This window comes from Coloeus monedula (assembly GCF_965178545.1).
Source record: "Coloeus monedula genome assembly, chromosome: Z".
Classification (NCBI taxonomy): Eukaryota; Metazoa; Chordata; class Aves; order Passeriformes; family Corvidae; genus Coloeus; species Coloeus monedula.
In genome coordinates this window covers 67,008,100-67,152,278 of record NC_138822.1, presented here as the reverse complement: position 1 = coordinate 67,152,278, position 144,179 = coordinate 67,008,100, and the positions used below count along the sequence as shown (strand labels likewise).

Here is a 144,179-nt window from a genome sequence, read left to right as displayed (position 1 = left end):
ATGAGTTGTTTACAAACATAAACTTCAATTCTTTTGGTTTTCCCTGGATAATCCATTGTGTCTCCTCTTTTCCCCATGACTAATTGGCTGCAGCCTGAATATATAGAGAAGGTCTGTGTTCTCTGCAGTAACACGCAAGGCCACGATCAACAAAGAAAGTTCTCCTGTTTGGCTTTTACCAGTGTGGGCTCAACATGAAGATAGAAAGTGCTTTAAATTCATATCCATGCTGTTACTTGAAAAGTGGTGTTAGAAAACCTAAAACTAAAAATTGGGTTATCTCTCATCTAGTAGCTGATCTCAACCCCCCTTCAGGCAGTGGAAGAACTTCTGTTCGCATAGGCGGGGGCTTTTTATCCATCTCTGTTTCTGTCTGCAAGTAAGAGCTCCCGTTTTCTGCTGATTTCTGCTTAAGATAATGAGGGATTCCTCTGAGTTTCACTCGGGATTTTAAACATTCCTCCTCACTGAGACATAACTATTAGTTTCAAGTTTCTTGAACAAAACTGTGGGGGAAAACTACCTAAACAAAGTAATTCATGGCATCTAATAGTGTATGTAAAACAACTACACATCATAAAGTTAGATGGAGATGTTGACAATGCTCAGATCTGTCAGGCGTTTTTCAATAGACTCCAGGAATCATAATAATGATTTTGACTGTATAGGTCAAAAATCAGCTGCAGTGAAGAAGTCTGCTTACAGGTAAAATAGTAGGTCATTATAATGGCTCATAAGTTTTCTGAGATTTGCTTAAATCACCCATTGTGAAAAGTGATGAGCCCAATCCAGTCATAGAAAGAGAACAAAGTGGTGTAAACCATAGCAGCAGCAATTGCTTTATGAATCTGCCCCTAGGGATGCCTGGTGAGCTCTGTCCTGTAAATAGTCACACTGTTGCAGAGAGAGGAGGGACCAGGCCCGGAGGCTCACGGCTGCTGCAACACTTTGGGAACATTTTGGGAAATCCCACTTACTGCCTGTTTCTGCAGCATGCAGACCCACTCTGCTGAATCCCTCACACCTTGAAAAACAAAACAGGTACCAGGTTAATGCCACCACATGAGACAAACTGCCTATATGCCAGGCCAGCACTGCACGGGACATATGCTGCAAGCAGAAGTTCTGGCTACATCTAAGTGAATGGATCAATCCATTAAACAAAGATCTCAAATTAGACTCAAAATAGCGCTGAGGAGCTCCAGTGCTGCATACACTGGTTTCAGGTGGCTATTTTGCAAGAAAACAGTTTTTAAAAAAACCTGTCTAACCTGTTGAGGCACTTGAAATACCAAAAGCACTTACAGTTTCTGGCAGAAATATCCTTAGGCAACAGTAGCTGTGCTATCTTGCATGCCCTGTAGCACCTCTCTCTTGGCTAGTGTCACTATCTAGGTATCCACCTTCTTGCCTGTGGCACTTTAAGGTGCAGAAATTAAGTGCCCCTATGCCTAAATCCCCTGGAGAGCACTATTTTTCATGCATACCAGGACACACCTAAGACAAACTGAGAGGCTACCTCCATGCTGCTGAAGAAAATGGTTTCTCTAGCCCTCAAGGCAGTTAGCATGGCACATCTACATGCATTCTTCGCTTCACCCTGCTTTGCTCAAGCTGTTCCCTGGGAAAGTGGCCGGCTGTGGGCTAACTCTGAGCTGCTCCTCCACCTCACCTGCTGCAGTCTGAGGGCTCAGGAGCCAATGCTTTGTCAGGGCTCTGTTAATTAATAAACATTATGCAAGCTGCTGCCCAGATCTGTGTCTGGCTCTGCTTAGTCTATTAGTACAGATCCTCTGTCCTGAACAACTCAAATGCTAGGATGCTTTCGGCTTCACTCAGACTGTGGTTTAGGGCATTTGCCTGAAAGGACCCTGCAGTGGTACGGAGAAGTATAATTTCATTTCAGACCCTGTTGCACTGTTCTCAAATATAAGCAGAACAAATAAATGGTCTGATTTCAGAGAAAAACTTGAGATTCACATTTTTATTTTTGCAGTTCAGATGCAACTGCACAGAGAACACTACTTTTGACAGATGAACTGTCCCTGCAATTCCCTCCCCAGTTGCCCTAAGGCTGACACTGCTGCTTGGAGATAATTTAATCTGTAAATATTATTTTGAAATATTGGGGTTTTTTCTCTGTTCACAGACAGATTAGAACCACAAGAATATGCTGAGTAGGGCCATGATCATTATCCAAGTGATAGGGGAAGGGTTCTTCTTCTCAAAGATAATGCAAGCCTCCAGAAAGAATCCCTGTCTCCTGAACTCAGGAAACAGAAGTGTGAACTAGGATCCTGTCTAGAAAGGATTTTGATTTACTGATCTGAGGATGAAGGACCTGCCTTCACATTGTGCCTGAGAAGACCCATGAGCACTGTGAACCCTGCAGAGATTAGCTGCTCCCTGACTACTCAAAGAGCAAATTGCTCGAGGATCCAGCCTGAGGGATTGGGAGTTATTCACAGTAATGGCTTTCGGTGCCGCTGTGTTTCACACTGTTCTGAAAAGTAGTTATGACAAAGAAAATTTGCCAGGCCTCCAGCAAAAGCCTGGAATAATGAATAACTTCATTCTGGGCAGAAATATAAAAATACGCTCTTGTGAGCTCTGCTCTCAGCCATTTAGGTTGAGGTGCAACAACAGCAATAGACATGATGCAAAGCTTATGTGTCTGCGTTTTAAGACCCTGGCTAGGAAATCAGTTTAAAAGGCAGACAGAAAGGAAAGGTGTTTGAGGATGGTTGAGGTGGGAAAAGATTTAAAGCAGAAGAGGCAGAAGTGAAGAGAGGAGCTAGATGCAGGAGAAGGAACAAGCGTCAGTGACATGCCTGAGAAATTCATAGCACTCCTGCTAGGCTCTTAGCAGAGCAAGATCGTCAGCAGGACAGGCTAAAAATGCAAGGGGGAAATCAGTGAGGGGTGAGCACAGCAAAATAGTTGAACCTGGAGATGCTGGGGACAGAGCAGAGGCCAGTGTTCTCGTACACAGCAGAATGCTACACCAATGGGTGCAGAGATAAAATGTGCTACTGGGTGCATGCCTGTATGTCAGGCTCGAGCTCCAGCAGCCACCTCTCTGTGCCAGCTCCGTTTATTCCTTGTTTCAAGAAAAAGTGAGTTGCACAAGGTCGGTGTGTGTTATCTCCAAATAAGGCCCGGGAAGGAGTCGATGCTGGCAGCTGGGGCTGTAGGGCTGCCATGGCACAGGTGCTGTTGGCAGTGGGCACAGCATAAGGCTGCCTGGCCCTTCTCCCTGGACTTAGCTGCTAAGGTGGGAAGGACTGCCAAGCCTGAGGCCAGGACTGAAAGGAGAGTTGGTTGCCAAACCAAGCACTGAAGTTGTTAGAGAAAAAAAATTGTCAGCAGTTCTTAAACAAATATCTTTCATAAACACAATGCTGCCTGGAGTGCATTGTTGTGAGCATGCGTGTGTGTTGCTGACATTAGCTCACATATTTGCCTTTCAGAGGTTCAGGAAGATGTGTGTTACATGAGCCTGAACTTGAAAGACAGCAGTCTTTCTCATCCTGTGGTTGGCATCTCCAGTAGGTACCTGGTTGTCTGCAGCATCAGACTGCTCCTTGGGCCCTTCCTCACCAAGGCTACAGCCACATGTTTCAAGGGATGAACCAGACTCTCCCAAGAACTGAGGTTATGGAGTCAGTGAGTGATGTAGAGTCATTAAGAATATTCACAAGTCACTATTTAGCTATTCAAAGGGCCCAAAAATTTTAGATTAATTAGGCCATGAAACGCTCTGACTTTTCTAGAATAGAGTGCCTCAATTTGTTGCATACAGAGTACCTTACTCCCGAGGACTTATATATCCTCAAATGGATAATTCTAGATATGTAGGTAGCAACATAGCTTCTCCTCTGAGGTGACTCTTGAAGCATATAGTCACCAGACATACAGTTGGAGCTACTCTAGAAATTAAGCCCCTTTGTCAGCTACCTCTATGCTTTATTGATGTGTCAGGTTATGCATTAAAATGAAATGTAGTTCAGAGGGTTAATGGGAGTGATCTTTTTTCATCCATGCTTCTGGAGATTTCACCAACACAATTAGGTCATCCCTGTTTGCTAGTCAGTCACCAAGTTCTCTGCTCTGTGTGCTGCTGACCCTCATTTCCCTTGCCTTGGCCACAGCTGCACCCTCTGCTTGGCTCACGTGGCACCAGTGCGAGTGCAGGTCAGCCGAGGTGCTGGTGGCTCCGTGCGGCACAGCTCCCTGGGGTGCATTTTGGGGAGGCATGCCAGGAGCTTCGCCAAGCGTGGAGATCTGACAGTGTTGCCTAAGAGCTGCGGGTCCTTCTGGCGAAATAAGGCTTTTCCTGGAGGTCTTTATTGCGCAACCCGCAGTGATTAAGGCTTCCATGTTCTCAAAAGGAAGTGAATATTTTGCAGGCTACGTAAGGAAGAATTCAGGAACTTAGGAGGCTAGGAGGGAAAGAGTACACAAGCATGTAATTGGGTGAAAGATGAAAGCTTTCAAAAATTGCTTCAAAGGTTGGAGAATGAGAGAGTGAAATGGTTCCTGTTAACAGCAAATTCACTGAAAGTGTTAGTAACAGGAAGAAAAAATTTGCAAATTTTTACTGGGTTCGCCAATCACCTTTGTCTAGAAAACAGAAGGCAATTATACAAGAAATTAAAATGTTCCAAAGATTTTGAATTGCTGTAGTTCATTCTGAAAAAGTCAAGTATTCATTTTTCAAATCATAGAAGCTTTGCTTTTCCACTCTTTATTTAGTAGAGACTTTTAAAACAGACCTAAGCTTTAAAGAAAAGATAAGTGAATAAATATGCATCTTGAAGAAAAATGAAACATATCGGATAAAAAGAAACAAAGTATTTTTTGATGATTATTTTTTCAGGAAAATTGAAAAATTCCATTTCAGTTTGACCTGCTTTGCATCTGTTCCTCTCCATTTGTCAGTGTGGTCATCAAGGCAGAAGTTCATAGTACAGGTCTCTCTAACAATTGAGTTAGAAGCCCTTCTTAGGAGCAGCCCGTATAAGAGATGGATCTGTTGTGTGAAATCCTGTTACTACTGTGAAGTGTCCTCCATATTGAGATGTTTAGCAAACCTTTTTATCTTTGGCCTCTCTGGTGCACGTTGTTGTGCCAATAACATTACTGAAAACATAGAGAAGGCATCTTGGCCTGTTATACGATAACCAAAACTAATTGCTAATATTTGAGTCCAATAGTGGAGTATGGGAAAGCTTCCCATTCCAATAGATCATTTCTTATGTGTCACATTGAAAACGCAGACTGAAAATCTTATTCTTCATCCTTTTACACCTTTTGTAAAAGTTATACCCATATATTCCCAATGGAATATTGGAACACGACATGTTTCATTCTGACTGCATCATTTATGACCATGCTGCAGAGGTAGCTTAGGCACAGTAGCAGCTCATTATTAAAAACAGTCCAGAACACATTGTCTGAAAAGTCCAAGGAGGAGGAACTCAAATATTTACTGTAACTTCTGGAGCAACCTGGTCTAGTGGAAATTGTCCCATGGCAGGGGCGTGGAACTACATGATCTTTAAGGTCCTTTCCAACCCAAACCCACAATTCTATATTTCTTCATAATAAGTACCATTGTACTGCTCAAAGTTTAATGAGCTTTAATAGTACCACTTGAAGGAAGGGTGTTGTCTTCCTCCACAGAAACTGCCTTGTGAATCTGTACAGAAGTGTCCTATTCTTCATTCAGTGAACTAAGGCTTTGGTTAAGACCAGTTTCAGTGATGAATTTCAGGAAGGGGGGGGGGGGTGGGTGGGAATAAAGCACATTTTTATGTTGCTGTACACACTGGGAGAATTTACTGAAATATCTCCTGTGATGACACTTCCATAGCTGTACATGGAAATCTTATTAAAAATTATTTTATTTATTAAGTACTATTTTGAAACAGGTATCTGGAATCAACAAATTATGTTGATAAATGTTAGCAGGAGGGAGTACTTGATCTTGAATAGTCTCATATTGCCTTAAATTTTGATTATATGGTGGGTAGTATAAACATGAGCACAATATGCATAATACAATAATGGATACACTGAAACAGCATTTAAATTAATACCAATTCAATCAGAAATATTAGTTACAGAGAAGGGACACTATATTGAAATGAAAATAAATCTTCAAAGAGAAGTGGGAGTTTAGTCATTTGAGACATATCTGAAAGACTACAGGGAGTTAATTTAAAGGCAAGAATCTGTAAATATATATAAATAGCTGCTGGCTGACACCTCTTACAATGGAAGTCAAACCTAAGAAATAGAAGGGCAACCAATTTTAAATGTAGGAAATTGTCATTTTCCTTAGTGTTATCCTGTGAAACACACAGTATTATTGTACTGCAGAGCTAGAAGGAATTTAGTATTTCTTACTTATTTGGAAACAAACATATGAAGAGAGGCAAACTACTAAGCTTCATGGTACAAATCATCAGCTAAGAATACAAGTATAAGGGGTAGTGAATGTGTTTCACATTTGCAAGGTTTTTACATTTGCAAGGTTTCTTGCTTCCTCCTTTGCAGTACTCACCCCTAGCCTCTCTCAGAGGCAGGATGCTTGACATGAAAGGACATCCAACTGACTTCATGTCGGTTCCTATTGCCCTCCCCCTGGAGAGAATCAGTGCATACAGAGCACTTTGAGTGTGAAAAAGAGCCAAGATAGAAAATGTTGGCATGCTGTACATGTGAGATATAAATATTCCCTTGTCATGGCTGGAGGTTTGGGAGACCTCAGACTGACTGGAGACACCACGTTGTCACATGCCAGCCCCTTGGGAAACAGCTGGGAAGTCACCACAGAACAAATTACTATTCACAAGGCAAAACCATAAAACAAAGCCTGCCCTTCAAGTTCTGGTGGTCCAGTAGGATGCAGCATGGTTTATGGTGCTGGGGTACCATCTGCACAGCCAGAGGACCTCGGTGGCATACCACCAAGAGCCCAATGGCCATGTCCCATTTGCATGTGCAGAATTGGATCTTCAGCAGAATGCAGTGCACATAGCTTGAGTACTGACAGTAAACACACCACTTTTTCAACCCATAGAGAGAAAGGGTGTGGGTGGTAGAGAAGCAAGGGGACAAGATGTACCAAATGCGCATCAAGCACAGCATGATTTCTGACAGGATGCATGCATGGCAGTTTCAAACTCTTAGGTGGTTATATTCCCTGGGCTTGTTCAGACCCGTGATAGGAAATATCTGTTCACAAATACATCATTATTTCCAAAGAGCATTGTACAAACAGCAGTCCACACATATAACCATCACCAGCCATGTAGCTCCACAAATCCACCTTGGTAAAGTCTGGGCTACAGAACTATAACTTGATCAATTTTTCTTCAGCTATCACCTCAGCTTATTCCAGGGTCTTTCCAAGACATGGATCCCTGTTTTCTTCCCAGGGTAGGAGCACTCTAACAGAGACATGCTCTGAGCTGTCTCATCGACAGCAGGGTTTGGGCATGCTCAAACAGCTGCATCTGCTGAGCCAAGAAAGCCTAAGGCTTCTAGCTGTTGATTCGGAGCCATGGAGGCTTCCTTTCTGCGCCAGCTTCACTGCTTCAGCATCACTTAGAATGCATGGGCTACCCAAACACTCCAAAACAGAGAGGCAGGTGTTCCAAATATGGACAGAGGCAGCCTGCCTGGTGATAGCAGATGACAGTGTGGTACCTGTTCCTGTGACTTTTTCAAACCCTCACGAGTGGCTGTAGACTATGCCTTCCTCTCCACACAGTGAAGTGGTTGGTTACCATGTGCTGGACAAGGACAGGGAGGCCTCACTCCCTGGGAAGGAGGAAGATTTTGCTGTAGCCCCAAGGCCTTTACCCTGAAAGAACTCACATTTCCTTTTATGTAATACCTGATTATCTACCACACTTTTTAGCTCTTTTTTTCTAGTGTTTGCTTTCCTGTCCATAAGCCTAGTTTGCATTTGAGCCCAGAGCATGATCTTAGAGTTGGCATTTCTGCAGTGCACATTGCTAGTCCTCTGCCAGTCCCATGGAGATCTCCAGAGCACTGTGTATCTACACCCCATCCCTCTTCCACTTCTAAGTCTTTATGTAAATTGCAAATTGTGTTTATTTATTACATTTTCTTCAAGCCACTGATCGAATCATAAAATGGCACAGGCTGCAGTGTAAGTAAATTCAGCCCTATACACTCACATGGAATTACATATGTGGCATATTAAGTAGAGTATTTAATCTATTTAATGCATTAATAAGCTATCAAAGTTTAAAGATAAATAAAATCAGAACCCAATTAAGTGTCTTTTATGTGAACATTTCTACTAAGAACACTCATGGACTCATAAACTGATTTGGGTTGGAAGAGACCTCAAAGATTCACCTAGTCCAAACTTTCTGTCATGAACAGGGACACCTCCCACTAGACCAGGTTGCTAAGAATTCTGTCCAGCCTGGCCGTGACACTTCCAGAGATGGAGCATTTACAGCCTCCCTGGGCAACCTGCTCCAGGGTCTCACCACCCTCCTGACCAGCAGCAGTTCCTTCCCCAGCCCCCCCCACCAGCCCCAAGGCTCAGGGCCTGAACATCCCACACCAGTTTCTTTCCTGCATTGGGAAGACCAGGAGGGAACAGAGGAGTCCAGACACAGTTGTCAAAGTACCAAATAAGAGAGAGGGAAAGCACGTGTACTGTTATTTTATTGAAGTTTTTTTGAGCCAACCCTCTGATTTTTTGCTGATTGAGACCTACATCAACATTATTTTTCTGACATCAAGATCAGGATGAGTTGCAGACTTTAATTGGTTTCTCCTTAGAAGTATTAGTTCCAAAATAGATGCTTCCCAGTTCTCTGGAAGTTTTCTAGGGCTCTAGAAGATATTAAGTAAAAGCACTGTCAACCCACAAGCTTTTTTTTAAATGTTCAGATACAAGTTATATTGATACAGTGATTTATTAATGACTTTCTAATAGCTTTGGCTCTTCATTATCCTTTAATATTATTTCAATTAATAGGTTCATTGTTATGAATAATTTTTAAAAGTTATATATATACTGACCATCTGTAATATTCTATCATTTTCGTCTGTTTCAACCCGTAATCTTATGAGTTACTTTTTCTCCTGAATATCTGCTGCTATGTGCATTAGGTCATCTGTTGTATACTTTTCTTTCCTTTATTAGTCTTTTACTTCATCTGGCTTCCTCTTCATAGGAGCTTTTATCAAGTTTCCATGTTTCTTTTTATTTTGCTTTATTTTTTTAAAATGTCTTACGCTTTACTTCGGTAAAGCTGGTTTTTAATCAATGTAAACATTGGTTCTGATTATAGGTTGCTGTTTTTAAGCTACATATATTTATAAATAAATATCTGATTTCAATCTCAGTTTCCCACTTATATTTTTCCTCTGATTGATTTGATTTACAATTATTTCCAAGTTTGATAAATAGTTCCTTGAAAAGGTCCCGCATCTATTTATATTTCTTTTATATGCAAAACATACAAAATATATACATACTTCTTTACAGATAAAATGACAAAATCATGTGTCCTGATCATATTTTTTCTAAAAAAACCTTGAAAAAACCTTTACAGCCAGATTTTGTTTATCTGATAATATAAGACATAGACCTCCATGAGTTGGATATAATTGTTTTGAGGCCTTCTTAAAATGCCAGGGACACTGAAATACAGACAGCATCAGACCACTAAAAAGTCAACAAGAATTCACCAATCTCTATGACACACACTGGCATTTTCCTTGTTTAGTGGAACTTGTCAATTTTGGAAAATACCCCACCTGGAAAAATTATTGGGCATGCTAAAGAGCTCTACAGAATGAGACTGAATGTAAACACATTTTAAAATTATCTCCTGGTACTTCTAGCAGCTATACAAAAAAATAAGTCACAAAAATGCAGAAAGAGCAATTGCTGTTAGCAAATGTTACCCAAATGTTTGAAATTAGGCGTATGCTTAACATCACGTGTTAGCAAAAATTATCCAAATGTTTAAGCATATGCTTAACATCACAGCTACACTGCTGCAGTGTATTCAGATTATAACTTGATATACAATACAGTATAACATCCATGGACGATTAGGAGGACAGATATATCTGTATCTTACAGTGTTCACATTTGTGAGCTTGCAGATGAACTGCTCACAGCTTGTTCCCCACAGCCTTGATCAACCAAAGTGCTTGGAGATATTCAGAAATGAAAGCAAGTAAATAATCCCACTCAATAGTGGGTTATTGCTATGTCTAAAGGCCTTACTTGTTTAGGGCTATAAATAGCATTAACACTATGAGTACTACCCATCCAGATTTCTGTCATTAAAACCTCCCATCACTCTTTTTTGGAACAGTGCCTGTCAGAGCTCATCAGTGTCCTGGATAGAACTTCTCTAACTGCTTAGCAGCCTTGTATTGAAAGAGTTACCTGCTGAAAATAAAAAATAGCAGCAGATCTGATGCAGCATGAGCTGCATCAATCAATGTTCCTTGGCTCTTGGGATGAGTTTCTAGAGAAGAAGGATGGCAAAGAGAGCACAGGTACAAGCCCTGACACAGAATCATGGATAGGCTCACGCTCAGAGCTTCACTTCACCTGGAGAGTGAAAAGCCTCCTGCTTTGAGTGATTTACTGCCCAGAGCAAAACCCATCTTTCTACTCCAGTGAACATTTAGTATCTTATACAGTAAGAATCAATGGTAGCAGGAGAAAGTGTTCCTTGAATAAATTCCTAGTAGCAATCTGATGGAGCAGGGATTCAAACCTGTCTCCAATGCCCTGAAAGGATGCCTTGCTGAGTGAGTTACTATACTGCTGTAAGGATCAGAGATAGGTTTGCCTCCCATCTCTAGCTAGGAACAGAAAAATAATAATGTGAGTGTTAACACATGCAGCCCCTTTGTTGCGGAATGATAGGGCAGGAGTGTGAAAAAAAAAGAACAAAAAAGATCATATCTCTGTGTATCTGACCTCTTGAAGAATGTGAAAGTAAAGGGGAGAATGGAGAAGAACTGCTTGCAAAGCAGAAGCAGATGTTTTCCTGGGCAGAGTAATGAAATTGTGAGTTTGCAACCACCATGAGAAGTGAGAGCATGTGCAATGCTACCTGTGTTTTGAGGGAAGGAGCTGAAGGCCTGGAACACCAGAGCTCCTTCTCCAGAGAAATTGGATGCTTGCTCAAAACAAGTGGGGGAAGAAGAGTTAGGGGTTTTTCCCTTTTCTCTTTTGTTCCTTGGCTTGTTTTAGCTGGAAGGAAGCAAATAAAAACCTGTGAAGGAGTCACAAGACACTTCTGTTCCTACTGGACCTGGCTGACCTCAGAAAGCCTAATGAAAGCATGGATCATTCAATCCATGAGGAGTGAAGTTTAGTGGAATGGGGGCCAGGATCAGCCTTCCAGCCAGTCACTGTGCAGCACCAGTGCCTTCCTTACAGCCAAATCTACAACAATAAACCCTACAACCCCTGTCTCTTTGGAGGAAGCTCTACATTTCTAAATCACTCAAGACTTCAGTCTAACTTGAAAAATGTTCAGTGAAGGCAAATAATAAGCTCCAAAAACATGTAAGGGCAAACATATGGTGAGCCAAGCTGCTTATGCAGAAAATAGCAAAACCTTAAATAACATTTAAAGGCAAGCCTGAGTAAAACCTCATTGGGGTCTCTCTCTTTACAAAATGCAGATAGTAATGACCATTTAAACAAGAATTAACCAACATGTACCATTGATTAAAGAAGGATGAAAGACCAGAAACTGATTTGCACTGGTCTGTGGGGCTACCTATCAGTACTGCCACACACCCTGATGTAGCAGGGCTCTGCCTGTAAGCAGCTGGCCGTGCTTACGCGGCCGCTCTTCCAAACCATGCGCTGGGGAGCATCCAATGGGCAAGGCACCACCAGCTCAGGAATGCTGTGCTCCTGAGGCTCTGTTTTCCCAGTTGTCAGCTCTGTTTATAAATTGCCCACTTATAGCAAATCTAGCACCTGCTATGGACACCTCAAGCTGCCAAGTGCTTGAATGTACCTCAAAAGAAGCCAGTCCATGCTTTAGTCCATTATGCTCAACTCTTTGGTTAAAGCAGCTTCCCAGAATTTATGAGGGCAAGTCGTTTTGAACAAAGCTCTGGAACTGCTTTTGGGTAGACCTAAGATGTACAGTATTCCCTTTCAGAACAAAATAGCAGATCCACTTCGCCTTGAACATACTACCTTCCACAGGAGCAATATGTTTATCCTTTACAGCACTTAAAGATTAATTTAGACTGATAATTCAGAAAAACCCAAAAATAATAGCAATTTAAAAATTGAGTCTTTTACTGCTTTGTTCAACTGATTTGCAATTTTGATATTACTGGTATATGGTAGTTATTCGTTAATAACTCCCTGGTGGAAAATATCAGATGCTTGGATTTGTTCAAACTTGATCACCGCTTCCTGTAACCAACCTCCCTCAGCCTAAAAGTGCCCAAACAGCAAAAAGCAAACACTTGGTTGCACACAACAGAAAATACAAAAGGCTTGTGCCAGACTAATTCCTGGGCTGGCCCAAGCATAGCCCAAAACACAACTGGGTCTGATAACAACCCAACTACTGCTGCAAAAGCAAAGTGGTCCCAAGGAAGACCTCAGCTGCCAGTCTGTGGAGACAGAGATTCCAGAGTTGCTAATAACCAGCTAAGAGGAAAGGGGAAGGGCTGGGACTTACACATCTTCAGCAGAAGGAGGACTTTTGGGAGTCTGCACAATGCAAGGTCTTCTTGTCTTCCTTTGAAATTTTTTCCTCCTCCCCTGTGGTCAGAAACAGCCCCAAATTTGTGACCTTCAGGCATGGTAAAATCAACCCATTTATTAGTCTGGTCTTTTGGGGAGGCTTCAGATGTACAAGGGGTGATTAGGCTCAGAGATTAATGACTTTTAGGGGGTGGTTGTTTTTCACTAGGGTTAGTGGTTTGCTTCTGCATTTCTTGCATTTTATGGGGTATATAGAGTGACTTGAGCCCATATGAAATGGACTTTCCTTATGTAGCCAAGTCAAAATTTATATAGAGATAAACGAAATGTGGCCTTGAATGTTGTGAATGTATGGATTTCTAATTCTCTCTGGACTGTTCATCTCATTTGTGCCAGTGCAAAATTGGCCCCAAATGCTATTGAGTAAAAATTCTTGAACAACAGTAGCCTTTTACCCAGCTCAGGCTGATTCCACAACTCAGAGTGACCTTGGCCTACAAGCTCTGTGGTGCTGCCTTGCAGCTGGGCCACGCTCACTCAGGAAGGGTCTTTGCACCATGAACAAGGTGGTCCTGGTGATCTGTATTCAGGGAGGCTTACACCCGGTGATGCTGAAGACCAACAGTCTAGAAACACTTCATTAATCTGTGAAGCTCACTGCCCCAAGATAAAAGGAGGTCAAGTGCTCAAGAGTACTCCAAATGGATTAGCTTTTGTACTGCTTCTGCAAGATTCTAATTGTACTTGACATTCAGAGATGACAGCAGAGAAGTCTTCACATTACAAGGCATTATCCAGTCTTTCCTGTAGTTTAAAAGAAAAAGACAAAAAACCATTGTCCAAACAATTTCTCAGGGGCACCTGACAAGGTCTAGGAAAAGAGAAACTGTCTACCAGAGAGACACCGCTGCTGTATGACCCCTCCCTAACACCTCCCAAGTGCCTCCTGACTTGCCTGGGGCTAATCGCAGGGGCAGGGAGCAGCACCACTGGAGCCAGCACCGGGTCCTCACCACTGCTTGGCTGGTCCAGGAGGTGATGACTATGCAAATTACCAGCAAAGTGTAGAAGCAGAGGTTTAGTGGGACAAGGATTAGTGCAGTGTGAATGTAATAGACTGGCAAGCCCAGCCATGGCAACCATGGGCACTTGCACCTCGTGGGAGTGGTGGCAGTGTCCTGGGCCCATGACAAGGGAAGGCAGGGAGTCAGGAGCTGCCTCCTGACTCAGGGCGTGTCTACCTTGCTCTAGCCCTAGGCTCAGACACATACCTCAGAGGGAGCTTTGAGCTTATTCCAAAACACTGCTAAAATTATTTGAAATACATTGAAAAGGACTGTGTTATTACCAGCTTGTTCTTCTTCTTTAAAATCGAATGGAGCTGTATATATTATGGGGACAATATGCATAGAAAACAAGGTTAATCAAGTTTCCTGGCTGTTACTTAAAACACTGAAAAAATGTCATTTTAAGCATATGACCCAGACCTTAACACATAGTTTGGAAGTATGTTTCTTTCCTCTATTTAGTATGCAGAAGAAATCTAAAAATAAATTCAGATATTTGAAATACACTTTAGATCTTTGATGCTCTAAATTGATGCATGTTTAATTTTGTTCCAGTCAATCTGAGAAAAAGCTAAGTACTCACACTGAGTACTTTGTATTTAGTTTTAATGTTACTCATTTTCGTGGTTATGTTTTCAGGGTTTTTTAAAAATACCATAAATGTATGAACTTACTGGCAGACAAATCTTTCACACCACAAATCTGCTTTTCAGACTTCAAAAATAATTTCTAAGCTCTTAAAGAAATCTGAAATTGCATAACTTTCTCAGAACATAGATTGTTAGTAAAAAGAGATTATGTAGATGTAAATTCGCCTTTTGCTACCAAATATAGGAAAAGAGAACCTCTGAAGCCTAAGAACAGCTAAGAATAACTCAGTAAAGAGATGGAGTCACACAGGTAGGAGGCAATACTCACACTGCAGCTTTAGGCAACTATCAGACTGAAATAGGAAGCCATAAACTTCCTACTAAACTTTTTGCTTCATCAGCAAAGTTTAGGTTCACTATATTTGCAGCACTGTGCCAGTGGATCTTTACAGATGAACTCTTTTCCCTTGCCCTTGCCCTTCCCTTCTCTTTCTTCTTGCAACAGTGATTAAAATTACTTTCTCCATGAAAGCCTGAAATACTCAATTTAAACACAGTGTTGTTAAATTCCAGGTGAATCCCATCAGTGAAATAGTTTGGAAAACGCTCAGTGAGGTGTACTGGTGCAGGTAAAAATCTTTACCAGAGCTTAGAAACCTGGGTGTTGGCGAATTGTCTCCAGCAGGCATCCAGTGAAGGGACAAATAATTGTTGCAGACTTGCACATTTTCAAGATCAAACTCTTCCGGTATGTTTAGATATTTGAGAGGACAGAGTGTTACTTGTCACATTTTACTGACGTGACAGATACCTGCACTCATGCCACACAGCTTGTGCAGGCATGTAGTCCTCCAAAGAAGCTACAGCTTTTGGCTCCAATCAACAGTACGTGCATCTTAACACATTACTTTTGTTTAGGATCTTGGCTGACAGCCCAGCCTTTGGGTCACCGAGTGGATATTGCACAGAGGAAATTTTCCTGTATTTGGTAACACCAGTTTTCCTCATAAATATATCAGTAGTGCTAAGTGCACATTTCATTTTTCATGTTCCATATTTTCATATGTGCACCTCAGTGGATGGCATTATGCATACAATAGCACATCACCTACGAATGCTGACTTGCAATGGCTTCACTGATCTCTACTATTTCTTCAGTTCCAGTTGCAAGGTATTTGCTGATCAATATGCCCCTAATATGCACCTCCACTCAGTAGAGAAGTTTCTGTGCCATTTAATGTCATTCTGTGTCATTAGGACGACCCTTCTTGAGCAGGGAGGTTGGATCAGATGATCCACTCTGGTCCCTTCCAGGCTTACCCATTCTGTGATTCTCTGATTGGTCACACTCTTGCTGAGTGTGTTTCAGACAATGCTTTGGAGTAGGTAGTCCTGCTTCTCAAACCTCCCCTGGATTTTGTCTGACATTTTGTCTGCAATAATTAATATACTTTGGCATTCTTTTCTCTTTCTACAAGCCAGTTCCATGCTATGTAATATTTCCTCCTCCAGTCTATACAGGAATACAGCATCTAATAACATACTTCAATTCAACTTTCCTTGAAAGAAACAAGGAAAGAATCAGGCCTGAATTGCTGATGCAGAATAGATAACCAAACCATGAGTTATACACAACACACCTCAAAGAGCTGCACAAATGGTTCCCCTGCAACTAAACCCGTCCTTTTTAAGAAATTGGGAGCATTTTCATTGTAGCACATGTAAAAGACAGAAGTCTTCATCAGCTTCCCTTCAGTGCAGTGTTCAGCTTGAACACTGAAAGAAACATTGCAAGAAAATTACCAGACTCAGCTGTGCTCCCACTGCCTGAGAGCAGGACATAGCATGTGAGATCAAGTGCTTTATTACAGGCTAAATCCTGCTGCATTAATTCACCTTTTAAGAGTTTAGTCATGGGATGCAGCTCAAGAAACCTAGGCTTTCTTCACAGCTAACTTGCCCAGGAGCTGGCTGGGTCACCTCACACCCTTTACCTCCCCAGACACTGGTTTCACCATCACTGAAATGGGGCTAACAATGTTTTCTTGCAGTGCTTTAATATCAGCTGCCGAGAAAAGTTATTTTGCTATTATTTAGGTAAAAACCTGTGTGACTTTGTGAGACCTGTGCAAAAATCAAGAGAAGATGAGTACTTTCCCTGAAGTGCCCGTCACAGGACATGAATCTCTCCAAGGTAGGGAAATACTATTGGCACCCTGCAGCAGGAGGGCAACCAACTGCAGCCTACCACTGCTGCTTTCTATTCACAGCCACCTCATACCACGTTCATTCTGACACACAAACCTAAACCTCTCTGGACCCCTGCCCTCCCACCAGCACCCTGCTTTAAAGTCACATTTCTTCACAGCTGACCTTGATCAAGATCTGGATCATTATAGCCAGAGAATAAGATGACAAGCACTTATTAGGTTAATAGGCATTAGGAGAGTTGGGCTATGCAAAATGAGTTCAGAGGGAATCATCAGCCATGATGTGCCGCAGGAGGACATGGAAAATGGGAGGTCAGGTAATTAATCTGAATCAGCCAGTGAGAGGAGAACTGAAATCTCCCATGTAAGCAGCCTACAGCTGTCTGTTATGTCTTGGCAGTGGAGTGAAATTTGAAAAACAGAGAAAGACAAAGTGAAAGAAATTGACTAATTTAGATGCCTTCAGATCAGGATTTCAGATGGAAGACATTGCTTCCCAGCAGACAACATATTCTAGAAACAATGCTCCTCAGCTCTTTCACCTGCAGACTCACAAGTATGCAGCATGCTGACCTTCATGGGTTTTGTTTCAGGTGACCGCTTGTCCCTTGGGAAGAGCCTGGGCCAACTCTTGACTAGTAAGTGCACTAAAATTATCCATACACTAAAAGTTCTTCTTGCAATACCCAAGAGCTTCTTGTAAATCTAGCTTCCAGTTAGTTTGGGTACACTGGACCACAATATTGTGTAATATTTACACAGACTTCCTGGTGCACTGAAGCCTGTGAATAGGGAAGAATTAAATAGAACTTCCCCCCCTCCCCCTCCTTTTTTCCTCCCCCTTCAGCTTTCAGGCTACTCACAAGTGATCAGGATGTCTTCCTAGAATAGTCAAGTCTTCCACAGAGCTCTGAAAATGCTATCACTATAATATTGCTTTTAGTGAGTCCTAATTACTGACTTGTGGGAAAAGGAAAATAATGCTATGTCCCACAGCACAGTAAGCAAAACATATTTCATTTTGGAGTAGACTACTATAAAAGCAAATACTAAGAACTGCTATACAAAAACCTCAAGGTATTCACCAAAACGTTTTTTGATCTTATTTTTTTTAATGAAAATGCTGGTGTTTTGCTTCCTTGTATATATATAGAAGACACTTTTTTCCCAGGATGCCTTCCTGGGAGTAAGTCTTTGGGATGCGGGTGGAATTTAAAATCAGGCTTATTTATTTATTTATTCTGGCTAGATAAGTGACTGGCACTTGGTTACATTGTTTCTTCTTACAGTAAGTAATCAACATTTTTCCTTCTCATACAGCATTTCATTCTTCATTTGGCAATAGTTTAAACATAGCAGTATTAGCAATTGTGACCATATCCTGAAATAAACCCACTGATGTGCAAGATACCTCCTAGTCTCCTTTTAATTTCAATTAGAGGTTTAGTAGAAACTCTTCCAGAAGGAAACATAACCTCAAGCAAACTATTTTAATGTTTTAGGGACTAACACTCAGGCAAAGCTAAACACAGCTCACTGTAAATTACAAGGCAGTCTTTCCAAGAGTATGAAGCGATATAAGCAGCCTCAACTGACTTTCTTCACCCTACAAAATTAAAAAAACCACATGTCAGAAAGAGAAGTCATCTGTCTAATGATGAAATGAAGAGCCAAGATACTGTTATTATGATTACAGTTGTGAATATTCTCAATAGTACCGTTCTGGTTTATGCCCATCCTTGCAGAAAGATTTCCAATGTGCAAGCACAGAGGACAGCAAACTCTCTTACAGAAAGATCTGCCATCAAAAACTAGAATAAAGTGGAGGAGTGAGGAGAAGTCCACTTGCAAGTTGTCTAACAGTAGGCAGAGTTGTGACAGACCCACAGCTTTACTGAGGTCAAACAGGAGAGAGAGCAGACCCTGTTGGGCCACTACTCTGTGTTTTATATAAACAGCTATCCCTGTGTCCTGAACTCTGGGCCCAAGAAGATTGTCTTGTTCAAAGTCACAAGGAAAACAGAAGATGTAAATAGAACCTGGCAGTTTTTGAAGGAGAAAGGCCCTAATTACATGGAGACAGACAGACAGACAGACAGCTTGCCTGTGGAAAGCCAGCTCTGCTAGCTAAGTGTGTTGTAAACTGGGCACCTCCTGAAGAGCTTTCCCATTTAGTATTTGCATACAAGACAGCTAACCAAAGTGAAATCCCCTGTATTCCATTAACAGATATTGTTACTAAAATGAAACTGATTTCCTGGATTCTTTTCAATAAAGCTACCAAAAGTAGTCTCATTCCACTGCCAAAAAGTCAACACAGTCCAAATTCCTATGAAAAGAATCGATGTGTGCTTTTCACTATGTATAATTACTCACCAAATTAAGGCCATGTACCTCACCTGGAGTCCAGGAGCCACTACCATCATCCATAAGAAGAAGGCTGCGTAGTACACTATTCCTTTCTTCATATGTATGTTGAAAGAAAAATGCTTATAATAATAAGGTATTTGAGGCAATGTTGTGCTGTTAGGGTCATTAGATGGATCAAATAGAAAATATACTGTTCCGAAAAAAAAGTACTTGTCTTTATAGCAAGACTATATAAGGTTAACAGAAGTATATATAGAAGTCTGGGGAGTCTGAGGGCCAAATCTTGTGAGATGTCTCATCTTGCTCAGAGAATTAGGCATTTTTTAGTCTGTGTAACCAGTCCTGGTGACTTGAATAGCTGAATAATTGAATAAATCACAATATCAGATCAAAAATACTTATATTTAATAATTATATCTTTAACACTTCACCAGAAAGAAAAAATCCAAAAAAAACAACAAAATAAGTCATAGTTTCTTTGGTGTTCTTAACTGATCCAGGCCTTCAGCCTACAGTTACAGGGCACTACTCTTTCACTGAGAGCAGCTTTTTCCAGCTGAGTTTCAGTAAAAGTAATCTTCGGGGTCCTCTGGATGAACTCAGACGGCTCTTAAGAACTGCTTTAAAAATGAGTGCTTGTGACTAAGCTTGCATGTTCTACATTTCTGGCAACTGCAGCAGTTTGTTAGTGCAACAGGCTGTGCTATTAGCATTCGATTTCTGTATCTTTTATGAGCTTTGTGTGAGGCTCTGATCTGTGCCTGCCTTTAAAATAGGACAGAATCAATATTGTTCCAATTGTCATTTGGTTCATTTTGTGTGCAAGATACACAAGAAACTCTCATCCTTAAAAGTACTTCCCTGCAAAACAACCCTGTCATTGTGACAGGGAACAGGAAATGCTGTGAAAATTTGAGATGGTTAAAGTCAGAAGAATGTTAATTATGTAGTGGGAAATTTCCCGAAGACCTTGTTCTGTTTGGAAGGCCCCAAAAATCTGCAAGTGCATGTAAACCACTTCTAGGAAAATAAATTTACTTTCTAATGTGTTTGTGTTTGGGTTTTCTTTCACACCTCAGAAGAGTAACTTCTAAGCTACAACACCGGTATAGAAATTCCTTCTTCTGAAACTGGGATATTCCATGGGTTCTTTATGATGTCCTGTGGTGAGAACGTCAGTTACTAGGATTTTAGCTACAGAAAAGGAATTTCATTCAGCAACAGTATGCTCAAGTAGCCTCTCTGAGCTGTTGCAAAGAAAAGCCATACTAGTGTCTTCTGACAATGGTTTGGATTTTTCTTGGCTAATTGCTATACAGCTTTAATAATACTTAATTTGATACTTCCTGTCATCATAGATGACCTATTTCCAACACAATCATTCTTAATTCTCAGTATCAACTAGAATGGGATCTGATGCTCTATGGTTACAAATCTATGACCTTGCTGAATAGTGTTGTATAGTTTGACCATACTTACTGAACAATTTTTATCTTAGAATATTTGTTTGTTCATTTTTGAAATACAAGGGGAACTAATGTCAATTTCTATCTCCTTTCTTTCCTCCAATTTTATCTAGTAAAAGTTATATTTACATTTTATACTCTGCATATCTGAAAACAAAGATACAAATTCTTTCAGAAATATGCAACATACATGATAATCAAAGTATCCCCTATATATAACCGTTCCATATTTAAAGAGGAGCCTTTATCTCTTTATATCTCTGCTTCTTTGTCTTCAGAAGAATAGAATTCCAGGATAATTTTCTCATGTTTTGGAAGGGTTTTAGACTCCAATATTATTTCTTATTCAAGTACAGGAAGCATCTACATTGTAGGCATTCTTTCTTTCATAAATATTCAGAAAAGATTTATTTTTTGCATACAGATACCCTGCTCCTCTGAGCTTTGGGAAATTGCGATACCTTCCCAGGATGAATAATAAAAAAACATTCTTTCTAGACTGAATTTCAACAGCAGGAGCTTATAGCCTTCAGCATAAGTAATCAACCTTGGTTACAAAAATATTTGGTTATTTTTGGCTAATGAGAACTTTTGAATTTACACATCAACACAATTTTTTCTCTTTTCCTGTATCTCCATGTTCATACCATATTTCTTTACTAGTTGTAGCAACAAGGGTTAGAGAAACTGAAAGGAAACAAATAAGAAGGCTGATAGTTTACAGACACTTTGTTGTATAAAAATACTTACATGGATCGTGAAAAAAGTTTAAACCCCTGGTGTGTATGAGAGACAACTGCATATTTTCTGATTGTCAAAAATCTGCATCTACTAGTCACTAGAAACTGTTTGGAAATAAAATTTGATTGTTTATTGACATTTTCAATAAAAAAGAGTATTTCCTATTTACTTCTTACTAACAGCCTTAAACTTGTGATTTGATTATTTCTGTGTGCAAGATACATAAGAAACTCTCATGCTTTAAGGTATGGTATGCCCAAAGTGTGGGCAAACAACACACTGAATTTTGTAAACATATGTTTGTAGGTATAGTACATGGGTTCAAACCATGCAGAAAAAATATGTGTTCACTCATAAAAGACAAGGCTCAGACCTTTGATTTGCCTGCTTTCTGTATCCAATAGTGTATTTTTACCTTTTCCATCATGGCATTTTATTGCCTCAAAGTGACCTTTATGTGTGCTGCTATTCTTCCTTTTCTTTTTCCCTTAAGTATTGACTTTGTTCTGGGTGGCTGAGGGCACTGAAGGCCCTGAGGTAACTGCTTGTCTAAGGACAGAATAAGATGAACAGAACACAGCCCAGGCACGCAATCCTGCAGCTCAGTGCAAGCCTCTGGTTTGTAAGGCTGTCCCATCTTATCTGTGATCAGGGCACAGCATCCTAGGAAGTGTGCAGTATGCCCTTGCTACAGCCTTGCCTCTACAGCAACACATGGATGCATAGCCATGCACATTTTGAATCAAAGTTTTCAGTGCTTACATCCACAAGCCTTCAAGAACAAAATCTGAATTGCAGCTCTGTAACAGATATACTGAAATGTGGTTCCAGATATTTTTTTCAGTGTACATACTGAAGTGCAGATGCTAGGTTAGTTGAAAGATTAATGATACTTAACCATGCATGTACATCAGGCAAGTTAAAATCCAGGAAAGTGCCTCTGTTCCTTTGAACGTGATCCTATCCCTTGGCTCACAGCTATGGAGCATGCTATGCATGGGTGCATCTGAAATCCTCAGCACTGCTTTCAGCAGAGCAGGTTCAACCTGATAAGAGTAGTGAATTTCCTGAAAGGTAAAATAGTCTGTTGCACAGAAATTCTAGCTAAACAGAGAGCCCTCAAATCATATGAAGTAAATACATATATAACAAGTTCTTTGATCCTTCAAGACCTGATGTCCCATAAAAGATTCCTAGTCAACCGCAAAGACTTACCAGGGTATATAGTAAGCACTTCATAAGTAACTGCAACATGACCAGTTTCACGGCCAGTTGAGTAACCTATCCAATGTTCCCCAAACAACGGGACATGAAGAGGCATTCCAGCACAGATATCACCATGACATCACCATGAGTGCCAGCAGATTTAGTTCATTCCGTCACCATAAGGCAGTGATAAAACTTTTTGTAAGCTGTATTTTGGAAAATACATCTTGGCCAAAAAGAAGACCCTGAACTTTATGTTCTCTTTTAGAGTCCACATTACTCTTTTAGAGATCACATTACTATAAAATTTATTATTGTATAATTTAATGTATTTAATGTATAATTTATAATATTACTTGAAAGATCACATTACTATAAAAAACCTTCTATTTATATTAGACACCACCGCCTTCTCCCATGTCTATGTGTTTATGTTGTCAAAAGAAAAATTAGTTTTCTTCTGCCTTTAATGTAAGTGCCTAGGAATATGTTGTCCCATTAATTCCAATGCAAATTTTGTTCCAAACTCCATAGTAAAGCCAGATATTCCCTGATCTGTCCCTCTTCCCCTGTTAGGCATCTGGTATATTATAAAGGAGCAGAGTCAAAGCCCTAACAGTAGAGTTCAGACAAGGCCCCCCATGCTGTGTAAGAGTAAGAACAGTCTGATCTTATATAAACTGTAAATTACTTTTCCTGGACATAAGCCTTTCTTGCATGACAAGCTGCCTGGAAAAACAAAAAAAAGATTTTTCATGAGATTTCTTGGGGGGTAGGGAAGGGAGAAACCTTTCTTTGATCACTTTGTTTTTTCTAGACATGAAGATAATTATTCCCTCTATTTTCTGTTAGTGTAATTTGCACAATGAGAAATAAGTTGAGAATATATGCATTAAGCCTGAAATTTTCCCTGTTATCCCAAAAGGCATACATGGTTTTACAGAAAATAAACTACTTAATATAGGCTCCAAATCACTTTTTGATAAAGCCTTTTCAAGTTTCATAGAAGTACTATATTATTGTGATGGAAGCAGCTGTGGGGCTCCCTCATCCAAGCAGTATACCACAAGTTATATATGACAATAGCACTAATTTCATGCAGTGCTACTGCTGCAATCCTTTCCTGCCCTGGAAGTCTCCCAGCCTTCCATTTAGAAAGATGACCTCTTCTCATGATCATTCCTTAGTCTCAGACAGTCAGAGGTATGAGATGAGGATATGTAACCCTTAAGAAATGGAATAGTAGTGGCATTTAGAAATGACTCTGTAGTCTTTTTTAATTACTACCACAATCTACCCAAGAAATGAAATAGAAATTATTCTTACTGATCCAATTATTCTAACCCAATCCAGCCTGCAAAATGACCAATACCTTTTGTTTTCAGACATGGTCAGCCATCACTGACTTTTGTCTAACAGTTTACCTAATTGACAAAATCTGTATGAGGAAAACTAATAATAATTAAAATTCTTTCATGAAATGTTTTTAATTTTTTTCTTTTCTTCCTTCTTCTTCTAAATACAAGTGTTACAGGGCATATTTCCATGGACTTTCTGAATAGGTCACAAAAATTACAGAGTTTTCAACTATGAAAATAAGTGTAATCAAAAGTAAACATACTGCTCTGCTGTCAACAACATTCCATTTTCTTTTAGAGTAATATGATGCCACAGACGTATTTTGAACTAAGTTTTTCTATGTAAGTAGTCTTGAGTGATTCATGTGAGCAAAGGATACAATATCAATGCACTTGATCACCTCTTTACAGTGAAGAAGGTATCATTTGTAGACAGCTTCGTTCTCAGGTATTCTTAAAAGCATGTTTTCCCTTCACTTTACATTCTGTGAGAGAGACAGCACCCAGCTGATGAGTGTTTGTACAGGTCACATAGATTTCAGTAGTCTTTAAAACTGTCCTTATTTTACATAGTGTAGACTGAGGGCATGTATAAATTTAAACAAATTTTTTCCTTGTTGAAATCAGTTCAGTTTGTCTAAACACAAGATTTTTCTTTACATTACTTACAAGATACAGATTGTTCTAAGGGATGCTATAATGTTTATTTCCTTTCAGATCTTGGACTTTTTGATCTGCAAAATGGCTTTGATAGAACTTTTCTTTTGTTACAGGTTATTAAAATATGTGAGTGCATTGCAATTGAATGAATGCTGAAATTTTGCATGACTATTCTACATTTACAAAATACACAATTTTCAGTGCTGTGTGCGTGCAGCACTGTATCTGTATGATCATGATTCATCTCCTCTGTCTTTCTCAGCTGCTAATTCCTTGCCAAGTTTCACTGCTGGGTGCTTTGTAGTGTGTAAAGATTTGAAATCAGTATGCAGTTGGCAACAAGTTGAGAAATAAGTTAAAAGAGCCCACTGCATTATTTATTTTTAAAGTCCTGGATGGTTTTCTTTCTCAAGCTAGTAGCATAAATCACCCCTTTTGGGTCTTGGGCTAGACCTCTTTCAGTTGAGGTTTCGCAACATCTGTTTCACAATGCTGAGACAACAGAAAAACTAGTCTGCCTTGGCGACAGTCATTGCTATCCATTTATATTTCTTTTTAAATATCACTGTAAAATTAGGCAGGAGCGGTTGCTGCAAAAAGAAATTTTAATATCATTGCCTTAAGTTAGAGATGAGACTAATGCTTATCTCTGCTTATAATTGCATTTGTATGAGGTGTAATTGATAAAATTGATGAAACTTCAAATGTCTCAAGCTGCTTCTCAGCAAGTACATGGGATTGCTTGTGGGAGGCAGATGGAATAGCTGAGGTGATGAACCTGGGTTTAGGTCCACGGAACCATGTCATTGAGTCAAAAGCTCCAGGGAAGGGGAGGTGTTGCTGGAAAGCACATACTCTCTGACTGTTGTTACTGGCTTGCCAAGTTGCCGCCTTTGTCTCTTGTCTTCCCGGTGCAACAGAAAGCATGTCATGCTTTGCTGCTGTGTGGGTGTCATAGGCCAGCTGTGGGACACATTTGTAATTTATCTTTACATTTATAGCAATGTAATGTAACAAGGACCTGTCCATCCTCTGCAGTGAGTTGTTCTGGCCCTTAGAATCCTCCTGCTGCCATGGGTAGATGATTTGCTAAAATCAAAGCACACAGATATGGTGACTTCTTTTTCTGAAGACAATAAACTGGATCATTTTCTTATTCTTTCTATTTACAGAAGGAAATATTAGAAGTCACAATAGGAATGGGCTGACAGTCATCTCTAATGCCTTCTGCAAGGTCTCCGATGCTGCAGTCTCAGAAAATTAATTGTTTTGTGCACTGTGTCTTGAAATCAGGAACACTTTGATCTACATTTAAATGCATGTAGTCACGGCCTTTACTTACATAGTTCAGATGTTATGGAATGACACTTCTGATCATAAAGGCTGTGCCACCGGACTTTCAAAATTCTGCACATGTGGTCCTTACATAACTGCCTTATAGAATGCAAGCAGACTCTCTGTTTCTTACCTTTATTCACTGGTTATTGTGGTTGGGTAGAAGGAGGCTAAGCAATGGTTGGACAGAAATAATGGTCATGTCTCAGTGTCCCACTGCTGTGTTGTAGGGCAGACTGGGCTGTGTCCAGCCCTCTTGTCAGTCTGTGTTGGCTCATTTTTCTTCAGAGGGAAGGAACCTGTCTTACTAACATGCTCCATGCCAGCACATCCTGCTCTCAGTTGTTTTCAAAACCTGCCCATCAGAATTTCCCTGCTGTGGCAGCTACAACCAGCCATGGAAGAGAGTCCCTCCCTAGAAAAAATACCAGGGTGGGGTGAGTAAATCTATGCAGAGATGTAGGAAAATCCCAGGTCACCCAAGCCTCATCCCACCGCTTTTCTACTGAGCTCTGCCAGGACTTGGTCATGCCAGGACCTCCCACAGCTGTCATCCCTCACATACATGTGCCGTAGGCACCAGTGAGGTTTCCATTGGGAAGAGTCAGTGCAGAGGATGAAGACAGCTGTAGGCAGGAGGGACATTACCAGAGCAGGGACAACAGGGCATCCTGAGATCAAGCTACCAGACTCAGTTTGGTAATGTCTTGAACAGATCTGCTTCCAACAGAGAGTCATGTGTAATGGTAATCCAGTATGGACAAAGAGACAACCCAGGTCAGAGTGCAGGATTTCAGTATGACACCACTTGTGATCCAGAAGGCTGTAAATGGAGAATATATGTATTCTCCATCTCCAGTGTTTGGAGGTTTATGCTCCCAAAATGTTCTAATTTTTATGTGGTGAAGAAAAATCCCTGTTTATAAAAACCCCCAGACTAAAGTAAAAGAAACTAGTAAGAAACATGTTTATTTAATTTAAAATGAGGCAAAGAATGAGTTTTCTTCATACAGCAACACTGTAAGAAATGTCAAATGTGAACAAGTAGAAATCCATGGCTTATTCCTGCACAGTTTTATTTGCAGCAAGTTTATCCACATGTGTATCTTAATTTCCTGTACTGTATTTTTCTGTAAATATACATTGTCACAAAGTCTGCACATCATCTTATCCTTCTGAAAGTACTTTTAAATGTCTTTCAGAATTTCCAACAAAAATAAGATTGTCGCAATTAGGAGTGAGGCAGATTCCCCAGGCAGGTGCAAAGGAGAGCCGCTTTATTGCAAAAACCTGGTCTTTTTATGCAGTTAGCCAGTTATCAGTTTACATAGTTTTAAAGCATAAGAAACATAATTCAACCAACCACCATACACCATGATGTGAACATGCAATGGTTATATAACATGTTCTTCTACCCCTAATCCAGCTGTGGCTCTTTCCTACAGTCCTTTACTACCTAGCTGAAGTAACCGGCCTGAGCCATGATTTTACAAAGGCAACAAAGCCTCCATTTTATAAGGTTTTACCTATATGCAACATAAGATTATTGAACTTGAAGCTTCATTTAATTTATTGCATATCATTTTTCTTGTTTTATCAAGTCATGTCAGATGCATGAGCTGACAGTTTGACAGCTGTTCTTCATTTGATGGTACTGTAGCAGTTACATAAAAGGATAACATATGAGTGTTATGGCAACAAAAATCAGCAAGAGTCCTGACTTAGCATCTTAGAATATGCCTAATATGTATCTGTTGCTCTGTATATAACTTTATTTTTCAGCACAAGTAAAAATTGGGGAAAAATCCCCCAGAATTTTAAATATGACTTCTTATCATTCTGTTACTTTTTTGTATCTGAAGTGATAATTTCTAGATTTGTAAAATAACTGCAGTGAATCTTTGCTCAGCAAGAACTCTAATGTACTCATGTTTATATAGTCTGCTTCTGATTTTGTCTTGATGTGCATATATTTCTCATAGCAAGATACTGTTCTGTGAATGAGCTTAGCAGGACACACTGAATAAATACCATTAACTTCCACTTTAAGCCAAATAACTTTGATAGCTTCGATAAATATCCACCCTAATTCTGCTTTAGTATTACTTCAGCAACTCTTCATCATCAGCTGTTCTGGGAAAACTGAGCAGTGTAAAAGGTTATTCACTGTTATACAGCAATATATAGAGATGTTTGAAACCCAATACATTTTAGATGTCCCCAAAGAAAGGCCTTAAACCTAAGCACTTCATTGTTTTAAAAATATAATACTTCTACCCAAAATTTACCACTGTGGTCAGAGTAAAAACTCACACTGATTTAAAGGAAGTTAAGAATTCCCTTGTCTGTAGGAGGAAATGTGACTAGTAACAAACATGAGCAGAAAAATCCATTGACAAAAGAATTTCTACATTTAAAAATCTGGCCTTCTTTTGAACTAACATCAAGAAAAAAGTCTGACGAAAAAAAATTCAGCCGAAATCAGTGCAGATCTTTTGCCTGATAAGACATTTCATTTCAGATCTAGCTACTGTCTGATCAATTTATATACTATAATATGAAATAAATAACTTAAAATGCACAGAAAAAATAGAAAACAGCAGAACAGGATATTCAGACTTTATCAGAATCCGTAAAGGGCTTCTTTTCCTAAATATAATTTATCTCAATAACTATATGCCAAACACTGTTTGAGATGTGATTACATTTTTAGGCAGCAAATGGTTCCCTTAGCTTCTTCTATCTCGTTCTAATTAGGAATAATACTAATATATGAAAATGGTGGCTTCAGATTAGCTATTCCCTACATAGCATAGAACAGGGATGTTTGTACTTCTCTTGCTTTTCTTTTTCCCTGAACAAAAGAGGTAACTGTCTTCTTAGTTTTAATTAGGCATTGATTATAAAATGAAATTGTGGTACCTTTCCCATGATCACATCCTTCTCGCAAGTTAGGAGCCTTTAGAAGTACTGCCCAAAAAGGTTAGAAAAGAAAACGGTTACGGATTACAATATCCATGCTGATCTGCAATTTTCTCTTTTATTGCAAAGTGAAAGAAGACTAAAAAAAGGCTAAGTATCATTTGTAACAGGAACTCAGTTTCTTATTCATCTGTAAAACTGGGTTAATGACGGTGACCAATTAATAAAATGCTTCTGCACACAAGACCTGGCTAATATAAAAACCCAATTAATCGTTCTTCTACCGTAACAGACAGTGTACCATAGAAAATCGAGTGTTTCCATTTTTTTGAGATGAAGAACTTTCCCAACCCAGTAATTCTGCAAGACCTTCTCTATTCTCAGGATGGTGGGTTGGGGTTTTTTTCAGGTACTACAGGCCAATTTGAATGCCAGATCCATTGCATTCACATCAGGACTATTGAAGTGTTGTTTGGAAGGGCTCTCCTGAGAATATGCAGTTCAACCACCTGCTCAAGCCAAGCCTTTTGCCTGCGCTAAATCAGGTCAGTTGTGGGGCTATTTAACTCAGCCTTGGAAATCTCCAAAGACGGAGGCATGACTACATCCCTCAGGTCCAGTGATAGAGGAAGAACATTTAATGGAAAAATATCCACCAGCAGACCAGTACCTCTTAGCCAGTGTTAGGACAGCCTTATTGAGAATGTAGGCTCTGCTTACCTCCACATTCTGAAGGCTAGATGGAAAACTAGGTGGTGTTTCAATAAAGACATGTTTATTCCTTCTTGCTTCTTGTTAAAGCAGTTGTATGTTCACACTTCAGCTGATTTATATCCTGCTATAGCACTATATTTTGACTCTTAGATGGTTTACTTGTATCTGAATATAAATTTGGAATGAATTTCCATGGCCTGACTTTGATGGAAGGAGAGAGGCCCTAGATATTTTACAGGTGCTTCCAGTATGTTTTACATGGCAAACCCTAAAAGATGAGCTGATACTCTATTTTGAAAACAAAACCCCATCACTTTACAGCATGCCCAATAAAACCTATTATTTTGTTGGAGGTATTTTTTAAGTCCAATGTGATTACTATGAAACCACTAGTATATCATTACAAGGTTAGCAGAAATTAGATCCTCAAAGCACATTCATGTCAAGAAAACTTGGAAACGCCATGTAGTTTTGTGGCTGAAACACTGAACTGGCCAGACACAGGTTTTTATTCCCAGCTTTCTACTTGCACACAGTAAGCAAACAATGTCATCTTTTCTTCATCTGCAAAACAGAGCAAATGGCAGTAACCTACTTTATAAAGTGCTTTGGGATCTATTGATGAAAAAAACTAATTGAAAGATTTGATGATACTAAATAAAAGATCTTATCTCTGGAAATTGCTCAATGGGGCTTCAAATCTTCATACAAGCAGACTACTCTGATTTAAATATGTTCCTTAAGAAACTGATTCAGTTAAATCATTGCAACTTCTGTGGTACAAACAAGACCAAAGAAAAAGCCTGAAGCAATAAGTACAGGAGAAAGGGAATGTATTTGTAGGTCAAGCAGTGTAGAGCAAAATTTTCTGAAGCAAGCACTTCAGTCTCAATCAGTTCTTATTAGCTTTCATCTCTTCTTGTTTTAGCTTCAGATTACACTGTACAAATGAGAGTAGCAAATAACAGCAAAAAAGGACCAGCCTTTTTACCTGAAGTTAAACCACACATTATTATGTGCTGCAATATAAACCATATATGAAACTTTTAGTAGATTGTGCAGGCATGGAAGACAATTAGAAAGAGCAAAGGAACAACCTGTGCCAGACGTGAACTTCCTAATGTATTTTTAAGTAAAGATGATTCATTTTGGCAGCAGTTCGAAACCTGGCAGTGGGTGGAGGGGGGAGACTTAGCCTGATGGTGTTGTCGCTGTCATCCTTCCTCACAGCTTTGCCTGGAACAGCTTAAGAGCCTTTTCAGCAAAGCATGCTGAATCAACTTATTCTTGGCCAGCTCAGTTTGCTTTTTGCTGAGCCCAGTGCAGGCAAAGAGGAGGGTGTGACCAGTGGAGCCTCTTCATTCTGCAGACTTCCTAGCCCCTTGTCATAGTTTCTGGTATCTAAAACTAGTTAAAATTGAGCGGTGTTCATTGCCAAAGGTGTCTTGTGATAGGAGTTGTAGCTTTTGTGTGAGTTCTTTAAGTGCAGAGGAGCTGTGTTATTCACTATAATGCCACCACAACTCCCTATGTCTGACTCATATTACCAAAAAACTATTAGAGCTTAAAAATATTCATGTGGGGTTTTTTGCTGTATCTAGATAGAAGGCAGAATAAGTACCATGGAATGCAATGACCTAGATGAATTTATTCAATCCTAGATCACTTTCTATTAATTTGTGGGGTATGTACATGTGTTTGCAGCAAAGTATCTTAACTGCAGTCAATGACATTCAGACTAAGAAACATTGAACATGAGATCTCTATTTTCAAAAAATTACTTGCTTGGGCAAAGAGAAAGGCTAAGATATGACATGGAAGCCCTTTTACCATTTCACAAGGAGATAGGCCTATGCCTAGTGTCCAGAGCAGATGGCCTAATTTGATTTCATTTCTACATTAGGCCATGATTTTTCTGAATGATAGTAAGTTTTTTCACTTGTCTGTGCCTTAGGAGTTGTTATACAAATAAATCATGGATATTCAGAGAATTATATTTAAAAGCGTAGAGCAACCTAAACATTTCACCTCACAATTAATGCTTTGTTTAAGGAAAACTTCATATCACTACTAATACAATATACCACACACATTTCAGAGACAATGACACACAGAATTTTGATTTAGCAGAAGTACTTTTAACTTTTTAAGAGGTTCTTCTGAAACTGAACTTCTCATAGGGACAACATCCAGCACCATTAACTTTGGGCCTCAGGAAAGAGAGGACTCTACACAGATGTTGCCTTCATTGGGCCTAGGGACCAGGGATGCAGTGAGCAGGAATGGCAGCAGCATCCTTCCCCCATCCCTGGAATTAAACCATCTGGACCATGACTGGTGCTCTGCAAAAGCTTAGCTGAGATTACAAAAGAGAAGTGGACAGATTTTGCCTCTCTAATTCTTGAGCCTCTGTATATCCTCTTCTAGACCAATGAATGCCAAAATACTCAGAAGATCATATGATAAGCTTAGGCTTACTAGCAACATTTTCATTCATACTTTCCCATCTTCTGCAACAAGACTAGAATGCAAGACATCAGAGGAATTCAGACCTCTGACCTTGTGAATATTCACAATGAACATGCTTTGAAAGCATCATACACTTCAATCTCAGGACATCTTTGCTGTCTTTGGTGTGGTACAATTACTAAAATAAGATGGTTGGAATGCCTTTCCACGTACCAAAACAAACACCCTCACATGGTTCTGTAACATGCATCTGCACCAAATACTCCATGGTTGTAGTTCTAAACAAATTGTTTGACAGGTTTATAAAGCTAGTCTCAGATATGAATCATTATTATTCCAAAAAGTTACATTTTATCTCGTGCTGTGTTGAGAGCAGGGGATATAGAAACATTTACTCTATATATGACTTTTATATATTTTATGACTTTGGCTTTAACATCACCAAAATGCATTGGAATTTAAATTCTCTACTTTCAATACTTTCAAAAAAGACGGAAGAACGGAGGAGTCAGGAATTTATGATACATACCTCTTTAATATGTTGTCATTAGTGATGGTTTTAGAATGACAAATAATCAAAGACAATATTAAGAAAAAAAAGATTACATACAAAGAATTTTGTATTTACTGACTGATTAACATATGTGTTCAGATGAGTTAGAGAAATAGTCCTGTTTTATTTGAGATATAAATAAGTTGCTTTACACCATTCACTTTGGGGGAAATACTGCGTGTAAAAAATAGGATATTTTTCAACTTCTGCAGGCTTTTCCAATTGGTCATATTCTTCTTTCATAACTTTCTCCAGTGATACTTTTCAGAGGCTCTTCAGCTTCCTTCAAACACTGGATTACTTAATATGGTAAAAAGATGAGCTGTGTTGTTCTTTGATACCTAGACACTCAGGGAGTAGTGTATATACTACTCCAAATCCTTCAAAATCTGAAAGAGAAGCTTCTGGTGGGAAGGCGTAATGTTTCACAGAAGTATATATCTTATCAGACCATTGTGTTGAGACTGAAGATTCCCACAAATCAAATCTGAGTTTTATCAATCTAGGGGGATTTTTGGAAATGTGGAAAAGACAGGAACTCTACTCCAGCGGAAAAAAGATTTCTATGTATTGCTTAAAGATGCAAATGGCAATCTACTCTATTAAAATTCAATTGGCAGGATAAGAAAATAAAGAACTGACCTGAACTAGAAGGGTGCTTTAATGTATGAAGAGTACCTTTTCTTAAGGTTTAATGAATTTAAACCTGTAGATTAACTGACATGGAAAGCTAGGCTTTCCTCATATTTAAAATAAAATGTTGCTGAAATAATGTGCAAGTGCTTCTACTGAACTAAATCCTAATACCTCTGAGTTCTCTCTGAAAAAGAAGGAATATATATTGTCACAATTCATAGTGAACGTGGGGAGTTAGAATATACAAAGAAATTTGAGAAAAACTCAGAAAGTTCTGGGGTTAGGAACTTAAAGGTAAGAGAGAGTATTATTTATTTAATAACATCAGCCTATGTTTTATTTTTGCACTTGGTATCTCTCCATACTTCATATATACATGAATATATTTCACTAGATGTGAAAGAAGTTATTAGAAAGTGGCTGCAGTAGTTCTTACTGTAGACTTAAAGGTATGTACCACCCTGTGAAGGATCCTTTGTTCTGGTTAAACAGAGCAAACAAATAGTTATAATCTCAAGACTTCCATGACTAATAAGTAAATGTGTTAATACACATTCTTATCTTGGATAGAAATTAAAAGGGAGACTGTTCTCTTCAACATAAAGCAGACAGTTCATGCAGCTTGTAATTTAGATGTTAGAAACCACCTAAAGAAGTCAGCATAATGAAACTGGGGTGAATATTTGTAAATAAAATCACCTCCAAATCTTGTGTCTAGAGGAATGAAACTACGAGCAGCAGCTCAGTACTGTTCTGTTGTTAATGAAGTTCAAGAGAAAATTTTGACATTTGCTTTTTAACTGATCTGACTCGCACTGTTAGTGTCATGCTCAGAAAACCTGATTAAGGCACTGTCCTTGAAAAGCAGTTACACAGCTAACTGGAAGTGTTTTGCATGGATAATACCTTCAACTGTAAGTGGTCAGTTATGCTCTGGAGACTTGCAAACCTTTGTTCCAAATCTGAAAAGTTTTGGCTTAAACCACAAAGAACAAGGAAGATAGGCAATCAGTCAAAATAAATTGTGTATCCTACCTTGGCAACCATTATTCTAATGTCCTCTCCCAAATCCACACAACATATTCTGTCAAGGTCATTCTTTGCTTCTCAAAGCCTTTCATAGTGCAAACATGTAGAACATTTGAAGTCAGCTCAGCTTTGTACCCTGATAATACTTTTAGGTTACATAAGTGAGATGAAATGATCAAAATGAAAATTGCAAAACCACAAAATTGAAACCAAATCTGTTAAAGAAGCAACATATATATATATGACACATATATTTATAGTATTTGCATGTATTTATATTACATGCAAATTAACTTTGCAAATGTCAAAGACCACAAACTAGTACAACAGCAGTTTTCTGTGATTCCAGTACCTAATAAAAGGATGGTAAGCGTGCAGAAAATAGAGGATTTTTCTATTAATGATTTACTGATAGGATTAATTGGGTGAGGAAAAGGAAGTTATGATGTAGAACAGCTAAAGCTCTATGAAAGATAAACCTCAGGGATACCAATCAAATCCAACAGGTAGGTTTGTACTGTGGAACAGATAGAATATTTTTTAAATATCTTATCAGTAAAGTAGAACTCAGCAAAGGTCAGAAATTCGTTTTTCAAAAATATATTTTATTTCTTTGTATTTCTTTTGGAGCCAGCTTTTCATGAATTATAAAGATAAGACAATTGGTTTTAACACCAATCAAATACTAGAAGTGAAATGTTACTTTCCTCAGAACTCTCCAGTGCAATTTTCTTTTTCCAAAAACCACATGGGAATCTTTTTTATAACTCCTGGACTCGTATTTATGTATGGACGTTGAAGCAACATGGTGTTCAAAATATTTTGCCACTAGATAGGCAAATTCCTACTACTGATGTCCAGATCATCTGTTTTTTAAGATGTTTAGTTTAAATGATAGCTTTGAACACTATGATTAAATGGCTTTGAAAACACCATTCTCAGGGACTGTGACTGGCACACAAGCAATAAAGTAGTGTTGTGCCAACTATATTGCTGGAGGGAACAACAGAGATTTAAGAGCCTAAGAAAAAACCACGTAGCCTTTTCTAAAGAGGGGGAGATGATAAAGATCTGACTCTTTGGACATCAAGGATCCCAGAACTATTTTTAAGATCTGCGGATTCCTTGCCATTGTTACAGCTAATAGCTGCTTGATTCACTTCAGCCATGGTGCCAGAAAATTGACAGACTTGGCATAAAGGGGTCACATGATAAACTAGGCACGGAAGTTGCTGCTGAGTTTTATTCCCTCTGACAACAGTGAGGTCCTTGGCAGGTCTACCTGCTGGATTTAGGAAGAGGAGCAGCACTGCCATTACCGCTAGCCATCATGAATGGAAGCATACAGACATTATGACTAGAGAGCCAGGGTGGGATGAAGAGAAATTAAAAGGAGGGAGAGAATGTGTCAGGCTGGATGCTGTTACTGCACCCAGAAATGATTATTCAGATATGCACTGCCTCTGGAGAAAGCAAGGAGGGTACTCTGTGGAGGGTGTTTCTGACAGTTCCTTGTCCGTCTGGCAATTATTCAGGGAGGAACTTATCCAGAGGTCTCTAAAATTGTGTCACTCTTGTCTGCTCTTTTTTTACAGGATGCTCAAAAGGATTGTGTGGTATGTGCTGGATACATCAATCACACAAGACTGTTGTTTTACAGCCCACAGCCATGCTGAGACATACCAACAAGGGTTTTAATGTTTGCTGGTGGTTGAATGTTTATGCTGTTTTCAGGTTACTGTCCTCCAGGAACTGCAGCTGGCACTGTGTGATTCTGCTGCCGGGAGAGCAAGGGTGGTGAGCAGCAGGCAGAGGAAAAGAATAACTGCAGGGTCCTCTTCAGTGGGAGTGAGGAAGTGGTCCTTCTTCCATCCTGTTAAGACAAAAATAAAAGTGAAATTCTTTCATCTGTTTCTCTGTAATTTGGAAATCTGTAGCTTCCAGTGGAAAAAAGCACCCACAATTTATTAAAATATGAGCTTCTGTTTGTGTTTTTGACTCATAGAACAGAAGGAATAACAAACACCTAGGCTAAAAGAGATGTAACAGACAGTGGTAGCAGCAGGGGAAAGGAAAACTGAGCTATCATTGTTTTTCTGAGTCTTAAGTGGTAGAGTTGTTTTCCCCCAGAGAGAGAACAGATAGTGGTGCTTACAATAGATGCAACTGCTGATCCAGGTGAGAACTATGTTTTCAATTTCTTAGTCTGGAAGAATACAAAATAAAAGAGCTGTTGGCTGCAATAATTTTGGTAGATCTTCGTAAGTGATGTATGAGAAAAGGTTTAACAGGTTTTGCTCACTTCATTAATATATTTCTTTTGAGCAAGGGTTCACCTGGAAACTCAATAATATCATATCCCTCAGCCTTGTGTCATGCCTTAGGTAGGTAAATAAATTTGTTACACAGTTACAGTTGGGAGAAATTGAACCATGAAAGGATCGTGACTTATTCAAAGCCAGAAAAATCCTCTGTAATACAGTCAAGAAGAATATTCAAGTTAGATATCAAGGTATCAATATTCTAAAGACTGAGGACAAAAATTGAACTGATTTCAGTAGTTAATGCAAGATGTACAAACTAGTGATAAAAAAATCAAGGCAGCAGATCTTCTTATACAGTACAAGCACTGCACTCTAGCTTGCTAATTGTTCTGTTGCCTGTCTTTCATACTTAAACTGCAAACTCTTTGGAAACAGATCACCTTTTTGCTTTGGATCATATGGTGGATAGACTAAAAGGTTCACTAGTTCATGAGTAAATGCTAGAGCTAAAAAAAAGTTAAGTGTAAGGAATGTGACTAGACAGTGCAGGAGTGTTGTAAGTAGCATCAGTATCATTAGTTCTTAAAAAGAATCAGGGAACTGTTGTTACATGCTTTGGCAGAACAAGCAGGTTTAAGTACAGCTCTTTTATTATGCGTCTGACACCTAGGTCAAGACATCATCTTCACTTTTGTAGATCCAAAAAACATTTTTAACAGAAGTTCAGTTCCATGTGGACTGAAATGTGAGGGAAAAAATAATCTTTTAACATGTTTTCAATTGAAATAATGAAAAAAAGCAAAAGTAAAACATTAAGAAAAGAAATACATAAATAACAGTAGATGAGACATTCCTAGTGTGTCAGCAAAACTGCTAGAATTCCCTGTAACAGATTCCAGTTTTACCTTTCTCTCCCCTGACAAGTGATATGGGATCCTGCTTTTTGGAAGGAAATTTCTTCTGAAAGGTACACCTGTTATGCTATAAAGTAAGAATAGTGCATCAGCAATATGGCAAAGCATTTCTACAGAAAACAGAAATGCCAGCAGATTTTCAGTAGGACCTAGGAAACAAGCATGAAAAGGTCCTCACACTGGTCCTCATTTAGTTGCTTGACTTCTCCATTACATGGAGGAGTAAACAGGAAAGGATTTTGGCTTAGGAGCAGGTTTATTTTCCCTTTCTCACAACGGAACGAATGAATAGAAGATCAAGGTGAGGATAAGTCTTTCTACACAGACTAAGAAGACAGAGACAATCCAGTTTGTATACAGTATTAAAGCATTTTTGCATGTTTAGTCAAGACCAGAAACTATGGACTGTGTTATCTCTCATACTTATTCTGTTTGTGCATGATGATGCCTAGGTTATGTATTCAGGGGCATGGCAGATTCCTATCTCTAGCATGTTGAAAATTGTTGATTATTCATTACACTGTTACAAGTTTTGTGCAACAAGGAAACTCCTTGGCTTGCAAAATCTTAGTGTGTTCCCAAACAGAAGTTTCTTTGTGTACAACAGTAGATGTTCCAAATATTGCATGATGCTAATTTGAGGCCAAAGGCCTCTGTTTCATAACAAACCCTGGGTGCCACTACTTGTGACTGAAAACTGCTAAAAGTCTCATGTTACCTTCTAGAGCTGTGTTTTAGACAGACTGAGAAATAATCTATGCAAGAGGTAACTGAGTATCTTTCTGAGCTCTTTGGTAAGTTTTGTACTTTGTTTTTCAATCAGGTCAACTCATTTGTTTAAGTGCAAAAAAATTTCTAAGAGCAAATGAGAAGAAAACACAGATGTCAATCAGCATGTTCAGTTTCTGATTTCAAAGTGGTAGTGCCTCTATATTGTGCACAAATCTATGTTGCATGCCAGCAACATACAACCTAATGTTCTGCAGTGAGGACTGGAAGGTGGGTCTTGTTAGTCACTGTGCTTCCTTCTCTGGTAAAGGCACTGTGGAGAAACACACATTTGAAAAAATAAGGTGAATATAAGGATTATAGGCAGAATGCAATTTATTAGAATTGATATTCAGCCAGTAATAAGGAGATAAACAACCCTTATCAGGCCCACAATGCATTTTTTAATTACAGAATCATAAGGGTTTTCCACTTTGCATCTTATCCAAAAGTAACTCAAAACCTTGACAGTGCTGGCCTTACTCAAAAGGCAAAGTAATGCCTTAACAGGAGTGGTGATAGCACTGGTCTGCTTTTACGTATTTCTTACACCGGTGCCTGTATTTTATGTTTTGCCCTGTTGCTTTCCAGAAAACATTTCTCCTCTGTGCACATGCACATTCCTCAGTACCCCACTGTTACTCCTACATTTTGCCTTGAATTTCCTGTTTCCTTCTCCCTTGTTGGAGTCTTGGCACTTGGGAAAGTTTTTCCCTAGAACTGTCATACATATTGTATGCACCCTTACCTCCTAGATTTACTTTTATTGAAGATTTGCTTTTTCTTCTCTGTATTCTATTCCAACCAATTGCTATTCGAAGGGGTATTCCTATTCCACATGATGAGCATTTATAAAACACCTAAAGCTGTTTTCTTATTCTGTTTAGATGTCTTTAAAAGCATGAGGTTTTGTGTGGTTTTCTTGTTCTCTTTCCTCGGTCTGTTAATGTCATTGTATGGCAGAGAGGAATATTTGAAAAGACACAAGGGCACTGATTTGCATGCAACTAATTTCATGCTGCTTCTACAAAGTGGATACTTTGTTATCTTTTTTCCATGAATAACATTCCCACTTTGTCAGTGTGTCTTGGTTTAGGAATCTTCCAGAAACAGTCCCTAATTTAATAGCAGTCTTTAAGTGTCAAACGCTACCTTCATGAAACTCAGAACTGATTTACATCTCTCAGTTGTACATTACAAGAGAATATTTACATGATCTGCTTATCCCAAAGAAACCTTAGTTGAAAGACGACAATAAATGCAACTGACTTTCTCACAGCATCTTTCACTAAAAAACCTGCACAAGTGTGGCTGTAGTGTGGCATCTTGACAGATCACGTAAGTAATCCACTCAGTGTGACCTCAAGGCCTTATCTACTGATATTATTCTGCAAGTATATAGAGCACAAAGGGTGCCCTCAGGCTTTCGTCTAGAAAAACCTCTTCCAATCTGGTCATGACATCCTCCAGCAAAGACCGTACATTTAGGTCAGCATCTGATCACGTATCCAAGGCAAGAGAGAATCTGCTTCTGTTAGAAGGTACTTCTCACTCAACTAGTGCTTCAGATCAGATCACTGATCCCAGGAAATTGACCATACTAATACTCATTGTTGAGACGCTTAGTTAATGTTACACTTGGATACCTACCAAATTCAGAGAAACAAGCCTGAAATATTCAGCTTAACTACTTTGAACTGTGTGACTTTTACTGTATCTAAAAATCACACCACCCTGAAAACAACCTTGTGTGCATAGCAATATGCAGTTTTCCTTTTCTCATCTCAGATCAAAAAGCAAAACCACCCCAATGCGGTCGAGTGAAAATCTAAACCAGGAGAAAATTTACTTGAACCTCCCCAAGGTTCTGGTCATGTGATGTCTCCTGCCTTTCTTCTCTCTCCCAGTCTCTCAGGAAACAGCCGCAGCGGTAGGTGTGCGTGGCAGGGTATAATCTCATCTACATGTGCATTCCTGCGCACACATGGAGACGGGTGTGCTCCGACGAGACATTAACGCTTCCCCGTCGTTTGCAGACATGGAGAAGTACCTGAGGACGCGGGCGGCGGCGCCGGCCAACTGAGGGCAGCCGGGGGAAGGACGCGCGAAGGCTACGAGCGAGGATGTGCATTTAATTTCCTACTAACTCCAGACAGGGACGACCAGGTGAGCTGGGGCACATTGGAGAGGCGATTCCGCGGCTGCAGCGCAGCGAGGCACCGCGGGCGCTCCGCTCCTCCCGGCCGCTCGCCGGCTTCCCGGGAAATGCTGAGGGAAGAGGCTCAGGTTACGGGGGTGCGAGCTGGGAGCGCTCCGAGCTCCCGGAAAGCCTTCCCCCCACCTCGTACGGGGGAGCCCAGCCCGCACGCCCGGCCGGCTATACCCCGCCCCGGGGCCGCCGGAGCCTCCGCCGTTCTCCCGCACGTGGGGAGGGCCGCGTAGAGGCGGGGCCGCGCTCCCCGCTCGGCGCCTCCACCGGTTCCGGGCTCGGGTCGGCTCGGCCGCCCGGACGAACTCCGTCCGGCCCCTGCTCCGGCTCTGTGGCGCGGTGGCGGTGGCGGCGACCGCGACTCCAACCCGGCTCCCTCCCCGGCCCGACACCTGCGCGGGGGCGGGCAGGGCGCGGCCTCGCGGCACCTACGAGCGCGGCCCCGCCCCCAGCGCCCGCCGCCGCCAATCCGCGCCCGCCGCCCGCCCCCGCCCTACGCCGTTTGCGCAGGCGGCGCTGTTTGCGCAGCGCGCCGTCCGCCGGCGGCCCCCGGTGCTCGGGAGTTCGATGTGACCCGACAGAGAAAATGGCGGCGGCGGCGGGGGATCGCGCCTCGTCATCGGGATTATCCTCGGGCGGCGGCGCGGAGGCGGCCGCCGCCGCCGCCTGTGGGAGCGTGAAGGGCGGCGCGGTGGCGGGGAGCGTCGCCGGGAGCGGCGGGGGGCTCCTGCGGGAGGCGGGCGGCGGCGGCTGCCGGGAACAGCGCTCTGACTGGAGACGGAAGCAGCTGCGTAAAGTGCGGAGCGTGGAGCTGGACCGGCTGCCGGAGGCGCCCCTCTTCCTCGCCGCCGCCCCGGCCGCCTCCTCCTCTTCCTCCTCCTCCTCGCCGGAGCCCCCCGAGACGCTGCTGCTCCACTACCTGCCCGGGCCGCCGCGCTCCAGCCCCGCCAGCCCGGCTGCCTCCCCCAGCCGCTGCGCCGAGCTCCTGGAGTCGCTGCCGGCGGGAAGCACGGTGGGGACGGACCCCGCCGCCGAGCGGAGGATGGAGCCGTCCCCCGCCGTGAGGTGAGAGGCGCCGGGGGCTAGACGGGTGGGCAAGGGTCAGTCCCGGCCGGCGCTGGATGACAGCGGCGGCGTCGGGGCTGTTCCCGCGGACGGGGCTCGGGGCGGGCTCCGGCGCCGCGTTCCTCCTGGCTGCGGGCCGGTAGCGGACGCGGGGGCGGCGGGAGCTGCCGCGGAGCGCAGTGCTGGGCGCGGCGGGCAGAGCTCGCCCGCCTTCCCCCGGGGTACCTGGTACGGGGCTGAGGGAGGGGCACGGCCGGGCCGGGCTGCCCCGTCGGCTGCAGCTGTCAGCAGTGCGGGGCTGCGCGGGAGCCGATCTGCGGGCGCGGAGCGGCGGTGGACGGCCTGTCTGGCTGCGGGGGTGCGTTGTGTTTGACTTCTGCCGGAGTCCCGAAAGGCTTTGAAGTGTGAGCTCGGGGCGGTGGCGGGGCCGGATGTGTCAGCAGCCATTGGGGCTCGGGGCGAGCGAGCGCGGTGCTGCCCGCGGGGCTGGGGCCGGGCTGCGCCGGGGTTCGAGCGGCGGCTGAGCGCCTGCCTTGGGTGCTCCCCAGGCGCTCCCCGAGCACTTTGCTGCAAAACTGAGTAGTCTACCTTCTTTTTTTTTTTTTTGGTCCTACTGCCTCCCCCCCCCCCCCCCCCCCCGACTTCTCCGAAGTCAGATTCTAATGTGCAGCTTCGCGATAATGCTGAACTGATTTGTTTTAGTAAGAGGAGGAAAGGCTTTGAAGCATAAATGTCCTCTCCTCTTTCTAGGAGAAAGTAATTTTGTCGTGGCTTAGTCTAGGCAGCCCATATTTGCCTTCCATATGTATTAATTGATAAGTCAATTTTCTTGTGAACTGCCCGTATTTCGCCAGTTTAACATGTGTGCTAGTATTCAGGATGAAAGCGAACTCGTGTCTGTGGTGAAGCAGTTTAAGTACTTCAGAACACATTTCAGCTTTAACATGTACTCGCTGGGTCTTACTGGTGTGTGTGTGTGTGTGTATGTGTGTAGGCACTGCAGTATGACCGTGTAATTTTGATATGAAGATGACAATTTCTTCTGGATCTTTTGTAAGGCTTTATCTGATGTGGACTCTGTAGTTTAAAAACTTAATGTTGATGTTAACATCCAGGGACCTATTTTAATGATGCCTTACAGTTTGGCTAATCATTTAAACCTCATAAAACATGTAATTCCTGTTTGGACTTAGGACTTATGTGTTCTTTTCAGTTGTGACTTATGTCAGTCAAACCTCAAGAATATTTTTTAAATGTTGACTTATCATGGGAGTACCATAATAAGAATTGTTTTCTAGACCAGTGTCCTGTTTATATGTATCCTCAGGAATTCAGATGGATTTTGGCCTGTTCCTAGGGCAGTATAAAAATACTTGTTATGGTGTGGTTGTGCAGATAATAAATGGCTCTGTACTTAGAGAAGGATTAGTAGGAAATCATAAATGTTTAGGGTAAGGGGAATGATGTACGAATTTCAGTGAGTGCCTTGTCTTTCAATAAACTCTTAGCACCATCTTTGTTTTTATCAAGTCATGAAATTATAATGTTCTGTATGTTGTAATGCAGTTGTATCCAGTTTCATGGCTTTCAAGGAAAATAAATAATCTGGATCAGAATATGTTTAAAACAGTTGATTCTCATGGTGATAGGAAGTGGGAGTTAGGCTTGACATTAGAGATGCAGGAAGGTCAATGTATATTGCATCAGTGCTGAAATGCTGCATCCATCCTTGGTAGTTGGTCCACAGCAGCAATGACAGGGCAGCTGTGGAATTTTTTTCCTTTCCACATGGACAGTTCTGCTTAATTTTAAGTAGCCGCATTTGGGTAAATCAGTGTATTGAGTGTGTATACAATTTAAAACACTTGTAGTTGCTCTCTGATATTTGACTAGGAATGTTATCAAACCTTAGAAAATACTAAATGCCAAATGCTTTTCTCTTCAGTATTTTAGTGAGATAGTTTACTTTGAATTTAAGTGCAGTTGAAATACATGACAACTTTAATTATGATTGTCCTTCAGAAATACCCTATAATTGCTCATGTAGAGTATCTCAGTAATTCTGTGTGCTGTGTTACCAGTAAACAGATAGTAGACCAAGTACTACTTTATCAGGCTGTTTAAAGAATTTAAGCCATCTATCTGCCCTCATTTTAATATTGACTTTTTTTAGCTGGAGAGAGGCTGATTAGTATGTGAGTAACAGTAATACACATTAAATTTGTTTGGGCAGCTGTTGTCCAGATATTTATTAACAGGCAAACTGAAAGCCATAATTTCAATAATGCATTATGGGGAGGTTTTATATTCTGTTTGTAGACACAGGTAGTTAACACTTTCTTGTAAGGATCTACTGTTAGAAGATACTGTGCTTGCTCCAAAGTCCCCCTATCAGTCTCTGTGGTATTACAGTTACTTCCTTTTAAATAGTCTCTGTTTCTGTTTATGCTGGAAGACCTTCACGAACCGCAAAATGAAGATGAGAAGGGAAACTGACTGATGTTAAATTACAGATGTAAATATTACCTTTTTTTTTTTTTCTTTAAGCTCTCAAGCGTTCTGCTTGTGAGGCAGTAGAGTGAATATTTTCACTAAAAGCAGTGAAGGGTGTAAGCTATCTTATATCACTGTAAGAGAAGAAGGGAGCTGTTTTACTAGGAATTGCAGCTTCAGCATAATAAAGCACTTCAGATCTCTTATCTCATGTATATTGTTTACTGTCAGTATATTGGGTTTGTTTATAACAAGATCCAAATTGTGAGTTCAGTGATAACTGTAGTGTAGATTTCTTGTAGCCTGATGGAAATCCATGGAGGCAAAGTGCACCTCCTTCTCCGTGAGGTTAACGATACGCTTTTAAAGCATCCAGACTTTTAAGTGATGTTAGTGGCTGAAATTGGTGTAGATGCCTTATTACTTCCCCAAGTACAGGATTAGTTGACATTGCTGTAATCATGTTTCTATAAAGAAATAAATGGTGCAGTTCATCTCTTCTGTGTGCAGTAACCACATACTGTGTGACTTCCATGAAAAGTAGGTGTTTGAAAAGGCATGTGCTAGATAGTTCAGCTGCAAGGCAACCCTTGTAGGTGTTTATACTGTATTTTTCTGCAGTTGTTGTTTGACACGTGCTAGAGACAGCAAAGTCACACTGTAAAATAGAAGTTTTGTCGATATGTACAAGTGTACTACTAAAAGCTCATCAGTTTCAGCTCTGTTTATCAATTTGTAGCACCTTTGATGACTTTCAAAGGAAGACATGAATGCTTTTAGCAGAGCACTGGGAGCTGGAGTGGGAACAGAGGGAGAGCACCTACAGTGACAGCACAGCATGGCCAAGGATTTTTCTGTCACTGAAATGCTAACTTTCTCTGTTCATGTCAAAAGGTAGCTAAGGTAAAAAAATATAGCTTATTATTGATCTTGGCTATTCTCAGCTAAGGTAAAATATAATTCTGTATTTTATCCAAGTCCCTAATGCTTGATGTTTTTAACCATTTGTGTAAATAAGCCACCAAATTTTCTACTTCCAGTTTGAGCGGATGCTGCGGTGAGAGGAGATTGCCTTTCTACCTCTTCTGTGCTCTGTGGCTTGGGAGTACTTTTGGAAGAGGGTCACCCTCTACCATGTCTGATTTTTATCACTCTTAGTTATTGCAAATGGTAGGGTTCTGCTTAAATGGTCTGATCTGGTATGGCAGTTTCTTTGTTCCTGTGCAAAGTAAATAGATTGTAACTAACTAATCTGGAGCTTTCTGTCTCATTGGATTTAGTGATACTAAAGGTTCAGTCTCTGCTGTCAGTCAGTGGAGTCTAAGTACTGCTCAGTGCAATACCTGTGTGTAGACATCTGCTGTCGTACCTTACCCAAAGGTCGAACATGTAGAGCACAAGATATGAAGACCAGTTTTTCCTTCTGTATGATGGATTTGAACTTCACAAGACCTCTTAAAAGTAATGGTGCAGCTGTGCAGAGATTTATGCTGCTGCGGGGGAGCATGAGGCAGGAGTAGAAACAAGCATCTGGGGGTGGAGTGACTGTGAGAATGCTTCTGTTGGCTTTCACCAGCTTCCAGTATTGGTGAAACTTGGCTTAAGCTTGTTTAAAATACAAATTATACGTTGCCATGTAGCTATTTAAACAAACTTGTAAAGCTAGTTTTCAGCAGAAGTGCTGATAAGAGGATGGATCTGGTTTGAGTTCAGAGTTTTAAGGCTAATCTGAGTGTTCTCAGAGTATTCTCTGCAGAGACCTGAGGGTCATCTTAATTTACTTTTTATCTGCTGTGCGCTCACTTAAAGCTCTAAAATGACGGTTCATTCTTTCGCTTTAAGCAGAGTGGACAAAAAACCTTTAAAAGGGCTTCATTACTTGTCTCTGTGTGACTAGGAGAACGTGGTTAAGTGGAGAGTTGCTTTCTGTTACTACCCTCCCTTCTCATCTTTACCCGGCAGCTAAGTGTATTGCCTGCAGGGTTGCTTCTGCTTTCCAGTCTCACAACACTGTAGAACTGGAGAATTCTGGTCGGTGCTGAAGTGTCTTGATTATTTTTTCACTGTATCTTTGGAGTTTTGAGGGAGTTTTGGTGTGTTTTGGTTCACTTCTTGGGTTTTTTTTTTTGTTGTTGTTTGTTTGTTTGTTTTTGGGTTTCTTTGTGGGTTTTTGTTGTTGTTTGTTTGTTTGGGGTTTTCTTTTGGTCTGTTTCTTGTCTTGTAGGTTTTGGGTTTTTTCTTTCAGTTAGATTTTGGGGGTTGAGTTTGCTTTATTTTGTTGGGGTTGTTTGTTGGTGTGCTTTTAGAAGATCAGTGTTGTTGGATCTTGGCTAAAAATGTCCAGAAAAAGCAGCAGCTCTATCTACTTGCTGCTTAAGAATAATTTGAAATTGGGAATTATTTACCGTCTGTCTGGAAACTGATGAAATAGTTTTCAAATTGTCTTAATAAAAGCTGATAGAGGCATCACTCCCTCTCTTTCTGGCTCATAAATGTCCTATTGTTTTGATAGCGTTCAGCATGTGATGATTAAGGATTTGAAGGTGTTTGCAAAAAGTAGGTTTTTTTTCTTTAAACTCAGAATGTCATGGAGTATTCCTGTTTCTGAGATTAAACTGGAATTCAGGTCAGTCTACCTTTCTTTCACACTGTCTCCATATATTTAATTTGTGTTCCGAAAGTGTAAACTATTCAAATAATTCATGGAAATAAATACCATGATACTGTTTGTTCTCATCTCTCTTGTCCTAGTATTCTAATTGGTAGTGAAATAACTGCTAATATGACTATTATGCTGGACAACTTCAGATAGGTTTCACGCTGCTCTTGGTACTGCAGCTCCTTGTAACTTACCCAGGGTCACTGTGGAAGGTGAAAGTAGAGTGCTGGGAAGTGAGTTGCATCTGCTTGATCTCACTGACATCTGACCACATCTGACATCTTGTTTTCTGAACTCTTTTCCATCCTCTTCTTCAGCCTCCAGTCATTTTGGTTTTGAGCAAACTGAAATGAGTTCTTACTCAGCTGTCAGCAGTGATGATCAGGTACTTTTGGGAGCTGGTAGTTCACCCTCGAATGTGTGCATGTATGTGTTTCATTTCAGTAGTTATTTCTCTGAAATACCCTCTTACATCCTGATGATTTTTGCTGTCCTGTATAACCATCATGTTCCTATCTCCAGGACTGTTCCTTTCAGATGCTGAAAGATCTTGGTGTAAATATTTAAAATGCTGAAGGGGAAAAAAACCCGAACTCTAATTTGTGATAACAAAAAAATTGAGAAAAGTTTTGGGGTTTTTTATACAAATTGTTTTTGTTACCTCCCATTCTACTGCAAATAAAATGTCTGCACAATATTGTTTTAGTAATTCTTAGTATTCTTTAAAAGGGAGGCTTCTAAGCTCAGTGGATGATATTTTGCCCTCAGATAACATTTAAGTGTTCTGCATTTGGAGACGTATACAAAAATGTAAATATCTGTCAAAGGTGTGGTGAAATGTGCAGTGACATCTAGTTTGCAGTTCACATACAGTTTACTGAGCTTGTCATATTAATATGCTCTAGCAGGTTAGTATTTGTTTGCTGCCATGGCTAAGACAATATTCTAATTGCTTTGAATTATGATGGTACTTTTAATTTCTGGTTACTGAATATATAGTTTGAAAATTCTTGTGTAGTCAGTGACAGTTTCTCAGTATTCTACTTTTTTTTTTATTTTTTACTTTCCATGGTTTTAGACTGTGAAGTTGCCAGGTCTCATACTAATACTCCTTCCAATTTTTTCCTCTGGTTGCACATTTTAACTTTACCGCTAGATCTATAAATAGTGTCTTAAATCTTTCCATTTAAAAAATCTGAAATGTTTGTTATTTCACTAAACTAAATGCCTCTACAGAAGTCTGGGCTACGACTATAGTTTTCTTTGCTTAATGTAAGAAAATATTGCAGTTTGATTACCATGGAAGCTTGCTGAGACAGTGTTAATGTATTCTTAAAAACTTGGAAAGGATCTTCCATGTTAAGGATCTGTATTGCATATTAATTTTGTTAGATTATTCATATAAATAAAACATAGGGGGTAGCTTCTGTAGTTGTGTAAAGTTCTTTCATGGTTCATACTTGAAATGGAAGTGTGGAGAGCTGTTTTTTCAATTGTGTGGAGCTGGATGGAGTTTTTCTTAAAACTATACTAATATGCATAAGTTTATTTTTTAAAAGTTAATTCAGTAATGCCTGCATATAGGTCCAGAAAATGACTTCTTCTGTAAAGATAGAATACACGTTAAGTTGTTGGGGTTTTTAACTGTAAATTCTGCATTGATTTGTAATGAACAGCTTATTACAGTAGATCTCCTGATCTCTGCATGCAAATCGAATGCCCTGGCCTGTAGAAAGTGCCAGGGCTTTGGGGTTTCTATTAGGTTTTCCATGGTGTGGAAACTGTTTCTATAATGCCCAGTAAATGCAGCCAAGCTCTTCACTATCTGCCTGGCAGGGGTGGCTCCTGGTTTCTGGCAGGGTCATAGTAACCAGGGATAACTTGCTTTCTCTTTGAACCTCCAAGGTTAGGGCTAGAATTGGTGACCTGGTACATTCTGCTCCACACAGCCTTGTTTACACACTTCCTCAAACATCTTCCTAAAATTAACCAAGAGCTAGAGCTTGTTCCCTGGAGAAGAATTTGCTCTGAGTTGCAACTGCATGTTTCTTACCCTTCCCAGAGGGTCTTGGGAGGAAGAGCAGGGGTACATGGAAAAGAGATCTTAAGGGCATGCAGATAATTCTGTATTTGCTTTAAGCCAGCATTACAAGAAGAGGGAGAAGAAGCTCCCACTCCACGTCCCCCCAGCCTTATGGACAAGAAAGCATGAAATGAGACACCTTAAGCCATGCAGAGCTCTGGCAGAGAGCAATGCAGGTGGCCTCAGGGTTGTCATTTTAGAAATGCCTTTGCCAAACCAATACAGAAAAGTTTGATCTGCTTGGTTTCTCTCACTGTGAAGTGAGACTGATGTTCACTGTGAACATGCAGACTGATACTGAATGCCCTTTATTGTGGTAAGGGGGTACATAGTAAAATCATAAATATTTTTTGATTAAACTAAGATGTCTTCCATCTTTTCAAAGTTGTAAGGTGCTTTCATGTAAGGATGTGTTCAGTATTGTAAACCAACATACACTGATACACTCAGCAAGCTGAGTGAGGAAAGATATGGAATGGCGAAGCGTTTGGCTTGGGTGATTCATGCCTGACCACTGCGTTTGGCTTATGCTGCACGCCAGGATCCCCTGTTCAAAATGGTTACTGTTGTCACTCATTTCTGGTATATTGCTGGTAGCAAAGGACTCAATTCTGAAAAAGAAAGCTTTTTCCTTGTTGAGATACTTCAAAGCCTGATGGGTACAAGTTGACTCTCTTTGAAATGGAAAATATAAGAAAAGGCTTAGAAAGCACCAGAGTAGTAATACAAAAAAATGTGAAGTGTTCCCTGTACCTGGGATGCTCATTATTTTAGCCAAAAATAATTTCTCAGTCTGAGGCGGTTTTTTATTCCACAAAAGGAGAGAAGTCAGGGTTTGCAGACTCCTAGACTCCCCTACAAATTCTTTTTCTTTTCTACAGTAGAAGATGGACTTCCCTTTCTGAAGAAGAAAAAAAAAAAGCTGGAAATGTTTGATCTGAACGTTGCCCAATGACATGTCCATGAAAAAGGTCTTGATGACATCTCATTCAAATGTTTACTGTCTGTTTCAAATAAAACAGTGACAGTAACTTTCTTTGGCTGTTGCTCTTTGGGATACAGTTTACTAATAACATCACAAACATTTGTGAAAACGCTGGCATATCTTGGAAAAATAGTGTCTTTAACCAAGCCTTAATTCATGATAGTAAACTAATGAAACTGCTTACTCTTCGTCTTTCTAAACTCATTTGAAGTACAATTATACTTGATCTTGAAATTGTTATTTATATTGAAAATTTTGAAGTATAGGTTAGCTCTTTCTAAAAACTTAAGTGCACATATGGTAAGTGGAACACTGCTGCTGTATTGTCAGATTTGTCTTTTAAGCATGTGGTTAAGTTCCAGCATGTTCAGGTACAATGGTAAACCATCTTGTCCTGGTAAATGTGCTGAAGTATTTAATTCCCCTTGGTGTCTCAGCAGTAAATTAGTATGCTCTACTGTCTGCTTGTTCTGACCTGCTCTAAGTTGCGTGTTTGTGGCAGCGTTTTACAGTTCTGCTGCTGCTAGTGAGGATGCCCAGCAAAACCAAGTGGAGAAGGAGAATTGCTTTGACATTTTCAAATCAGCTATGTATGAATTGCATTCCTTTATTTTAAAATTGACTGCAAATGAGAATATAGGTCCAGTATGAGGGCAAACCACTTGTAGATCCTGGGAATCAAGACTGCAGGGGGGAACACAGCCAGAACTTTTAGATTTTTGGCTTCCTTTCAGCCTACAGGGTAGACTGTTGAGGAACCAGCAAGGGGAACTAGAAAGAAATCTGCCAGTTTCTATCATGTAGACAGAGTTCCATAGGATCTTCATCAAAATAGGTCTTTTACTTTTTCTTATTTGACAAATAATTTTTTGAAAGTATTTCTTCCCAGGAAGTAAGTGTAGCTGTATGCATTAGTATTTCAACTGTATTTAACGAGTTTGCACGTGCATAAGTAGTTGAGGCCTAAATAGCCATAAATAGCTAGGACTTAGACAAAAACTCAGGTTTTAATCCTGTGAGTGAGCATCTAGCAGAAACCTTATGCAGTGGTGGAGCCTTATGGGCTTTATTGGTATTCTTTGTGAGCAAGTGTTCATTTCCTCTTTATCATATTTGTGGTATTGGTACCTTAGCCTGAAATAAAGCAAGGCATTTGTCACTAAGTAGGTGACTAAGTAGTCTGAGTTTTGTTCAAAACATCAATCCCACTTCAGAGGGAAATCAGGACTCAAATTACCACTATGCCTGCCTTGGAGTTACATGTGACTGTCAGCGTTCCGAGCTTTATCTGCTCATCAGCTCTGTGTAGCAGCTGGCAGCAGGATGAAACTACCATAAAACCTGTTGTACTCACAGTGTAGGTAAGTTTTCTGCATCTTGTGGCACTCAGCTGCATAAAACTTTTTTTAAGACTTGTAAAGTTAGCAAGCTGGACTGCCTCTGATGCTTCAGGCACTATGTACCGCTGTAGAACTTGGGGGGAAAAAAGAAGGGTGCAAGGTCTGGTAATGTAGTATGTGCTACAAACTGCAATACTTCCTGACTGTAGCAGAATCTCTACAGAGAAATGTGTGTTTCAATTAGCATGCTTAGGTTGCTTTTGTCTAGGCTACGCTGATAGTGTTTTGGTGCATGCTGGTTAAATGTCTGAAACTCATGGGTTTGTCATGACTAAAACCCAGATTCAGTGGATATAGTGCTGGAAGTGGTCAAAAGTAAGAATGTAACTGTATCTTTAATGTACCTAGGACCTTTAGGTATGAGTAGCTATACTTAAGGAGCTGTAAGACTCTGAAAAAGTACTCAGTTTGTTTCATCCAGTTTATTGGGAAATAATTCTGATCTGTTCCATTAATGTTTGTAAGGGGAAAGACTACTGAACAAATTTACCTTCTCTGGTTAACATTGGTATAAAAGGTACATTAAGTTTCTTTGATCACAGAGCCAAAAGTGCTAAAGATCTGATTTGCACAACTAGTAAATAGGCAAACTGGGTTGGAACAAAACCAAAACCAGATGGTGGAGGGCTGATTTATACTATAGCAGCATTTTCAGAGATGTGACATGTCATCTGTACGAAAGAGCTCAACTGGTTATACTAGTTAGGACCAGCTGTGTTCTGTCTTCCCTCTGTGGGGAGAACATAGCTTGTGTTACGGGAGCCGATACCTTAGGAATGACAGGCTCTTTTTTTCATTAAGTATTGTCAGTTATCTCCGGTTGAGAAGACACCATTGCCTCCAGATCTCAAAATATTTGTGCACCAGACATGATGACAAATAAATTTCTGATTTGGTGGAGGTATAGAATAGGTGTATGGATTTTGCCCTATTGACATTTTTTAAACTACTGTTTTTTGCTTGAAACCACAAATAATTAGTGCATAAGCTGAAATGCAGTCAAAGTTTTCAATGTAGTTATTATTGGGCAAAGTTTGGGCATTTTTCTTAACTGTCAGTCTATCTAATCTTTCCTCATGTTTCTTTATAATCACTATAGGGGAAGAAAAAAGCTCTGTAGAACTTGCTCTTTTTCCCCCTTAAGTTCATTTTAGAGAACCAATATTTCACTTTATCTCCTGAAAGCCCAATGTATGCTTCATTGCATTTCTGAATCTCTTTTGTGAAAAGAGATTTTGCATTTTAATACTTAAAAGGAAATAGGAAATGAGACAATATGGGTCTAGCACTGTTACTCCCTTTCCATGTTCAAATAAATGCCATGTTTTTATAACTGGGAGGGGATGAAGCTGGCTCTCACAAGGGAAGTGGTTAGTGTAGCTGGTTCTTACCGTGGTGACTTTTGATAAGGATTTGTTGGGCTACTGTATACTTATTTGCACTTGCTAAAATAATCTATAATTATAGGATTAAAATGCTTAACCCTTTCTGTGTAACTGCATTAGTTCTTCAGTAGTTGTGAGTGGGCAGCCAAGAAGCAAGAATTGAGAACTCTTGCTATTCCATATTCATACAGCAGCTTGTTTCTAACTGTGTAGGTGCATGACTGGCTGGCTAATGCTTAACCCAGACATTTTAAGCAAGTAGATGGGAAGTGTGTCTTCTGAAAGAGGTGACCTTCCCTGTTGAGAGTATTCAGAGTGATACAGTTTGTTACCTATCTGAGTGTTTGTGAGGCTCACTGTGCAAATGCCTGTTGGTTTTCCAGGACAGTATCATGTGACAGTGTGTTCTTCACTAGTCCTGGCTGCAGTCAGCATTGTTCCAGCATTTCAAAGGCATGTTTTCTTTCTGATATCTGCATGAACTTGGGGCTCTGTCACCCTTTGCTTGTCCCAGGTTGCCTGACATTTTAATGTAGCAATTAATTCAATGGGTGACATCAGTCTTCAGCGTCTAGTTCACAGTCAGGTCACTCCAGTACCTAGTAAAAGATTAACTTGTTGAGAAAAGTATTTCCATAAACAGTCCATTAGTAAGTCACAAGGTCATGACTCGTTTCACATGCAGACTCCCCCAACTACAGTTACACCAGTGTGTCCTGGAAACTAGTTTTTATTTCTGGGATTTTATGTATTATTGTGGTTTCACAATGATTTGAATAGCACTTACACACCTGTTTAAAGAAGTGAGACTGCTTTCCCAGTTACTGTCCTGTATTTGAGGCTGCTACTGCCATACAAGTTCTCATGGTAAGAAGTAAAATTAGTGTGATATCTTTAGTGATCAGAAATGTTTGCCTAATCTTTGAATATTTTATTAAAATTTAGTAAGTTATCTGTGTATTATAGAAAATGGTTTTTTGTTCTCTTTTTTCTTAGGCATTTGTCTTGTAAAGGTCTTTCAGAATAGTATTCTTTTGGCTGTAAAATGAGTGTATTGCAATTGTGCTTCAGTGATGGTGGTTAAACTTTTAAGACATCTGATCATGCATTGATTTTACATAAGAGTCCTTTTGTAATCTCTTAATGTGTGGAAATGCCATTAAACTGGAGAACCTTCTAGAGCTGCAAGAGGTATGGAAATCTTTTCCCCACTTTTTTTCCTTTAAAGTAAAACTTAGATGGTGTAGCAAAATAAAGAAAATTACATTGGGTTATGAAATTGTAATAATCAGACAAATTCTGGGATAGAATTATTACTATGTCCTGTTAAGTTATTTCAGCTAAGGTTGAAAGTCCTTTCAGAGAAGTCATAGCACAGTGGGGTAATCACAAGTGGAACTATTAACTTATACAGTTGCTCTGATGCTCAGACTGCTTGATAATCACCTGTTTAATTTGTTGCCGCTTTACGATTTCATGTGCTGAATCAGTGCAGATGAGTTTCTGGTAACACCTCAGGGAATTCAGATTCAGTTGTTGTTACTGATTTCCTTTGAGTGAAAGATACTTTCTCTATAATAAGTGGGGTAATTTACCCTTTCTTAAGTTGGTTCAGTGAAACCTTGGGCTTTTATTTCCCATATTTTCATGATTTCCATTACTATCACTTCAAGCTACAGTCCTAGTTTGTGTTTCTTATCTTTAAATGTGTTGCTTATAAAAACAGCACTGTGGTTTCGGCTATACTGATGTTTGTATGATTCTGATTTTAAATCCTCAAATAGACTATGGAAGTATGGAGAACACAAAACTGACTGAGATTTCACTTACGATTGTGCAGAAGCACCCATGAAACTTGAAGGAAAACTTTATTAAGGCAGATGGGAAAATCTCATCTTTCCAAAGAAGAATTAATGTTCTTGAATATAATTAGCTCTCCATTTTCTTTTCACTTAATTTTGAGTAAAGGCAGTTATGGCTGCTGACAAATAAATTGTCACTTTAAAATCCGTAGATTGGTCCAATCAGTCTAATAAAAAGAGTGAGAAATTTGCTTCAGAAGGAATTAAAAAATAAAGCACAAGGATAAATACTCTTTTGAGCTGTGCAATTTAGATTTTTACTTTCTGAAGATATTTTAACATAATTGTGTATACAGAGAACTACAGAAATCAGTTGTGGATGAGTAGTGCTTCATCAAATCAAAAAAGGATTAAATGAGCTGGGCCTCCCTCACCTGTGCCTTATGTACTTGCTGGTACTTGAATAGGCTCAGAAACCATACCAAAACTTCAAACTAGCAAATTCTTCTTGGTTTTTATTTTTTTTTTTTAAATATCCAGTTGGATTCTCATTCATTGTAGTCTCATTTTTATTGTGAACTTTTTTTCCGAAGTAGCTGTCATATTCCTTATTAAGTGATTTGGTTTTGGTGATTTTTTTTTTTTTTTTTAAATACTGTAGTTTTAAAACACATTCTTGTCTTGTATTGCTGCTTTCTAGGTTGATACATGTCTATGTGAATATTCATAGAGAAAAGAAACCTCACTTCTGTTACTCAATTTTTTTTAAATTTAATTTTAATTTTTTAAAATTATATTTTTAATACTTTTGAATTTCTCATGTTGGTATTTGATTTATGTGTTTTCTGGACATTAATGCTTCTTCTGTTCTTTTTTCTTTACTGTGCTGTCTCTAACTAGAATTGCTTATGCAGAAAGTAAAGGTTGGTTTTGAATATAGCTGAAACACATATTTAGTTACTTAAATGTGAAGCCTAAATCTGGAAATGGCCTTGGGAGGCTTGACATTTTTTAGAAAATGAAATTGCTCCTTGGATACTTTCATATGAATTGGGAAGCTATTTTAATGTGAAGGCAGGGAAGGGAACAATACGGGGGAACAGTCACTAGTAGTCTTGCACCTTTTTTCAAAGCTGACAGTGGGAATAAAGCACCAGAAGAGTGCATTTATCATCAGTTTGCTCCAAGTGATGTGGTTTATTCTGACTTGTTAAGGATTGAGTGCACAGTATTAAATGTTATTTACATAATTACTTTGAAGCTGGAAGTAGTTAAGAATCTTCCAAGAATAATGCAGAAAATTTGCTTTTCTCAAAACACATATCTTGCTTGAGGTGCTTTTGGTTAAAAGTCTGTGATGAGAACTGGCTTTCATCCACCAATTTGAGCCAATAAGTTTTGGCGTTTTGCTTTTTTTTTTTAAGGTCATAATTTTAATGGACCGGAGTTTGTTGTTGCATGAAGAAATTATAAGATTTTTGAACAGAAATAGAAAAATCAGTCAATGTTAGTTTAACCTTCCCTTAGAACCCTGAAATAAAATGAAGTGGAAAAGCTCTGGAAACCAGATTAAGACACACTTGAAAGCACAGAATTCACTTACTGCCTTTCTAATTTTAGAGCATTGTGGTGGTCAAAACCATATGAGATTTCATGAGAAGCTGGTAATAAATTGAAGTAAAAACTCACTGATGTGCATTAGTTTCAGAAAATCCTGTGAAAACTACAATGCAGAAAGAGTATCTTGGTGAACTAAGTGCTGTGAAATTGCTAGGTTTAGAACTTCTAGGTTAGTTCTAAATTGAAACGACAACACTTGCAAACCATCAATCTATTGGACCTTTTGTAAGACAAGATGGTTTCTCAGACAGCCTTGAAACTTGTAGTCTGTGTTGGTAAGGATTTGTGTCTCCCTGTGGGAGGTGGAAAGGAAGAGTCAGGGCTTGGCTTTTCTGAAACTCTGGACCTCTTCAGCATTGTCATTTATGGCCTGTTCTTCTGTGTTTGCCTTTGTTGGTGTTTCAGGTATTTTCCATTTGTTGCTTTTCACTGTGCTAAACAGCTGGGAGAAAATTAAGGACAAAGTATTTCTGTAGTTAGGTTCTGTACCAGATTTTGAGAGGTGGGCTTATGATTCTGGCTTACCTGAAAACTCAGACACCCATGCAATGCTAGTTTAAATAAAGTTGTTCTTGTAGGTGCAAAGTTGTATAGATTACTTTCAAACATAAGATTTAAAATGAAGTGCATATTCTTTCCTTATTACACCTATGTTTCAGTCTAACAATTAAATTATTAAATTCTCTCTAATAGTGTCTATTACCAAGGAGGTCCTGAAAAGTACATACATACTTAGATCCCAGCATTAATACCAGCATAGGTCTAACACATTTTGATCATATGACAGCTTAACTGTGTTTCACATTAGAAACTGTGCTTTTAATGATCAAATGAATTTGTGAAACAGTGAGGGGGTATACAGCAGAATATCATAATTTGCTTAAAATAGTACTAACTGGTGGATATATGAAATGAGAAAAAGATTCAGACAAAGATAACATTTTCTTCCCCACACCCCTGCCTCACCCCCCAGACATCAATGCCACTTGCACATTTGTATTTTAAATTAGACATAGACATTCTTGCTTATTTTTCTCATACATGTGTAGTTTGCTGCCCTTCATAAGGGAGAAAAACAATGGATACGTTGATTGAATAAAATAAAATTTAAAAGTTCAGATAACTGGCTTCCCACATTGATCATAGTTTTTGTTGACAACACTTCCGTTCATGGGCTAGATTTCATGATCTTTTTTCTTCTTAGTAAGAATGTTCTTAGTAAGAACATTGCTTTAAAACTTAATGCTGTTACATAAATGTGAGCACCTCTCCTTGCTTATTGGGTCCTGGACTGAGAAGAGAGTATGATATGCTGTGCTATGGATGAGAGATACCCATAGGATATGGATAAGTAGTTTACTTTCTAAAGCACTGTGAAACTGGAAATAAGTTGTAAATTGAACATCCAGCTGCTAGTTATAAAGTAACATCTCCTAAATTAGATTATTTCTTTACCACTTTCAACTAAATGTATTACGTGTGAATGACACAAGTTTCTTCTGCTGGAAAGATAATAACTATAGGATAAATATTTGCATTTTATGAACTGGAAAACAACTTTCCCTAGGAAAAAAAGGTAGATTGAGGGGTTTTTCCTCCTAGATGAACCTTTAAAATTACTGCTATAACAGTCTTCTGAGATAAATTACAGGTAACAAGAACCTTGCACTTTTTTTATCCTACCTCATGCAGCTGAATCTTTAGCAGATGGTGAGTTTATTGTGGACTTGGTGCAAAGTCGAGAGGTAACACAGAACAGTCCCAGTCAGTGTGTTCTGCAGTCCAAGAAAACAAAGTCCTCATCCCCAGTGAAACATTTCCTGTTGTGTTCTTAACAGCTCTATTGTAGTAAATTGTTTATTACTTACACAAGCCATCTAAGGGGAGAAGCTGAACTGTGACATTGTATAGTAAAATTCAGTTCTGTGCTGATCATATCTTTTAAGTTTGTTTAACTATGATATACTTCAAGTCAACTAGTGTAGTGTGCTATTTGGAACAATTCAGTACAAAAGTCATGTAAGGCTACGTCACACACACAATTTCCTCTTCTAATTTTTGAAACAAACTGCTGTATTTTTACTTTGTCTGGCCATTTTAGCTTTTTTAATGTAATAATCAAATTGCTTTTTAAAACATGCTCAGATATTTTAACAGCACTTGAAAGTAACTTCTGTTTTTCAGATATCTGCCTCTCATGAACTGAGTTTCACAAAAATTTTTGCAAGCTGCAGAAAGAAATGAGAAGGGCTTTTTCATAGTCAGATAAGAGAAACCGAAAGCATGCAGCTGACTTCGGCAAAATGCTTTTTCATTTTCTGGCTCAGCAAGAGGAGGAGTCCTTATGAAGCTTTCTTAAACTTTCATTAATAATTTCCTTTGTGTTAATGCTGTCTCTGTTATGACAAATACGACTTTAATGTTTGCATTGAATTTTGTGTTTCAGAGAGATTATGAGAATGCATCTTTCTTGATCAGTGTCTGGTCATGCTCTGTCTAGGCTTTGGGAAGAGACAGCCTTTCCATTGTAGCTTCCTTCAGAAATCTGGGGTGGTTTTTTTGGGTTTTTTTAAACCTTAAATTTTGCTGCCAGCTTCCCTTCATAGCTGAGGTTCCATTTCTAGTGTGATAATAAAGCGCTAGCACCATCTGGGTACAGTATTCTGTTCCTCTCTGCTGTTAAATTCTGAAAAAGTGACAGTTGTTTTGATAGTTTTGCAAAGCAGGAAATTACAGACTTCTTCTGCTTTGTCAGAATCTTCAGCCTGCAGCAGGAAGAGCTACTGGGATTCCAAAGAACATGTTCCAGGACACAAAGTGTTTCTGTTTTAACTCTACTGCTTGGGAGGAAGCTAACTGAACATTTTTTTTGTTTTCTTTTTTCTGATAGATTTTAGTAATTATAATCATCTTCTGATTTCTTTTTGTATAGCTTAGAAATAATTTTTTAACATGCCATGGTGAAAACAGACCTTATTTTTAAGAATTTGTTGCTAGTATAGTTGCCCAAGGGAAAACCTTCATGAAGTGAAACTTGCCTTTCTTCTCCTCTTCTGGGTTGTATACACGTGATAACACTGACAGATGTGTTTGTTGAATGTCTGCTGGCACAGACAGCTTCCTTTAGAGTTTTAGCTTAATCTATAGTTGTAGTTTCTCCTTCTTCTGTTCCCAGAAGGTTACTCGGGTTTTTCTCTCTGCCATTTTGGTTTGAGTAGAACTTTCTCATTGAATAATTCATTGGATAATTCATGCTGAAGTTTAAATCTGGTTGTATATAATGGCAGTTCTGGTGTAACATTTTCTGAACATTGAAACAATGGAATTTTTTGTATCATTCTTGTGTAATAATGCTGATAGTGTGACATGAAATCAAGGACATGCAGTGTCTTCTGCCTAGAGAAGTCAAGATAAACTTAGTAAAAGCAAAAAATAGGGGAAGCAGAGCGTGTACTTGTGGACCAGTGGGTTTTCTCAATAAGTCAGGAGGGTACGTGAGCACTCTCCTCTGTTTTGACTTGCCTGCAGGAGCAGATTTGATGATTACAACTCCTTTGTACTTGCATCAGGGTTTTAGAAGAAGTGGGAAGCCCAAGGTGTGTGTCTTTATGGTAAAGTTTTAAAGTTACTGGATTCCCTAGCCTACAGTCTTTCTGATTTATAATAGTGGGCGTTTGTTCTCTGACCTACATTTATTCACAAAGTGGCTTATATATTAAAATAAACAATGGGTATTTACCTCTAACGTGTATCTTAACGATTTTCTGTACTGCAGTTATTTTCAACATATGGGTTTTTTTTAGTCTTGTCTTGTGGTGAGTGAACACAATTTTTACTTTTTACCTGAGGTCAGCTCAGCTTCTTTGTCCTCTTGGGTCATTTCCCATGACATGCCTTCAGTTTCTAGAGCGCAGTCTACGTACAAACCAACAGATGAAAGATACAGCAGATAAAAAGTAAATTGGACAAATTCATGTGGAGTATCATCCTCTCATTCATCCCTGAAGCCGTGCATTGGCTGGTGAAAGTGGGGGAGAATCTAGTGGGAGGAGTTGCTCAGAGATTGTTCTGTGGTTTTACCACAGCACGCACAGATAGTTGCAGTTTGACAGAGGATGCTGGGCTGCATGGACTTGAGGCTTGGACTTACAAAGATGCTTCTATGGGGAGATCCCGTGGAGTGACAGACTGTGCAGCTGGGAGCCTTGTGAATGCACCGGGTCTGCGGTTCTCTGTAAGCTCTGTTCTTATCTTTAGTCATATTGACATGTTTCCTTTCTGTCCTGGAAATGTAGCATTTTCTTCCTACAATAAATAAGAAACAAAGAAAGTTGTTACTTTTGGGGGGTAACCTCTTGGACAGAAATCAGGAAAAAAAGTTAGTATGAATCGCTTTCAGTGTTAAGCATTCTAATACATTTAATCTCATGTCTGAAGGTCATAACCCCTGCTATCTTGCTGGGTTGAGGGAGAACAAATTTCAGCTTTTGGTTGGGGACTGTTGTTTCTGCTCTGGCAGAATAATTTATTTTAATAAGGGTTTCTTCATCCTACAGTTTTTAGTATGTAGTGTGTCCTACATCCTTTATTCGTTAGTCCTACATCCTGTAGTCTTTAGTGTGGTAAATCCCATTTCTGCATGTGGGGGGTCTTCTCCACTGGAATAAATCTGTATTACAATGCATGTGTACTGTAAAAGAAGCTTGTTCATCAGAAATTTCATCCTGTTTTATTTTCCTGGGAAAATGTTGGAGGACCACATGAATTAGGTTGGAGATCAAACCCAGACCAACAGTTTTCCATTTTCTGTTCTCCAACTTAAAGTTTCAGAATATGTGGCGGCGTTTTGGGGTTTTTCTCTGAAGTCAGATGAACATCAGTAGGGGTAAAAAGAAATGAATAACTTAGGTAGGGAATAGGAACTTTTTAAACTGACCTTGTGTCTGCAGAGATGGTATATGGAATCGTTTCAACGGGTTACCTACCTGAGATAGGATAGCTTCTGGTCCCTTCTTCCTTTGCATTGGCATAAATAGCTGTTTTTCAGAGCCTAGGTATTTAAATTACCTAATGTGTTTCTAGGCTTGTTACCACATTAGTTCTAATGTTTGTACTTGATTTAAGAGTTCTAAGAGTATTCTAGCAGCAAATTCAAGATTCTACTTGCATATAAATATTTAGGTACTCTTTGTTGTTTGATTTCTTTTTTTTTAATACTCTTGTTTTTTTCATGCTTTTAAAAGCATCTTAATCTATAAATCTTAAATGTTTATGTTTGAGGTTGAGATCCATTACCAAATTGACAAAGTACACCCATCACCTTGCCTCTTCTTTAATTGATACAGAATGGCAGAGAGGGAAGTAAGAAGAAATGAAATTTGGGTGTATTCCTTAAGTAGGTTTGCTTTCAGATGAATACCTGAAAAAACATTTTAACTTTTTTTCTTTTCATAGCTCAAATTTTTGAAATCTGCTTGGTAAAAAAATAAAATCTTGCAGTTCTTACTTTTTCCGTATTGTCACCTGGAATAAACTTTCAGTAACCTCTTGGAACCTCCAATTTCCACATGTTCCACATGTTCCACATGACGTTCAGTTTGATAACATGCCCTGAGACTAATTTTTAGCTTTTTTTTTTTTTAAACTACATTATAATGCTAAAAATACCTTAATATCTCTGTCCCATACTGCTTGTGTATAGGAAGGCTTTAGAACTTTGTTGCAGCCTGTTGGAAGCTGCTTTATGTGGCAGAAAAAATGTAGTATTTCTGATTTTTGTTTTATGATCCAGTTCAATTCTGCCCTGTAGAGCAGACTGTGTCGAATTTCCCCTCTATTGTATGAGTACATGATTAAGTTGGAATATTCAGAATAAAACTGTTGACTTGGGGTTTTTTTGAGACAACATTCAGCATTCCTACTTATTTGATTTTGTGTTTTCAAATGAGCTAGCTAGGGAAAATGTTGCATCTTGTTTTTATGCAGGACAGATTTTAATAGATTAATTACACAATTTTGGTTTTTTTTAATATCCTAACAATATTTCATAATATATTGAATTTTAGGAAGTTGAATTTGAAAAATTTACCTTGGGAAGCAGTTATTTTAAAGTGAACTGCATAGAAAACAAAGCTTTCAATTGTGGCTTCAGTTTGATATCTTGTGCTAGCTTTATATGTCATGTCTAAATGTGCTCTGGCTTGAGAAGGGGAGCACAGCAGTCTTTGTGAGTCTAAATGCACAGCACACTGCTGTGACTACATTTTCTCAAACACTAGAACTATGTTTAAGTGTGGCACTCAGCAGTAGCATGAACTCCTGTCTGTGGTTTGCATGATCCACCCAGTGCTGAATTTTGTGTGACGCTGGCTGCTGACAGCATTAGGTGGTAAGTTAAAACCCAGTCTGCTCTAAGAGATGAGGGCTGCAATTGTGTTATATCCCTCTAGAGCAGGTAGATGTGTCCATAAACAAGACCACATTTTCTCACCTTTTGTTGTTAAAGTGTTAGTTATGGATTAATTGTATGGAAACTATCTGAAATCCAACATTCCTGGGGGGCAGCATAAAAGCTTAACACATAGGAAGATACAGGTAATGGATAAAACATATCTGTGCATTAAAGTTTCCTTGTAGGGAGGGATATATATGATATGCTTGCAGCAGCATACAAAGTTCTTCTGTCTTGCTTTAAAACTTAAGAGAACTATGAAAATACTGCCCTGTACATAGAGCTTTGTGTAGCAGGCTTTCTGCTTAACGTGGATTTTTAAAAATGGTTTATGTATTGATGGCAACAAAATGGAATATGAAAAACATTTGTTTCATGGTCCTTTCATAAATGGGATACTTATACCAGGGATTGACACAGCAATGCTTTTCCCATGCAGCCTTAACTTGCCCTGCAAGCTATTTTCTTAATTAATAAACCACCACCATCCCCGCAATAAAAAACAAACCACAAAACCACCAAAATATTCCAAGTATGGTACATGTGAAACTAAAAATCAAAGTTCTGATACTTCTTTACTTTACAAAAACAAAAGCATGCTGGGACAATCTGAATAAAACATCTGCTATTCAGGACTGAAGTTTCTTTTGAGCTATTTTGAGTAAATTACAGAAATGTTTTCATTTCCACTGCTGCCTGAATCATACTCTCTAGTTCCTAATAATGATTGTTAATCAGTTGATGGAATAGGACCAAAATATTTGTAATTTGACTTTTCCTTATTTCAGATTGCTTATTTCAAATGGTTGGTACACCTGGCATATTGTTTCTTTAGGGAGGAGTGCTGAGAACTGTGGAAAAATCATAGTTGTGATAAGGATCAGTTGAGGATGTTTTTGAGAGTTGACTTCTGAGCTAAAGGTATCAAGGACCAAACATAAATGAATAAAACACAGCCACATTAATTATACTATTAATCTCCAAATCTGCACAGTAAGGGAAGACATCTTAAAAAAAAAAAAGGGAAAATAAGGTGGATGTTGACATTTGACTTGATTAGTTTATGTTGTAGAACAGGTACTTCTGAATCATGGACCTGCATATTTCTCCAGGATTGATAGCTTAGTTAACAAATTGAGCAAAAGTAAGAAAGGCTGGGCTTTTCTGTACAAAGGTATAATTTTGAAATAAAGTCTGCAAATAAAGACATTTGAAAACCATGCTCTACATTTATTTTAGAAGGCTTTCTTAATAAGCCCAGATTTAATTACTTGAAATTCTAATTTCAGTACAGCCTTACTTCTTTTGTGTAATAGTGAAATGTCATCTTCCAGACAGATGTTTGTTTATACAATTATCTCAGATATGTTTCATGAGAAGTTTGAGAAAACCCTGGAACTTCTTTGCTTACATGTGAGGCTAAGTGATGTTTCAACCTATCAAAAATGTTGTAATTACAGAGCATGAATATTTAGGCATTGTGAACATCATGTGGGAGCATCCCACCATTCTTCCATATATTGGGAATATTCATGAAAGGATTTTGCTATTATTATTTTAGTTTTCTAAATGGAAGTTTAATAATAACGTCTAAATATCAGACAACTGCTCCATTAAATTACAGAATTAATTTGTAGAGGTCAAACACAACTGTGGACAGAAGATGGATGTTTGAGGATTGCATTGATGAGCTTACATGAGTAGTCCACAAAAGCCTAGTGTATAGTATTACAGAACAAACACAATGTTTGTCTTTTGGGCTATGTGGGAGAGCAGTTTAAAAATCTGAAAGCACACTTGTGTGTTAATGTTTTGGTTTTTTTTTTTCTTTGAAGGCATGGACTTCACTGAGTGCTGCTATTTCAACTGAAGCAGTGCTTAAGGGTACTGCATAAATGGTTGGTAACTGCTTCCTATCTGTAACTTTCAGGGTCCTTTAGTGTGGATGAATTTCATGGCAATTCCTAATCAGATTTTTCTTGGTTGCTGGTTCATGGCTTGAAGTCTTTTCTTGCAGTTCTGCTTTGACTTCATTGTTGAAAAGTTTGGATGGGCACAGACTTGCTGCCAGCTACCCGAAAGGTGGTCTGAGTAGTTGTTGGTTTTGAGCGACTAAAGAAAAATACATCTTAAATTGTAACTGATATCTTAACTGGTCAATAACATAAAGAAAATCATAACCTTTTGTTTTGAATGCTGACAGTCAATTTCTGATAAAGCAAGAGTTTAATAGGCAGATAGTTACAAAGAAGCATCTGTCATAGTGCACTTTTTGAAGTACTAATAACTGCATTTATGGTGACTGTCAGTGTTAAATATTTAAATCAAATCCCAGATAAAGCTAAATTTGAATTTTAAGTGCATCATTTTAATTCTGCTTCTTAAGTTCCCTTTTTAAGGATATCTAATAGGCAAGAGAAGGATCTTTGTAATTGAAAACATGTCTCCTATGCCTGAAGTATACCTATATCTGTATATTCCTCTGTTCCTTGTTTCATGACAAGATAAAGAATTATCTTGTCATGAAACCTACTGAAAACACCTTTGGTGCTTGTCCTATAAACACTGCAGTAGTTTTCTCAATGAGAAAATAAATGAGCTCTTTCATAATCTTACTTATTTTGTAGCTTCAGCAATATGAGGCTGCTTCTTCAAACACAAGGGTTATTTTTTCTTTTATGCTTGTGGGTTAGGATAAATGAAGAAGTTTTTTTAAAGTCACTTTAATGTGATACCTATCCATGGTAATAAAGCAAGCAGTGAGTACTGCTGTTAGTATTTCTGAAATAAGTGTTCTAGAGATTTTTCAGTTAAATTGTTTAACTTTTTATAGTTGTTTCTACTCCTTTGTATGCCCATAAGACTTGTGTTCTGTTCCTGTGCTTATTTCTAAGTTTCACATTCTTTGTAAGTTTTTTTCCTCCTTCCCTGATTCTTTTGGATTATTTTTTTAAAAAATGGTAAATTGTAGCTACTCTGACTTTTATTTAACAATAGTGTAACGAAGTTTAAGTTATTATTGTAACTCCTTCCCAGCCAAATCCCATGCAGATACCTTTGGAAGAGGATCTGAGAATGTAGCAATGGACAGTAATTACTCTTACTCAGTTGTGCTGCTGATTAGAGAGGACAGTAAAATATTAACTATCCAGTTCTGGAAAGCCTTCTTCCCTTCCTCTTCAAAAGGGTTTTTAACAGCAGTAGGAAATTGTTCAGCATTCTGCCAGTACATACAGGTGACATGATCTGTTGTTTGTTACTTGTTTTAAAATGTTACTATTTATGTTCAATATATTTTGTGGTCCCAAAGTCCTGTATGAGGTTAGAGACAGATTTGTTCGAACTACCTTGTAAGTACATATAATCAGAATGTTTGAATAATGCAGTAGTGGGAGATGAGTAAATGTCAGTGTAGATTTGGGGTTGTTCCACAGTGTGGTTTATTTTTTCCAATAGGATATATTTTTTAATCTTTTTGTACTGCATTATGTATAGAGTGGCTTTCAGTGTGCAAAGTGGTGGTGTAGTCAGTACAGTGATGGTGTTTTAAGAATTTTTGCTAAACAATCACTCCGAACAATCCTGGAGAAAAGATAATATTTCTTAGAGCTGGCAAGCATGGGAATACTAAAAAGTGCTTGAATCAAAAATTGCCAAAATAAGTGCAAGAAATTACAAGTAGCCAAAGCATTTTCTGGTGGACTGCTGAAAGGCAAAAGTGAAAGCACCACCTGCAGCTTCCCCCACAACATTTTGAATTCGCATTAAGTAAATGCTGTCTGGTGCCTTTTGCAGGAAGTGCAATTTGCCTTTTTTTTCCTCCCCCTACTTACTACTTTTCCTGTAATAATTACTGAAGCCATGGGTTTAGAGAACTCAGGATGGTGATCAGAGTGGAATGCAGGGAGTCAGTGTGTACATTCTGAGCACTGGTTTTAATAAGCAGAGAGATGACAGTTCTTGGTAGCCCACAAAACCTGTGACAGGTTGGGAGTGATCTGCTGGCAGTCAGTATGCTAACTGAAATCTGAACATAACTAAGGCATCTTTATTCACCACTATGGTCTCTTTAAGACTTAGCACTTCATGTCAAATACTTCTACTCTTTCATAAACCTGGACTTAGAAGGACCACATACGTGTCACTAGATTAAAAATGAATTAATTTTGCTAGTTTCATTTTTAAGAGTGTTTCACAGATAGGAAAACTGATACCAGCTGACCTAATAGCTCTTACTCTTACATCATCCCTCAAGTACTGTGTAAAGCTTCATTCTGCTTCTAATTTCTTTTGCATGGTATGTCTTAATGAAATCAGACTATTCCTTTTCATATACTAACATGTTTTGTGTAAGTGCAGTATCTGTCTATATAATTTCATTCTGATGCATCTTTCTAGATCTATGTAATGTTATTTTTCTCATATTATGGAGGGATGACCATGCTTTATGATGCTGTTATTCGCAGTCCCTTATGTACAGGGGAGGCATTATGCCTGGGAGCCTGGGATGAAGTGGTTAATCTGAAAGCTTGAATGCAAAGGCCTTCTATCAAATTTGGTTCACATGGAACAGTGTCTTTCCTCAAGTCACTGGTGACAAGCTGGAATTCTCATAAAGTAATGCTCCTCTTGTGTTATGCTTTCATACTGCTATGTGAATGTGTCTGCAGTTTATAAGTCAATTTTTAAGCAAACACTGAAGATACCCACTTTTCTTTACCCAGACCCCTATCATACGGAAATGAGCTCACTGCATTTTTGTTCTGACAGTATGTAATTTGTAATTAGTATCAAGAATTACATTTTGTAAGGAGCGTGAATTACTATAAATTAAAAACTTAAATACATTGTTATAAGTGAGATGTGAAAGCAGCAAAGTTTTAAAATAAAATCTCAGGAATCCACTGAAGATGATAAGAAAAAATGGTATATTTTTAAAGCGTATACTTGCTGTCCTGTATTAGCTTTCTTGTTTTGTTATCAGACCTATTTGGTTATTATGGAAAAATATTTTTATTGCTTGCTAACTGGTTTTTTAAATTTTTTTTAATTGTCTCACTAAACACTCTCTTCCTCATCTGGTAAGATTCCTGCACTTATTTTCTCTTTATTCTGTAGGTTTTAAAGACGACAAAACAGGAGTTAATGGGGCTGTATCATTTTTAGCCATATGCTCACAGAAGTTTTGAATGCCTTTTCCTGTAATTTTTTTTGTCATGGTAGCTTGACGTTGTCTTCAAAAAATAAACATTTGCAATAGTAGCTGCCATTGTTGAAGTGGGTGTAGTTACTGTATAGTTGGCCTGTGGTTAGATTAGCTGACAGATACCACCAAAAGGTCTCCTTCTTTGAAAGGAGACAGCCCTTTTCAGCACAGAGCACTCTATACCTGCAAGGGTACTGCATGGTGTGAGCATTAAAGAACTGCAGAACCTAAATCTGGATCTTCATGGTGATAGTCAGCTCTCCTGTAGCTCTCTGCTGATAGAAGATAAAGCTGTTCAATGTGTGTCTACCATAAGTGGGTGAAAGGGTTGCTAGGGTTGTATTTTCTTACCCAGCAGTTACTCTGAATAGGCTTGCAAGGAATTTTTAATGTTATTTCTGTGCCATAGGAAAGCTTTTATGACAGTCAGAAATCCGTGTGGAAACATTTAGCCCACTTTGGCCTTTGAGCAAAATTCAGTGTATGCATGAATCTTCAGAATCTTTTGAATGAGTCTCTGACTGTCAGTGAGCATGACATATATCTCTTTAGCAAGTTTAGTGCCTGTTCAGTATAGCTGATATATATAGCTGTTTCTATATCATGGTATCATACTAATGATATTAATTCCTAGTGTAACGTGGATTGGTAAATACATAGACAAGAAATATAAAAAGAGGGGGGGAAAAAAGCATAAACTTTAAAAAATTAATACCAAATAACAAAACAGAAATTAAAGAAACAGATTGGGATGCTTAGAATACAAGGGGCCTGCTTTGTGATTCCTAATTGCTACTTCAGTACAACTAATAGATAAGAATAATAATTGGTTGTAATTGTCAGCAGTGTCCACTAAGAAACAGATATAACCGTGGTGAGAAATAATGGTTGTCATGAAAGCATGTCAGTTAGATCATTCTTCAGAAAAGAGCAGGAGACCTGTTAAATTTCTTTCTGCATCTCTGGTCTCCTTCTGTGTGGCCAGACTAACGAGCCATTAAGACCTAAAATTTGTAGAGGATGTTGTTTCTTTTCTAGAAACAACATATATGTAAGCCTTAAATTTTTTCATTTGCTTTCTTTTATTGTTTATTTTTATGATCATATTTTGGTGAGAGACCTTTCCAGCAGTAATCTCTGAACATTTGGTATCTGCTGATAATTCTGCCATTTTGAACAGGGCCAGGACATTCTAAATTTTTTCTCATTTATAACTATCACAGAAATCATTTAGTAGGTTGTAGCTTTTAAATTTTATCTAGCTTATTCTGTCCAAGCTACTTGTTTGTATGCTATTTTATTTCCACCATTCTCATTGAAGGTAGAGAATATAGTGTGCAGGTTTATCTGCCTAACCCTAGGATCTTAAGCTGATTCAGAGCATAATTTTTTTGTATGAAATATCTGATGTTCTGTACTGATGACAGGGGAGTAAAACTGGCTAAGAAACTCTTAATCCTGTGCATTATGTGTGGGGATGTTCTGCTCTTCTCTGACAGTCATCTAATACACAATAAGCAATTTTATCTTTAAAAGTAGGATAGACACTTGAAACAGTAGGATATCTACCTGATATACTGACATATAAAAATAATCTCCAATGAGAACTTTGTTTTAGGACTTGTATTTTGGCTTTTATCCTACCTGTAATTCTCATCTTTCTGTTAATGGCTTAGACTTCTGCATCAAGGACTTCTGCAAGGACTGTATCTGCTCTGACCTGATCCTTTCTGGGCGTTGGCCAATCACATTTCAACTAATACTCCTAGTTTGAGCTAGGACAGCCTTGAAGGATTTGGTGCCTAAGAGATCAAACTTCATACTAGAAGTGAAGAATTTGATTTATAAAGGGAGTTTACTTACATGATATGTAACAAGTAAAAACTTGTTCGTATACTTCAGGAAGAGCTAGAGGAGGTCTCTGGTGGGGCAACCTGGAGGAAAGAATCCCTTTCTAACACCTACGCCTGAGATCCTATAACAGATGGTTATAGGTGGTGCAGATGAACTAATCATACAGCTGACTGTAAGTGAGCACTCCAGTTCAGTCTTTGTAATGACATTACTGCTGTTTTTGAAGTAAGGCCCAGTGGTATGTTGCACCACCATGGAGACAGGACTTGCGTATTCTCTGCAGCTGACGTAACATGAACTGGGCATACTGGGCTCTGCTGGGATGCTGAAGTTTGTAATACTGTAATAAATATTTGAACTTCTTTCATCTCATTTTGGGTATAATAAGCAAAACTCATAAAATTATTTAAAAAATTAAACTGCACAATTACTAGTAGCGTTGGGTCTCTTGTATCAATATAAATCATTTACCTTCTGTAAATTTTAGAAATTCTGCTCAATAAACTTGGTAAAATTTCAGGGTTTTAGAGATAAAGTACCAAATTCTCTTTGTAAAGCATTTATTATGAAAGTGGAGAGTCTGAGAGATCATGTAATGTTACTGATGTTTTTCACATTTTGAAAACACCTATACGCCCTGATCCATCTGAACTATGACTGGCTGACTAAATAATGATAGAAAGAATTAGAGAGCCCTAAGAACTTTGTGTAATACTCGTGTGAGATGTCTGATAGCTTTTTTAGGAAATACACAGAGAGAAGCCCATTTCATTTGCTTTGTAGCAAGCATCCGTTGTAAACGGAGGCTGTTGTTTCTTGTGTTGTTTTGTAGGCGGACTCATTTTCGGTACCTACTGAGTAATATGTATCTCAAAGGATTAGCTAGGTGGTTTCAGAGCAAGAAATAAAACAAATGGTTTACATTGGTGAATTTGACTTCACAGGAGCTAGAAAATCCATGCAGGAAATTTACCTCTGTATGTTTTGATATCCATCTTTGGAGTTTTGAGCCTTCATCACTGGGGCTCACAGGAAGGATTGACCCTTCTTGACCAGGGCCTGTGAGGTTCCAGTGAAGGGGATGGCTCAGTCTGTGGAGTTAGAGTTTTGGTTGTGAATACTGTCCTGTTAGCAGTGAAATACTTTTTGACAAATGCACCTTTTGATGTACCAGCCTTCAAGGGAGTACTCTTAACGGAATAATATGACTAAATTTCACACTTCCATAACATTCAGCTAAAGTCTCTGTAACTATTTTTGGAAGCCAGGTACCTTTGTCTCTAGGAAGTAGCACATTTAGTTCTGTTGTTAAGTGACAGTTGCTGCCATTTATTACCAGGTTGAGAAGGTTCCTATGAAATTTGTCGTTTTCATAGTATCTGCCATACCCGATCTTTTGCTTTGTTAGAACGAATGCATATGGTTAGATGATAGATGCCAGCAGTAATGAATCAGCAGGAGAAGGAACAGGAGACCTGACAGGAGGACAGACCATGCCTTGTCCGTCTTGCTCTGGTTTTTATTAACTGATCTCTACTTCATTAGAAGTACATAATGGCAAAAGAGAAGCTGTGAGCACTACTGGAACTGTTAGTGGCAAGAAGTTATCTCAAATATTGGTAGCTGACCTCCTCAGTTCAGGGAATGGCTAACTCTTTTGTCCGTGTTCCTCACATTTGAGCACTGCTCCTAGCATGCGTCCTGGCTAGCTGACTAGTCTGGTGTTCTTGGGACCTTTTGAGGCTTGGGTTGCATTTAGCTCGGTAACCATATTGTTAATTTGTGCTTAAGATCCTCAAAATGAGATCTTTATGTCCCACCTAAGGTCACTTCCAGTTTTGATTGTTACAACAGATGGCATTTGTATTGAACAAATGATGTAATTTCTGCTGTATTCGTTCTTTCTCATCCAGTGCTCTTCCATCAGATCTGTTTTTAACTGCATTGATTGTTCTGATATAGCTCCTTCGTGACTGCTTTTGTTCATAAATATTTCTTGTGGTTCCTCATGGTTTGACCACTGCTGATATTGCAAGTTACTTTTGCTAAATTGCTTCCAACAAATGTTTAAAATAAAAGAAAAAACCAAATAACTCAGCAGCTAATAACTTTTCTCCTTGCTATGATTGGGTATTTGTGGATATAGCAAATAGAACCTCCCTTTCTTGGTGAATTGACTCCTCTTTCAGAACTTGCCTTTTTCCTGTCTTCCTAATAAAATAATTAATAATTAATGCTAATAAAATGTGGTCCAGCCTGGCTATTGGATAAAGCTTTTTTACCCAAATAAGATAGCAGAGAAGCCAAGACATCTATCTAACTGCTGAGAGGTACAATGGAATGTACAACTGGCAAATGAATTGGAGCTACAGTTGAGCTTTCATATACCATTATATACCCTTTGTAAGAAAAACACATGCAGAGAATTAGTACTGAATTCACCAAGCTTTTAGAAGTAAAGTTTGCTTGTGTACTTCACCATCGTTTACTAAAACAGCATGTGTACTGCATACCTCATTCTAAAATCCTGAGTCATTGGTCCATGGAAAACAAGTTGTTCATAATCTAGCTACTCATTTACCGTTTGCAAGTCTTCAAAATTAAGAAATGAAGGACATTTTGCCTTCTCTGTTGCGTAAGATGTTGCAGTAGATTGTTTCCATGCAGTATGTTAATCTTACTGTATTGAGTTTTATAGTTCATGAAGCAAATAATCCAAAGTGAATAATGCAATTATTAAGTTGCAAATCAGTGACCTTATGCATTAAACTCCAGTATTCATCACACTGTTGACCTTGCTCAGTACTCCAAAACTCAGTTTATACCCATTTCTTTTGAACTTCTTAACAATTACTACAGGAGCTTATGTCTGTTGATTTGAAAATACCGATACAAAGAATTGAGAAGGTACTTGGTGTTGCCTTAAGGGGGAGGGAGGCAAAGTTTAAAAGTTAAAATTTATCAGAAAAAAAGCATATTTTATCATCTTTTTTTCTACTCATGAGAAGCTGAAACATTTAAGAGCAAAATCCTGATGAAGCAGAGGGGTGGGCTATTGTGAAATGGAATGCTCCCAGGGTCCAGGCATGTTCTCTGAGGTTTGTTTTTAGCTTGTACATTAGCTTTGCACTGTGATTCAAATGAAACGCCACCTGGGAGTCACTTAAGCACATAGCTGTCATGAATAGGTGCTGCTGTATGAAGATCAGAATACTCTGTACACTGGAGCATGAAGTCCTTGGTGGAATATGCTCTGGATTTCTTGTTTTTATTTTGTGCTGAGGTACAGTGATACAGACTGGCAATCTAAACATCGTTGTGTGGAAAAATCTCAGCTTGCCTGACACAGATGAGGGATTTTGCTTAAGAAACAGAAAACAAACAAAAAAACCAAACCTGGCAGGTTCAGGGTCTCAAAGTGAGGGTATCTTCCAGTATGTAGGAGTTTGGTGCAGTTACAGGAAAAATATTTTTTCCACAGACCCAACAGATAAGACTACTTAATGAATATTTTAGCCAAGGCTTGAGTTAAAATACGAAGTTGTTTTGATCACTTAAGAAGATGTGTTCTATAAATAAAAAGAAATATATAGAGATATACATACAACTTAAATTCTGCATAAGATAACTGATTTACTAAGCAAAAGCTTTCAGACTCGGTTGGTCTTTCCCACCTGCGTGTAGAGAAAGCACAAGAGTTCTTTGTGCAGGCAAGAGTAGATCGGTTTAGCTGTCACATGAGAGGAAGATAGCTGCTTCTGCTTTTTAGAGAACAAGCAGAGATTGTGAAGCCTCTGCTGTTGTATTACATTGTTCATGAATTCAAGTCCAAGGGCCTCAAAAGACTTTTTTAATATCAGTTGGGAAGTTAATCATGGGTATATGAACAAATGAAATACTGTGTTATTCTTTCACTGCTGGTGGGATGTTTTCTGTCTAGTATATGAAGTACTCAAGCAACTGAGATGGTTCATGTCATTAAATAACTTGCATCTGTATTACTTTGGAGCTGTGCTGTTCTTATCAAATATTTTTTGTCTTTGAACAGATTTTTTGATTGAGAAAAAAATGTAAAGTTGAGTCTTTTTACATAGTGATTTCTTCCACATTTGAAACTTTCAGGCACGTTCTTCATTTGGACTCTATCTACTGCTATAGTATCTTTGTTCTTCATTAATTATCACTATATTTGTCTCTGTTTCTAAAAGGCAATGCTATGGAATTCAGTGCTGGGACAAAAATTACTTCTATGTCACTTGCATTACTTTTAGAATTAAGCAGGCATTAATGCTTAACCTCTGAAAAAACATTAATTCTTAGGTGGATTGTGTTTCTACTTATAAACATTTTTAAGTCCTTAATCACTAGAATCACACAGTTCTGCATATCCAAAATCAGTTATTAACAGTAGGTTTAGAAGGTAGCTTGAAAGAAAATATATTTTGTTTACAGTGTCCATCTGCTTATTACGTTTCAGTGCTGAACAGGAAGAATTATTTCCTGCCTCAGAATCCTTTGTTTCCTTTGTCTCTACAATGAGAGAAGAAAAAAATAACAGTACTCTCCTGACTAGCAAAAACTTTTAATTTTCTTTAAAGTACAGATTTGTGATAAATTACTTTAGTAACACAATGCTGCTGAAGATAGGAACTGTTATTTTAAGATTTTATTGCAATGAATATTGCAGGGAATATGTTTTTAGGTCATCATACAGTACATAAATGCAGTTGTGACTGCATGGTTAAATGCTTTAAAAGCTGAGACTGCACGGAAGAAAGCAGTGGTTGTAGCTAAGTTATTATATAGTCTTCCTCTTTAAGCTGTGATTTTATTTTTGGAGTAAAGTCTCATTCTGACAGTTGTCTTAATCAAGCTTGCTTATTTCTAAAGAGCACTGACTTCAAGAAGATGGGTGGGGATCATGTGCTCCTGCTTAAGAATGTGGTTTTCTTGGTGATTTCGCAGATAGCTCAACAGAATCAGGAAATCTTCTAGACTGTTCATATTTGTTTTTCAGTGTCTGACAGTATTTTTTGCTTTTTGTTGTTGCTAGCAGTCACAAGGAACTACTTTGCTGTAGGTCAGAAAGTACAAGCCCAGATGGATTAAATTTTCATTTTACAGATATGAACTTGCTGTGAGTTTTGCTCTTATTATAGCTGACTTTAAGAGCTCTTGAGTCATTAGTCACTTGGAAAGAACTCATAAGGCCACTAACCTTAATTTTGTGACTTCTGTGTCTAGTTTAAATACACTTCAGGTCAGTTTGGATGGGGCAACCTAGTCTAGTGGGAGGTGTCCCTGCCCACAAGCGGGAGGGCTGGAACTTTAAGTGTTCTTCCAACCCAGGCCATTTTATTATTCTCTGATACTTACTCTGTATGAGTTTACAAGTTCTCTTTTTTTGAGCAGAGTTCATATATGAAGAGGCACTAGGTACATAGTTTCATTCTTGTGCATCCTCTGATTATGGAAAATTTTCATCTTTATATTAATTTTGTTAATTATTTTTAAATGGAGACTGTAGGCTTTGAATTGCCACGAAATGTATGAACCATTCCAACACTTGTGAAGATGAATGGCACGACATAGAGGGTAATTTTTGTATTGGTTTTATATTTACCAAGACTTTGTTTTTACTGGTTGTTCAGTGCTACAAACAATACACACATTTTAAAGAAATATCCCTCTAAACAAGTATTGTGCTTCAAATGGCAGAACAACAGATCAGTTGTAACTCTTAAAAGGCTTCTTGCAGTCTGGTGGAAATAATGTTTTAGCAGCTGCATTGTAAGGAGAGGGAGAATAGGGTGGCACAAAGTTTAAGAATGCTGTGGCATTATACTTTAACTGAAATTAATTGTGTTTATGACTTTTTTTTCTTTGCTGTAGTCGTGACATGGAGAATAAAGAAACCCTCAGGGGGTTGCAGAAGATGGATGACCGCCCAGAAGAGCGCATGATCAGGGAGAAACTGAAGGCAACGTGTATGCCAGCCTGGAAGCATGAATGGCTGGAAAGAAGAAGCAGGAGAGGCCCTGTGGTAAGTGGCACTGATGGAAGGACAGTATCTCTAACAGCTATTACAAATAAAAATTACTTAAATTTCTTTCTGTTAGAGACCTCTGTTTCTTAACAATTTCTCTGCTCCTAATCGTGGTGGTCCTGCCCGTTTCCTAGGGGGTGTTTAGCAGGACAGCGCGGCTGCCTTTCCGAAATGCAGCGCGTTGGTTGGTGTTTATTTTTAAGCACAGGCGTTATCGCGGCGCTGCTGTGAGCGGGCACGCACGGCTGCGGCACTGCTGCCCTCCAGCGGCAGCAACCGGGACTGCGCCTGCTCGCCAGGTGCGAACCTGCTGGAAACAGGAACAAACCGAAACCCAGCTGCTCTTCGGCCAGCTCTCAGCTCTGCTGAGATTTGGATGACAGTGTTCTGTTAGCCTTTTGGGTATTGCTTTGGCATAAATGGCTTGGAAGTGCTTTAAGAAATGCAAATAGATCAAACCTGAAACATTTTTAAGAGTAGTTTCAATTCTATTCAGCATATTGCTGGTTAATTAACAGCCATTAGTTACTTATAAACGTAGTTGCATTGGTTGCTGTGACTCCCATGTACCACTAATGTAAAGTTAAGATCATCTGATGCAGTATGCAAGTGTTTGGGGACAGCTTTTCTGGAACAGAAATAAGGTTCTGTTCTGAGAAATAACGTTGAAAATACTTAAAAGTGCACCAAACCCCAATACCTCAAAGGATCAAATAACACAACTTTAACTTTAAAAATGTAAATGCTTTTGGGTTATTGTGTGGTTTGAAATTGTTTTCCTGCTCAGCCCACTTCCTTTGAGGTTTCTGGGTGTGTCAGTACAACATTTGATGCTCCAGATTCTCAATTACTGTAATTTGACATTTTTAATGTTTTCAAGCACAAGTAGCTGGTAACTGTAGCTTGTCCATAGGTACATAAATTTGTATTCTGATCTTCCAGGAAAGGAGAAGCATTACAGTTATTGGTAGGAGGGAAAAAATGCTTTTCACTGCTCTTTATACTTCTCTTTTATCCTGTTCCCTTTAGTAATTGGGCACTGAGTCTAGATGTCTCTTCTTACCCTAAGGAGGAAAAGCCCCTTTCAGTTTTTGTCTCAGAGAGACCTCCGGAACTTTCTGGGAGAGATCTGCTCTGTTTATCTGAGGTGTTGCTTGGAGCTTCCTTCCAGTGTTGAGTCAAGTCTCTGAGACACTGAAAAATGTAGAACTAAAACTGAATCTGCCCAGTGTGACTGTTTTTAATTTGATTCTCAGGGATGTTACTCTTCTTATGCATTATGTGGGTCTGACAGGCAGAAAGCTGAAAGTTGTCTTGAAATATTCTAATCCTCAGTATCAAAATTGTGTTCATGCAACAAAGCAGTGAATTGGAAGTGTATATATTCCCTTTGCTTGAGCAGCTATGTCTATCCACATTGTGCAGCACCATGCACGTTGGTTAGCTCAGACACCAAATGAGGTATAGCTATTTTGCTTGTATGGCAGACAAAAAATGTGGATGTGGTTTTTTCAAAGAACAGCACACCTAATTTTGCTGGATTACCTCCATGTTTGAAGTCTTTATTTTGCAAAAGTGTTGTGCTGTAGAAATAGTAACCCTAGTATTCTTCAGCTGGTACCATGTTGAATGGATGGATCCAATATTATAGCTCTTAATAAGCAGACAGTACCTGTAGAGGAAAAAGTTCTTTTGGCTTCAACTTGGCAGATGGGGAAACTGCTATTCTTTAATATATCGTGATAATTATAGAAGTACTTTGAGAATTAAATCAGTTGCTTACACAAGTAACATAAGCAGCACAAATGGACAGGAAGAAAGGTTCTTGCTTTTGTGTTGCACATAGATCAGGAAGCTAATCCCTCTTAGATGTTAGTAGTATGGCCCAAGGCATATTTGGATATCTGTATAACGGCTTATTTATAGTAAAATAATTCTTGATTAATTTGATTTGCGTTAATGTAAAATTGCCAATTAATAATTTTAACATGTGGTTTAATTTCCTCAAGGTGGTGAAACCTATCCCTGGAAAAGTAGATGGATCAGAAATGAACAAACTCTGTCTAGATTCTCAAGCTGAAGGACAAAACACTGCTTCACCTACACAGAAAGGAAGACGTAGTCCTTCTCCTAGCAGCTCCTCTTCATCATCTGCTAGGACAGTTAAATCTGAGTCACCAGGTGTTAGAAGAAAAAGGGTATCTCCAGTGCCTGTAAGTTGCAAGCTGTGATGTAATTTTCAGTTTGGCTATATTCTACAATCTTTTGCTTAGAGGGGCAGTTGGTCCTGCCTCTGTAGAGCAAGATGCCGATATAAAGAGGTTATTACAGGGTATCACTTGGGTGACATACGTATCTCATGTGATACTTCTCATGTGTGTTTTCTTTTTCCTTCAGTCCTGCTTTCATTTGTTATTGCTAGGAAATAAATGAAGAAATACAGATACTCAGTCAAGATTACATATATGTTCTCTTAGCTTGATTAGCATGAAGAAGTGCTGGTAGTTTCTTTACTTTTCTTTTTTTTTTTTTTTACTGTAGTCAGTTTCTCCTGCCTGTCAGTTCTCTGGGCAGGTATGTTCCATTAAGGATTGGATTGTGGATGAGATTAAGATTCCTGTAGAAAAGTGTTACTGGTATACTCTTTTGATCCTCTATTTCAGAACTGATCTTTATGCACAGATTAGGGAAGATGTATTTATGTACGTTGTTAGAAGTCTAAAATCACTATCACTGCATTCTAGGGAAGATGTAGAATAGAATGTTTTGAGCAAGAGTAACTGGCTGAACTAAAGATCAAGAGTATATTTTGAGCAATAATATCTAACGTGCTAGGTTGTTGTAAAAATGCTCATCAACAGTTAAATTCACAGTGCAATTCACTGTGTAATTCACAATGCAATTAGAGGAAAAATAAGATCTAATTGGTTTTATTGTCCCATTGTTCTAAACAAGTTTTTCCAGTATCAGTTAAAATATGTACTGCCATTCTTCTGAACTAGGGACAAGTATCAAAAGTTACAGCACAGCAGCAGTAGTCCTTTCCTCCTGACAAGAGAAACTGACAACTCACCAAAATACTGAATTTTGTCTTTGATCCATTTTTACTTGGTTGGTGTTTTTTGGTTTATATTAACTTTTCACATTAAAAACATTAAAAATCCTGGTTCTATTTCACTTATATGATGGACAGTGAATTCATTATTACTTTCATCCTAACATGAAATTCAATGCATATAAATAAAAGCAGAAGATCTGAAATGGGATCGAACCATTAATGCATTTCATAATGTTAGAAATGTGAAGAATTTAATTGAAGACAATCTTCCTAAAAGGTTTGGGCCACTAATTTTTTTATTATGGGGAAACAATATTAAAAAAACCCCCAAAAGCATCTTCAGCTAAAAGTTGCTTTCATGGTGGAAAAGGGGGCAAGCTGTATCTTTTTTTTTCTTTTCTTTGGAATTTTCTTAAACTTTTGATCTTTGTTGGACTTGTATTCCCTTTTGTAAACTCTAGTCATAGCATTTTTTCATTTATGAAATACATTAGCATTACAGCCTTATATACTGATCTCTTTTATTGAGTAATAAGTCTGTGATTATCTTCTGATTGAATTATGTTTGATAATTCAGTAGTAATATGGTAAGGCAACCAATGACATTAAAATAAAAAGCAGTTTAAGACTCCTTTTGTGTCCCAATGTCAGGCAAGTTTCAGCTACAGAATTCAGTTTTCATATGCCCTCAAGGTCTGGCATGGGAGAAGAGTAATCCTTTTAAATCATAGAGTCTAAGAGATTGTAGTACTTCCAGGTTTTGGGGACTCTTATTCTGGAAATAAATAAACCATACCTATTTAAACATTTTTCTGTCCTTTGAATGCTCATGACGGAGGCACTTCTGTAGTTTCAGAGCGGACGGATAACACCACCTCGACGAGCCCCATCTCCAGATGGCTTCTCTCCGTACAGCCCTGAGGAGACAAATCGCCGTGTCAACAAAGTGATGCGAGCCAGGCTGTACTTGCTGCAGCAGATAGGACCCAACTCTTTCTTAATTGGAGGCGACAGCCCTGATAATAAATACCGAGTGTTTATTGGGCCTCAGGTAGGGAATGTTTTTGTCTTGTTTATAGCTTTTACCAATTCATAGTTAATTTCAGAAATCTGTTTAAAGCCAAATGAGATCAATCATTGATCACTGTTCTGTAAAGTAATGTTTCAAAGTTGTAATCTGTACTCATGGAATACCAAAATCAGCTTGTAATTTGTAAACTACATTTGTCTACAGTTTCTCTTTTTTGAAAGAAAAAAACTCATTCCTAGAAGTGGCTCTGAATTATATGTCTTACATACTCTTGGCTAAAATTTGGCCACTTAATTCCTCTATTCATGGGATGTGTATAAATGACAAACACATGACATAATTCCCTTATTGTGTGATAATTTCATTGATATCCATAATGAGGTTCATAGGCTTTCTTGGTACTAATGTGATGCAATATTGGGACACATCCAGGTTGGATAAAGAGAAACATCTCATTTAAGTTTGATTGATGTCCTGTTGTGGATTTGTGATTATATGCATAAATTCCTTCCAGTTTGAAGCATAAAAATAGCTTCAGTTGATTAAAAAAAAGGGATGGGGTAGAGGGAGAAAATAAATTGAAAACTGGTGTCATAATTATATGCTTTCTCATCTGTGTTTCTGAATAATATTTTAGGAATTCTCTTTTTTTGTAAGTCCATGCAAGAGACATTTTTGCTATATATGAAATATTTTTGTGTTGGGGGATGGGTAGTGTATGTTCTATGATACACTTAAATGTGTAAAAATTACCAAGTCAGTAGAGCCTTAGCATATACTTTTCTTTGCAGACTTGTAGCTGCGGCCGTGGGACTTTTTGTATTCATCTGCTGTTTGTTATGCTGCGGGTCTTTCAGCTTGAGCCCTCAGACCCAATGCTCTGGAGAAAGACACTGAAGAACTTCGAGGTAATCAATTTCTAATTGATGTAATGATGATCTAGAATACACTCTATAATGTCTTCAGGACACTATCTTAAAAATGCTGAAAACTGTTAGATTTCAAGGCAACAAGAAATATGTTTATAATTATATCTTTAATTCAGTCACAAGAGTTCTTTCAGTGGAAAAAATTATCTGCAAATATTACACATAACTGCATAAATAGTAGAGAGCTGTGGTTTAGTGAGTGATTCAACTCTTGGGATTTTCTACTCAAATTTATAGATCTGTCTCTCTGAGTTGCTAATAGGAAGGAAGAAAATGGGTATTTTGAAGTGATCGTGTGTTTACTTAAAGCTGTTATTTTCAATAAGCAGGTAAGTTTTTGGTATAAAATGTTTCTTGTGATCTTTTTAGTAGTAAGACTTCTGATGAATAGATTTTTCCTGTTAGCAGTAGTTTTGGTAATATGACTTTTAATTACAAGCTATTCATAGGATAAATACGACTGTTGCTATCTTTTTCTGATGTTAGGTTGAGAGTTTGTTCCAGAAATATCACAGTAGGCGTAGCTCGAGGATCAAAGCTCCATCTCGTAACACCATCCAGAAGTTTGTCTCACGCATGTCAAATTCTCATACATTGTCATCATCTAGTACTTCTACATCTAGTTCAGAAAACAGGTTAGTATTTTTTAAAGGAATTACAAGCTTTGTTTTGTAGTTTCAGAATCACCTACATTCTTTTTGTTCAAAGCTGCTTTCATTTCAAGCCACTTTAAGTCTCTGCATTTGCAAGCTATCAAGTCAAGCATACATTAGTCACTGTGGTACCAAATGGGCATACTTGTTTTGTAACTTCTGTTGGGAAAATGTTAAGCAAAGTTGTGAAAAGAATTTTTTTGACCCTGTATGAATTTTGCAAAACAAACTTAAATCTGAGTGCAAGACTGAAGCATATGTCAACTTTGGTAGCCTATTGTGTGGATTTTTTCAAATACAGCACTTGTGCAAATGTTAACAGAAGAATAAACATGATTTTTCTTTGTCTCCTGTCCTGCTTTGGAGAAAAGCTTGTGTGTCTGACAATACAATGAAAAATATTTAGGTAAATGCACTCTATGTAAACACATACATAAATGTAAAAACACAAGTAAGCATATGTTTTTAAAACTACTTCATTAAAAATGGATGTTTAAATTATTTTAAAAGGGCAATTAACGTGCTAGCTTTATAGTTTGTACAATACTAAATGATGTCTTGTCTATGAATTTTAAGTGATGTGTTATTCCTTCATATTTTTTTCCCTGACTTACTACTTGAGTGCTTTTATACATTCTTTTCCATGGTTTTGAAAAGATACTGATTAATTTTTTAAACAAATAATTTATGCTTGCTTTATTTTGTGGGTAAACTGTACATCATTTAGAGAGGTCAAACCAAAGAAGGCAGCCCTAACTGAGGCTTTGTTTTGTGTGAAGTGGAATCTAACTTAAGGAGTACCTTGATATGTTACTTTGTGATAATGAGCATATTAGTAAGTATTGAATATATTCAGACAGGTTTATAATTCTGATATACAGACTGTGACATTAACTTCACTTCATCTTTTACTTATTTTTCCAAATTATGTCACAGTAAATAAATTCCATAAACAAAGCTGTAAATACATAATTACTCTGGAACTACTTATCTGTGACAAGCCAGTTCCTTTTATGTAGATATTTTGCATAGGAATTATTTTTTCCCATAGGATTGTGAACTTTGCTGCCTTAGTTATCACTTTTTACAGGATGAAAGATTTTTCCGTTGTTTGCCAGTACACCTGGTGATACTGATTCACCCTGCAATAATGATTCAATGAGAGAAGCTACTGTTTTGTACTAGTCTAAATTTGTATGGTATAGTTATTGAAGAACACTGGGCATCAGATTCATTTGAAATAGAAGTATACTCGGTTCTGGTATTTCCTGTGACTTGCAGTTATGTTTTGCGTACTGCTAATTCTTCAAAAATAAGTTTCTAATTAATAAATATATATACATGTGGAAAATTATTTTTCATTGTAAGCTTACTTTTGTGGATTTTCTCAAGGAAAAAATAGCTTTGCAAGCATTTGCAAAGAAATAGAAGGGAATATTTGTATATAGAAATATAGAAATAATGCATGTACGAGTTAATTTTATTTTTAAAATACATTGTTGTTAAACAAATGCAGGGTGCCTGCAAAGTTTTAGATGTATGCCAGCTATACCTTAAATTTTTTGCTATGAGTAATTAGAGTTTTGCACATTTAAACAATATTGCAAAGGATTAAAAATCTGTGCTTTTCATTGCATGTTGTTTAAGTTTAGAAGAATTTTTTGGGTAAATCTCTGGTTATATCCATTTAAAAATAAAATTGGAGAAAAATAAAATAGAAACAACAAGTAAAACAGGGAAAATAGGGTTTTTTCTAAACATCTATGTGTGACATGTATGTTAGTGTTCATGTGAATCTATTCCATCAGTTTCTGTTAGTGGCAGAAAATTCTTGAGCAGTTGTTTATATTTTGAGTTTTACTATGTTCATCGAAGAGTATTTACAGTTTCCTGTAAAGGGCTAGAGACTACCTTGTGACTCCACATTCTAAAAGGAATGTGATGAAAAAGAATGTGGGTAACTTTCAAAGTACAAAATTTTCTTAGTTTTTCAAAACCAAATTATAAATTAAAAAGTGAAGGTTGGTTTGTTTAAAGAAGCCTTAGGGGAAAAAAATGTTAAGTGCCCAAAGCTGGGCCTTTCAATCTCTAATTGGTATCTGACCTAGTTTGAAAAGATGTCATGCGTTTTGTGACTTTCCCTTTCATTTCAACAAAGTGTTGTCTGTACTCAGTGCTTCTAAAAATCTGGTTGCTTACTTACTCAGACCAAGGTTTAGGAGAATGGTTCATGAATAGCCTATAGTTATCCAGAAGTGACTCTTCCAAACTGGAAGTTAATATTTTTTCACTGTTAAAGCATGTTCTGAATTCTGATATACCTCTCCTACAATCACAAATGTCTCTTTTTATAGTATGAAGGATGAAGAAGAACAGATGTGCCCCATTTGTTTGTTAGGCATGCTGGATGAAGAGAGTCTAACTGTGTGTGAAGATGGCTGCAGGAACAAATTGCACCACCACTGCATGTCAATATGTATGTTACCTTTGTTTTGTAGAGTTCTGGTGACTCTAAATCTGCAGAAGTACTATAGCTTACTATGGGTTTGGGTTGTTTGTTTTCTTTTTAATAAAAAAACCCAGAAATCTGCTCTTAAATGGTGACTGTTAACTCTGAGAATGTGGTATCATTCAGGTACTATTGATACACCTTATTTTATCACTTACTCACAAATCGAGTTTGTAATTCAATGCTCTGGTATAGAAGTTACCTGCAGGTCTAGAGGTTTAAGCTTCTCTTATCTGAATGAAAAGATTATGTCCAATTAGACCAATGTTAGGAATGGCCTTTTAACTCCCTGTGACTTGTCATTAGAATGCATAAAAGTCATATCGTGTCAGCTTGGATTATATAATGAATTATGAAGTATGTTTATATAATATATTAAATAAAGAGTATAAGTATTTACAGTTTGCATTTACAAATAAAATTTTCCTATATTTGTGGTGCAAAAAGACTTGAATTTCAGTTCATAACTCAAAGTATTCATTGTACTACTGAAGTGAAGCATTTCTTCATGCAGGAAAAAAAAGTTTAAGCACCCATATTTTAATGCCCAGGCTGTTAAAAGCAGCTCAGTTCAGAAGTGTTTATTATGAAACTGATGTTCCTCAGTACAACTTAGAAATAGTTATGCCATTTTCTGGTTTCGTACCCTGTAAAACTTAAATGCATATTATCCTGTTGCTGTATTCCAGGGGCAGAAGAATGCAGAAGAAACAGAGAGCCACTTATCTGTCCACTTTGTAGATCTAAATGGAGATCTCATGATTTCTATAGGTGAGGATTCAGTTGGTGTGTAATAAACTATCTGTTTCTGGATCTTTAATTGATATTTCTGAATATGCTAGAGTATTACCTCAGATGTTTTATTTGTTACCTGTGTTATTTTTTCTTGATCTGTAGTCATGAATTGCCAAGCCCTGTGGACTCTTCTGTTCTCCGTGTGGTTCAGCAACAATCTCAGCAGCAGTCTGCAGTTGGATCACAGAGAAGAATCCAAGATAGCGATTTTAACCTTACTCATTATGGAGTCCAGCAGATCCCTTCTATATATAAAGATTCAGCTGAGCCATGGATTCAGGTAATTTTATTTTGTGAAAAACGTAATAGCCTTTAGGGTGTAGAGGTGGGTTCAGCTGAACATGGGTCAAATACTTAAAAATGAGAGAACTGCCATTATTTTTGTCCGGTATAGCCAGATCTTGATTTCAGGACTGTTAATACCAATGTCTAGAAACCAACTTCATACTTAATAATTAAAATTCAAAGTGAATTAAGCTGTCCTAACAGTCATTCTCCCACTTCTCCTAATAGATTTTTTACAGAACCAGTAGTATATGATTTATGTTTTATTTCTATCACAGAATCTGTTTTTTAAGTCACTGTACCTTTGGACATATTTTTGCTGTCATCCTTGATGATTTTTAACTCATCTTTCCTCTTTTTAATTGCTCTTGTTAGGTACTTGAGTTGCATCATTATTAGTTTTGACTCCTGTAATGTTGCTTTCTTCCTTGGCAGGTGTTTGGGATGGAGCTAGTTGGCTGCTTGTTTTCTCGAAACTGGAATATACGAGAGATGGCACTTAGACGTCTTTCCCATGATGTTAGTGGTGCTCTATTACTGGCTAATGGTGAAAGCACTGGAAACTCTGGAAGCAGCAATGGAAACAACACAAGTGCTGGAGCTCTGGGAGCAGCTAGTGGGTCATCTCAGACCAGTATCTCAGGAGATGTGGTGGTGGAATCCTGCTGCAGTGTGCTGTCCATGGTCTGTGCCGACCCTGTCTACAAAGTGTATGTTGCTGCTTTAGTAAGTAGTTGTTTACTTGTTGTATTCTACTCATTTCATAGCTACTTCATTTTTGAAGGTGGAGGGAATGGGAGAAGATACATGAAGTCAGGAATCCTAGTAATTGTTGCTGAGCACCACTGATGACTTTTAACTATCATTTGAAAGTGGGATGATCAAAATACTCATAAGTTAAAGGATATGACTTCACTGGCACTTGCCACAGTGCTAAGTATTGACAGTATTTGTATGTCTTTTCACTCTCAAAGAGGAGGTGACTAACTCTTGCAGTGAATATGTAGTAAGCTATTTATCCTTTGAACATTTCACTGACATTTTGAACACAATTTATGTAGAACTTAATTTACAACTCTTCAATGCTTACTTGCATCTCTTTAAAAATAATAAAAATTGTTTAGCTAGTAAGTTTTAATAGGTATTGTTTTTTTCCTTTCTCTTAGAAAACTTTAAGAGCCATGCTGGTGTACACTCCTTGTCATACTTTGGCAGAGAGGACTAAACTACAGCGACTTCTCAAGCCAATTGTAGAGACGATACTAGTTAAATGTGCAGATGCTAACAGGTATGGTGTCTCATGAACTTAATTTTGGATTATTACTGAAATATCTTAAAGCTTCATTTGTTGCTGTTCATGTGGAACTAGTTGGTGTTAAAATGCGTGGATTGTAAATATATATCATTGTTTTGCTAGCCTAACTGCTGCTGGCAAACTTCTGGCTTGAAAGATGTAGGTTTTGAAGGCAAGTGAATGTATACTTTGTTTTCTTAAGGGCTTTTTCCCCCCGTAAAATAAAGGGCAGTCATGAAACAAGCCCTTCCATCTCTTTTGCTATTGATTTGGTCTAATTCTCATGACTTTCCTTAAAGACTCTCCTTAAAGCTATTAGCAAGTACTCCTCAGTAATCTTCCTGCTTCAGCAAAAGTTGTAACACATCTTTGCCATGAAGTAGTAGCAGTAATTTAACACTTGTGATTTGTAATTCAGAGTGTAATGATAGGAGATGACTATTCAGAGTGAATTGCTGTTGGCTCGAGTCTTCCTGTCCTAGGCTACCCTGTTTGTTCTGCCAAGCCAACCATTTCTTCTCCTGTACTGTAAACTAATGCAGAACTCCACCAGCTTGAGTTTCGTCTCTCTAGGTTTAGTTTCTAAGCAGCATTTCTTCTGAAACTGCAGCTAGAGATCCACCAGCAATAGTCTAGCAAGAGAATATCTAAAAGTAGTAAGTGAAATAGAACTGTTTTTATGCATTTGGCCACATTTTGCAAGAGAATAAGATGATTTGGGGTTTTGTTTGTAGATTAGTGATAGACATTACATTTCTGGAAGTATCCTTGTAAAAATGTTGCAACCATTGGTAGCTTACAAAGAGTGGATTTTAGAAATTTACTGGAATAAAGTGATGTGAAATCATTTTACATACAATTCCTAGCTGATGATTTCTTAAGTATAATGAATAGAATATTCTTCCTTGAAAGCATTTTCTAAAGGAATTCTTTTTTTGGTTTTAATTTCTTACAGTCGAACAAGTCAACTTTCAGTCTCAACGCTATTGGAGATGTGTAAAGGTCAAGCAGGCGAGCTGGCAGTTGGGAGAGAAATACTTAAATCTGGTAATAATAACTCTCCATATACAATTGAATTAAATTACAAGCAAATAATACTAGAATTTATCAAATACAAGCATGGCAAAGAGAACAGTATTTCAGTAGTTAGGAGTGGGGTTAATTTGGGCAAACAATGAATAATTCTGTATGATACAGTTCTGATCTTCATGTAGACTGTGAATCTAATACCTAATCTTCATTTTATTAACTTTCTTATAGGATCCATTGGTATTGGAGGTGTTGATTATGTCTTAAATTGTATTCTTGGGACTGAAATTGAATCTAGCAACTGGCAAGCACTGCTTGGACGACTTTGTCTAATAGACAGACTTCTCTTGGAATTTCCCAGTGAATTTTATCCCCACATTGTTTGTGGAGATGTCTTGCAGGCTGATACTGTAGTTGACAGGTATTTGCTTGTACTATGTGAATTTTACTCTTTGTAGTTGAATTTGTTGGTGGTAATTTCATAAAAGAAGTAGTTGTTCTAATTCCTGTAAACAAGTAACATATATTTCTATGCACTATGTGCTTGGTTTATGGAGTAAATAGTTGCATTTTAAAAAACTTCTGACCTGTGAAGCATTTTTGAAGCACCAATGCAACGATAAATCTCCTTCCTACTTCAGAACTGACAGCTAAATACATTATCTTGAAACGGCTTTTTTGGTACTAGTTAACTAGAGGATGTCGGTGTATAAAAGACTTCTTTTCTTTTTTTAGGTATAAGAAACTTCTCTCCCTCTTAAATTTCGCCTTGCAGTCCATTGACAATTCCCACTCAATGGTTGGCAAACTGTCACGGAGAGTATTTTTGAGTGCAGCAAGAATGGTGGCAAGAGTGCCCCAAGTTTTTGTAAAGCTGTTAGATATGTTAAGTGTGACAAGCTCAACGCATTATGCAAGGATGCGTCGACGTCTGATGGCAATAGCAGATGAAATGGAAATTGCAGAAGCCATTCAGCTAGGCATGGAAGAAATGCACTCTGGGGAACGCCGACATGAAGACTTTTTACAGCTACCTGTGCCAGATAACTCTCCAGAAACTACAGAAAATAATACTCCTAACAATACTGTCCAGTTATCAGGGAAGAGTGGGAAAGGTTTAAGTGATAGAAAACTGAGTGCCAGTCCAGATGACATTTCTGAGATGCTAGCTGGCCTTGCTGTGGGACTTCCTGTTTCATCAGTAACCACTGAGCAACCAAAACCAGCCATTCAAACAAAAGGAAAACCCCACAGTCAGTGTGTGAACTCTTCTTCCTCATCCGGTCATTCCCAGTCACTATTCCCAACTCTTCTGTCTCCATCAAACCCATCTGTACCAGCTGGCACTGTAACAGATGTCTCTAAACTCAGACCTCAGGGATTTGTTCCCTGCAAAATCCCCTCACCTTCTCCTCAAACACAGCGGAAACTTTCTCTCCAGTTTCAGCGAAACTGTTCTGAAAGTAAAGAATCAGAGAAACTTTCTCCGGTTTTTACCCAAGCCAGGCCATTGCCATCCAGTCATGTACACAGGCCAAAGCCATCACGACCCACCCCAAGTGATGTGAACAAGCAAGGAGAAACCTTAAAAAGCAGTATGACACTTGACCTGAATGATATTTCACAGTGTGAAGGCAATAGCAGTGCAGTTATACCAAGTGAAGAGACAGTGTTCACACCAGTAGATGAAAAGTGCCGGCTGGATGTTAATGCAGAGCTCAATTCCAGTATTGAGGACCTACTTGAGGCCTCCATGCCAACAAGTGATGGCACAGTTACATTCAAGTCTGAAGTTGCAGTTCTTTCTCCTGAGCGGGCAGAAAATGATGATACTTACAAAGATGATGTAAATCATAATCAAAAATGCAAGGAAAAGATGGAAGCTGAAGAGGAGGAAGCTTTAGCTATTGCTATGGCAATGTCAGCATCCCAAGATGCCTTGCCAGTAATTCCTCAACTACAGGTCGAAAATGGTGAAGATATCATAATTATTCAGCAGGATGTAAGTATACACATGTGAATTTTAAGTCTCAACTGAGGGTTGCTGAAATTATAAAGCAGTGCTTTTATGTTTCAAAAGTGATAGAAAACATGAAGGTGCTCAATACCCTTTCATAGGAAATGGAATATAAACAGTCTGCCACTTGAGGGTGCTAACAGAATCCTTCCATGTTATTACCAAATCTAGAGAAGGCATTTGGAAGAGAAACACCATATCATGTATCAACATTTAAAGTGACAAATAAAGAAGTGTAAAATTGGGGAAACCAGGAAATAAAACCAAAATTTTTAAGCAGGAGTAGAACTGTACTTAGTCCTAATGCTGATTTACTTTGAAGGCAATTGTACAAAACCAAACTAATGTCTGAAAGAAAGTCATAAAATATCTTGTTGTCTTCCTATCTCGAGAGAAGATGAGAGATACTTTAGTATTCAGAAAAAAAATACAAATGCATTTGCAAATAGAAAAAAGCTCAAGAAATAAGAACAGAGGAAGGGATATTTTATTTGTGATCCTTTGAGGTAACAACATGTAAAGCCTAAAATGGAAGGGATAAATTAAATAGGAAAACAACTTGATTTTGGTTCTGTTTACTGTAGGTGCAAGCTAAAGCATTAACTAGATGTGAGACTAGGGATAGTAAAAGAAGTCATGTTCTTACTTGTCTCCTCTAATCTTCCCTTCCACCTTCACTTAGTAACACAGAGGAAGCTCTGTTTCTGCATAGAGTAGGAGTATGTGGGTTACAGAATACTCTGGTGTGCTAATCTCAGCTGAGACCTATATAACAAGCAGTACAAAGAAGTGTAAGGGAGAGGAGAGGCATATAAGCTTGGGTATTTCCTAACACTTTAGAATGTCAGTATTTTAGATGCATGTTAGTAAACTTGGAATTGATTTTGAATTTAACTTGCAGACACCAGAAACCCTGCCTGGACATACCAAAGCAAAACACCATTACAGAGAAGATGCAGAATGGCTTAAAGGTCAGCAAATTGGTCTTGGAGCTTTCTCTTCCTGTTACCAAGCTCAAGATGTGGGAACAGGGACGTTAATGGCTGTAAAACAGGTAAATACTTCAGGAAAGTACCTCCTTTTCTTGCATTTGCTCTCACAAACCTCTTGTGTTCCTGCTTCTTCTACTCCCTGTCATGTGTTCTGACATAATACATAATTTAAAAAATCTCTATGTGCATGGTATTAACCATATACATCGAAGTTTTTTCAATTCTTAGAGTGAAAAAGCGCCCTTTTTTCTATGCCCATTTTCTCCCATAGTTCTTCAAGTGTGTTTTTGCTTCTATCAAGTTCATAAATTGGTGGCTGAGTTAGGAATGGAGCCCGTATGTCTTGATTCCAAATTAATGCCCTATTTGCAAGATAGCTATTTAAAACAGTTTCCCCTCACTTGTCAAGAATATTTTTCCTAAAACTTTAAATGGAGGAAATGTAGTTTAATGTTTGTTTCCTCTGATTCAACTTTGCTGACTGACTAAAGCCAACTTGGAGGCAAGTATTTCTTACTATTTAAATTAATGGATACAGAAGTGTGGCTGAGAAGAGGCCCAATGCTTCAGTCCATGCTGCAGTCAAGATTTTTGAAAGTTTTAGCTGTAAATTGTTCACACCAGAGCTGCCCTAGGGCTGAATCAGTGGTAACAAAATAGAGGGAATTTTAGTCCAAACACTCTCTTATCAGTTCTACAATGAACTTATACCTATGGAATTGATTGAATGTTTTGAAGTTGCTCAAGGAAAGAGTGTCTGCCACCAGCTATTTCTCCTTTGAAACTCTTTTGCTTGTGCAAAAGTGGGACTGTCCATGGAGAGATGATGATTGTGATGCCTGGGGGAAATTCCCTGCAGCATACCATTATTTCATAAATAGTATGGATCAGAGCTGAGTGTCTCCAGTTCCATTACTTCTGATCTGTCATGTTCTCCCCTCAGTTGAATTTATGTAAGAGCTTTAGTTATGAAATATTTATCATTAAAGTGGTAACATTTTATAAATAACACTCAGGGTCCTATTTCAGGTCTTATCTTTCTTCCTTTTCCTCAATATCTGGAAACCAAGGGTTTTTTTGTAGTTTAAACAGGAGAGAACAGAGATGTTTCCCCACTCTGTACTTGGAGAGGTTTTTGTTTGTTCCCTAGAAGATCACTCTTAATTTTCTGTGACTGTCTCAGATGGACATAGGTTCTCAGTTGATGGGGTTGGAGGTAAAAAAAGTAGTTCCAGATGGTGAAAACTATCCATTCTTTTTGCTGTACTGAAGGGGGATTACAGGACTTGTACTTAAATTAGGTAAGTCTGAATACCATATTTCAAAACAGGTGACATATGTCAGGAACACATCATCTGAGCAAGAAGAGGTAGTTGAAGCACTGAGAGAAGAAATAAGGATGATGAGTCATCTGAACCATCCTAACATTATTCGAATGTTGGGTGCTACATGCGAGAAGAGCAACTATAACCTCTTCATTGAATGGATGGCAGGTAAACAACTGGTGAAAATACCATTTGAGTCTTGAAATACATAGTTTCATAGTGGATTTTGCATCGTGTGAGGTTGTAAATTTATATTTTCATTGCTGTGTTGGCAATCAGTATAAATGTCTACTTACAGAACAGCTGAAGTGCTCACAGCAATATTCTTAGTGGTGCATCTTTTTGTGATTTGTAATTTTCCATGCCTAACCTGTCACACAGTTAAAGCAGCTGGAAACCCTGAGGAAAGATTCTATTACTTTTCCTTCCATTTCTGACTCCTAAGTGAGAAGTTGGAAATAAATCAAAATAAATTTTATTTCCAATGGAATGACTGTCTCTCAAACTGTTGCATTTTCAGTCTATCTGCGAAGCTTTAGGTTATTATTAAAAATGACTTTGCTAGAAAGTTTGGAATACCTGTCACTTAGTTTTGTCCCAAGGTTTTTCTTAAAAATTGTGTCAGGTGATATGCAGAAGCATTTAAGAACTGAAAAGTAAGTTTCAAGTAATAAGTAGTAAGTAGTGCATTTGGAAAAATTCATTCAAGTCTTAAATCTCTTAACTGGTAATTTAGTAAAAAATTTTGAAGTCTTTCTGTAATTGTTTGGAGCAGGGACAAGAAAATCTGTCTTTTTTTTGAGAAGTAGTTTTATTAATTTTATGAATGTGATTATATGTTGCTGCCATCCAGTTACCAAGATTAGATTTGGTGTTTTATACATCCTTATTTTCTGTGAAAGAAAGCATTGCACCTTAACTTATGGTCAGAGTGCTAACATGCAAAGCCCCCAACTATGTGTCATTACATGAAGTAGTGCAATAAATATTTTCTCAAAATTAAGAGTGTTAAACTTTTTAAGTGTAGTTTTTTTATGAAATATTATTATTTAGATAATGAAATCTCAGGAATTGTATTTACCTCATTTGAGCCCAGGTTATATTACAATACTTTGAGAGACAAATTGGAAATACAAAATCTTCAGAATCTGTTACCAGTTTTGGAAAATAGAAGAAGATACTGCTTTTCCTTGCTTGTCTGTGTAGTTCTATGTAATTCTTAATAACAAACATAAATGAAAATATTAAGAGAGAATTCTTGCTGGAGGTTGCACTTACCTGTTGCCCCAGAGAAAGCTAGTGTTCTGCTGTTTACATGTTAATGTGAATAGATAAAGTGTTGTTTTTAAGGAAGTATAAAATTATTAGGAAGCATGAAGACTTTTGACTTTAATGTGTACAATTCTATGTAGAAAGTAATTGAGGAATGAACTATGTCACTTTCTGCCTATGAAATTATTTTAATTTTTGGGGGAGAAAATCTAGTTATAATTTAGAAATACTAATACCAAGTTCTAGTTTTAGGATGTAGTGTTGCACTCTATTAACAGAAAAGTGTAAATGTTGATAGAAGGTACTGTTTTATCTTTTAGGGGGTTCAGTTGCTCATTTGTTAAGTAAATATGGAGCCTTCAAAGAATCGGTTATTATTAATTACACAGAACAACTGTTACGTGGCCTTTCTTACCTCCATGAGAATCAGATAATCCATAGAGATGTTAAAGGTGAGAATTACTAATAATTTCTTCTAAAAAGAAGTATTCAGAAAGCAGCATTTGTTTTGGCCTGAGAGCTGTTCATTCTCTAAGGTACCATCTCAGGAGTGGTATTTCTACTGGGTTTATCTGATCATTCTTGATCATTCCTAAGAAACTCTATTGCTGAAATTAATCAAAATGCTACTGAAATTAATCAAAATGTTCATAGCAAGCTTGGGGATATTTGCTACTTATGCCAACAGTTTAGAAAAATTGTCTTTCTCAGTTGGTTAAAATAAGATATGAAATTGCCATACAGTTTTAAAACTACTGCTATTTAAATTATTGTAAATGTTTTACACTGAAATGATAGTAAAGTCTGGGAACAAGCCAAGATAAAGAGGCCAGATTTCTAATGTATGGAAATACTGTGAGGAGTTTTCTTCCTTCATCCTAATTGAACATAAATACAGTTATACTCTGAGTAAAATGTGGACTTCACTGGGAAATACCAGTCTTACTGAACTTTTCCCTTTGATGTCACTATAGCTGTCCATGAACTAGAGATATATTTATATAAGTGGCAACGTATCGATGGCAAATGTTTGTCTTTATTAATTCTTTTTGAAATAGTAAAACTTTCAATTGCTCTATAATTCTCCTTAAAGCAACTCAAGGTTGCCTGATAATGAAATAACTTAAATTTCATGAGGAGCTGCAGGCAAATAAAGCCTTTGGGGCTTTACGTCACCATTTTCTTCCATTATACCATCTCCAGGCATTGTTCCAGAATCCCGTGTGTTTGCCCTACTTTGAAAGTTTGATTGCTTCTTGAAATCTCTCAAACAGCCTCAAGCTGTGTGCAGTATCATTCAGGCATAACAGAAAAGTGAGGTTATTAGACCGTATCCTTGATTTTTAGATTTCCTTGATACTGGGGTGGGGAATGTCAACCTATTTCATAATTTTGAAGTGAGGGAAGAAAAGTATCAAGTGTCTGTTCATCCTTTTGCCTTTAATAGAAAGCCAACTAGTAGTATTTTTATTGTGCTGTTGACAGGTGCCAATTTGCTAATTGACAGCACAGGTCATAGATTAAGAATTGCTGATTTTGGAGCTGCAGCCAGGTTGGCATCAAAAGGAACTGGTGCTGGGGAGTTTCAGGGACAATTGTTGGGAACTATTGCATTTATGGCACCAGAGGTAAGAAACCAATTTTTAAAGTTATTTCAAAAAGTTCGTTTGAACTCTTTAAGCTAATTCATGTAGCTACATAACAGAAAAATGCTGTATATGTTTCAAATGTGTTTTAAATGCCTTTGTTCTAAAGATGAGGAGTGATTCCAGCATGGTGATCATGACATTTCTTTCTTGCTTCCAAAGTTGTTTTGAGTAGTTTGCTGCAAGATACAATTATCACAAGTATTGTAACTAACGCCCAAATGACCATTTGCTCAAAAGCTAGCCATTGCAAGGTACTTTGCTTGGCACTTGGTCAAGTATTGTATTTACTATGACTAGATCTCTAGACCTGTATAAGTCTTGTGGCATTTACATCACTTATCACTCTCTTAGCCTGAAATGTTAATCTGAATAAACTTGTCCGATGACATTTTGGAGTTTACTTCTAAATGACTTAAAACTAAGAGACTTTGAAGCGTTTAATCTGAATTTTGGTGTCTGTCTGTTCAGGTCCTGAGAGGTCAGCAATATGGAAGGAGCTGTGATGTATGGAGTGTTGGCTGTGTTGTCATAGAAATGGCTTGTGCTAAACCTCCCTGGAACGCAGAGAAACACTCCAATCATCTTGCTCTGATATTTAAGGTGAGGTATTTTGTTACTGCCAATACACTACAAAAGATGTCAAGTAATCTTGTATACAGCAGTGTGAATTTTAGATGAGTGTGCATGTAGCAGGGGTTGTTGCAATAGCTTTTTTTTTATGTTGGAGGTGTTAGTACAGAAGCAATATTGGTACCAATATAACCGTACTTGCTTCTTTAAAAAAACCAAACAAACTGATACCAAAAAAAAGATAGTAATACAAAAATATTCAAAATCATAGAATCATGGAATGGTCTGTGTTGGAAGGGACCTTAAAGATCATGTAGTTCTACCTTCCCCTCCGTGTGCTGGGGAACCTTCCACTAGACCAGATTGCTCAGAAGGGTCTATTTTAAGTCATAAAAATACAATGTAACAGGCAAAAAAAAAAAAAAAAAAAAAAAAATAGGAATAGAGTTGATCTTTACATTTGGCAGAAGATTGGGATTTGAACTTTTTCTTACAATCCTGTAAAATACAGAAGCTTTATTTACTGTAAACTATTTCTGTGTGTATTCATATTTCACAGTGGGGAATGTCCTCTTGTAAAAGCCTAATGTTCCATGAACTGTAGGCATGAATGAAGAAAATACTGCTGCAAGTGAAGAAAGTGTTTGCAGAAAACAGACACTGCACAGCAGTACTCAGATATGTTCTAAGTAAAATCAGTTGTGATATGAGATGTCTTGGTTGTCCTGGTTCTCTGTCTCTGTGAAACTGGTGGTGCCACTCTAGTGTTCCCAGTCATCCTGCTTTAATCTGATCTAGATAAATTAAAATTAATTTGGTTGGGAGAGATCTGTGTCTTTCTGAGACATACTGGCCTTTGGGGTGGTAGCATAAATACAGCAAAGGCAGTGCAAGAAAGCACACCGAGTTTTAACATGTTGTAGTGTAACATCACTCAGTTTTAGCTCTCTCCATGATGACTTAATGCCAGTTAACAGTGAGGGCAGCTAGTAGACTAAAGAATGCCCATATGTGTGCTGTAAGAGCTTCTCCTATGGCCTGCTCGGAGATGATCACTACAGGATCTTGCTCTAAGAAGAAAATTTAGAGAAAAATATAAGGAGAAAGTCAAACTGAAAAGCAGTAAAATAAAACTGAAAAGCAATAGGACAACAAACTGAAAGAAGTAGTGTAATCTTCAATTGCAGTAGGAAACATACTGAACAGAGAAAAGTTCATAAATCTAACTCATCAGCTGAAATTAATCAGCTCATGGAATGTTTTTGGGGTAGAAGAGGGGGCTTAATCACTGACTTCTAAAAAGTTATTTCCCCTTGTTCAGATTGCTAGTGCAACTACTGCTCCATCAATCCCTACACATCTGTCTCCAGGCTTGAAAGATGTGACTCTTCGGTGTTTAGAACTTCAACCTCAGGACAGACCCCCATCCAGGGAGCTGCTGAAACACCCAGTCTTCCGTACTACATGGTAGCTACTTACGTGTAAGGCTGAAATACTGAAGAAAATGCTACTGAATATATAATAACTGTCTTGCAGTGCAGTTAAGCGCAGCAAATGATATTATTCTGCTGGCCTTAATGATAGATACATCAAGAGCATAAGGCCAGTGGAGGACCCTACCTAAGTATGTGATTGACAAATCAAGATCTTTACTTAAGCTCAGTATGCAACATTTGACAATTCATGCAGAGATTTGTAAACTGTGCCTTTTCAAACATCTGGCTCTATGTTAACACAAAAATATTTTCCTTAAATCTGCATGATTATTTAGCAGGTAAGTGATTTTTATTTTATTTAGAGCACTTTTTCAGCAATATTAGAAGCTGAGAGGCTCAAGATCTATTTTAATATAGCAATCACTGTTCAATTTCACATGTAGATGCTCTGCAATTAGTAAGTTTTCAGTACTGGTTAAAAGGACATTCTGTATCTGTCCCTTTTAATTACGTGATGTTCTCTGAGTAACAAATCCAAATATTGATGGAAACTTTAAAAAAAGCATTTTGCCTTCCTATGAAGTAAGAGCAGGCACTCATGGTTCACTGTGCATTTACTGCTGGCCATGTAATTTCTTTTGAAATCAAAGTTTGTTTTCTTTGTGTTTTTAACTTTCATGAAAAGGGGATATTTTAAAATAGTCTTTAGAAAAAAAGATGCAAGCTGTGTCATGGAATATTTTCCTGACACAAGAGTTTTAAAACCAGATTTTCTGGAAATCTGGGATAAAATGCCACCTTCAACAAGGATATGTTGAAGGCTCTGATAGTATAGGTTATTTAATAAACAAGATTGTTCTGTATAAAGCAACTTAGTCTGAATCATGCTAGAAGTTGTTGAGCCTTTTTTTTTCATATAGCAGTTTCTTCTGGCAAATCGTGTAGAGAAGTTTCATGTCAAAGGCCCCACAAACAAAGCTCCCATTAAAGTTTTTATGGGAGACTTTGGCATGTACTTCAGTGTGAGCAGGTGCCAAATGAGCAAATCTCATTCTTTGTGTAAAGAAACTGAGGTTACATTCTCTACTGATAACAAAGTTTTACCTGCTGTTTTCCTTCTGCCATACATCATCTATTTACTGTAGCCATTAGTGATATTTAATTTGAAAATGTTAAAAATATTACCGTAAGAAAGGTATTTATTTTAACAAGAAACAAACTTGGACTTGAAGATCAAGATAAAGTAAAATGTGAAGTAAAGCTTCACCTGTAGTGCAAAACTTGTCAGTTTTTAGGAGTTGTGGGGGTTTTTTTAAACAAGTTTTTAGAATTATTTTAAAGGCAGGTTTTTAGATTCTGATGCATGTAATTCTGAAGGAAAATGGCAGCTTTTTCTTTTGCTTTTTTAAAAATGGGGATCTTTTTTAATCTAATACTGATTGTGTTTAATCCATTTTGAAAAAAAATACTGTTCATGTTACAACTCTTCAGAAGCCAGTTGGATTGTTGGACTCAGACAGAATTGGTTATTTTCAAAGACTCAGGACAAACTAAATAAGCTATAGTACCTTAAAAGTGTATAATACAAATTGGAAGTTAAGACATCTTAAAGATAAGTTTACATGAATGATAGTGCTCATACTAATAAAAAAAAAAAACAACAAACAAACCCGTGTCATTAGTTGTGAATGTGTTTCTTTTGGAAATACTACATTCCTTTGTTTTTGAAGATTGGCAGACTTTGAAGAGTTAAAAAGATAATACCGAAATGTGAAGTTTGGTAGCTCTGTTTTGTACTTGACTTTTTTTTGACCGCTTTAGAATTTCTCATTCTAATAAGATTGTTTCCAAGTCTTTCTTACGTGCAAGCTTTAAAGGATGCACTCTTGCCAATTCATGTACTGGAAGATCAGTTGTCAGATTAATACTGTTTCTGGCAGAAATGTAAACTGTATAAACTGATGAACCTCAGCTAATCAGTATTACTATGTAGATCACCATGCCTACCACATTTCAAACTCAAACTGCCTCTTAGGTGTCCAAATGCATTTGTTTGAGTTTGCATTTCCCTCGGCTTGCTGGTAATTGTGGTGTTTTTAAAATGGAGATGTGATGTAATATTCTTATTTTCTTTGGATCAAAGCTGGACTGAAAATTGTATTGTGTAATTATTTTTTGTGTTCTTAATGTTATTTGGTACTTAAGTTGTAAATAACGTCTACTGCTGTTTATTCCAGTTTCTACTACCTCAGGTGTCCTATAGAGTTTCTTCTACCAAAGTTCACTTTCACAATGAAATTATATTTGCTACGTGACTGATTCCTAAGACTTCCAGGGCTTAAGGGCTAACTTCTATTAGCACCTTACTGTGCAAGCAAATTTTACAGAAATCTCTGGGTTAAGAAATTTGGCTTCATTGTATCCTTTGTTATTTTAAATATATCAAGATATTTTAATTAAAAGTTTTTACCCCATTGAACCAATTTTATATAGTATAATTTGTATGTATTTTGATGTTTTTTGTCTTTATAGTAAATAAAAGTTTTTGAACAAACTTTGTCCTTTGCTTACTGTGAGATAAACACATTCGTTTTACTGATGGGAATAAAACATTTCTGCTACACTTCACTGTTTATACACAATTTCGTACATCACACTTGATATATCAAGACTTAGTTTCTAATATTAAATGACACAAGTGTCTGAGTACTGGCCTACATATATATATGTGTATATGTGTGTGTATATATATAGGGCGAATTAATAAAGAATGCGTAGATAAAGGGCAGCAACAAAGACTGATTTTTTTTTTTTTTTTTTTTTTAATTAATGATAAAGATAGGAACTTCTGTTATGACAGCAGTGTTTTCTGTGAACCTCACTTGATTGTGCCTTTAGGACAAGAATTAAATGCCAGAATTTTGCATTACTGCAAATGTAACAATTACCTGTTCAGGTGAGCTGATTTGGTTAGGTCAGTTCTGAAGCAATTGAAGTGTATGTGGGAAGTTAATCTGCTGTTTTATGTTTTTGGTGAAATGATTCTGTTGCTTGAGATTTTAATAGCAAACGTAAGCCTTTCCTTATTCAGGCAATCCATGTATTGCAAAGCTTGGGCTTCTCTTTCTGCAGATATTTTTGAAATTTAAAAAATTAATCTATTTTTTTTATAGAAACAGATTTCAACTATTGATTTTTTTGTGACTATAGATTCTGTATTTTGAAGGATTGCACTTTTTTATTATTTCCATTAGTTATGTGACTTTCTGCAGATAGATACTAGTATATCAATTCACCAGAAGAAAACTGACAGCAGAAATCTTCAGATAAACTCTATTATCTGATTTCTAAAATCAGGCAAATATACTACCTGAAATGTCAGGAAGGAAAACACATGGCAAGGATTAAACAGGAGATAAACTGATTATAATGTATCTTCCTTTATCTGATTTACTATAGAAGTTCTGAATCCTGCCGTAGTATGTCGTAAGGTTGCAGCCCCCTTTTTAGGAGCAAGGGATGACAGAGATCACCGGTGCCCGGCAGATGGCAGTGAATTTCAAAGACACCTACTCAGGGAACCAAGTATCATCACGTGCACAGGGCATGTTCTGTTCTTCCACAGGCAAATGGTAAGTTCTATGCCTGTTGTGACTTCTCCAGTGGGAGTAACATCTCATTCCTGCCTGAGGGTCATAGGTTGAAGTCTGGTGGTGGTTCATCTTCACAAGTTCTCACTCAAGGGTACGGACTGGCTCCAGAACATGTTGGGAGTGTCACAAGGGTCACGTATGTCCTTTCATCATACGAAAGTGGGCAACTTGTGTGCGTGGCTGTTGTGACCTGACAGCCCACCTCCCAAAGCACTCTGTTTCCCTTACTAACTTGCTTAGTCTTCCTTAATGACTTGAGTCACGCTGTGACTGTCTTGCTTTCAAGAGCCACAATATGCATGTGTTGTGGTGAACATGTGTGTTGTTTCCTGGTTATGGCACACAGCTGCTGAAACCCAGAGTTTCAAGTATTGATGAGACCTTTCTTCCGTGTAATTACCGAGGAAGGCCGCGAGATGGCAGGGAAGCACTTCGCGCCAGCCACTGTGCTTTTTCCGCATTTTCCCTCAATTACTTCAGTTTGCAATAGCCCATTGCTCAGCTCCTCTTCTTGGAAAAGATTGATTTCTCTGTTTACCCCAAAAACAATTCTGAAACACTTGCTTAATATTTTTTAAACTGCTTTCTGAATAATGTAAAATACATGCATAAATGTTTTTATTTTTCCAATTTATTGGCGGACTTAAACTGCAGCTAAGGAGCAGAATCCAAAGGTAAAAGTTTTATGAAACTAGGTACCCAAGCAGCCAACAGTGGCCAAAGATGATAACAGTACCCTTATCTTTACACGTCAAGTGGTTTGTACAGAATGATTTGGGGGCCATTGCTAGTTTTTGAAGATGAATTGCTGAATGGTTGTTTTTCTTACTAGATTTCTTTTTTAATTACATTAGAGGTAAGTGTTGATAGAATGTAGCACCGAAAGGGCTCGTGTTTGTAAATGCTCATGGTTTGTAGTATATTCCTTCAATCTGTCTACTTCTGTGCTGCTGCTTGCTGTGCATCAGTCAGCAGGATGCACCTTCCAATCTACAGTATCTTATGATGCTACTAGTTATGATTCATGTCTCCTTGTTGTCACAGTCACAAGGCTAAAGTGTGGACAGAAGTGTAACAGGTCTCAGGTCTGAAACCGAGCCACTCTTTTTATGACATGGATCACAAATGTTAACGAGGAGCAGCTGAGGGAGCTGGGCGGGGGGGAGGCTCAGTCTGGAGAAACAGAAGTTCGGATGTGACCTGCCTGAAAGGAGGTTGCAGCCAGGTGGGGATCAGCCTCTTCTCCCATGCAGTAGGACGCGAGGACATGGCCTGAAGCTGCTGCACAGGAGGTTCAGGTTGGACTTTAGGAGGAATTTCTTCACAGGAAGGGTGATTAAACAGTGGAATGGGCTGCCCAGGGAGGTGGTGGGATCTGGTGCCTGAGGTGTTTAAAGGGAAGATTGGACGTGGCACGGTGCCACGGTGGTGTTTGGTCTGATGATCTTTTCCAACCTAATTGATTCTGTGACCATCTGAGGCACTAACAGCCCTTAGCATAGCTAGAAGCAGTCACTGGATTTTGGAGAGGTGATCTGACAGTGCCAGGAGTGATCTTTAATGGCTGCTTCTAGATAATTTTTTAACCACCTTTTAATCGGATCTTGTCGTTTTGGATCGTTCACAGAAGATGCAATAAACATTGTTCGGAGAGAGGTGTGCGTATTTACGTCTGTAAAAATGTGGGCCCAGGAGCCATGCGTCTTCACTCCGAAAGCCGGCAGCTCTGCCCGTTCTGGCTGCCGCGCGCCATTACCCGCAGGCCGAGCGCGAGCCACGCCCTCACCGTCCGCCCTCGGGGGCTCCCCGCTCCCGGCCCGGCCGCAGCTCGGCGCCACCCCGGCTGCTCGCAGCCAATGGCAGCTCAGGACACAAGCGCGCCGGCGTGTGTCCGGAGCTCGGATTGGTTGGCCAGTTTGCGCGGGCGCAGCGGTGCAGGGGGGCGGTGCGCGGGGCCGTGTGGGAGCGGCCGCCATGCTGCGGGAGCTGCGGCGGCGCTGGGGCTCCTACAAGTATCGCTTCGTGCCCTGGCTCGCCCTCAACCTCCGCCGCCAGCGCAGGTGAGGCGCGGGAGATGGCCCCGGGCGCCAGCCCAGACCCCGCTGCCTCGGGAGGGTCTGGGGCGCCGCAGGAGCTCACTCGGGTTTGTCATTCAGAAGTGCTTCAGCATTGGTTGCGTCTTGGCTGGCATGAAATTCGTAGTCAGATACTTTAAAATGGTGTTTAACGTTGAAGATAGATAGATAGATAGATAGATATTTCTTGTTGGTAGGATGTGTATGCCCTATTTTAATCATAGAAGTAGTGTTTGAATTTAAATTATTGCGACGTGGTTATAAAGAACAAAATTAACTAACTATATTAAAACCTTCCTCGCCCACATAATACTTGTTTCACCTCATTTAAAGTGCAATGAACTTTTTTTTTTAAATAAACATTATGATAATTATGTTTCATTTTTGGTGCATTTTTCACTGAGAGCTCAGTAGGGTTTAACTTACTTGTAAATACTCAGAAACGATGGTTCTAGAGCAGAACAGGTATTGGTTTAAACAGTCTTTTTTAGTGTTTTTTGTGTTAAAAACAGTGGTTGGAGCTAGAAAAAAGTGGAAAAAGTGTGAAAAAAGTTTGGGGGTTTCTGAAAGAACAGTGCATCTGAGTTACTGGTGCTGCAAAATTGCTCTTCTCTATTTAGGAAAGAAGTAATACTAGTACATGCTTTTAATTTTAAAGTATTTTATTTTCTTTACAGGACCCTTCGATATGTTCCTGAAAGCTCTCAAGACAAAATTATTGCTGATGAAGATGTCTTTCAAACACTACTGAAAACATTTAAAGCTTTATTCATAAATGATTTCAGTAGACAAGCAGATATTCTGACCTTACTTCCAGAAGTCAAGTGTCAATATCTGGAGTTACTGACTGTGGAGCAGAAGCAGTCAAAAGTAAATTCTTGTACTCATCCGGGTCAGCACGTGTTTAGTCCTGAGGAAGTTTTGTTTAACACACTTGGGTTCACTGTTGGCAGGGATCAGAGTTCCCTGGTGTCTGCTGGAACTGGAGTCTTTGTTACCAAAGGCTTTGTACCGAAAGGGACGGTTGTGTCTATGTATCCTGGTAATGGAATGTTTTTGTTTTTATTATGTTAGATGGAACTTCTAAGCATCTGATCATGGAATGCCAAAGATTAACACTAATTTTTATTTTATGGGTTTTATTTCTGTCACTCCATAACAAAATCACCGGTTAAGCTGCATGAGAATATTTATAAACTATTTAGAATTATTTTGGAAATAAGAAAAACAATATTGGGAAGAATAATTTTGTTTATCAAAAAAAATTCAGTACTGAGAGTGATTTTCCAGCAGCTACAAAAGTTGTTCCAGATTCTTTAAACACAAATGTATGGGAGAAGTTTCAAGTAGATGAAGAGGACAGTGTCATTCCTTGGGGTTTATGTTTTGGTTCAGGATCTGAAAAATGAGGTTTTGAGATCTCCACACAGGTCAATAGACAATTGCATGAACTTCAAAGTATGGAAGTACAAATTGGAGAATGAAAATAAAACCTTCATTTAGCATAACTTTATTCCATAAAGCATGTTTGGAAAAAGCAGTACTTCTGTCTTCCTCATTTCTTGGAACTGTGTTTGCATACATTTCTCAAAAAGGTTTGTAATTCTGTCAGTATGGCTAAGCTAGCAACTCTGCTGAGTTGCTTTGGGTTTGTTTCTGTTTCATCTGTCAACAAAATCATTCCCTGTGGTCTGTGGCTTGTGCCAGCAGTGCAGGATCCGGAGCAGCCCAGGCATTCACTGGTTTTTCTGAGTGCTTGGCCATTACCATTGATTACTTGTGAACTGACTAATTTTCAAGTGACATTGAGTGAGCCTGCCACTTTTCGCATCTCACTTCAAATTTCAGGCACATACGAAGTGTGAGCATAGGCTCATTCAGAGTCTGCTTGAACTGCTCTTCTGGCAAAACAAGAGAATGGGCTGTTGAAATGCCTTTTCAGGTTAGTGAAGGCTGGGGATGGGACCCTGTGGATAGGGACTGCAGCCTGCCTGTGCTTGGCTCCTTGTGAGAGCACAGTACAGGATATCTGCAGTGCTGCTGAAGACATAGTGGGTGTGAGGGATGCAGGACAATGATTTCGTGAAAAATGACAAGCCAGTCAGTTGTTTTTCTGTGCTTGGAAGTCATGGCAGATTAAATCCTCCCCTCAGATTTGGGAAACAGTCTGCTGAAATAATTTTTTCTTGGTTTGTCATTTTCCAGCTCCTGGACCAAACAAAATCCCTGGGGTAGTGGACGGAGGTGTTTCAGATTATTTGCTGAAACCCTGTGTGCTTTTCAGAGTCCCAGCACAGTAGGATCAAAATGGCTTAGTATCTTCAGCTGTGTTTTCCTGAACAAGTATCCCCTGATGTTTTTGTCTCTGAAGCACACCCGTTGGCTGTGAGGCTTTATCTTCCTCTCCCAAAGATACTCAATTCAAGTCTTCTATGATTTCCTTGGAGGCTTCTTTTTTTGGAATATATCAGCTCATTTAGTTGAGAGGGGGTTTTTTTACATCCCAAAAAATTGTGTCTGAGAGCTTGTTGGTTTACAAATATCAGTGTCACTAAGTGAGAGGGAACTTCTCTCCCCCCACTCTCTCTCTCCTTTGAGTTTCTGTGTGGAGGGGTCTGAAAGCCCACTCTAACAGTTAACTTATTTTCTTCTGAAATAATATCTGTCTTGTAACAGGTACAGTATACAGAAAACATGAGCCCATCTTTTTCCAGTCCCTTGGCAATCCCTTTATTTTTAGGTGCATTGATGGTGTCCTTATTGATGGGAACGATAAAGGACTGTCCAGATCAGTGTACAGGTAAGCAAAAGAAATAGAGGATTGTTATTCATCTGATTAAAACAGGGGTACTTCTTGTTTCAGTTCCCTGTTCCTTACCCTGAGCTACATGTGATTGTCATCCACCTGTGCATATCTCATAATGCAAACACCACAAGGGTGGGAGATGATGGATGTGACCCATTATGTACTTGTGTCTTCATCTATAACACCAGTGAGATGCATTTTGAGGTACAGAGACTTTCCTGTACAGAAAATAGTTTTAATAAAGCAGGAAGTAGCATAAAAGTACTGAAATGTTTCTGAGCTGTTAATCAAACCTGCCCAGCTTGGTTCATCAAGTCTGACTCCCTGCTCCTTGCAGAACTAGCTAAAACCATATGATTAAGAGCATCGTGTACACAGCCTTGAACTGTGACAGACTTGGTGCTATGACTACTCTCCAGAGGAATCCAGTGGCCAGCCACCCTCTCAGTGAAGAATCTTTTCATAATGCCCAGTCTGAATTTCCCCTGACACAGCTAACCTGGACTGGTTTGGCTTGCCTTAAAATACAATTTGTTGCAATTTTTGTTTAAATATGAAGTGAAAAGAACTAGTAAAATGGTATAATACCAGTTCGAATATTAATACCTACCAGATTTTAATTTCTGGAATGAGTTTGAAGCTAATATTGTAATGAATCTTTGTATTTTTAGAAGTGAATGAAAGGTATTGACACTTCTCTAATGGTAATGTTTGATGTTGATTTTGGGAAGAGTGTATGGTAGTTTTGTTCAGGTTCTTCCACCAGTCTGAAGGACCCCATAGAGTAGTGGGAGCTGTTGGTCTATGCATATGCCCCCCACCTCAGGTGGGTTAGGCAGCTGTAATGTTATGCAGTGACTGTGGCCATTCCTGCAGAGGAAGTAAGATAACCTGTTAGCCAAAGGAACCACAACCCATGCTAATGCTGTCAGGCATTTCAGGTCTTGCAGCAGGAGAGATCAACTTGGCCCTTTTCAAATGAGTGATGAGAGCTGGCTCACAGCCACCCTGCAGAACCCGCTGGCAGTGGGACAGTATGTCAACAACTGCTCACATGGTAAGTTGCCAGGTAAATTTTCCACGTATGAGTTTGGCTTTATATATATATATATATATATATATATATATATATATATATATATTATTTTGAAGGTGACACAGAGAATAGGATATTTATCTTGGGGGACAGTAGTACTATTTAAAACAAGCATTTAGGAGGTAAAAAGTTTCTGAGGCTTTTTGTCACAGCTGAGTGTTGGAATAATTCATTGCAGCAGCTCTTCAAATATGCTCGTTCTTTTCTCATTGACCCCCCAGTTTCCCTCCTGGTATGTAGGATGAAAAGTACACACCCCAAAATGTGAGATAGTGGGAAAGGATATCTGGCAAAGTACCACTGGACTGAGACAGTAGAGAGCTGCAGATCAAGTTCCCCAGTATGGTTCCAGGAGGTTTCATGAGAAAGCTACACACAGTGACATGTACAGTAGGATTCTATCACTGCTCAGTTTGAACTGTAAGATTTTTTTTTAGACTTCCTTACGTTTGTGCACAAAATATAGGAAACTGTTGGTGTAATCTCACTTGTTGGACCTGAAGGGAACTATTTATTCTGTCTCATTGTTGATCTTAAGTAACTCATGGAAATGTTTGTACTGTGCAGAAAATGTAATTGATACCATACTCGGGTTCTAAGTGGCTTTCATAGCCTGCATTACACTAAAGGTGCCCTGCCTCCAGGTAGCATTCAGAAAGGTAGCTGGAGGAGTAAAATGAGGATTCACTGGCACAGAGATACAGGGCTGTCCCATGAAACTGCTTTTTTGAAGTCCTGTGTCTTATGTAAATGGTGATTTTCTCCTTGCCTTTATTTCTGACATGTTTTGCCACCAGGAAATTTTTTTTCAATAATTTTTTAATTGTAAAAGCAAACATTGTGGTTTTGGAACATTTGGCAGTGCTGTAAGCTACCCCTGGCACTTGAGCAATTGTGCCTCTTCATAGACATGTTGATAATTGGGCAAAGCTCCTATAGTTGATTGTGTACCTCTTGTTTAATTCAAAATAGGACTTCAGAGGAGTGCAGTACTTCCCAACAGAGGAATGGTTTTCAGGCTTGAAGCATCTGGTACTCCTGTAGCAGTACATTTGATGGTTTTACACATCTTTAAGCCCTATCTAATAACTTTTTTTTTATTCCTAGAAAAAGCAGCAAACGTGTGTTATCAAGAATTTGATGTGCCAGGACATTTTCCAGTAGAACTGAAACAGTATCTTCCAAACATTGTCTACAGCCATGACATAGAGAGGTTGGCAGCAAATGAAAAAGCTTGTAGATTTGTATGATGCATATTGCATGTGTAAAGAAAAGACAGACATGATTAAAAAATAACAAACCATATGAGGATGAATTACACAAGTGTGCAACTGTATGGGAGAGTTACCTCTCTGAGCAGACTAATTTTAATTACAAGACTCTTCATTTATTATTCCACGTAATCACAAATGAAATCAGCATAGCTCTGAAGACAGTTTTACAAGCAGTTGTTGCACTATAGTGCAATTCTTCTGAATTTCATAAATTCCATAGTATTACAATACTGAGGTTTTTCAGTACATATTTCAAATCTGTTTTAGCCTTGTCCAATCAAACTTACTCACCTTCTGAGGTAATTCGGATTTAGGCTTCTTCCTCTCTGTTCTTCATGTCTGCTGCTTATGTGACAAATAAGCAGATGAGTTTGCAAGAAGAAACCTAAAATTGTATTTATACAAGTGAAGTACTATGCAATATAAAGGCACAGACTTACAGTACAGTTAGTAAAATTACAACATCCTGGTTATGACCTGAAAGTCCACCTTTTTTAAGAGATTAAAACACTTGGGAATCTTTCTCAGATTATCCTCTTCATTTCAAGAATATGTAAGAATCGTAGAGCAGAGCATCTGAACTTTTAATGTAATTCTGGAGTTATTTAAATACTCTGAAATTTCATTGGGAGAAAGTTATAGTGCATATTGGAAAAACTACTTTTCTGATTAAACTTAAGAGTTTGTTGAGTCAAGGTTAGAGATGCATTTGGAATATGCAGATAATTAAATGAATGCTAATAAAATAAGCAGTAGGACTAAATTCTCAGGAAGCCTGGATGCTGTACTTGAAGTGTGAAAGCACATAAACTGTGGGACTGCTTCAGGAAAGGGGAATTTTGCTCTTGCTTGGAATCTGTCCAAGAAAATACAGTCTTCCAGTTATCATTTCTCCCAGTGTACAGCCACCAGACAAAAGATCCCATTTACTTCTAGGTGCTTATTTTGATGCTGATGAATAAATGCTGACAACATAGATAATCTGGTTTCTAGGTATTGCTGTGTTTTATGAAAGAGTTCTCAGTACTTATCTGCCTTGTTGTTTTGTGTGTTTCAAAATGGCCTCACACTAAATTTTTAGTAGTAGAGACTTGGGTTGATGCTGTTTTCCTCTTCCTGGTTTGTCAGTATCAGAAGCATGTGCTCTCCTTCCTAGAACAGACACTTCAGCTTTAGGGCATGGTCATTTACTAAAAGGAAATTTAGAGGGGTGGGTTTCTGCCTACCTCTGTGAGAAACTGCCTGCCAGCACCTGATTTCAGCCTGGAGTTCATGGATAATTTGACACATCACTGCAGATGGCAGCAGGTTTCTGGTGCAGTTGGGAGCTGTCTTCCTGGGTGGTGCTGGGCCTTAGGAGAGACACTTTAGCCAGCCAGCACCTGCAACAGGCGTGTCCTCAGGAGTGGCTTCTGCTGCATCAACTTTGCTGTAGCTTTTCCTCCTGTCTGAGTGAGGGTGTCTCTTGAAGTCTTGACTAATTCTTTTAATCTCTGAATGATTGTGTGGAACAATTAAGTGGAAACATATTTTGCATACCCACATAGGCTGTGGGTTTTGGTAATAATACTGCTTTTGCTTGTATTTGCTGTCTGTATTCCAGTGTTGTTTTTCCATGTTTCTTGCCCTGTGTTATGCGTATTACTCACTAAACTAATCTAGACACTGGTTCAGCTTCTTGAAATGAAGAATTAAAAACAAAGCAAAATATAGCTGTTCACTTTTACATGTTTTCCTTCTTTTACAGCCACCTGAGGTGTGTAGTTCTTGTCTCTCTCAGAGACATCAAGCAAGGAGAAGAACTTTTTTCAAATTACTACACTGTTGTCAGATGAATTGATAGCTTCAAGACAGAAGAAATATGTGTCAATAAAATATGTATGGTGCCTGTACTTCAAGCTTCATCATTTTTGTGTAAGGGAGAACTGTAGTTTTGCCATCTAGAGAGCAAGCTGTAGGCTTGAATTTCTCTGAAAAAAGTCCGCATTTGATGCATAGGTGAAGGTTTAACCATTTACATCCTAAGGTACTCAGCTGTCTGCTGTTGTTGATAGTTTTGCATATTGGTGTTCAGCTGTTCATAAGGTAGTTCATAAAATTAAAACCTAAGTTTTAGACGTGTCATTTAATCTACTAGATTGCACAGTTCTCTGTAACTGGGACTGTTACAGTATTTTTCCATTTAATTTCCTGTGCTTAGAATGGACACAGCTTGTAAAAATTACTTTCCTCTTGAATTTTATAATAATGTATTATGCTAATCCTCATAGCTCCCAGTAGTGACTACATCTTGTTCTGGTATCCTTGAAGTTGACCCCTTTGGTGTCAGCTTGCTTTTAAAACACACAACAGTGCCAGCAGTTGTCCTTCTCTTGTATGAAGGCCATTTTGGAACCATGCTGATGGGCCCCTCAGCTGTGCCTGCATGGTGCACTGTCATCCTGAGGCCATCTTGAGCCGCTGGTTTAGCTGTGCCTGCCTGGATTAGGAGGAAACACGTATCCAGTCCTATTTCAGCGATTCACTGAAAGTTTCCTGGCATGTGGCAACTTCCATTGCTTTGTTCTGCAAGAGGACTTCATGTTGCAGTGTAGCTGGAGGAAACAATGCCAACCAAGGCTGCAGCATATTGTTTAATGAGTTTCTGGTATAGACAGGGCCAACTATTCTCACATTAATTTTTGCTGCTGTCTGCAAACTGCCTTCAGAAAGATGAAACCAGTATTTAATGCAAAAGTCCAAGCAAGCCTCCCAATGAATTTGAGGTTGGCGTAAGCTCATGGGAGAGGAGGAGCTGGGAAACGATATGCTCTTGTGAACTGGGTGGTGGTTGGGGCAGCCAGGGTGCCCTGCTTAGCTGCTGAGACATCATCTCCTTTTCAGAATGCAAAGCTTTGTGGTGTCGGCATTACTTGGTCTGCTTCCGAACCTGAACCTTGACTGTCACGTTCATCTGAAAGTCCTTCACTGCCGTAGGACCCAGGCTATTTCAGCAGGAGTTAACTAGCAGAGCTCTGAGGTAGTGGCATCTGGCTCAGCATGGGTTGTGCGAGTTTTATGGTGATGCTCAGGGTGTGGAGTGAGTTCTAGTGACATTCCTCGTGGATTAGTAAGGGATCAGAGGAATGATCACCAGTCTACTGAAGAAGGTCATCCACTATGACTCCGAGGATCCCTTCTCTCCTGAGCTGACCCTTCTCCCCAGCTCTCTGGGAGGTTATTGGGACCTCTTGGTCTGTGGAAGAAGCTGGACGTCAAGGGCACATACAGTATTCCTAGTGTATGGGCTGTAGTTCCCCAGGCAGCTCCCATGGCACTCTGGAAGGAGGAGAGCGGGAAAGGTGTGAATGTGCATGCTGCTGCTTATTTGTCCTTTTTCCCTTGCTCTTAAAGCTGCTGTTCTTGGCTACTGCTCGTTATACCCTCCTGTGAGCTGATCTGACTTGCTAAGCATGGTAACACCACTACCCCGCCTCTCATGTTGTGTTCTATTGCAGTGAGGTGAAACAGCTCATAGAGAGGCCAGAGTGAGCAAGAGAGCAGGAAGCCCATAGGTGGTGTCAGAGTTGCTGATTTGACTCCCTGGATCTTACAAAGCTGTGCTGTCCGACAATTCTATTTTGCAAGTAAAGGTGATGCTGTACTTGCTGGATGTCTCACTGCCTGCCAGGCTGGTCTGCTCCCTGCTGCATGGTCCACCCTGTGCCAGTTCTGGAGCTCACCTGGCAGCACAGGAACTGCAGCAAGAGGGAGTGATGGTGGTTCTGCCACCTTAAAGGACTGTGCATGTTAGGCCTGTTGGCACAGAAGGCAGGCACGTTCCAGCCACAGCAAAGGAGCAGGTGGGGATAAGCAGCCATGCTGCAGGGCAAGAGCGGGAAGTTGGCAAATGTTGTCCTGATTTTCAAGGAGGGTAAGAAGGAGTATCCAGAAACTACGGTTCTATCAGTCTCACTTCAGTGTCCAGTAAAAAATCATGAAAAGATTATTCTGGGAAGTATTGAAAAACAGCTGGAGGATAATGCAGTCACTGGTCACAGCCAGCACGACTTCATGAGAGGGAAAGTCCTGCTTGTTGAACCTGATTTCCCTTTATGACAAGGTAGCACACATAGTTGATCAAGGGAAGCTGGTTGATGTGATCTTCTTGGATTTTGGCAAAGCTTTCATTGCTGTGTCTCACTGTATCCTTCTGGACAAAGTGTCCAGCTCACAGCTGGACAAACATATCCTGTGGTGGGTGAGCTACTGGCTTACGGATCGGGCACTAAGGGTTACAGTGATTGAGGTGACATCAGACTGGGGACCTGTGATCTGTCACAAGTGGGGCTCTGCAGGGCTCCATCCTCAGGCCTGTGCTCTTTGACATCTTCATACATGACTTGGACAAAGGATGAAAAGGAATACTAAGTAAGTTTGCTGATTATGCTGAATTTGGAGGAGCTGTTGACTCCCTTAAGGGCAGCGAGACCTCAAAAAATTAGAGGGATGGACAATCACCAACCATATGAAGTTCAGCAAGGGAAAGTGATGGATTCTGGGCACCTGGCATGGGGCAGCCCTGGATGTATGGACAGACTGGGCAGTGAGAGGCTGGAGAGCAGTGCCATGGAAAGGGCCCTGGGGGTCCTGGTCAGTGGCAAGTTGAACATGAGCCAGCAGTGCCCCGGCAGCCAGGAGGGCCAAGCGTGTCCTGGGGGGCATCAGGCACAGCATCGCCAGCCGGGCAAGGGAGGGGATTGTCCCCTCTGCTCTGCACTGGGGCAGCCTCACCTCCAGTGCTGGGGCAGCTTTGGGTGCCACAATATAAGACATTAAACGAACAGAGAACATCCAGAGGAGGGCCATGAGGATAAGGGTGTGGAGGGGGAGCCTTGTGAGGAACAGCTGAGGTCACTTGGTCTGTTCAGCCTGGAGAAGACTGAGGGGGAACCTTGCTATGGTCTTCAACATCCCCAGGAGGTGAAGAGGAGGGGCAGGCACTGGTCTCTTCACTCTCATGACCAGTGGCAGGACCCAAGGGAATGGCCTGAAGTTGTGTCAGGAGAGATTTGGGTTGGGTATTAGGAAAAGGTTCTTCACCCAGAGGGTGGCTGGGCACAGGGACAGGCTCCCCAGGGCAGTGGTCACAGCACTAAGCCTGACAGAGTTCAAGAAATGTTTGGACAACGTTCTCAGGCACATGGTGTAACTCTTGGGATATTGCGTGCAGGGCCAGAGCTGGACTTCGATGATCCTGATGGGTCCCTTCCAACTCAGCATATTCTACGATTCTCTGACTTGGCTATTTGTTGCCTAAGCACCGTAAGGACTTCATCTTACCTTTTCAGTGGCAGAATCTAATGTTTCCTACATAAATGGAAATGTAAGTTAAGTTACTGAGGGGAGAAGTTTACATTAAATAAAAATATACTAGACTAGAACAATTTTTAAGACTACAGCACTGCAAGGCTAACAGTTGCATCAAAACAAGAACTAGATGGGGTCAGTCATTATAATTTATTCTAACATCAATCATTATGCTAAACAACTAAAAAAAAGCGAGGTGCAGCTTGTAACTGAAGTGTTTTGGATAGGTATTTTGTTTTGCAGATTTTAGTGACCATCATCAGAAAAACACCCTTGTATCTCTTCATCAGGGGAAGCAAAGCTCATGACTTGGCAAGTCACATCTTTTGCTGTTCAGAATTGTATCAGCTGGCACTCCTAATTAAAAAAATAGTAATTTCTTACCTGAAGATTTACTGTGCCAGCCACTGTAAAAACAAGCATGCTGGGTCTAGGAAAGAACTCCACTAACTCCATCTGGCATTTGACAGAATTGATATGCAAGGTCTTACAGCTTTTCAGGGTTCAAGATTAAGGCTTGTTGTCTTGAAGGACAGGAGAATCAGGGCAAGAAGCATTTCAACATTAAGGCCTAAGCCAAGTAAAATTTTTGTATTCACAGCTGTAATCCAGTTTGACATGGATTTACGAATTTGGGCAAGTTTTATTCCCACACAGAACAGATACGTGTTCCTCACAGTTTACAGTGTAATCTGAACACTGGGTGACACTGCTGCAATGTGCTACTTTGAAGCTACATTTAAGTCCAATCTGAGATTTGCTGTACTTTAGCCATAATGTTTCAAGCCTGTGGAAAGCCATTACTCAGTAGCTACCTGCATCACTGCATGCTGCATTTTTCACCTCTCTGTGCACCATCAGGTGTGTGGTAGCATGTGCTTTGGTGGTACCCAGAGTTCTTAAAGTGCATTCAGAGTTGCTGCTACGTATCTCTGGAAATGAAGTAGCAAACACAGTGCAGATGCATGAAGAGCTTTACAAGTAAAGAAAGGTTTCCAGACATTTATTTCTGGAACTGTACACCAGGTATTAAAGTACAACAAATACAAAATAATGCTCAAAAAAATCAGTGTTTATGTACAAATATTAAAACCAATGCAACAACAGCGACTTCCTCTTGAACATCTGATACTAAAACATGTTCCGATTGTCACTTGATTTGTTGTTATGCACAGGGTAGTTACTTTGAACTGAGAATAATTGGAATCTCTGTTTTATTAGGAAGACTATAACCATTCCTACTTTATTGTACAATTGATAGCATCTTCCTCCTTCTTTCAATGAAAAATAGGAATAATAAAAATAGTAACCTTGTCATTATCTTACAAATCACTGTATTTCAAATCCCTGTCTGTAGACAATGTGCTTGTAATGCTGGGCCAATAGTGTCCCTGTTGGTCAGTTTATCCATTAGTTTACATTCAAAGTTGAAATACTCACTAGAGACTTTGGTAAAATTAAGTAGTATCACTGTGTCCTACTTGAACTGAAGTTTTCCTATATTTTTGACTCTCAGTTTCAATTGCACAATTCATTGACCTAATTGTACACAAGTTCTTATTTTTCAAACAGTATTGTATTGTACATCCTTCAAGTAAATTCAGCAGTTTGACCATTGCAAGAGGAAGACTAAACACTTAAGAACCTAGCATGGGAAGATGACGTGTGACCAACTGTGGTATTGCTATAATCACAGCACCAGTTACACTTCTAAATGAATCTGCTACCCTCTTCAGATTCCCTGTACATAAAAGGATACATTTACCAACACTGCAATTGCCCATTATGGATTTTTTGGTTTGTTTGTATGAAGAAAACACATGGCAAAGGACAAAGAATTCATCACAGTTTGTTACAAGAATTGTGCTTCACCATGTAATAGCCAAAGCACTGTAATTTCCTCATATGGTTGCAATTCAGTTATCTCCATGCTGACTTTCAAAACACAATTCTTTTAATAAACAGTAACAAGTTCTCCATTTAAATGTTTAAACTGAGAGAAAAAAGTAAGTCCAGCTTTTTAAAGAAAAGTTCAATAAATAGCTATTTTACATGGATAAAGTCATAGTGGTACAAACTTATGAATGTCACATCAAGCATGCACAAAAATGTTACTATACACAGAAGTAGTCAGAAAATATTGAAAGAGATATCTAAAAAGATATGAAGCATTTACATATTTACGAAATCTTGCAAATTATTGCCTCATTTTAACATGGAATTAAAAGTAAACGATACCAGCTAGCTAGCCAACAGGCTAAATAAGATCAGCATTTATATTAGACTACCCAGAAATTATTTTTCTCTCATACCATTTTCTGAATTTTGGTCAAAGTCTTTATTAAATAACTAAAGTGTCCATTCAACTTGCTGACAACCCAAGCCTTAGACAAGTCTCTGCCTACATTAAGAGCCCAGCAATGCATAGATAAACTGAGTATATTACTGCATCAGCTAATGAAAATGGGCATGTTCATTTAAGTGCAACTGGTATAAGCATTCAGTCATCTTTGTATGATTTTTATACAGACCAGCCACTCACTGTAAACCCATAGATAAACTTGAATGTATAACAATGGAAGATTATGGCCAGAATTCTACAAAATTACTTGAAATGGGTTGATTCATAAACAAAAGAAACAAGGTACAAAGTTCAGCACAAAACACAGCAGTAAGAAGCTGAGAACTTGGCTAAAAATGTCAAGAATACAACACAGGGCCAAGGCTACCCGTTATTTACTGTGTACTTACTAAAGTTAAATATTTCAGATGTTTAAGTTAAGAACTGATTACAAAATTGTATCTACTTTTGTCCACTGTGCTAAACTAATTTGTTTTTAATATGGTAAATGTGCTATTGCATAAACACTTCAAAGCAATCTTCATTACAATGCTGTAAAGAAAACTCCATATACTGCATCTGAAAATCAGGATGTCAATGCAGTTCACAGTATGCATAATAAATACCCTCTTCCCTTTCAAATATTAAACTCACTACTTTCTAATTACTCAGCACAACCTTGAAGCAACTATTAAAAATATCAACAATGCAAACTTAATTGCTTGAATAATGAAAACAAATTAGTGGCAATTAAATTTGTAATACAAACAGTGCAAAGAAAAAGTATGGAGGGAAAGGGGTAATCCTACTGAAGTGAGGTTCAGGCTTTCATTAGAACACCCTGCAAGTTGTATGCTACAACATTACATGCCAACACTATGCTTGGTTCCTGCAGCAACTGGAACAAATGTTTGCAAGACAAACTTCCTGGATGGCTAAATTGCACTCAAGGTTCAAAAAAAAAAAAAAAAAGTAATGCAGTTAAATACTTGCTTTTATGGGATGCATTTTTACTCATCCTTTCCTATTTGACCAAGGAAGTGAAGTGCCATTTTGAAGCCAACAGCTTGCCAAATAAAATAAATGCAATCCACACTAAATAAAAACTTCCAAGCATGTACTTCAAGGTTCTACTATTACTATATAAACTAGACAGTTCCTCAGAACTGTAACACTTAGAACTGCAGTGCTCCAAACAACTTAAGATGTCTTCCAAACGTAGACTGTTTAGTGGTAAATCCTAAGGTGTGCAGACTGTAGCTTTATACATCAGCTGCCTTAGGACAGGTAAGGTACACGATTGCATTACTCTTCAAAATTGTGGACAAACCCCATCCAAATACAACATAGCCTGAAAGTTATCTGTTTAAGCCAATTAAGTTTAAAGTACACAGACATCTATGGCAGCATGATTACTTCTGTGTAAGGTAGCCATGACCTTTAATTTTGCAACAGCATTCAAGTGTAGATCTTCACTTTACTCATCTTAAGTCCCTTGTGCTAGCTTCCACCAACATGAATTTGCTGTTTTGTAAACTGAAGTGCTCTAGTTTAGTATCACATGAGAGAAGGTTCCATTTAAAAAACATCCTTGTATGTTTGTGCAGTTTAAAGTAAAGAAACCCATCCCTGCCTTTATAAGGGGGGGAAAAAAAATGCTACATTGAGCAGGGATCAGGATTGGTACCTGTAAACATTGTTACTCCACTGCATCCATTACGGCAAAAGTAACTTAGACTAAAAAAGCCACTCCAATCTGTTCAGAACTTCTGTGCTGGTTTTGAAACGGTGGCCTTCGTCTACAGGCTTTAGAAAAAAAACTGAAGCAGAGCTTAAAGCTGCACCACAGAGTTCTCTTAGTCCCAAACTCTGCCACACATCCTATGACATTTCCACATTTATGGACTGAAAAAAGAAATTACTCTTGATAAATCAAGATATAGTTCTATACATACAAAGACATCACTGATGTCATAAAGTTCAAACTTCCAGTGAAAGACTAAGCAAACCTGATAGCACCCATCAAGTTTACTACTACTGCATGAAGTACCCACTGTTTAAGTTTCCACAGTCATTCTGAGTGAAGGGCAGCATGTTGGTGGAGAGTGTGGGTACTGATAAAACCATTTGTCTCATTTGAAGATAGACTGCTGAAGTCAGCCACTGAAACAGCCATTTTGGCACTGGTAATGTGGTGTGTGTGGTTTTCGAAGTCCACACCAAGGTTATTTACAGAGACATCATTCATGAAAGATTCTGGGACAGCAATCCCCATTTTCAGTCTCTTCGCAGGTCTTTCTGCCTCCTCACTGCACATGTTCATTTGGTTTAGCTCTGAATGATAAAAACCAGTCTCAAATAAATTAAAACAATCACTTTCACCATTGCTAGGCAAGTTAAGTAATTCTTCTGTTCCAACAGGCACATGATTAACTGGTGCTCGGGGTAAGCTGTCCATGGGAGGGAAGGCGTCATCCAGGCAGTTCACGTCTGAAGTGTGGCAGACTGTAGCTACACTGTTGGTCAGTGCTGGAAAACAGATGAACACAAATGCAAATGAAATAGTTGTTTGTGTAGTTCCAACCAAGATATTTTTTTTTCTTGATTTACCTGTCAACTCATTGGCAGTGATAGAGTTCAGAATGCTTAGCTGTTGATCAGGAATGCTTTCTGTTCGACTATTAGATGTTAAGGCTGAAGAATGCACTGCTCCACCAAGGGATTCTGCTTCATCTACCAAACGATCCATGTAGTCCCTAAAAGAATATTGCATCCATCAGGTATTATATAACTGGAAAACAAAAGCTATAAATGATGATAGGTTTAATTTCAGTTGCCATAGACACTGAAGCTTTACACTGCAATGACATAAGAGGGGTGGGGGGGATGTCTTCTACATTTCTGATTTGCAACAGAAAACCCATTCCAAGAACATTTTACTTACGTAACTCCTGGATGATGGTTATATTTCTTCTTTCCAAATCTTGTTTGCTGAGCAAAGTAATCATAACGTTCTGACTTCTTCCACATGTAGTAGAAAGCCACACACTCAGCAACTGTTCTGGTTCTTACCTGAAGGGCAACAAGAATAATTTATAAGATTAATGCAAAGACTTGTCATCTTCCCAGTTCCCAATCCTGCAATATTGTTAGTTTTAATCGTTCTGGAACAAACTTTTGCAGACTTCAAACAGCCCTACTGTTTCAAGTATTACATTTGTTCTACTCTACATGTTATTAGATTTTTTTTCAAACTAGATTGAAACTCTATCTACATCTGAAGTACTTATATATATAAAAACATTTTTTAAACTGTAAGGTATACCCTCCCTTAGGATGGCAAAAGCTGAGCAAATTAATGACCTAAGAGAAGTGAAGCACAGAAGACTGTGGGTACGTATTCCTTTGGGGAAAGCCCAGAACCATGTAGGCTCTTGCAACAGAGAGCTGTCAAATCACGACAGCAATTGCTTAAACAAAATAAAACTGTGGTCTTGTTGAGAAGGTATAAAGGACTGAAAAGACTCATTTTGATCTATGTTAACTGTTTGTCTCTTTCCCCAAAATGGAGGTTGCTATGTGAAGTCAGATTCTTGGAGAAAAAGTCATTATTTCTCTTTATACTCACTTTTTGATGCAGAAATACTTCACATCATCATCACATCACCCACAGTTCCAACTATAATATACAACTCTATCCAATACAATCTGGCAGTAAAATATATTTGAGCTTTCTCAAACATATAGAAACATCAGTGGCAAATCCAAAATGCCTTGGGTGCAGTAGTAAACCTTGCTAGTTTAGGCACAGACATACCAGGCAGGGGAGGAAATTAACAGGTGTCCACATGCTAATGCATAAAGTCCCAGTTAACAAAGCTTTGCAGTGCAGTGATAAAGAAACACATCTCGTTAAGCTCCTCCACCCTCTTAAATCTTTTCTAGCTGATACCTGCTGTACTCAAGCGACATTACCTTATGCTGGATCCCAGAACCTTCCCTAAACTTTCTGGCCTTTTACCTGGGAAAAAAACCCAGGAGATTTCTTAGACAAATTCTGGTCCATAGTGACACATGCGTTTTGTTCCATGTTGGAAAATATATTTTAATCTCTGATGCATTAATTTTTATTTGTGAAGTCCATTTAAAATCTGAACCACCCAAATTACTTAGGATAGGTTAAACCAGGTAGTGGGCAAGACCAGCAGACAGTTGTTGAAGAGCAACCACAACCCTATAAAGTTTACCTGAAATGCAATAAAAACAAGCAGACTCCTAAAGAAAAAACCCCTTCAATGTAGTATCAAAAGCATAAAGGAGGTATACAGGAAATTTGGAAACACTGATATTGTCAACTGCTCTTTTTTGACAACAAAAAATTTTTAAAAGCCCTATTCTTCAGGCACAGAAGAGTCAATCAGAAGCAATCCAGACCAAGATTAGAACTCCTTTTTGGCTCAGAAAAGAGAGTAAGTATTATGGATGACTACACTTTATGAAAACACAGAGTTCAGCCTGATTCTGTAAACTTGCACCTTCCTGGTGGCAAAATAAATTAGGCAAACATGCATTCTCCCCTCCTACAGCCATGGTATAGAAATACTATTCCCTTTCAGGAAAGGCACGAATTTAAGTTGAATTGTAATGCACATGCATAAATACAAGTAATGTTAACATAAGTTGATTTCAGAGATAATATATTGACCCATCTTGCAATGCCTAATATTTCCAATGACATTTGGAAACATTAATGCAGGGAAAGGAAAAATTAGTTCAAAAATGCCAAATTTATTTTAATATGCTTCTTTTTCCCTTTTTTGTACGGCTTCTGACAAAGAGATTGCCTTCGCGTAGTTTCAGTATCATACCATTTACCAACTCTTCCATTTAACTGTAAAATACTAACCTTGTTCTTCTGTATGAGATGAAAGTCTTTTCCATACATCAGAAGTGCATTTTCAAAGCTTCTGCATTCTTCTTCTGTCCATGCTGTCATCTCTTCTAGACAATTATAAAAGTAGCATGAGAAACTTGATTTCACTCACTAACCTCTGACAAAGAATAAAATTTTTGTTCCTAATGGACGAATATCCAAATGCATTTAAAAAAAAAAAAAAAGAATTCAGTTATGTAGATTCATGTTATTTCCCCTACTGAGAAGCTATCCTACCTGAAATCTAACGTTCTTCTTTACAAAGAATCATCTAGAAGAGCTTGATTTCTGAAATCTTTCATCCTTGAGGGCAAAGGTTATTTGAAAGGTTTATTGTTCTTAGTAAGTTTGTCATCAAAAAATAGTGTTTGATAATATCACTGAGGTGGGAAGTGTGATAATTTTTCTCAGTATTTCTTGTTACACAGGATACAAAGAACAGTGGTTGTTGGAAACAGGAGCAAAGGAAGCCTGAGAGAGCTCAGCCCTGCTGTGCAAACCACAGGAACAGCGCTAGGCCCACACCCTCTAAGGCACTCAGGAGCCTAGGCCATGTCTGACCCAGGAGCCAGCTACCAGCCTGAGTGCCAGCCTTGGTGCACGGCACTGTAAATCACAGTTGAGAAACAGGATGGGGTGAACTGTCATCAAAAGGACAATTCCAACCTGACAAAGCAAGTGGAGGGATCCAGCATGAAACAGACTCCCCAGAACATACAACATCCTACCTGACCTTATAAACCCCCTGGTGAGGTAGTGGACTCCTGGAAAAGGTGTAAAAGGTGTCAGCACTGAGCCTAGGTCAGGCAGCCGTACAGGACAAACTGACTGAGACTATACTTAACGTGATCCAGCCAAAAATAAAGAACAAAGAACCATCTTTTTTAAATGACAGACTCTGGTTTTCATTTAAGGGATTAATAAATAATAGGGACAAACAAGATGGAAGCCCATTTTCCAAGGAGACTCAAGCAAAGCTCTCCATGCCCTATGGAACTGTACAATAGAATCCATTTAGGATTGGCACAACACAAATGTTAGCACAGCGAGGAATGGAGTGGGGCTTATTTATGTACCCAGCTATGTCCTCCTGATTTTGGTACAAATGTCATCAGACTGTAATCAATCATAATCGCAAAGAGATACTACACAGTGGGTGAGAACTGCTTTATGGCAGCAGAACCGCATCTCTCCCCACCCCTCTCCTCAACCTGTTTCATTGTTACAACAGCGGTGGAGGAAAGAAAGGAAGGTCAAAAGCAACCCCCTCAGCCTTTCTACCAACTGCAAACTTCTGCAGCAGAACTTCCAGCTGGCTGACTGTAAGATTATATCTAATTTGTGCTAAAGTCATCATGACAGGGATGTGCTTGATAATCTGATTCCTACTCAAGGATTTTCCATGGAATCTTTTTTTTTTGGAAACACACTTTACTGACAAACCAGGTATATTCTCTTACCCTGAGATGCCTTTCCATTTGAGCAGTATCTCTCAATTGCTTCTTTAACATTATGGCTACTTTTAAGAAGTTCATACAGAGCCTATAAAATAGGAAAAGTCTTTAGAAAGAGTCATAGTTTTCTAATATCCAATACGGACCTCCAAAATCAGTGTTCCAGTAAACATATCTAATGAAAAAAAAAAAAAAAAAAAAAAAAAAAGAGGATCTATCTTTACACATGATGAAAATTTAAAAGTAACAACCCAAACCACCCGAAAGTTGAGGCAAGATTTAATTAAAAAAAAATGTAAAACATTATATGCAATTATTAAAAAGGCTGGATTTGTCAACAGTATGACAATCAGAAACATCACAGATCACAACACTGCCAACATTCAAATACTCAAGATTTTTAAGCATGTGCTTAAAAATTTTAAGTAAGATCTTGACCCAATAATACCCGACTAAGGAATGAAGAAATTGAGTAGTGGTGCCTTTATAATGCAAGGCAGAGAAAGAGACCACATGTTAATTACCAAGTGCTGTGTCACAAATGGAACAGGATATAAAACCTACTTGTTCATTGTCCCGTGTATGCAGTCCTTCAGGAATTCTGCCAATCATTTTTTCATTTCCTGTTCTTAAGGAGATTTCAAAAAGGTATTCTTTAACTTTACTTTCTGAGATCACATCGGGTTTCCAAAGTAAATGGTCTTCATTTTCATAAACTGATAAAACAGAAATCCATTAATGCCAATTATAACATTTTTAAGGCTGTAGCATTAAAAGCTATTTCACAAATACAAAGACCAGTAAAAAAGAAGTAATCAAATCACACCACTTTTAAATTGCAGATCACTTCGGCTATTTAGTAATTTTCAACTAAAATTTGCCAAAACCTATAAAATATTATATGGCAATGTGGTGATTTGTTTTTCCATTCATTAGCAACTGAATGCTGTTGAGAACTTGGTATGTTGAATGCTTTGAAGTGATTAGGGTGTACTGTCCTCCACAATACACTGAAATGATGTCTGCAACTCTCAGTTAATTTCAAGGGTGATATATCTAAAGTGCAAAAGAGTTGACCTGAACCTTTGTCAGTCTGTGCATATGTTTCAATAGTAGATCAAACTGTAAATCCTTTCCTCTGATCAACAGATGTGATTACCACTGCACATCTTCATGTAATCTCTTGGCAATAGAGAATTTGAGTTACTTAATTCAAACACAGAGTCATAATGGCTGTTACAGCAGAAAAGAAGGAGATGCTCAAAGCTCTCCTAAAACTGCAGGAAACAACATTAGGCTAAGATGAGGAATAGAATGACACCTCTGAAACTTCTTTTACAGCTTAACAACATGGAAAGCTTTCAGACAGACATGTTACAAGTGTAAAATTTATAGGAGAGCAAAACTGCTTTCTAGCACAATTCTGGTAGCTGGGACTACATAGCACAAATGTAAGCCCCTGTTTGCCATCACTAGCTTTTCAGGGAGTACAGAAAAGGCTTTCATAGAATCCTCCACCCCTACAACCAAGCCCAACCTTTCAGAGTGCTGCTGACACTCCCCTTCAGCTTTGTTTATCAACCAAGACCACACAGTGCTTTTTGCTGGAGTCCATGACTCAAAAGATGCTCCTTGAGCCCTCTCAGCTGGGAGCTACCCCTTTGCTCTCAGCCATGCTATCAGACTTTCACTGGTTCTCTCTACTACCAGTTCATTACAGAGAAAATTATCAGATTAACCCCTCCTTGGTCATCCTCTGGTTATTAGCACTTCCTTAGTTCATGGCTGAGGAGAAGTCAAGATGTGGAAATAGTAAAAGAATCACCCACATAAATCCAGTCCTTACTCCTCCATTTCTTGGAACCCATTAGCATCATGCTTGAATCTTAAAAAATTGGAGGCTCTCCTAGATCTTAAGCAACACAGGAGATGTTCGCTTCCTAACACTTCCAGCTCCATCCCTACCAAACATTCTTCTTCTCTATTGTAAAGGACTTCTCCTCAAAAGAGCAGGCGGCGATGTTGAAAAGACTCAATACAATTCACTCAAATAATATTCCCATTAAATGTTACAGTAACAGAACACAAGCACCTTAGAGAATATCAAAAATTTACAGAAAAAAACCCAGAATGCCCTTCATTTATTATTATATCGCCCTACACCCATTTCTTAATTTCATAGCTTTTCCACCTATGGGCAAATTTTTTTGCATTATTTGCCTTTTTAATTCCACTACTATATGCTGGTTTCTAAAGAAACAAAATAAAACTCAACTAAATAAAGCTCTTTTTTCCACTCTAGCACAACTGCAGTTTTTAACCTAAATTTGCACAGGAGACAGTATATCAGGACCTACACAAGGAAATTTAAAATAGCTTATTGCTTTGTTTTCCATATTAATTTTGTAACTCACATGATTTTACCTGCCAAAAAAAACAACCAAGAAAAAAGGCTGTTTTGAACATCTTCAGTGTAAATTAAGTTACATGCTCATAGACTAGCTATGATTCTCCAATGACAGACTCCCTTCTTGACCTACAGTTGGTTGCCTCCTAACACTACTGGATACTTCAGAATTAACCCTCCTTTTGTCTTAAGAATGTCCTCTCCAAGTTGAAGGGACACATTTCTGAGATTTAAGTATATAGTTGTGCTACTTCCATTTTCTAGTGCCTTTATTTTTAATGGTCTCTGAGACTTTAGCTAGGGAATTGAATTGACCTTACAAATTTAAATAACATTTTTCCATCAAGTGCTATGTATAAACATAAAATAAGAAGTAAAAGAAGAACTTACCCTTTTCATCATCTCTGCATCTGCCAAGGTAAGCTGGAATTTCAGCCTGGTATTGTGAACCAACCATTATTTCCTGAAAATGTAATAAAAATGAAGAGAGAAAGTTATTAACAATATTTTGTGTATGGAAGTATTAAAAAATGTCATTAACCTGGCACGTGACATAATTCCTGAATGAAGGTGCTATTTTAGATACATACTAAAAATCTTAATGGATTTTTCTTAACACCAAAGTTTTAACTTTTAAAAAATATAATTATTACCTTTCTCAAATCTTCAGATGAATTACCATTGTCTGCCTCCACATCTTCACCATCAGATTCCTTATCTCCATCGTAAGTGGTGTTTGCTTCAGACACAAAAAAGTTTGCTTTTAGCTACGAAAAATTTTCTGTTCAAGCACAGAACTACAAGATATCATTTACTTCTGTAAGGAGCACCTGCTCTTACTCAGGGAGACACTTATTGTGTCTATTGATCCACATTTTTATCAAAAAAACCAAACTAGAATGAAGTCAGAATGCACTGATACTTGTATACTGCAGAACTGAAACATTTCTCATCATTGCAAATGACACAATCTACTGTACTTCCAACAGTCAAATGGAAATGAGACAATTTTTTTTTGTTGATTTTCTCAATAAAAGTTTATATCTAGAGAAAAACCAGAAAACTTCCAGGGCTATGACATAGCCTCAGGTTAATCATAAAGAGAGTAAAGTTGAAGGCATGCCTTTATTACCTACTAAAACCTTTCATCAGAAGTTTTAATGGGCATTCAAAACATTCCTTTAAACCAGGCTGCCTTAGCACGCAATGAAGATACAGGAGAGACACACAAAATGGAATAAGTAAAAGATAGCAAAAGACAGCTTATTCCTCTTTAATCTTTTTTTTTTCCCTTCCCTTAGGAAGAAATACAGCAGAGCCCTCCAAACAGCGCAAATACGTTACTCCACAGAGTAACTCATATTTTAGAATCTGGAACGCTATGGTATTGGGTTCTGAACCAGTTCTGTTTTTACAGTTGTATAATCCCCAGCAGAATGAAATCTACAGTTCTGACATGATTACAGCTATTTTGTATTCTCCAACATCAGAAAAAAAAATAAACTGGGCTGAAATATCAACTTCATCACAACTAAAACGTCATGAACATCAGAGGCAATAGCCAAGACTGCATGGATTGAGGCTCTTCTTCTGTAGTCATTACTAAAATCACCAGTCTCTCTCTTTGGTTTTACAAGTAGCAAGCAAGGATTGCTAACCTGAATGAATGGAACAATATGCCTAGACAATCACAGGCAATTATTTTGCCCAATTAATGTAAACTTAGCAAAACAGTCTATGTTATGTATTAGATATGCATATCTTAAAACTTATGTTATCTTAGAATCTGGGAGATGGACAGAGACCAGAAAAAAGATGGGACTGCCAAAAGCACAGAGAACTGACATCTCCTTCCCTGAAATGGTGGATATTTGATTTTAAAATGTCTGGCTTAATGTTCTAACAAAGTAACATTTTTAAAGAAAACCATGACAGCTGAGAACAAAGACGACTGCTTCTTAATCCTCAGTACAGATGAGGAGCTGAGAACTTTTTTGTAGGAAGCTGCCACATTTAAAATGTCGTATTTCTTAACAGTTCGCAAGTGCCAGCATGTTTTGAAGTTTGTTTAACTGAAAAAGGGGCATTATAATTTTTAAGTTTTTTGTATCTCTCTTTCAATACAAATGTCTTGCATTTATCAGACAGCAGCATGCAAAGGGCTATGACTGCTGGTTACTAAGGCAGCACTTTCCCTTTATCCCCCCCTCTTCTAGAGGAATGAAATCCCCCATGGAATACCTTAAGATACTTGCCAAATTAAAACTGTGATAAAAGTCTTCCACACTGCTCTAACTCTAGGACACCAGTGAACAAATGAGATCAAGAGGCAATCAGGAATATCTCATCCAGGTTGGATAACCGAACCACTGGTTCTCAGATCTTTCCCATCATAGCTCCATGGATAGTGAAATTTTGGTGGTCATGGGTTTACAGGCCCCATCCCATATAAAACTACTTTGGCTCACCCCATGAAGTCCTATGGAAAAGTGTTGAATGTGTGAAGGGAAATAATCACAAAGACACTGCGTCCCAGTTCACATCCACAGGCTGCACGAAGAAGTCACTGGCTTAAAAGCAGCAGCAAAAATTTTAGTAGAGAAACACTAATTTAAAAGAATGGGTTACATATTCATATAATTCACTAACATATTGAAAATCATGATGGGTGTTCCTCAATACTGTACTAACTACTGATTATGAAGTCACTGTATTTATAGAGAAATTAATTTTACTTGTGCTTTGAGCACAGAACCAAATATTAGTCTTTTAAGTAATCAATAATACCAACCCAAAGGCAATGTTCATGTACAACATCCTGCAAAGCACTGTTTCTCAACTCCTGGTACAGTGAGCAGTACTCCTCAATTTTGGTGTTTTAAGATATGAAGCTATATTTAATGCTATGACTTTTTTGAGTACTATTACAAAATCAGGTTTCCTACATCTTAATGGCCGAGGAAAGAAGTCAGTAGCCTCATGTGAAGTAACTGATGGTGTCAAGTCATCAGCAGAGGACTGTGTTTCTTCATCATCACCCGACAAGAGGTCTTTAGCGATTTCCTCCTGTATCATTAAAATAAAAAAATAAAACCTCAGAGTGACTATAGACTGGTAAGCATTTAGATTCAGCCAACTGTAAACCTCATTAATGAAAATGAGTTACCTTACCATAAGAAAATTTAGCTGACCATACTCCCTTAATTAAAAACCTAGTTTGCCCCTACTAACTCTAAGAATATAAGCATTCATTTCAGAGTCAAACATAGCGGTTCATTCCCCCCCGTCTCCTATCAAAACCGATGCACAAGAACTAACTTTTGTAAGCATCAACCCCAGATGTTCCTCCAATTGCTTGCTGTAAAAAACACCAATGGAAACTGCCTCACATATTTAGTATTCTGTCATTCTTTGCATCACAGATATACTGAAGCTTTAGAAGCCTACTGCCCCCTAAACTGTGGGGAAAAAGCCAACCAAACAAAAAAAACCCAGCCAGGTTTTTTGTAGACTTCTGCTGAGAGGAACAGTTCCAAATAATAGACAACTTTCCAAAACACAAAAAAATCTGATGTTTTTGTAGGTTAAAGAAATGGTATTAAGAAAGAAAAAGCACACTGCGTCCACTAGCAGACATGTTTGAACCCCTCTGACTGAGATTTGGAAGGGAAAGAACTGTATTAGACAACAAGCCAACTACATTTTTGTAGCCTCAACACAATCGTGAATCCTAATGAGAATCAGATGTGCAGAGCCATCACTATACCCTTCTTTCTGTGGAGTTTACCATTACATCATACAGGAAAAATAAAAGACATATACTTACTACTTGCATACTTTCTAAGCTCAACTACAAGCTGCATGTGCTTTGTAGCAAAAATCAGAATACAATCTCAGAATTTAAAGTTAACTTGCAAACCACAAAAGCTGAAGTTTCAGGTTTTTATATCAGCAATGCAACACATATAGTCACTGCACATAAAACAACCTCTCTCTCATTCCTCAAAGCTGAGACCTTCCTAAATGATATGCATTTGAAAATAGAATTACAAAGCAATCAAGAGTGCATTTTCAAGTTATTTTCATACCATTTTGGTACTTGATATGTGGTGGAAGTCAAAGTTATTTCTGGACATCGCATATATTATCGAAAAATCCCACTTCTTAACTAAAAAAAAAACCCCAAAACAACTAACAAACCTCATACTTAAACGTTCTTTGCATGTGTTTTAGAAGAACTGTTGACATCCTTATTTTTTTTTTGTACTAATATAGTAACACTGAAGTTGCTATACATTTGAAACTGTCATTATTAGAACTAGATGCCCAATATCCATGAAAAGGTAGGATCCCAGAGAATATGTATCAAATATAATAAGAGACGTATTTTGTAACATCAAGAGATAATGACACATAATTTAAGGCCACTGGGATTTCTGCTTTTAAACAATTCAGGTAAAAATGGTTCTGGACTTACTTTATCTAGAGTCATATCCGGAAGTTCATCCGCAAGTTCACTTGGAGAGCTATTCGCACTGGAACCAGGCATAACTGGAATTGTGGGTTCATAGCCATAGAATGCTAGTAAATCTTCCAGTGGCATGTTTCCTTCCTAATACAAGAAGAATTACAACATTTCAACACTACAGCCAATCATTTGTAAACAGGTCAGGCATAAGAAGGTAAGACATATTCTGAAGAACAGAAATAAAAACCAAAGAAAAACTCAATTGAAAGCAGGAATGATTAAAGGTTTAAGATACGGTGATTCTATCATAACAGCAATTCATAAACATGTCTCTTGGCGTATAGTGAAGTCCTGTCAAGCTAATGGGGAAAACATTTTACTGGATGAAACTAAAGAGTAAGTATTAAAAATCTGCTCCCTGTCTGATGTAGAACATGATTTGTCAATATTTCTTGAAGAGAAGTACAGAAAACCCTGAAGACTTTATTCCTACATAGCTACAGCTGCACACGTGAAAACCCCCACAAAGTAAACCAATATAGCAACTTTAAAGCCCTTCCTTTCATCTCCTGCACAATGTATTTTATATCAACCATTGACAAGGTAACAGAAGAAAGATAGTGAAGAGAAAGCAAAAATCAAGAGAAAGGCTTGATTTTCAACTTGTCTTTTCCAATAGCTTTTGATCAAGTCATTCTAGTAATTATCATCATACTTACATCCTAATACAATTAATAAAACAAAAAACAGTGAAGTTTTTTTGCAGTTACCTGGTTCAAGATATCAAAGTATTAAAAATATTTTCAAATATTTATACCTTTGAAAGTTATAACTCTAAAAATTTACTGTTGAACTCATACACTGATTAAATTGCTTTTTTTTCTTTAGTCAGGCAAGGTCTTAGTCCTGTGAAGACTTTTCACAATGGGTAAATGGAAACTCATGTCCAAGTCTTTCCAGGATCAGGAACTAAAGTAATAAAGTGTTTAAGACGTGTGTCTCTCAGTTCTTCTTTCTTCTATCATAGAAGCAGTAAGAGAACTTTGTGGAGTAACAACTCCACTTTAACCATCAGAGCTGGCAAACTCCTTCACTACTATAACAGCAAGCTCAATCAGCAAAAATGTAATTGTAAAGGCAGTAAGGCAAAAAAAAAAAAAAAAAACAACAAAACAAAAAGAAACAGGAGTATAAGCACTGTCGACTCCACATTTAGAAAATCTGTTTTTACATGGACTACATAAACACAGCCTTGTATTTGATGCTAAAAATTAGTTTTTTGGAAGTCTGTTGACCAAAACCTGCAGTTATGCTGAGTGGTGTAAGTGGGTCACCAAACAGTAATGCAAAGAGCACCGATTTGTGGGTGTTCAGCACTCAGCAGGCATTGAGAATGGGTGATGCACTGCCATGGATGAACAAGAGGTGTAAATATGAAAAACTTCTTATGAAGAAGATAAAAGGGAACAGGAAAAGCCAAAGAGCACACTGATCATTTTGTACATCCACTGAATGCTACACTGATGAAACTAAGACACAGAAATATCATTTATATAGCAAATTATTGTGACCCATCATGCCTAAACCAGGATTGCTTGTCTGCATATTGGAAAAGTAAAACCTGACCAACATAATGAAATGCAGCTAGATGTCACTTTAATAGTACGTATATTGTACAGTTTCAACATACAAGTGATCTTAGATGACAGGACTCTAAAACCTGCGTCAATGATTTCTCTACCAAAGCAAATGTGGTACTAAATTAAAAAAAAAAAAAAAAAAAAAAAAAAAAAGAGTACTAATACCTTTGAGAAGGTAAGTTCAGCCTTTTCTGTGAGGATACACTGCTACATCTACATCCTAACCTGACTTTCTTGGAAATAAGCTGCAAAAGTATTTTTGCAGAAAACAGCACTATACAATACAAACTGGAGGACAGGTTGAATGTTTTTTTCACTAGAAAAGTTACAATATATATTTCACAAGGGACAGAGTCACTCTTACCTTTTCTAAATCTTCAATTTCAGAGCTGAAATTTTTGCTTTCTTCCATCATTTCCTCCTCTTCGAGAGTTCGCTCATCATCATAATCGTGTACCAGCATTTCAGCAGATGGGTCAAAGTCATGATCCTCAGATGATAAAGAGCCAACTATCAAAAAAAAACCTTAATTTGAGAAATTTTTTCCCTATACCATCATACGAAATTAAATCCCAGTAAAAAAAGTTGCATGAATTCTTTTACCAACAGGGTGACAGCTCTCAGTGGAGTAACAAATTTGTAAGTACTTCACAAATTCAGCTGCTTTAGCTGACCTTCCCTTTTCATATTTTTAAGTAATAAGCATAATTTAAGCATAATAATAAAATTACAGTTTTCTCTCTTTCTACAAACAGAATACTAGGGAGAAGCACCTAAACAAGTAAAACAAAGTTTCAGGAAGTACAATCCCAAACTAATATTATACTGAATAAAAGTTTGCTCAAAACACCCTTGAAATCATCATTAAGATACAAAGCACACACATCACAAGATATCAGAAGCTGGAAGACTGTGATCTATAGACTCTGATTTTATTGATGTGATTTATATGGTAACAAGCATAGTTTTTCACTGGCAAACAGGTAACTTAGGTTATGAATTCACATCCTACTAACAGCAAAATAAAGTGAGACTCGCTTCCAATTGCTTTAGCCTGACAAATGGATCTTCAAATAAAATTAATCTGTAGTACTTGATCTAGAAGAAAAAGCACAGCAGAGTTTCAAGAAATATTATGGAAAATACACCGAAAATAACAAAATGCTTCTAATGGAACATATTAATTAACAAGACAGTGTAACAGGTCTGTGGTCCAACAGACACTTTTTCATTACTGAAGATGATACTCAGAAGTCATCAAAAAAGTACTATTATTTTAAATGCACTTTGTAATTTCAAGGATTATCATTAGATTCAACAAGTTTTGAAGATGAAAATATTCTTCACCAGTAGTCAGTGTTCTACAGCAAAGAATTACCAAATTACAGGGTTGCTTTGCTCTTTAATGTTCACTTTTTTACGGCTTTCAGGTTGGAGAAAAAAGACAGATTAGGAAAATCCTCTTTTACTTCTGGTTTCCCCTTACATACTAGTCCTCTGTTGCAATCCTTAGCTTTCAAGCATCAATGAAAAGGTTTATCAAGAATTATTTCTATCAAGGAACTTCTTCAAAAGTGTTGAAGGAAATAGCTACAAATTTTCAACCCTCTTCAAAAAATACTACAGTATTCCTCTCTGCACTGCTTTCAGCCTTGAAAGAGACAGCTGTATATACCAACACTTCTGAACCTTACAGAATGCAATTTTTCATCATTTATGGTAAATGTTCATTCTGTACATGCAGGTAATTGAACTTTGTTTAGCTTGCTTAAGACAAAGCAAGCAAAGTAAAGTCAGAGTTTGTACTATCATACTGCAGAGAAACACTCAGGCCAAAAGTGTTTTTTCACATGCTATTCATATTATGGTCTCATAAAACCTTCAGAAATCAATGCCGTCAATGCTACTACAGTTCCAATAACAATATTATGTGTTTAATTCTCCTGCTGTTGGCCATCACATCCTGCTCAAGCTCTAAAAAAGCATCAACTGCCTTAATGTAACATGTATTTATAACAGTGTGCTCAAGATTATTGATAGTAATTGCTTTTCTAACTAGTTTTCCATTTAACTCAAGGGGAAGTTCTGTTCCACAGATTTTACATTAAAAAGTTCCACTTCTCCTGTAGTTCTGAATGTTCAATACTCCATTTAAAATATTTAAAACTATACTGAAAAATACAAGTTCAAGAAGTTCCATAGTAGTTAAAGATTATGACAAACACTGCAGAATGCATTTGCATAGAAGCAAATATGTTCCCCAAATGTTTGAGAGTAGTTTGGCTGATGTTAACGATGCTTGGTTGGATATAATGTGTTCCAAAGAACCTTAACAGTATTTAGTTACAGCCATAAAAATTACTTGTTGTTCTGATTTTAAACATTTTCTTTTACTACCAAGAAGTCAAAAATTTAGACAAGCCTGTTCTTAGCAGCAGCAAGAGAAGCTGTCTCTCTCCAGGCCATATGGTTTTACTGAGATGCTGTATTAAAAGTGCTAAAAACTTTGATTTCATTTTTGGTTCTGAGCAGTCAATTTCTAACTGCAACTGGACTTAAGTGAAGGATTCCGCAGCGCGCATCTCCTCTTAAAAACCTGGCAGGCGGTTAACAGCGTGCACACGAAGCCTTAGGAAAGCTACGAGGGGATAAATTTGGGAAGGAGCAGCAAGGAGAGAGCGGCGTGCGGGCGACAAGCCGGGTGCCGATGCAGGAGGTGGGCGAGGACGAACCTGGGCTCGAACTCCCAAAGGAAGCCTGCAGGGAAAAGAGAGCGAGATGAGAGCGGGCTCCCTGCGGCCCGGCAGCAAGCAGGGCTCTTCATTTCACGCAGCCGTCGGAGCTGCCCCGTTTCCCCGCCGCCCCGCTTTCCCCCGCTCCCCTCCAGCCTCAGCCCCAGCGTCCCGCCCTGTTGGCCGCTCCATCCCGCTCACCCTCGCCCATCCCTCCTTCCCTCGCTCCCGCCTGCCGCTCTCCGTCCCTCCGCCTCCCCTGGCATAAGGCCCCCCCAGGGGCCGCGCCAGGCCCGGCCGCCGCTCCCGCTCCCTCCGGCCCCGGCCGGGCGAGACGTGACACGAACCGGACCGGCCGCTGCCTCCTCCCCCGCTCCCAGCCCGGGGCTCGCTCCTTCTCCCTCCCTCCGGGCGGTTCTCCGTGGCCCGCGCCGCAGCGGCGACACCGCCGGCCCGTCCCGCGGCCCCTCCGCCGCCCGCGGGCCGCGCACCGGCACCGCGCCCGCCCCGCGGCCTGGTCGCGCAGGCTCCGCCGCCCCGGCCCCGCCGCCCCGTCAGTCCCGCCGCGCCGCCGCGGGGGCGCCTCCCGGGGGTGCCGGGGCGGCACGGGGGCGCTGCGGGCGCGGGGCTCCGCGGGGCACCGGGCGAGCCCCGCGCCCGGCCCGCTCTGCCCGCTCACCTCCGCCATATTGGGACGATGGGGCCGAGCGGCGGCGCCGCGCCGAGTGCCCGGATGGCGCCGTGAGCCAATGGCGGCCACGGGCCCGCCGGACCGTCCGTGCGGGCGCGGGGGGACCGCGACGGGCCGGGCCGGGCCGGGCCGGGCGGGGCGGCGGAGGCGGGGCAGGGAGCACCGGGACCCGCCGGGACCCTCCTCTGGCGGCGCCGCCCCGGCCGGCGACGGCGCTCGGCCCGCCCCGGCCCCGGCCCCGCCCGGAGAGGGCGCCCGCCCTTACCGGCGGGGCTGCTGCTGGGGCAGCCAGCGGGGCACTCGGGGCCGGCCGGGAGCGGGTGACTCGGACACCCAGGGCTGGGAGTGTCGAGCTGGAGCGGACCCGGCCGCGTCACCTCGGTACCGGGTGCTGGTGTGCAGGAGAGCTGGTGGTTACACTGACCCCACGCCCGAAGTGTCAGGGACATGAAACAAAACTCGGAAGCCTTCAGCCTTTCTGGTGTGCGTTGTCTGCTCTGGCAAATAGAAAGTAAAATTTACTTTGTAGTGTTTTTATCTGAAACGTGCCATGTCTGTTATGTGCAAGTTATATCTACTCCGTTTTACAAAATCAAAGAATCGTTAGGGTTGGAAAGGACCTCAGGAGATCCCCTGGTCCAAACCCCTGCCACAAGAACACATCCAGGTGGGTGTTCAATGTATCAGGAGAGGGAGACTCCATGACTTCCCTGCGCAGCCCGTTCCAGTGCACTGCCACCCTCAATGTAAAGTTCTTCCTCATGTTTAGGTGGAACTTTTTTGTTTTAATTTATGGCCATTGCATCTCATCCTGTTGCTGGGCACCACTGAAAAGAGTCTAGCACCATCCTGTTGGCACCTGCGTTTGAAGTACTCATACGCATCAAAGAGATGTCCTCTCAGGCTTCTCTAGACTAAACAGGCCCAGCTCCTGTAGTCTCTCCTCATAAAAGAGGAGCTTCAGACCCCTCATCATCTTTGTTGCCCTCCACTGGACTGTCTCTGGTACTCCTTGTCTTTCTTGAACTGAGGAGCCCAGAACTGGACACTGTACTCCACATGTGGCCTCACCAGGGCCAAGTAGAGGGAGAGGATCAACCTCTCTTGACCTTCTGGCCACACTCTTCCAGGCCTCTTAGTGGCATTTTTTGTTCCTCTACACATTAAGTTGGATTGGGCTGGTTTTAGCTTGATTCCTTAATCCCAGGCTATAAAGACTGATCCGTCTAATTCTAGATTCACAGGTTTCTGCTTCTGGCCACAATTTCAATGGCCATACTTTTTATATTAAATATTGCACTGCTAGAGAGGTGATGTGTGTCACAGCAACACTCACAGGCAGTAGTGCTCCAGGCTGTATCCCACATTGGGCATCAAGGCTGCACACAAAGTGAATGGCTCCTTTGGATGCATCCTAAATTGGGTTTTCAGACAGTGTAGAGATCTCAAGCTAGTTTAGGTGCTTGAGAAGGAGAGTTCTAATGGTCAATTAATTCTCAGACCTGTTGCTCTGAGAAACAGAGTAAATTAAATTGTGTCGTGGGGCACTGCTGAGTCTAATATAATTCCAGTACTCAAAGTGTCTGTAAGCCTTCAAACTACACAGGAGCTACAATGCAGTCATACTGCTTTCAATGTACCTGGGGTAAAATGCTGGCAACATAAAAATTGCAAGTCTTTGCAGAAACACATTTTTTAGGAAAGTTGTCACAGTCACTAGTAGCTTCATCAGTACCTCGACCTGTTTGCCTGATCAGCCTTTGTGTTTTTTCAAAGTTATCTGGTAAAAATGGTCAGCGACAGACAGATGGGCTATGTCAGGGCACACTGCACATACTAAAACATTAAGAAGAAAGAGTCAATCCTTTCCACTCAAAAATTAAGAAAGCAGATTTAATCTTTTCCAGCTCTGACTGATCCAGAATGCCATTATAATCCACTAGTGCTAGCTACTTAGCCTTTCTAAGTTTTGTTCCCTCCAAATACAACAAATTCAGGTCTTTATTCTCTTGAAGCCTCAGGCTGGATAATGCAAATAGCTTCTCATGAACACAGAATGTGTAACACATACACAGACCTGTTCATCTTATCAATAAAATAGCACAGAAAATGCAGCAGGAAAAAAAAATCAATTCAGGGAAGTACATATTTGCTACTATATACATTTTATTAATAGGAATTGTCCTCAATTTGGATGCAAGTACCTATTTCGTAACTCCTGAAGTAGTTTACTTCAGAGTCATTTGACTGTTTAATATGATTAAGCTTTTCAGTTGTGTGCAATTTTACAGAAAAATCTATCGTTAATTTGCTACTTAAAATATTTTATCAGATTTAGAACCGAGTTTTTAATTATAATTCAGTTGTCTTTGATAGTGTGAACTCATAGCTCTATCACAGCAGATCATGACACATACTCGAGGGCTGCCATATAAGTTGCAGCAAGTATTCTGGAAAAACTAGTGCTCATGGCTGTGGGCAGGGGGCTGCAAGGAAAATAAAAATTACTGGATTATAATGCATAACAATGAAAAGAATTTTGACTGAGTTTTGTACTTAGAAATTGTAACTATACAGAAAGATGTATAAATATTTGCATACTTCAATACCTAAAAAAAAAAAAAAAGAGACAATCTGGATCTTGAAGATTTGAAAGGAGCTGCTATGATCCTGTATCACAGTGGGGGTTGGATTGCAATAGCAATATCTATAATGCAATTACATTCTATGCTGTTACAAGATGTTTTACCTCCCAGTGGTTTTTACTGAGTGCAGATCAAGAGAAAAAGTGAGGATGGTGAAGTTACTGGGCTAAAATTGTTTTTAATGGAAATGGAAAGAAACAGGGATGTGATTGCACTACTGCTTTCTCAATTTTTCTCCAGGAACAGGGGTGAGAACCTGAAATGCTGGTGTGTAGTTTGGAAACAAAACCTTGTACTTTGGTGGAGTCTGGTATGGCATTGGTGTGGAGCTTCCTCTGCAGCCCAGTGCTTTCTCAAGTGTTTTTCTGCCCTCTGCCTTGCCTCTCTGAACAGAAAGGCGAGGTGAGATTGCTGTTTCCATTTTACAAGGACTCAGAATTAGACATGGCAGAACAAAATATACCAATGCATATACAGAACAAATAAAATAATTGCATCAATGCTGATGCAGTTTTCCATAGCTACCATGCATATAAAAAACCCATGGAGTTCTGTATTTCAAGGTGTCTTATCTCTTGAATTGGAATCAAGAAGATGGGACAAAAATCTGCCTAAACTATACTTTACGAAGTAATGGAGGATGATACATTATATATATGTTTTGGCTATATTTTATCATCTGACTTAATCTCAGATTAAAAAAAAAGTTTCAATTGATTGAAATAGTAAAGAAAGTGGAAGCAACTATAATTAATTAAAAAAACCTGAAACAAAAAATCCAATAATGCAATGAAGTTGAACAGTTATAGATGGGGAGTTGTAAGATAAAGAGGGAAGAAGCTCTAGAAAAAATCTCTTGATCTATAGCAATTTTTTCTCCTTCAATCTTAAAAAGGGTAAAATTTAGTCTTTTGCTTCTTTGTGTGTGCTGTCATGGACATGTCTAACAGACACATGATAATCAGAGATTACCATAAGCATGTTTGGAGTCTTAATTAGCATCTGGGTGGTGTCAATGTGATGGTACTTTTTCACTTCAGTCTGCAGTCTTCCAGCAAATGGTTGCCCAAAGCCCTAGAGTAATGGCCTCGAATAGCCCTTTCTAAGCAGGCATAAGAAAAAGTAAAGCCTGCTTGTTCAGCAAATCAAGCTGGTCTTAGACCTTTTGGATGTATCTGTGCTAGTAAATTAAATATGCTCAGGAATGTTTGCTTGACATTAAAATGACCAAGAAGCACAGAACTGCACATACCTCTGCTTCTGCCAGAGACCACCTGTTGTAGGTGGACAGCTGAACACAGTAACCTGAAGGGTAATGTGAAGGAAGGCTGCTGGTCATGAAGCACACAGGAGCCATCCTACTAGTTTGAAGTCAAGGATGACCATGTTACAGCACTATTCAACTTACTGGAAAAGAAAACATTATTAAAATACAAGGCACTATCTCTCAACAATCTATATTTGAGCTTTGGGATGGCAGGATGAAAGGAACCTCCTCTGTGTATTAGGCATATCACTTACTACTCTTAATCACATTTCTTGTTGTACAGATGCCATCGATTTGAGGATTTTATTTCAACAGAGAATGGATGTGCAGAGTAAATTTTAAAATCCCCCAGTTGTTTGTCATGGTTTAACCCAGCTGGCATCTAAGTACTGTGCAACTGCCTGCTTACTTTCCCCAGGTAGGGAGAAAAGTCAGAAAAAAAAGGTAAACTTGTGGATTGAGATAAGAACAGTTTAATAATTGAAACAAAATAAAATATAATAATACTAATTATAACAATAACATCTTCATCATCAACAACAATAATAATGAAAGAGAGAGAGGAATAAAACCCCAGAAAGGCAAGAGATGCTCAAATGCAGTTGCTCACCACCCAGTGACAGATGCCCAGCCTGTCATCCTGCAGCAACAATCAGTCCCTCCCAGCCAGCTCCCCCCAGTTCACACCCTGGCCACGTCGGTCTGTGTATGGAATATCCCTTTGGCCAGTTTGGGACAGGTCTCCTGGCCATGCTCTCCCAGCCTCTTGGGCACCTGACTGCTGCAGAGCACAGGACACTGAAATGTCCGTGACTATGGAAAGGATTTAATAATAAAAATAATAACAACAGCAAAAACCAACAATAAACAACAACAATTTTAGTAGTGAGCAAAGAGGCTTACTTTTGGTGAAGCTTACAAAAATCAGCAGATTTATAGCAAGATGTTTTATCCAGATTTACAGATATATGACTTACACATGCAAATAATGACAGCACTGTTAATTACACAAGAGATGTACACAAGAGATGGTGTAATGTGAATACTTTAATTTAGGAGATTTTTACAGAGGTCTTCTAAGGAAGGCTTCCTGTCAGGGATATACCTTAGGCTGCAACCTTCAGCCTTCCTTAGGTTTTAACACCTATGGGATGGATAACCCTGGTGGTGAAGGGAATGAGTCTTATGTTCCAGTAAAAGCATCTTCCTTTCCCAGGAAGGTCTTCTTGCTTAGAGAAAGCATCTTTCTGATTGTCTTCATACTGAAATGGGACTGCCCTTGCAATATAACTGAAAATAATTGTTACTCAGCTATGCAAAGAAAAAAGACGATCGAGTACCTCCTCTGTTGGTCAAGGAGGAAGTTTTTAATGAAAGGGTAGGTATGTAATTCAATTATAAACAATTAAGAGCCTAATGAGGAACAGATTCTCCTCAGTATTGCACACTGCAATTGGATATTTTCATTTAATAACACTGGCAGTTGTGTCACACATTATGAAGGAAAAAATCCCTTGTGCTTTTTGATGTCTCTCAAAATATTTCAAATGCATACACAATAGCCATCATAATTCAAAAAATATTTTCAAGAAACTTGCCTTTACTTATTAAAGATATGCTATTAGCCTTTCTGGCAACATTACGGTAGTGTAATATCTTTGTTTTGGGAGAAGTGGAGAGGAATACTTACTAAACAGCAGGCCCAGTACTTGTGTTTTGAGGGTGTTTTGCCTATTTCTTTTGAGCCAATTTGTAATAATTACAGAATAACAGAATCCTTTATGCTGGAAAAAACCTCTGAGATTGTAGGGTCTAACCTCTGACTGATCACCACCTTCTCAATTAGAGCAAAGTTCCACTTCCAGTATTTCTTGAACACCTCCCAACTTGGTGTTGCTCATGCAGGACCTTTCTTTCCTAGACCTGTGCTGGCCTGATCCCTTGGCGGTCCTGTGTGCGTTGTGTGATGACACTTCCGATGAGCTGTTCCATGACCTTGCTGGGGACCAAGGTCAGGCTGAGAGGCCTGTAGTTCCCTGGATCCTTCTTCTGGCCCTTTTTGTGGATGAGCGTCACATATGGCAACCTCCAGTCAACTGGGACCTACCGAGTTAGCTAGGATTGATAACAAATGATAGAGAACAGCTTAGCGAGCTCTTCTGCCAGCTCCCTCAGGACCCTAAATGACCAAGTTCACAGAAAGTATCACCACTGTCTTTCAAAAAGTTCACAAAGATACACATACTTTCAAAAAACTTAGTGCTATGTACATTGATGGGCAAAACTTGCAGAAAATCCTTACAAAAATGGTTTTCTTAACTTCACATGGATGTACAAAGTTTCTAAATTAATCTAGTCATTAAAAAATGGTGGCAATAAACAAAATGCCACAAATTGGTGCCGATACAGATTTTTAAAGAAAAAAGGGCTAAAGGAAATAGAATTCGCTATGAAACAAAATGGTGTTAAATTGAGATCTGCTTATATTTAGGTATGTGCAACATTCTGATATCATTCTAGTAATCTGGTCTCCTTATTTCAAATTTAGTATGCTCGAAGTTCACAAGTTAGCAAGGTAAATTTTAGGGAAAACACAGGAATTTTACTTCATAGAGAAAAGAGTAGGAGAAAGACAAGCATCTTGGGAAAATTAGTCACTTGGTATTGAATGTTTAGTTCATAATTCCTTCAATATAATTTATTTTCATCTAACCAGTTTCTTGTCATTCACAGTTACTATTCTAAGGTGTTTTTTTAAAATTTAAAACAGTGCATATTCACTTGCTGTTACTTCATGAGTGGCAGAAGTTGAGTACATTTAGAATTCAGATGTGTAATATTTTGCAGAAGGTGTATACCATGACTTTATCCTTCAACAGAAGAAATGTAATGTAGGCAGCATTCATCTGAGATATATTTGGAAAACACTTGCACCCTTTTAACCTCTATTTACTATCTCTCATGACAAGGAAGGAATACTACATAATGGAGATAAACCATTCAATTGGCTTCAAATAGCCCTTAGCTTAATAGTCCACAGTGTTTACGGACTGCGTTATTGGAGATGGATGCTTTTACTGTTAAAGGAGAGAAAACTACTAGTCAGACTATTTTCAGTCACAGTATATGTGAAAAACTCGAAATGGAGAAGCTGCTCTTTTAAAAGCTTGGTTCCAAAAGAGTTTCTATCTCTAATCAACATAAACAAAAGCATGGCCTCCCAGTTCTTGTGCTGGCTTTTCACTAGTGTCACCAAGATAAAGATTATTTGAGGTAGGAACAGCCATTATCTTGAGAGAGGTAAAATGATCAATAGTATAGGTCAAATTTATACTTATGTATCATTCAAAATTCGTACTGGGTATTACTTCAAAATATGGACTGTTAACTACAGCTTTATTGAAGCCTTTGCCCAAAATTGTGCTCCTGTCAAAATCAGTGGTAATTTTAATATAAAAGTTCTTCAGAAAATAAGGAATCAACAAGCACTTACGTTTCAATTCCCAGACCTGTCTTGTACTTGCTTATTGTATTAAATGCATTGGATGCAGAGATGCCCAGACCTCTTGAAAAATCAAGTAACTAGAGGTTATACTTAATACAATGCAAATAATAATAATGGCCAAACATTTAATACAGTCAAATTCCATTGTCTTATTTATGTAGACAGACCCACTGAAATCCTGAATAAATTGGCAAAGTCATCTTACCTTCCTTTCCTGGAAGGGATAATACATAAAAATAGACAAGCCCAGACACTTTATACTAGTGTTCATCATGTTATTGCAAATGATAATGACTAGATGTTGCGATGCCTTTTTGTATACTGCTTCCATTCTTTTAATTTTGCTACTTAAAATGTAAGTGGACATGCAGCTGAAAGATATTTAAAACTTTGCAGTAAGGACTAATCATTAGAACTGTGTTTGTACTGAGGAATTCTGTGTTTGGGAGCTGATTATACAAATAATCATTTGCTGATACGAACATATATTAGAGTTGAGCTTTTTACTGTTAGCATTAGGTGGCCATTTGCTTTCTAGTTTTTAGATACTGGGCTTACTACATCAGAAGTTTTCTGGATCAAATCTGTATTAATCAGATTTAAACCTATCATATGAAAATTTTAATTTTGGCTTTCTGCCTGATCCTTTGGTTCAGATTGGTTCTATGTTGGGCACACTGGATTTTTAAAAAAAAGTTAAAGTTTTTTGTACATCTTCTGGAGTGACACAAAAATGTGTAATAGTAGGGAATTAATTATGTTTCCGTATTTTTCTATAGTATTTGCTTAATTAACAACATAAGTGTGTACTATACTCATGTATAGTATCTTGTATTCTATTACTAGAAATGAAAGCACATTTCAAGTGCCTGTCAAAATACATTTTTGGTCTCATACTTCATCCCATTAGGTGAGGAAGGAGAGGTGGTGGGGTGTCTTTGTATAGTAGGGAGTGTTTCAACTATAGTACAGAGTTCAAGGATGAACTCTATACTCGAGTATAGAGCTCAAGGATAGTGACACTTAAGTTTGAGTCCTGATGGCCATCAAGGGGATGGCCAACAAGGCAGATATCCTGGTGGGAGCCTTTTTAAGACCACCCAACCAGGACGAAGAGGAAGACAAAGCATTCTACAAGCAACTGGCAGATGTCTCATGATCACTGGCCCTTGTTACGTGGGAGGCTTTACTTTAAATTGCTGGATCTCTGCTGGAAACTCAGCCCAGTAGAGAGGAGGAATTCTAGGAGGTTCCTGGAGCGTGTGGAAGACAATTTCCTCACACAGATTATGTGTGTGAGCCAGCAAAGGAAGACCTCACTGCACCTGCTGTTTGTGAATAGAGAAGAACTGGGGCTGATGTGATGGTCAGAGGCTGTCTTGGGCATGGTGAGAGCTCTCACAAAATGAGAGGTTTCAATTCTTGGTGAAAGAAGAGAGGGCATCAACAAAACTTCTGCCTTGGCCTATCAGAGGGCAAACTTTGGCCTGTTCAGGACAGTGGTTCAGAGAGTCCCTTGCAAAACAGTCCATAACAACAAAGGGAACCAGGAAGGCTGGACATACTTTAAGAAGGAAATCTTAGAGGCACAAGAGCAGCCCACCCCTATTTGCCAAAAGATAAGCCAGGAAAGGGAAAGAAGACTGGCCTGGTTGAAATAGGGAGCTTTTCCTGGAACTCAGGGTAAAAAAGAGATTTTATGACCTTTGGAAGAAAGCAACTCGGGAAGTGTACAAGGATGCTATTTGGTCATGTAGACTGAAAATTAGGCAAAAGCTCAGCTAGAACTTAATCTGGCTACTGCTGTAAAAGACAATTAAAAGAGTTTTTATTAAAAAAAGAACAACAAAAGGAGGACCAAGGAAAATCTCCATACCTTATTGGATGCAGAGGGGAACATGGTAATCATGGATGAGAAAAAGGCTGAGGGATGAGAAAAAGGCTGAGGTACTTAATTCCTTCTTCGCCTCAACCTTTAACAAGAAGACAGTTATTATAAAAGCAACCAGCCCTCTGAGCTGGTAGACAGGGACAAGGAGCAGAATAGAGCCCCTTTAATCCAGAAGTTAGTTGGTGGCCTGCTTAGACACTCCAAAGTATAGAGGGCTAGATGGAATCCACCCAAGGATACTGAGGGAGCTGGTGGAAGAGCTCACCAAGCCACTCTCCATCATTTACCAACAGCCCTGACTAACCAGGAAGGTCTCAGTTGACTTGAGTGGAGGTTGGCCAATGTGACACCCATCTACAATAAGGTTTGGAAGGATGTTCTGGGGAGCTACAGGCCTGATGTTGGTGCCTGGCAAGGCTGTGGAACACATCATGAGTGTGATAGTGCAATCATATGGCATGTGCAGGACAGCCAAGGGATCAGGCCCACCCAGCATGGTGTCATAAAAAGTAGGTCCTGCTTGGCCAACATGATCTTTTTCTATGACCAGGTGACTTGCTTAGTGGATGAAGGAAAGGTTGTGTATGTTGTCTACATGGACGTTAGTAAAAACTCTGATACTGTCTCCAATGCCATTCTCCTGGAAATGTTGGCAGCCCATGTCTTGGACAGGTGCACTCTTCACTGCATAAAAACTGTTGGGATGGCTGAGCCCAGAGTGTGTTGGAGAGTGCAGTTATATCCAGCTGGTGGCCGGCCACGGGTAGGTTTCCCCAGGGCTCAGTACTGGGGTCTTTATCAATGATCTGGATGAGTGGATTGAGTGTGTATCCTCAGTGTTGCAGACAACAACAAGCTGGGTGGGAGTATTGATCTGCAGAAGTGCAGGAAGGCTCTGCAGAGGGATCTGGACAGGATGGATTAATGGGCTGAGGCCAGTGGTGCGAGGTTCATCAAGGCCACGTGCTGGGTTGTTGGTTCATAGCTGGGCCAGGTGTTTCCTGTTCACAGTTCCAGGTTTGGCATCAGGCTGTGCAAATAATCAAGGGCACAGGGAATGCTCTCGCACCCTGCCTGGGAATCCTTCCTTCTGCAGCACAGGCAAATAAAAGGACAAACAGTTTCAAGAATGAGGAGAAAGGAGATGTCACTGCAGTCAAGATTGTGATGAGAACCTAGAAAAACACTGCTGGTGTCAGAAATCAGAACTGGGGTTTAACTGCTCAGAGTTCAGCTGAAGATTAATGTAACCATAATTGTTTCAGAGCTGTTTCAGAGCTTCTGTCAGTTTAAAGATGAAATTAGCATGTGCTTTTTCTACTTTATTTTCTCAGCTGTTGATTTTTAGTAAATTTTCTGGTAATTGTTACTTTCTAGTGATTTCTATTAAGTTACGAAAAATAGTTTACTTTGGCCACATCTACAAACCTATAAAATGCATTTAAAAAAAAAAGAATTCTACAGCTTGAGACAATTTTTGTCAAAAGTGAGCGCATAATCTCACAATATACAACAACTTAAAACTTGGGAAGGAAACTGCCGAAGAAAATCTAGAATCAAATGCAGGGGCTACAAACACTTGCCAGCATTCCTTCTAACGATATCTAAATATAATTTTCTAAGTTTAACTTTTACCTAATCAATTGAAAAAAACAATTTTAGTTGCGTTGGTAACAGGACTTCAAAACTGCAAACCCCCAACTTAAACAGTCAGATCCCAGGCACTAAGAATTTACCCGTCACGTTTCTCTCAAAACTGCACGCGCGGAGTAACTGCGCGGAACACCTGAGTATTTCCACTCGTGCTCTTGTA

General features: G+C 38.9%; 3 protein-coding genes across 5 annotated transcripts; 2 read left to right on the top strand and 1 right to left on the bottom strand.

The window, feature by feature from the left end:
- Positions 1–40,818: 40,818 nt before the first annotated feature.
- On the top strand, positions 40,819–98,545 carry MAP3K1 (mitogen-activated protein kinase kinase kinase 1). Its single transcript, XM_082300921.1, has 20 exons — positions 40,819–41,312; positions 75,143–75,293; positions 77,306–77,509; positions 79,205–79,405; positions 80,176–80,292; positions 80,800–80,948; positions 83,321–83,442; positions 84,165–84,246; positions 84,373–84,550; positions 84,991–85,281; positions 85,722–85,843; positions 86,805–86,896; positions 87,110–87,299; positions 87,614–88,880; positions 89,797–89,949; positions 91,218–91,380; positions 92,805–92,936; positions 93,970–94,112; positions 94,602–94,733; positions 96,025–98,545. Exons 1-20 carry the CDS (start codon positions 40,834–40,836, stop codon positions 96,172–96,174), a joined length of 4,518 nt encoding a protein of 1,505 aa, XP_082157047.1. The 5' UTR covers positions 40,819–40,833; the 3' UTR covers positions 96,175–98,545.
- A 3,189-nt stretch (positions 98,546–101,734) lies between these two features.
- SETD9 (SET domain containing 9) lies at positions 101,735–108,935 on the top strand. Of its 2 annotated transcripts, none has more exons than XM_082300865.1 (6): positions 101,735–101,852; positions 102,545–102,759; positions 104,544–104,667; positions 105,615–105,730; positions 106,877–106,982; positions 108,791–108,935. In XM_082300865.1, exons 1-6 carry the CDS (start codon positions 101,767–101,769, stop codon positions 108,876–108,878), a joined length of 735 nt encoding a protein of 244 aa, XP_082156991.1. In that variant the 5' UTR covers positions 101,735–101,766; the 3' UTR covers positions 108,879–108,935. The 2 variants fall into 2 exon arrangements, with proteins under 2 accessions (XP_082156991.1, XP_082156990.1); XM_082300864.1 differs by having other exon boundaries at positions 102,545–102,909.
- A 4,498-nt stretch (positions 108,936–113,433) lies between these two features.
- On the bottom strand, positions 113,434–133,153 carry MIER3 (MIER family member 3). 2 transcript variants are annotated; one of them, XM_082301531.1, is made up of 13 exons: positions 133,047–133,153; positions 132,368–132,392; positions 130,000–130,145; positions 128,005–128,139; positions 126,473–126,593; positions 124,181–124,266; positions 123,918–123,990; positions 121,685–121,836; positions 121,127–121,208; positions 119,640–119,734; positions 117,678–117,805; positions 117,344–117,489; positions 113,434–117,262 (listed from the first exon to the last, which is right to left on the bottom strand). In XM_082301531.1, exons 1-13 carry the CDS (start codon positions 133,053–133,055, stop codon positions 116,805–116,807), a joined length of 1,656 nt encoding a protein of 551 aa, XP_082157657.1. In that variant the 5' UTR covers positions 133,056–133,153; the 3' UTR covers positions 113,434–116,804. The 2 variants fall into 2 exon arrangements, with proteins under 2 accessions (XP_082157657.1, XP_082157658.1); XM_082301532.1 differs by having other exon boundaries at positions 119,640–119,731.
- Between the last annotated feature and the right edge of the window lie 11,026 nt (positions 133,154–144,179).

Coding starts and splice junctions, on each gene's coding strand:
- MIER3 (XM_082301531.1), bottom strand. Junction 130,146..132,367: donor CTTTGGGAGTTCGAGCCCAG/GTTCGTCCTCGC, acceptor TTTTTTTGATAG/TTGGCTCTTTATCATCTGAG. Junction 117,490..117,677: donor AACCATCATCCAGGAGTTAC/GTAAGTAAAATG, acceptor ATATTCTTTTAG/GGACTACATGGATCGTTTGG.
- SETD9 (XM_082300864.1), top strand. CDS start 101,767: ATGCTGCGGGAGCTGCGGCGGCGCTGGGGCTCCTACAAGTATCGCTTC. Junction 102,910..104,543: donor GGTTGTGTCTATGTATCCTG/GTAATGGAATGT, acceptor GTCTTGTAACAG/GTACAGTATACAGAAAACAT. Junction 104,668..105,614: donor CTGTCCAGATCAGTGTACAG/GTAAGCAAAAGA, acceptor CAGGCATTTCAG/GTCTTGCAGCAGGAGAGATC.
- MAP3K1 (XM_082300921.1), top strand. CDS start 40,834: ATGGCGGCGGCGGCGGGGGATCGCGCCTCGTCATCGGGATTATCCTCG. Junction 80,293..80,799: donor AGACACTGAAGAACTTCGAG/GTAATCAATTTC, acceptor TTCTGATGTTAG/GTTGAGAGTTTGTTCCAGAA. Junction 83,443..84,164: donor CCACCACTGCATGTCAATAT/GTATGTTACCTT, acceptor GCTGTATTCCAG/GGGCAGAAGAATGCAGAAGA.